Source organism: Parus major, chromosome 1A (assembly GCF_001522545.3).
Source record: "Parus major isolate Abel chromosome 1A, Parus_major1.1, whole genome shotgun sequence".
In the NCBI taxonomy this organism is placed as follows: domain Eukaryota; kingdom Metazoa; phylum Chordata; class Aves; order Passeriformes; family Paridae; genus Parus; species Parus major.
In genome coordinates, this window is record NC_031773.1 from 56011996 (window position 1) to 56115143 (window position 103148).

Here is a 103148-nt window from a genome sequence, read left to right on the forward strand (position 1 = left end):
CCTCCCTTCCTCCCTTCCTCCCTTCCTCCCTTCCCCATTTGATATTGACTCAGTCTGGAGGATTTTATGGTAGTGTACAACAAAGATAAGACTTTGAAGATATAAAAGGTTTATCACTATGCTCTGTGGGCCACAAGGTGCTAAAAGGCACAAATGCCTGAGGCTGGGGCAGCTTACATGGCACAAAGGACAATTCATAATAAATGATAGCCTGTTTCTAAGCATGAACTCATTTAGCTTGGCTGGATGTGAGTTTTAAAATAATTATAAATAAAAAATAAACTGACATACTGTACAGCCAAAACAGAAATTGAAGAGGGAACAAAATGGCACCATATTGCCTGCAATTCCAACACTTTCTGAATTGCCTCAAGATTACTTTTTTCAAACACCATTTTTTTTTTTCCTTTTGGAAGTGAAATCTGTTCTCTTTGGCTGAAGTTTCTTGTCTTCCCTCACTACTTTTTGCTACTATTGCAGCAGCAAGGAAATGCATTGCTGCTAGGTAGCCACAGAACTGGACTGGAGAGCCAAGAGGTAGATGAGGTATTTCCCTGTCCTGGGAGAGCTGTGCTGGAGCCAGGTTTGCAGACAGGAGGAACCAGAGCTGCTGACTGATCAGGTGAGTGGGTAGAGCTGGGCACACAGGCAGAACTGCTGACAGCAAGGGAATGTGGCTGGAAGGTCTCTGGCAAAAAAAAGTGGACCAGCTTATGGGCCTGTACAAGCTCTTGATCCAGCTCTGTTTTTTCCTGCATCATTCTCTTTTTCAATTGCAAAGGATCTATTTTCCTTTCTAAATGGACTAAATCAAAACCTGAAAGCGAGGAATGATCTTAATGTGGACCCCCCTCTATTTCCTGAAAGCAAGATTTAGTAAAACCAAAAAAAAGTTGTGAAAGCAAATCAAGCCACTATTAAAAATCTGTATGGTTACACGAATAAATATTGTTTATATTAATCTGGCCAAAGTCTACATTAGTGTTTCTAAGTTGTCAAAAGCCACTTCATAAATTCTCTGTTGAACTTCCCCCTTGCCCTCAGAAGGAGGTCTCCTTCATCAATACCAAGTTCACAGTATTCGTGCTACATTCATCCTTCCTTTTCTTTCTGTAACTATCCTGTAAAGGCTAAAGGAGCCACACCTATAAATTTAATTAAGCTATGTTAGTCTCCCAGGCATGATCATTCCCTAACACACAGTTCTTACATTTTACCTAAGCTTCAATTAACTGGACTTTCTTCTTCTGGTGCACATGGAAAATGGATTCTGACATATTTACTGTACAAGTAACTTCATCACTGAGACTGACTCCTCTTAGACCACACTTGTTAGTGTTAGTAGGAGTACCACAGCTGTAATTTATTGCTGGTACAAGTGAGTGAGCCCACAGATTTGCTCCCTGGAGGAGTATTTGTTCTCTACTGTTGCCTTTGGAGATGGCAAAGATTGGTATGGGATATTCCCTTAAACCTTCCAATCTGACCCTGCAAAGTCATATTTGAAGTGAGGATTACTTTCCTCTTCCAGCAGGATAAGACACCACAGTTGTCAGACCAGCAATTCAGACATTTCAGGTCACCATGAAGAGGAACATACAACAAACCTATTTAAAGCCTTAGTGCCTCCTTCTGAAATGCTGGTACCTCAGAGATCAAAGATCCTACCAGGATATGGTCTCATGGTTTCAAAGCAGCGGGATTTCAAGTTTGGAAAGCCCCTTTGTGTCCACAATCAATTGCTGTGTGTGTTTGTTTTGTCCCTGCAGTGGCACAAGCCCTTCTGTATTTGCCAGACTCTAATGTCAGCTCTGGCTTCCATTAGCTATGGAAAGGTTGCTATCACTAATCCTACTAATAACAGCAACTTGCCAGGCCTCACTTGCTTAATGGACTTACAAAATGCACACAGCTACTGATTTCCTTCATTTGCTGTCAAAACTAAGGTCAAAAATAATCTCAGGAGACCCCAGACTTGACCTTTTCAAAATTTTCTGCTTGTCAAATTTTACTGCAGAAGATGAATCATCAATGCAAGCAGTGGGAGAGCAATAGCTCGATGTGCTCAATGCCTCGCGCTGACCCAGATGAAGGGATGTTTGCATGCCAGCCCAAATCAGAATCAGAAAACAGGGGGATCTGCCAGTGATGCTGCCAGCTTCTGTCCAAAATGGACCTGTTACCATTAGCATTTCTCTGAATTCATTCTTCACTTTCTATGTGTAAGAGCAATGAGGCACACAGTAAAGTAATCTGTATTGCCTCCCACTCCTCTGCAATAAGCTTTGCTTTTAAAAGGCTCTTACAGGAGCTATTCCTTGTGGGAAAGGATTGAGAATCGTACAGGAAACCTATTTCCCCTCAGGGAAGGAGTGGGCCATGATTTCATTCGTTAACATGTTAAATTACAGGGGTTTTTTTCCCTTTTTATTTTTTTTTGTTTGTTTGTTTGTAAGGTTAGAAAATGCTGTGGAGATTAATAACATCACCGTTATTAATTATAACCCACCAAAATACATATTTCTAAAGTAAGGAGGGAGAATTCTCAGTGGGAGATTATTCTGCTGGAGAAAAGAAATTACATAGGAAATAGCCATGCCTGGGTCAACTGACAGAAAGCAATTAGAGATTTTCCCCAGCATGTAGGAAACAGGCAATACTATAATTGGCTCATTGTACTTTCTGAAATAAACCAGTAAGATAACACACAGAAAACATAACTCTGATTACTTGTGTCAAACTAGAGTCAGATCCTGGAAAAGAAAATGAAAGCAAAGAAATACAGCAAGACTGAGGTAGATACAAAGACCCTGACATCAGTAGAAGATTAGACAGCTAGACTGACAGACCACTTATAAATTATAATGCAAATGTACTTACCATAGCATGAGAAAATATTTCATCTTTTGAACCCAGCCTCAGGTGTTACATATTCCTTTTACTCTGGGCATGTACATGCACGAGGGAATCGACACAGATATTTTATAAACAGCCTACACATGTGGTCCATGTGACACAAACACACCTGCAGCAGAAATAGAATATAATTTTCAAAAAGAGTTACATTCTCCATCTAAAAAAAGCTCATAGATACCTGTAGGGAGAGGCTGTAGGCTGCTGAGAATCTTCTTAGAGTTCACAGACAGTCTGCATCTTTTCAGTGTATATTCATACAGATAGCAAAATAGTGAATGTGAATTTGAGGTGTTATTCCACCAGTTTCTGTTGGCAGGCCAGTGGCAGCTGCCCTGGAAAGTCAGAAGGTGAGTACATGATTTAATCCAGAAAAGGTGTCAGTCAAACCAGAATTCCTTTCCTTACCACAACCATTTTATGCCCATGCTCAACCAGAAAGAAAAAATGAGGGAAAAAAGTAAAGGAAGCAAACACAATATGACTCAGTTTGCAGCAACTGCAGTTTCATCTCAGTGTATCCTTCATTGTTTGTGACATTTAATTATGTTTCTAGGGCTTTGATGGTCATTTTAAAAATAATAGTACAATTAAATTAAAGTGTACAATTAAAGTGTACAGTTCTACTGACTGATCTATGCTTCTTCTGTATTTTATATTTCCTGGAAAGTTTTCAGGCCACAATAAAAATGCATTTTTTTGTCACTAGTGGAAATAAGCAACTTTAAATATTGTCTGGAACAAGAGACCAGTGATTTTCAATTAACATTAAATAGAAAACTGTTTAATATCAATTGTTATTAAATGGGAAAATTAGCTTTAAATTAAAGCTAATAGCATAGGCAGTTTTCCATTAAGCAAGCCACTATTAAGTGTATTCAATCTTTTACAGTATCCACTATTCCATTTCCTCAGATGAAAGATATTTCTTGATAAATAGGCATTTATCCAGTTTATGCCCCTTCAGCAACCAGCTTCATCTGATCTCAATCATAAAATTTCAGTGGATAAGGCCTTCTTGCAAATTTTGCTGTGCATTAGTTCTATGGCTCCTGCCACTAATTGTCCTGGTTTTGAACTCCTTCTTTGAGCTTCAGCTCACACGTACCATTAACTATTTTTTGCTGTACCACAGGATGAAATCATCATGTTTGATGCTTCTCCAGTTTAGACAGAGGGCCAACTGCTGATGTTAGTGAAACAGGACTGCATAGGGAGAAAACAAATGCAGAAAAATATTTGATATTTTAAAAAATTCTCAGAACATATTCCTCATTATAGGCGCTGGTAGCTTCTAAGATTCAGGAATAATTTTTTTAAATGAGCACTTCATGAGTCAAAAAATGGCCATGCCAGGATATTTATTTGCTCTTTACCAGCTGAATAGTAAATAGATGTTGAGTTGCATGGTGGGAGGGCACATGCCACAAGTTTTACTCAAACAGAAAACCTGTGAGGAATATGTGTGTTGGACCATATCTGAAACCTACATGTTTGGAAAGAGATGAGAGAGTACCAGACAAGCCAGTACCTCTGAGATTCTGAAGCTCCTCAGAAAACTTGTTTGTTGGGTATGTTAAGATACAGCTTGAAATCTGAATTATTCATAACCAAAGAAGCTGTGGATTTTTTTAGTCACTAGATGGGCCTTAAGTCATAGAGTGAACAAGACCTCTCATAACTCTTCCTCCCATCTCCTGTTGTCACAGAGTTCGTGTTCTTAAGCTCCTTTAACAAATTTATCAAACTAACTTGAAAGTTAGCATAGCTAACATGTGAAAGTCCCACAAAAGGAGCAGCCATGTCTGGTTTATTGAGTTAGGAATTCAAATATCTTCCCAGAAAGGCACCAGAGACATAGGTGGCGTATTAATGAAATATAAATAAAAATATACTTACATTTTGAAAGAAACTTTTCCTTTTTCTCACCTAAAATAGACTAATAATAATTTTTAAGTGAGTTTCTGAGAGCTTTAGCCTGAATGTTCCCACATAGATGAGCTGGTTTACCTGCAATAAAATAGCAATTATTTATGCATATAAATAATATATAAATAATATATATAAATTATATATAAATAATATATATTATTTATTTATTTATTTATTATTTATGAACAAAATTGCAATAAAATAAAAAGCAATTCTTGCCATCTAAACCTATAAACATTTAGCCTTGCTGAATTGTCTCCAGAGAGAAAACAGAAGAGCATTATAGAGGAATTTTGTGCAAAACAACTTGTCCCGTGTTTGTGAAGTGGCAGCGTGTTAGAAAACTGGTACGACAGTTTGATGGGTTTCCATGGAAACTGCTAGACTTGAATGCATGGGTGCACAAGCAAGCTTGCCAGGTGCCTGTTATTGGTTCAGAGGAAGGAAAAATTACATTTCCATGACAGCCATAGATTAGCTGAGCAAGTCTCTTTCCAAAGTGATGTACTTGCAAAAATAGATAAGCGCCAACCAGACTAAAATTTGTTTGTGCTTTATACAGCAAACTGTGTAATTTGATCTCCCCTTGAAAATGGCCAGATTGCAGTTTCTACCCATTCACCCAAGAGGTTATGGTCTTTTGCTGCAAGGTAATTCTATGGAAAAAAAAATAAATTAATAACCCAGCAGGTAGGATGAAGAAACCAAAATTGAAATAGAAGAATTATTCCCTCAAAGAGAACCACACAAGCATTTTTGACACCAGTGAGATGTGTAATAGAATAAACCAAATACAGGGCTTATTTGATAATCCTTTATATTCATTGCACTTGTCTGCTGGGCTGTTTCTAAAAATCTGAACATAACTAGGCCAGTCATCTACTGAAAATCACTATTGCTTTGATGAAATGAGTGTAATACTGGAAGCTTCTTTAAACTGGAGATATAACAGAGTATTCTTCAAAGGGCATATATAAATTAGGACCTGGGAAAAGGCTGAACCACTGTACCTGTTGCTTTCTCTGTGCCTTCTCCTTGTGAGTCTGCTGGCTTTTTCATTTACTCTCTGAACTTGGGACTAAGCAATGCAAATACCAGAATGTCACTGTCACACCAAGCAAGATAGGCAATGAACAGTTCAGGAGATAATGGCAAGGAGGCTTAGACCTCTGAAAAATTAGGTAGTAATATACTTTGGGATCCAACAGGTAAGAAGCCTTTCAGATGCCTCTTTAAAAAGGTTAGGGGTGTCTGAACAAAATCTCACAGAAGCCAATTCACCAGTTTCAGCTGACAAGGAATTTAATTATATACAGGGCAATACTCAGGGAGGAGGAAGATGGGCTGTACAGAAGATATGTAAAAGGAATTACAGAGATCTTGAAGCATCTGGCCTAAGTCCAAAGAAAACAGTGCAAGGGTTAAAATTCAGATGTTTTGCTGCTTTACCTATATCCATGAGTTTCTTGCACAGTTGGAAATTAAAACCTTGCCAGTACAAAAGACTCCTCTAGTACTCAGAGTTTCTGAGAAAACCAACTTTGCAACGGAGTGCCTTCAGGTATTGTGCTCTGGGAAACGTATCTTGTGTGTCCACAGACATGGAGGATGTAATTACATCCCTGGAGCTTGCTTCTCTGAAGGGAGTCTACACCCAGGGCATTTACAAAAGGCACCAAAGAGAGCTCTGTAACTTACTGAACCCAAAGAAACCTTAGGAAGAAACTACTTAGGCTTATTCCTACACAAGCCAGAACAGCCTGGCAAGTGAAGATGTCCATCAAGGCATCACTGAACAAAAGCTAAGAACTCTTATGAAGGGACCCTCTGAGCTCTGTCATTGCCCAGAAGGGTTACTCTTACACAGCTGTTAGCTAATGAGCTCAGATTTTGGATCACTATAACTACCAATTAAAGCCTCACCTATAACAAGTCCAGCAATTTGGAGCAATTTTTTTAATGGCTCATTAGGCATATAGATAATATGGGGGCTTTGTACCCTCCTCAGCTACAGTGAAGACTATTCTTCAGTCACTTAGGTTATTCATTAATTTATCTAATCATTACTCATTTGTCCACACACCGCTGCTTCCGTTATCCTATGGTATCCTTCCAAACTTTCATTTATGTGCTGGAGAGCACAGGGCTCCTTTGTGTCTTGTGTCATACCTGCCTTTAGGTACCTTAAGAGCATTTCTGCTGGTTAGATATTTATAAAAAAGTTAAATGAAACACCAATTCTGCTCTGATTAGGACGGGTACTCATGCACTCAGCTCATACAAAAATCTCTGTTTCATGTTCCTGGTGCAAGTGTCTACAATCTGGAGCTGAATACCATCCTCACTTCTAGCCTCTCTTTTTAAACCATGCATAATCCTTATAGGTCTTTATCCTTGGCCACACACACCAAATGGTGTCTCCAGCATGAAGTATTCCTGCCAATAATAAGTAATTGTTTAAAGAGAAAATGTATTCCACACAGCAGTCTCCTAATTTTATATGAACATGGCTTTATACTAATTCAATGATACCTGTGTAAAAAGACCAGAAGCAGAGAGATTAACAGCAATACTCAATGGAAACCTCTGCCCAAACTTTTTTTTTAAAATCCTTACCTGCTGTTTAAAGCACAATTTTTTTTTCAGAGCCCATGGGCTGTTCATAAAGAAGTAGATTACCATAAAGAAGTGGGTTACCATAAAGAAGTGGGTTACCATAAAGAAGTGGATAACTGCATCCACTACAAATGTTGACCTCAGCCTTTCTGAAGGGTCCAGCCAGGAGTCATTCAGAGGGGGAGCTAATGAGACACACCACTCCTGTGTGTGCCAATGGGCCCCTCGTGTTTTGGGAGCAGAGGGGGCATGAATGAGTGCTATCACCACACAGAGGACAGCTGGCAGAGGTACAGAGCAGCCTGTGAGCCCCCTACATTGTCCAGGGGGCTGAAAACAGGACAATATAACAGCTTGAGAAAAGACACCGGTAAGTGTTCAGTGCACAAGTCCACTGGAGAACGTCGTATTTTCCATTCTTTCGTTTGACTAAATCACAGCTTCAGGATAAAATGATGTGACCAAAAGAACCTTGTACAAATGTATTTAGTATAATGAGCTGAATGAGCTGACTCAAGGAGAATCTTGTATGTTGGAGCAATTTTTTCTTTCTGGCTTTTCTTGACACTAATTCTGTCTCTGACTTCCTATAATATATAAATGATATGGAAATTAAAGCATGAGTGAAGATCAAACAAAAAGTCACAGTACTTGAATGCTATTATTTTCCTGGATGAAGTAATTTGTATTAAATAATGCCAACTCAGTTACCCTAAATAAATGTCAATGGTGAAAACTAAAGACACAATATTGGACAAGATGCTGGCTAAAGGATTTGCCAGACATTTTTCTGTTAATAAGACATTGATATTCTTCTAAATATCGATATTTAGAAGACAAAGTTCAAATCAGGAAGCCTCAAAGTAACGATATTTTTGAAAAGAAGCAAATATGCAAGCTATTAGCAGCACCCCATAAGGTCCCTTTTGATTACATGCATTGTAATTTTCACTATAACTCTTATCTCTCTGCTGATAAGAGGCCTTTGCCAAGTAGAAGATTCACTAACCTACCTGCTCTTAGCTGCAAATGACACCCTACAACCAACTTATCAGAAAGTAGTGGTCAGATAACAAGGTTTGAATATAGCAAGGGCTTGTTCTACACTGGGTATAATCATTCTCTCTGAAGAATAAGAGTATCATAAAACTACATGAAAATAAAAATTATGAGAACAAGTAGAGAAACATGGAACAATTCTGGAAAAGCACATTAAACTGGGCATCTGAGTTTCAGGATGTTTAAACTCGCGTAGCACACATTCTTACAAATGTGTATATTATCCAAATACTGCAGTCAAATGAGAATATCTCAATATATAATGCCGCTCCCTCAAGTTTTGTACAGGGTTACTCAAAAAAGATCCTTAGGAAAGGTTTCCACAGGCCTGGGACATGCTTTGAATTTAGGTTCTACACTTCTCACTCATGCTGAAACAAGATACCGTGAAAAAATAACTTTGGCCGTGTGACAGCAAATTAATGAGTCCTATGAATAATGCATCAACCAGAGTGATAACATTCTTGGCTTTAGAGGAACAAGACAGGAATCTGGTGAAGAGTTAAAGCATTTCATGGACTACTTGCAAGCTCTCTTTACTTTTTAAAACGCTCCTCAGCTGTTTTGGGTGTATTTTGCAAGGAACAGCAAACACTCCCAGCTGAAAGAGTTATCACTTCTGCAGATGTTGGGGGATTTTCCTTCTGGGAAGAACTGGACTCATAAGGTAGGAGCAGCTTGTATTTTCATGGAAGTTTCATTTGGAATGCAGATATGCTATTTTGTGAAGCAGTAACCTGAATAAGGGACACAGATGTGCTCAATGTAAAACGTACATTCAGTTTGTCTGACCTAATTCTTCAGAGTCAGCCACAGCTGAGGTACCTCAGGAGCAGAACAACCACCACACCAGGAGCCAGCTAAGGACTTGCAAATCCTCTGATTCATTATAGAATTATGCACATAATAATGGAGTTTAACCAAGCAACAAATAGATCCAGTGGTTTAAAACAAAACCTATACTTACATGTTGGCATGTCCTGCAAGTCTTCCAGAACTGGGGCAAAAGCCAAATAAGAAAAGTTGCCCTCACCAGGGACTCACGTGCTCTGGTGAAGCTTTGTAGCACGTGTAGCACGAGTTGGGAAAATAGATTTCCCATTGTACTTGAAGACACAGCTCACTTCTCAGTAACACTTCATAACTGTAGGCTGTTCAATTAAAGCTTGACTGCAAGAGGATTCTTTTAGATTGGCTCACTGCATCCCTCAAAGTCATACAAGCATTGGAGTGCTGGCTGGAGGAGATCTCTGGATGCCTCTGGTCCTGTCCCACACAGGATGCAGGGCTGCTGCCAGCACTAGATCAGATCACCTGTTGCTTTGCCTGGCTGAGTCCCAGGAACTTCCAAGGACAGAGAGTCCCTGACCACTCTGGGTAGCCTGTTCCAGTGCTGCACCAGCCCCACAGCAAAGGAGTTTTTCCCAATGTTCAACCTGAACCTGCCAAGCTGCAACATGTGACTTTTCTCCCTGTTTATACCACTTGCCATCCTTGAGAAGAGTTTGTCTCAGGCAAGTTTATTTGGATTGGAACTTTGCTGTTCAGCATGTTAAGCATTCCCCCAGCTTAGCATCATCTGCAAATTTGCTAAGGGTATGTTCTGTCCCCAAAGTTGAGAAATAAATGTTAATATAAGCTACAGGAATAAGTAGTGATTAGATGTAATTCTGCGGCACTCCCATAGCTCATGTGAGAAAAATGAAACATCCCAATCAGGATTTCTAGTTCTCAACAAACATCCAAGTATGGAATGCCAGAGTCCCCAAAGCAGAAACATCTGCTGAAGAGTTCTTGCTTGTTGCAGCACATGTACTCAGGATGAGTGCAAAATGAAGACAGAAAAAGATGTGCTCAAAAAAAATTAGTGACAGCAAAACACTAAACTGGCTAATAAAATGTGGATGAGAACTAGCAGAGTGGACAGTATTTGCCATTTTCATTTGTCTATATAAATTTTATTGATCCTCCCCAATGCACAATGTACCTTTTGGTACTTCAGAAATATAAACTGAAAACAAAACTTTGTAGCATCTATTATTTTAGCCGTAGGTTTCTACATACAAGTAAGGAATCAGTTTTTCTCTACCAGGAGAACAAAGGTGAGTGACAGATGATGAGGTCCTACTGGAGAAAATATAAATTTCTAGGGACCAGACTCAGTCTGCCCTCAGATGAAAAAGAAAACAAACAACCTCTTGTGCTGTGCACAGCCTAATGATTTCTTAGAACATTTCCTGATTTCCTGAGCATTTCTTGGAGTTTTCCTGATTCATTCTTCTTTTCTCCTCTAGGAAAGGTATCAAGCAGGCTATTTTCACTTAGCACAGGGGATTGCAATAGATTAGAAGATATCTCCATTTTGTTTGACCCTACCTTTCATACATTTTTCCTAAGGACAAGAAAGCTTCAGTGTGCAGAGTCACATCATGTCTTTGTTGCAGTTTGGTCATGGCAAGGGAAAGGAATATTTGAGAGCCACAAGAGTTCCTTTTGATAGAACTGCAAACTTACATGCCTCCAGAAACAAACTCATACAATTTTTCTCAAACTCATACTTTTTTTCTCCTGAAAAAAGGTATTAAATTTTAAAAACCAAGTCCCTCAAGCCTGAATGAGAACCTGGTGAGTGACCAGGATTTTTTATTTTTCAAAGAACATGTTGATCCTGACTAGAACAAGCTTCTTCTGTGCCAAAGTCCATCAGAAGACACATTTAGATGACTTTACCAAGAGCCTCCCATGTATCCTTTAACAACCCTTATGACCTGAAAATCAGTTTTCCTCACACTACATGTTAGCCTGTGACCCTGCAGGACCACTGAGAAGGACTGTCTGCTCCTCTGGTTACCCAATACCAGATGTTTTCCTGGGTCCATCAATGTCCACTCTGCACTTGCATGGACAGAGCAATGGCATAATCAGCCCTCCTTGCACTAATTAATTAAACAGTTAATCCACAGAAGTGGAATAGCTATAGTCCTTGAGATTGTTTCTCTATTCAAATAATCTGATGCATGCAGAAAAACAGTTCAATCTCTATTGTTAATCAAGCTTATTTAGGCTCACACATACTAGTGTTATAAATCACCTGACAACAATTTGCAGGGAAAATAATTTGGTTTTTTGGTTTTTTTTTTTACTTAGAACTGGTTTAGTTGCTTACTGGAGACAAACTTGAAATACCTTTTTGTGAAACATCTCCACTCAAGTTGTGTCTAAAGGTTCAGTGAGCATCTGGATAGAGAAGAAGCATGAAGAGATCACAGTAATTTAGCCTCTTATGTTAAAATTTGGCCTCCAATGGAAAGCCTTCACTACCCTTGAGCCCTACACACCCTCCATCAGAAATAGAACTACAGAAGCATTTTACCACAAAGAGCAAACCCAGCAAGAAGTATCTCTCCTCAGGATGATGTTTTTCCTTGAAATTCTGAGTCAAGGAGAAGCTGAGAAATCCTCTTTTGGCACCAGGAATGCACTAATATTAACTTTCCCCGCACGTGGTATCTATCCACTCATTTTTCCTCCTCTCATCCCACAGTGTGGTGCTAAGCTGTGCAATCCTTCCTTGCAGTGAAGAGCATTTATTCAGGTGGGAATTACACACACAAGTGAGAACTCATTACCAAAAGTATCTGTGGCAAAGGGTTGGTTTAAGTTTGTTTTCACTCTAGGCCCAGCTGGAAGAGCAGGGCACCTTGGGGACTCAGACTGAAGTGCATGGGGAAGCCACTGACCCCCTCCAGACCTGTGCCTCACTAGCTGCTGTCAGAGCAGGCTTTGTGTGCTTGATTTGGCCTTTGCCATCAATTTGTACAAATTATTCCTAGGTGTCTATAATCCATTAATTCACAGGTCTATTTCCTTGCAGGTGTGTGCTCAGCACAGATTGGTCTATAAAAGCTGCCATCAGCTATTGTCAAATCAGAAAAGAGAAATGTTATTAGTGAGAATTGCCGATCTTTTTTCAACTAGATATAAATCAATGCTCTATTTCTTGTTTATTGAGTTAGAGAATATTGGCAAAATGATACCATTACACCATAGGATAGTTCTTTTTTTTTTTTTTTTAATAATGACACAGCATGCACTGTTCTTTTATAACCTCACTTCCTCTGGATTAAGACAACCTGCACTGTGGGGCATCTCACAGTTTAAGAGCTAAAGTGATGAGAGTGTCTCAATACAATGGCCAGGCAGAAGGAAAAAACATCCCTTGCTCTGAGAAGCTGCTGGAAGAGCTGTTTCTTCCACAATTTCTGCCCTGCCAGCTCTGAGCTCCTGGCAAAAGAAAACCAGAGCTCAGGAGCTGGGGATGAACTTAGAGAAAGTAGAAGAAAGGGAAGGCTGTGCTCATCTGGACACTAACTAGGGGAGAAGAAATTGTAGCTGATGAAGAGCCATAACAAATTTCCCTGATGGCTGCTCATCCAGTGACATGAAGACTGGGTAAATGTTTGCCAGAAAACTGCAAAACATCTCTGTAGAAAGATGGCTCCTGAGTGATTTCCTGCTCCTGAGTGAATCTGCTATAACTTAGGAGAAAGAGGAGCTCCTACAGCAGCTTCTGTTTGAGAAATAGAACTTGACAAATACTGAAAATAAGCTTGTCTCCTATCTGCCATCTAGAAAGGTACCAACTGAGAAAAAAAAGATAAAAGAAGAGACATTATTCCAGCTGTAAACTCAATTGCTGATCCAGATAGTGACAGAAGAAAGTCTCAGCATAATTACAGTGCATTTGTATCCCTGGGTATTCTGATGATTAAATGCTGCTTATTACTTGCTTCCTTCAGCAAAATAAAAGGTGTCACAACCAAAGAGGCAAATAAGCTGAAAGTTTGCTGTTACAAAAGCAGATTGCTTTCTGCAGATCTCCCTTTTCATCATGTGTCTGCTCCCCACCTTGGTTGCATAACCCATAAAACACTATCTTTCATCCTAAATATGCCAACAGTTGTAATTGCAGCTGGCGGGGGGCTGGAGACCTGCACAAGAAAGTAACAAATCCGGAATGTCTCTCCAAATCTCTTCAGTTTAGAATTGCCTAAGTTATATGACAAGGTAAAAGTAAAAAAGCACTGCCCTGAACTAGTGCTTTCCTGAAGTAAAGAAAGTCTGAGCAGCATCACTGGTGTAAAGAGATCCAGTTCTGCTGCTGAGCAATGACTGACAAAACTTTCCAGATACCAAGGGTTTGCATCTTGCTTGCATGGCAAAAGAGAGAAGCTCCCTTTCGTTCTCTCACCCTGCAGTGGGGGTCTTTAGACTTGGTGAAATATTTTTATCTTAGGAATAGAGCAGTCTCTTGTAGCGCCTGTTTACCAGGCAGATCCAGGCAGACGATGCAGAGGAGCAGGCCAACTGGAGCCATGGTATTAATAGTGGTGAAGAAAAGAACATTATCATGTCTAATACAGTTATGGACAGATGGCCTGCTTGTAGCACAGTAATCCTTCAATCCAGTTTCAGTCAGTAAAGTCCTCTGCCTCAAAATAAAACTCTCCAAATAATGACTCAAGGACCTCCTGCTTCCTTTCCAGGGGCAAGTCTCATTACAAAAATAAGTTTGCAGTTTTTTCGCTGTTTAAATCACCAGTGTTTCTTACACTGAAGTGTGCAACTTACCATCATATTTTCCTGTGCCTACACTGCTTTCCTGTTGAATGTGACTTCCCCTGCTCCATTTTAGCTGCCTGCCCTACCTCAGTTGCAAACTGTCTGTGACAGCCCCTGCAGAATGCAGCAGCTTGCAGCAAAACCCTCACAGGAACAATTCCCCTGCTCCCTCCCACCATCATCCCCCCAGTGTCTGTGAAATCTCAGCAGTTAGAACTTGTCAGGCTGCACTAGAGCTTTGCATAGCTCAGTTTGAAAGAAGCCAGACGAGCTTAAAAAAAAGGAAAAATTTTACCAGGTACTCTCTTTTTTGACAAGTTGATGGTTTTATATGGGAAAAATAAGAACACAATGATTTATTTTTTTAAAAAAGGAAGCAATAATTAGAGAGAATGTATGGGGGGAGGGAATCACATGGCAGCTGAGAGGCAGTGAATCACTGCTGGCATGTGTCATGACAGCATCTTTGGACTGTGCTAAAATGCCTTGCATTAAAAAGCTCTGTGTACCCCCAAGTTGCTTGGTGATGGGCTGGGCACACTGGCCATTCTGAGACAGGATTGAAGGCAGCTTGAATGTTTTTGGACTGCTTTTAAATCTCATTGGCTTCCTAGCAAGTTTCTTCACAGTGTACAGTTTTAAATCTGACCTTGGAAGGGCAAAATGTAAGGCACACTGTGGCAGGGTGCCTTCCCAAACTGTCACAGGTCCAAGTTCTCCCATGCATTCAAATCTGACAAACCAGACCCTGAATTCCCTGCCTTCCCTGCTCCATCTCTACAATGATTAATAATAGCAGAAGCTTCTGTGCTGTCTTCTCTTTCATCGCTCACTCAGACTTGTATTTAGATTGCTGCTAGTAGCTGTGGCTGCTGTTTCCCCAGCATCTTAGAAAACTTTGCAGCATACAAAATTCACATTTTCCTTTCTATGCCCACTGCCAAATCCCTTTATTACTGCTTTTTTTGGCTGCTACTGCACTGTAATTCAGTGACCTGCTGTTCAGTGCATGCTCACACCTGCATGGACTGTAACATCTGTCAGGTAACCTCAAAGTTACCTCAAGTACCAGCAGCCTCCCTATTATAAACAGAGTCAATTAATACATGCAATAGTGTAGCTGAAGAACTGCACCATGCTTTGGCCAGTCTATAAGATATTATGATTAAAATTGCCTCAGCTATCCATATGACATTTTCGAAGTACAAAACAAATATAATCCTAGTTTACTGGGGAGTACCACACACGCGTATTCCCTCCTTCCCATCTACCTTGTTTAGATATAAAACAAAAATTCAGAATGATGTTAGAGCTGAAAAGCTAAAAGCACTACCTCAGAAACAGAAGATACTCATCCCTTTGCAAGCTGTGTCCAGCCATAAAGAAAAATAAAAGATCCACGTTAATGAAAAATAGATTAGACCAAACTCTGCAGTAAAGTGTCTCATCTTCCTCTTTGCACTATTTTCTGGCACATTTTGGATTCATGGCTGGCATGAGGATTATAATTTCAATCTCTTCATTTTGTGACTACCACTTCTTTAAATGCTCATCTGTGAGGCTGCACACAACTTCACCTCAGAGAGCTCCTCTGCTTAAAAGGGCAGCCCTTGCCCCCTGCCACTCACAGCAGCAGAGTGACAGCAGTGGGGATGAGGAGCAATGGCCACACAAAAGGCATCAGCCCAGCCCTGTCAGGCTGCCAAGCTCAGCCAGGTTGCTGCTAACAGGGCTCTGAGAGGGCTGGCTGGAGCTGGGACTAGAAGGTCATTCTGTCACCTGATAAAGCAAGTGGATGTGCTGTGTGTCCTTGTAATCTGTGATGCTGCATTCCCCATCTTTCAGGATCCCATCGGTTTTTTGTTGCAGAGAATAGGGGGTGGAGAGCAGGAGGGAAGAGCCTGGATAAAAAGCTCTTTCATTGTTCCCTTCTTTGGACAGTCCAGTTTGGTTTACTTTTATCTTGACTGTAGGAAAAAAAATAGCCTGCTTTGGGACTTGTGTAAACACTATTAGCACAAAAGGTTTTGTTTGCTCTTCCCTTCATGACTGAAAGCTACAAGGTATTAAAATCAGCTGTCAATTTTAGAAATGCTCTTGACTGTGCATTTTAGATACAGCTGTACCTAACAGTTGTCACTGTTCAAAAAGCCAGGCACCAACAACAGCCTGGCCAAAGAAGTGTACAAGACTAACACTAAGCAGCAAATAAAATTCTGCTGATATAACAGTACCCACACCACCCTTTTTCTCTTTTTTTTCCCTTTTCTCTTCTTTGTTCCACCTGGACCCAGGCTCATTCCTGTTCCCTCCCTGGTAGCACTGAGTATCCTCTTCCCCCCTAGGAGATTCTCAGTTCCTCTCCCTGTTGAAAACTCTGAGTCTCATTTTTAGTTGTCGCTGTGTGACACTAGCAAGTGGGACACAGACCTGCTTTCTGCACAGTTTGCTTGACTATGGATGCTGCAACCTCTGCATCTGCCCCGTGTAAAAATTGCAAGAACAAAGCATTAGATAAAGAAGTAGAATCATTCCAGAATAATTCCACTGATAGAATATTTCTGGAGGATCACTTTGATCCCTGAACACTTTCTGTTTATCTAAAGCAGGTTTTTCTGGCATCAGTTTTGCAGATGTAAACCTTTCCTCTGTCCTCAGACAGTTATTGCTCAAATGCTTTTTCTCAGTAACTGTTCTGTCAGTCACCCCACACTACCATCAAATAGAAATAAAAAAAAAAAAAAAAGAAGAAAATTCACCACATGAGGGAACTATGGTGAGACCATTCCTAGGGGAAGTTGGATTAGTGAAGAGGCCCTGCTCCAGCTTCTTTTTACTTTGCTGCTCTTCAGAGAAAACTTCCAAATCAGAAAGTGTTTTCTGGATGGCTTTCACTGCCTTGCTGCCAGGCCAGTAACTGATTCTACCACCTCATTAGCTAATCCATTCCCAAATTAAATATGGACTGGATTCAACAGGCACATATACAGGAAGGGGTAAAGTAGACAAGTGTAATGGAAGTGTAATTGGTTTTAATGTGATGTAATGTCACTAAATGTTCCGCATTAATTAGTGTCCCAGGGCAATCTGTCTGGTCTCCAGCCTAACCACTCACAGATGATGGAGCTTAGGGGGAAATATATACAGGGAAAGCTTTCTCGTTATTCCCCTGGTACAAATGACAAATCCAATGACATTGGGATGGAAAAAGGACACTGAGTAAAGCAAAATGCCTAGGATGATAGTATGGGGCCTTTTTACTTAGTCCATAAAATAGATTTGACCTCAGCTGCCCAAGGTTTTATCAGCTCAACACAATGACTTGCGGCCCTGTTTTTTCCCCAACACACTCTCTCAATCTTCACTTGATTTTCCAGTAAAGATGGCAAGGGATATTACTGTGACAGATGCAAAAATGGGATCTAAGCCACCACATTACCTGATGGAAAGAACAGCAGGAAATTTCTGAGGGTGGCAAAGCAGAAGAGCTCGGCCAGATTAGGGAGGGCCAGAAAGGATAAAAGCAACCATGAAGTTGTCCCAGATAAAAGTTGCCCTGAGCAGTGACCCTGCAGTGACCCTGCAAAGCACTGCCCCATGTGGCAGGGACCCTTTGGAGAATCAAAATAAAGGTCTGGTGCCTGCACAACAGGCACAGTCTGTTTGGCACCAAAACATCTTCTCTAGTCCACCTAGTAAATGATCTTTTCTAGGTTTTTTTCTCCTGTGGAGGAGAAGATGGCTGTGCTGGGAGAGCCAGTCAGCCTTTGGGCTTCCTGCTGGATGCCTGGGAAATCACAGCAGACTGTCTTGGTGGCACTGTGTTTGCAAAAGGAGGCCAGCTCAAACAGCAGAGACAGCTAAAAGCTGGAAATGTGTTTCCACAGCTACAGCAGTAAGAGGGGATAAATTCACAGAGTTCACTCTGTCTCGAAAATTGCATGACAATGTCAAGAATGGGAGTAATGAAAAAAAATCAGTAATGATGTATTCAAGATGGAAATAAGTCAAGATCAAATCATTTCATTATAAGCTAATGATGTGTCTTTTGATTGAGTTCACTTGCATCATAGGCTAACTGCATATTTTTAGCCATAACTGTAGAGAAAAGCTTCAAGCTATTACTAGTCTCCTGAATTGCCTTGATTTTTTCATTTTCCTGGAAAGCTTATGTTCTCTTCAGCAAAGCATGGAGGCAGTAGTACAATTTTATTATCTGTTCACGGGGTCACAGGACATTCCAGCCCATCAGCAATGGCTGGTTTGCATTCAGGGTACACGCCAGCACCTTATAAACATGTTCAAATTGCAACTACACTACAGGAAAATAAAAATAGATAAGCACATTCCCGTGGAGGAAAGACAACCTTCCTGCTTATGTTTCAGAGTATGAAAAATAATTAACTGTGCAGGGATGTTCACCTGTTACTGAAATTTCCCAGCTTCAAATAAAGAATTTTGTGACTGTTGAAAATGAGGGCATGATGGTTCAATTCCTGTGATTTTCAGGCTTCCATGTAGCTCAGTGGAAATTTAGCCCAAAGCAAAAAGACATGGAGCCTCAGATAAAACCAAAACCTCTCATTAAATCAAGTGTAAAATGTCTTCCATTAATAGTAATTCAGATTATAAGTGGGTTCCCTCTGAATGCACAGATGCCCTTTCTCTGTTAGCTCTCTGGAAAGAACCCAGAAGTGCAGTTTCCTGACAAAAAAAAAGTCAGAACAAATAGCTCATCTGTGTCATTTTTTGAATCTGAAAATGTTGTAATTTCTGCCAGCAAGGCAATTCTAATAGTTTCACAGACTCACTTAGGGACAGAGGCTTAGTTCATGTCATACTGCAAGTGCAAGAAGTCACACAACAAATCCCAGCAGGAAAATGCTTGCAATTAATTTCCAGTAATGAAAGCACCCATGTAGAACAGCATGTAGGAGCTGCTCAGGAACAACAGACTTATAGAAGAGTGAAACCAAAAGAAAAAAAGCAAAAAAAAAAGCATGAAAATTATTTGCTCATTTAAAAAATATTAGTGAATATAGGACAAATATGACAGCTTAAAAGCACAGATATAGCACTGACACATGACATTTCAGGCTTTGCTCAATTCTGTGACAGGGTTCCAGAGTTGAGGAGGGCAGGAGACATGAAAGGAGGGCAGCAACCCCCATCTTCATGGTGTGAAGCAGCAGGACACGCTGCCAGGCTCCCTGGGAATGCCTCTGAGTGCTGGTCCCTCAGGGCTCTCTGCTCTCCTTGAGTTCTGTTTCACTCTGCTCACTGACACCAGATTGCTGTGGCAGGGAAACAGAAAGAAATGTTGTTTGATAAATGCTGCAGTATGTCCTCAATGTCCTGCAGTTAAACACTGGAAACATTACAAAAAACATGAGGGCAAACAGGTGGTGAAGTCCAGCAAGCTCTGTGTGCTCCCTCTACACGGCCAGAAAGTTTTGTGGTCTCATCCCTTTCTCTTTTTTTGGTTATTGTTCCACCACACTTTTGGTTTGTCTGCTGGTTTTTGCCTTGTTTTGCCTGTTGGGGCTGGTGCTGTGAGGCAGTTTTAGAGGTCAAGCATCATCCCAGCCTTATGAGTTGTCAGTACAGACAGGGAGAAGTGGCATCAGGGGAAAGAACAAATTCAGGGCAAGGAAGGCAACCTCTTAACTCCTAATTAATGTGTTCTGCCAACTTAACAGCCACCTCTTGGAGATTTCTTAAATTACAAGACAGCACTCTTTGTATTTATCAGTCCAGAAAGTTTTGGGGTATTTTTCCTATTAATTTGTCTAATCACTATTTGGACCTGTTTAGATTTTTAACTGTGATGGCTACCTGAATAGAAACAGTTCCACAACTAAAGTGTACACTGAGTTTTTAATAGAAAATCCACAAATGCACATATAAGCCATGTAAAAATATATTTAGATATAGGCTATATATTGAAATCTATATATGTGTATTTAAAAATTATGACTTGAATAAACAGTGTGTAAAACAGTCTTCTCCAATGCATTCTCTGTCTGGGACAGATAGAAAATGAGCTCTGCAGGGCATCATTAACACAAACAGTGGATAAAGAAATAAAGTAGGCTTTATTTCTTTAAATAAATAAATACAGAAACAACTGTGTTTCTCTTCACCATCCCACCTCATTTCTTTACAGCCCACTCTTGGGGAGAAATGGAGACAAAAGCTGTTCCAAATGCTGCTTGTAAACATGATGCCTCTTGGAGAGCGTCCTGCCCCTGGGATGCTGTGGTTGGGTAAAGAATATTCAGGATTAGGTTAAACCCAGGCATTTCCCAGAGAGCCAAGAGGGAAGATATCTTTCTGAAGCAGGGCTCAGGACTCTTCCAGACCAGCTTTTTTATAAAGCAGTGAATGAAGAGCTATCACTATGTTTTTTTTTCAGTTGCACAGGAAAAAACCTCAAGGTTTCCTTCTAAATATTTCCAACATTCAAGCAATTAAAAAAGGAGTATGTAAGATTCTAATTAAAAGAAATCACACATAGAAAACTAATGAGTAGAGACATTAGCTCCATCTCATGACTGTTAAATATGTTTTTTGAAGCCAGCTCTTCTGATGAGATGAAGATTAGAAAGCAAGTAGCCTGAAGAGGCATAAGGTGCTTTGAGAGAGAGCAGAGAGGTTAAGCAGAGGTCTCTCACCAGAGAGGTGAGCTGAAGTCCCTAAGTTCTTGGCAAGATAGGAGCATGGCATGTTCACATCTTGCTGGGTGTTTACAGTGATGAATAGCAAGAGAGTTTATGTCAGCTTCTCATTCCAAGCCAACAGGTACCTGCAATCCATCCTCCTGCCCTTTGAAAGCTCTCAATGCAGAGCTGTTGACTGTTTTGGGCAGTAGTCTGTCTGATTTTCTGATCTTTGCTGTTTTGCAAGCCTACCTGGCAGATTATGAAGACAAACTTCTCTTTCCCTGGCAGGAAGCCAGGGTGTGCACTGCAAGCACTAGATACACGTGGGAAGAAAATTTATCCTGTCATCTCTCCAGCTTGCCAGGCAAAACCTCCTCCAAACTATAAACAAAGCTTAAAAGTTCAGTTTACTTGTGGCTCATATTATTTGCACACTTTGTTGTGAACCTGTTACCTTTCTTATTCTGTGTTTATTCATAACATCTCATTTTGTCCTTTCCTCAGATAGTTCAAGCTGACTTTCTGGTGTGGATAGTGGCTATCTCTTTTTGTCACTAGGGTGGAATGACTGAAAATGACCAATCACGTCTATAAATTGTCCAACTCTGCTCCTACAGCATGGCTGAGGTTCAGTGTCAAAGACTTTTTTTTTAATAGAAAATAGTGACTTCCAGGAATGTCAGTTTAGTAGTTCCTAAATTACATGCTGGTTGGCAATACAAAAATTCAGATTCTTATGCACACAGTTGTTTCTTTTTCTATGGATATGTACAGAGTGTCCCTGCTTGTATAAAGACAGCTTATTTTAGTTTAAAATCATTCCCTCTTGACCTTTCACTATCTGTCTGTGTAAAAAACCACCCCCTCTCTTTTCTATAAACCTACACTAAGTATTAAAAGCGTGAGGCAAATCCAGCACCTTCTGCTCTAAGTCATGGATGTGGCGTTTCCAGATTAAATGGTTGGATTTGACGATACAAATGTCTTTCCTAACCTCAGTGATCCTCTGGTTCTGGGTGCTTACTGCTGTTTTTCCGAAGCTCTCTGACACTGGCTGACCCTCTGGATCAATAGCACAGGCAGGCAGCTGCAGCCCCAGGCCTGCTCTCCCAGCTGGCACTGGCACTGAGCTGGATCTGTCATTCTGTCCTGGCAGAGTCTCCCACACGCCCGGCACTTGGCTGAGGGCTCCTGGCCGTGCAGCTGCTGCTGTGGGAGCAGGGGAAGAGCATGGGGCTGGCCACAGCTCACCCACCTCAAACAGCGAGCGAGGGACTGCGGTGGCCACAGCAGGGGCCTGGGGGATAATTGCATCTCAGGTTATGCAGCCCCTTTCAACTGAAGAATTTAAAAGGTGTCCAGATGAGCTTTCTACAGAGAAAAGTAGTTAAGGTACCAGTCTGAGGTCTCTCAGGAGATGCTGGTCGCCTTGTGGGATGAAGCCCTAAATCTATCAGCGGGAAAAGCGAGATAAGGAGCGCTCCTGCAGAGCTATTCCCAAACCATCCCCATTCTCCCTCCACGGCCCCTTCCTGTGCTCGTTTGTTTCCAGGAATTAATTGGCCTGCTGTTGAGAAAGGCGGCTTCGCCCCGGTTCCCAGCGCGGCCGTGAAAGGAGCGGGGGCATCCGCGTCCACCCGCGCATTCAGCCGGGGACAGGAGCTTCCCTCGCACCTGCTGTGTGCCACAAAGGGCCTGCAGCTCGGCAGGGGCCACCGGCTCGGCCCCCCTCCCTCCCTCAGCTGGGCCAAAGTGAACAAAAGCAGGGACTTTGTCTCCCCTCTCCTCAATCCCCACGCCAGGGCCGAGGAGGAGGCAGCGAGCTCTTGCACTGCCACCTCTCTGCTGCTCCCTGCTCCCTCTCAGCTGTGCTGTGTGGGCAGTCTCCCTTCTGGCAGGGCAGTTCTGCACTGGGACTGCAGAGAAATTCACTCACTGCCACAATACATGGCTCTAGTCCACTTGCCTTTTACATATTTGGGTCCCTGTATTCAGAGCTGTTAAGACACTTTAGTTTTTTTTAATTCCTAAACACTTCTGAAGTGCTGGCCTCCAGTTTAGCAGCTTGTAACCTTATTGGAAGAGCAAGCTACCAAGAAAAACTCCAGTCAGCCTCATACACTTAATTTCCCTAAGCTCCCTCAGCATCTAGCAAGGAAAGAGGCCCTTTCTGACATCTTTCAGATTTGCTAAATTAGCCCTCTAGTTTGAATCGCCTTCTGAATGGACTTGTCATGCTCCATTGACTACAGAGGGAGCTTAAGGACAGCCTCCAAGATTAACCTTCGACCCCACACACAGGGGTGGTGGATGCTTAGCACTGAGAAACTGCATGAAAGCCTCTGAATCAAAGGTGTTAACTGAGAGTGCATTACCAAACTACAGCATAAATCACAATAATGGCTGTTACATCCTTGTTGTAATTGCTGCTAGTAACAACAGCAAGTATATTTCTGGATTTAAGATCAGACTGTTTTTCATCTCCCTTGATGAAGTCTCTAGAGACCTGTAGCATAAATGCTGCAAAGTAGGAAGGTGCCTGCCTTCTCCATTGCCTTTTTCTTACTCTGCCGCACCACTTTATTGTGACCCTTATGTGAAAGGCTGCAGGGCACCCTGCACTGAAAGAAAATAGACTGGTCTTTTTTCTTTGCATGTAAGCAGAGAGCAGTAGCTTATTTAGGGAGCTTTCCTGATAAGACAGCAAGTAGAACTTCTGATAACCCAGGCCCAGCTCAAATTCAGCTACTTACAAAACAGTGTTTATCCGAGGGAGGGTATGTTTTGTCTCTGTGACACTCAGTTGTACAGGGGGTGTGATGGACCCCTGTCAGCAAAGGAGGACAGCAGCAAAGAGAACAAACATGGCACTTCATTCCCAGCTAAGGATAAATGGAGACCTGGTCTTGCCACCCCTTTTGGCACTGGGAAGTGTTCTGATGAGTCAGTGGGACTAAGTGCACAGCACTCATGCAAATTGTTACAGGACTGAGATATTACATATTTTAGGATCTTTGCACATTATATCACGAGTCTCAAAATATTTTTCCATGCTGAAAATGGGCCAGTTCACATTTGGAATATATTCAAAATCAGGTCCTGAATTGAGAATAAATCTTTTTTAGTATATCTTGTCAGATATACTAAAATATATGCGTGTGTGTGTGTATATATATATATATATATATATATATATATATATGACCTATATATTTTTATATGTCAGATATACTTGGCTTACCTTGCAGCCATTTCCAGCAACCAGCCAGGCAAATCTATATTTGGGACAGGATTCTTCAGCATGCCCCAGTCTGTGTCCTTTCTTGTGTCTTTTTCTAATACACATACCCAGTTTCTGTTATGTTGATCTTTACATCAAGGGATTCTATTCCCACTTTTCAAGATCACTTCTCCCCAGAACTTCTAGCCCCACAGAAGTTTAAAGACTATTTACAACAGTGACTCCATGTAATAAAAATTTAAAATATCCATGTAACAAAAAAGCTTTCAGCCAGAAAGCCCCCACATAATTATATAGGTGCAGAACACTTTCATTAGGAACAGTAGGGTTTTCAAAATTGTATAACAGTGGGGAAAAGACCTGTATATCAAAATGCAAGAGTATGCAATTATCATTATGGAAAGATCTTTGCTTTTCCCCCACTGCCAGCGTAAACCACTTTTCTCATCTGCCTCCAGAAACACCAGTAATACTCCAGTAATAAAACCTCCTGAACAGCTGCTAATTCCTTGAAAACAATGTTTTTAAGGCACATTTTTTTTTGTGTGCTTTTGTCTTGCAAGGCTTTATGTACTGAGCAGAACAAAACAATTGTTACTGACTTTTTCAGATATGATTCCATTTTTTGCTCCTGTGGTAGAAATGGTGAAAAACAGCAAATGAAAAGTGTTAACTAAGAAAGCAGAGACTGAATAAACACAAACAAAAAACATTCTTTGCCAATGGAGACAATAATTTCAATGATGATTGTGTAGCAACAAAGCCTTCTGTAACTCAGAGTACCCAGTAAGGATGGAGAGATTTTTTTTGTAAAAGATACTCTCTATATGTATGCATATTTATATTTAATGTCAAATTTCATTTGACCAAAAGTGGAATAATCTTTCTTCAGAAATGCTCCCAGTGGAGATTTTATAACAGAATTGTGTTTTACTACAAGATTACAGGGTTTTTTTTCCTCCATTTGGGTTTCACTGAGGACAATTAGTACCGTCTAACTCAGAAAAACAGAGGGAATCTCCTGTAGGCAATTTCCCTTATCACCATAAAATAATGAACAAAAAACTGGATTACTACTTTGTGAGAAGGTTTGATCCTGAACATGCGGAGTTCATTTTGCAAATCCTCTGTTTTCAGTGAAAATCAGGTGTTGCTGCATCATCTACAAGGCAAGGAATGAAGTGATGGTGTCTGTGTGTCTGTACAAGGGTGACCATCATACATTTGAGTATGAATTACAAATCTATCATGTGCAAGGCCAGAGGGATGATGAAGTTCAGAACAGGCTTTGAACTTCAGAGTGCACCAGAGCTCTGGGGTCTTAAAGTTCTCAAAATGGCTTTGTGCAGCTAGTAGAGACTTGCCTGCAGACATCTTACCCCACTCAATTCTGGAGTTCTCCTTCCATCCAGACCCACCTGAAGAAACCAAAATTCCCAAAAGTCTGGGGCAGAAAGTGGCAGCAGAACTTGGCTCTCTTCTGCATAAAGTCCTCTCCATTCATGTACTCCATACATAACAAAAAAGAGGCCATGTAATGGCAGAGATGGCCTCCTAAGACCCTGTTCCAAGAAAGCAACCCACCCTTAAAGAATGGGTGTAAAAGCTCTTTTCCATGTTTGTAGCTCAGTCAGCATCTGAGGACAGAGGTGGGAAGGACATGAGAAATCCAGAAGTGTGTCTCCTGCATGTTGGGGCTTAGGGAAGCTAACCTTGACTTTCCTCAAGCAGCTCACATTTACTGACAGGATCAGATATCTCACATGGAAGTACAAGAGCATCTTAAAACTCTCTCACTAAAGAGAGCAAAATCTGTAACTAACTTTTACAACTTCGTATTTGTAAATTTGTAACTAATTTTGCAAGCTAAAATTGTAACTAACTGCTAAGCAGCATATCACAAAGGAATTAGCATTTTTCTTTTGTAATTAAATGATAGTGAGCACTTGGTCTCCTTTCCAAGGATAGGGTTTAGGTTTCTGAGTCCATTAGTGGTTTGAAGAATGTACTGTCAGTTTTCATACCTTACAATACTTAATTTTCTTCCAAACAATTTTAGAAGCCTATATCAATCTCCTCATCTTGTAAAAAATGTGAAGCATCTCCCTCTTTTGACAGTGACTGATGGAATGGTTTTCATGGAGTAATTAATTACTTATTCTAAGGTTTTAACTAGTAGTTGGACATGAAAAAAAACCCAGAGAAATTGGAATGTAGCTTCTTTGCTCTCTCTTGAGTCTTAATCACCTCTCACCAAACACACACACACACACATATAACAAAGTCATTGTTAAAGTAAAACAGCATGAGCATGACAGGGCTGGGAATAAGGGCTTACTACTGCTTACCTGATAGTTTAATTTTTTTAAAAAATAATCAAAGTCTTCATCTGTAATCTATCATTGTGTCAATATCACACAGGTTGAAATAACTGTATACTGAAACAAGCTGCTTAAAAGAACTGTATACTGAAAAAGAACTTAAAAGAACTGAAAAGTGCCAGGAAATTGGGACAGACAGGTTTAGTGGGCACAAACCAAAATTCCTGCTAGATTCACTTCCTGGCAGACCTCTTTCTACAGACTAAAACTTTTTCTAAATTTACAAATCTGTTTGTGTGAAAAGAAACACCTATAGCTGATGAAAATTGGAACAATAAAGAGATACCATTAAATACTGAGAATTAATTTAAGAAACTCCAGAAACAGTTCCCACAACCAAATGAGGACACCACATGTCTGTGTATTAGTTTATTTAATTCTTTATCGCCACTAAGAGCAAGTAAATTATGCTGATACAATTGGTAAACATATACATTCGCTAGAGCCCCCCCAAAATCCCACAGAGCTAAGGGAAACATTAAGGGATGTTACAGGATTAATGCTTTCATTCTACAATATGGATATATGGCTTTCATACAAGTTTTAAAAAATTGAAAAGGTAACACACTGCTAGCTTACAAAATCAATATACAAACTGGAAAAAAAAAAAAGAGGAAAAGGAACAGGAAAAGAAAGTAACCCATAGGAAGATATCATATAGCACTGGTTTAATAGATATATACAGAATTAGAAATCCATTGAACATGATATTCAGGCTTTGTTATTTTGACTTTCATTTCTCCTTTCAGTTTATTCAAACTACAAGAATTAATATGGTTTCTCTCTTATTTTTTCCATCTTATTTTACCCATTTTCCTCACCTTTTATTGGCAGAGAAAAAGACTTTTTCTGCCTATGTTTCTATGTTCACACCTTAACTTTGAAGCTTTGAACAAAGTCTTTGTGTGTACTTGGTGTGACAGAAGAGAACATCACTGTGATAGTAAGTCCTTTTGGCCATTTCATTGGCATGTGTTTTGCATTTCCCTTGGACACAGCTATCCTTAAACTGAAGTGCTGGCAAGTGGGAAGAAATCTAGCTCTTCATCCTACTTGTGTATCCTCACTTAAATAACAGCACAGGACAAAAAGCTCCTTCATTTCAACCACAGCCTGAAAACGCGGCAGCACCGGTCGTGATTCGCATTCAGAGTTATGCATGCACCTTTCTAGAGTTTTGCTCCCCCCTGTATGAATGTGTAGATATATAAATACATATATATATATGCAGTGTGCACGTGTGTGTATTTAAAGAGCTGCTGTGTCTGATGCTGACAGCTGCTTTAGGTGGATTCTAGCTCTAAGCTGCAGCCTGTCTCTGCCTCAGGCCGCCTCAGCAACCACAACACACTCTGGACTATCACAGCCATTTCCTTCAGCTGTAGAAGTCCAGATGAACTGAGTAATTGTAATATGGGGAGTGCAGTGAATGATCTAATGAGAAAAGTTAAATACTGTCTTGTTGCCAGGTAGATTAGAGTAAGGAAGGTCAATCAGCAAAATTAATTGAATGAAATTTGCTGTGGGTAAGACAGCCCTGCAGAGGCTACCCATTTTCCTAGCTTTCTGTCACTGAATTCAGGATTAAATGTACATTTAACATTTTAACTTTAATTTACATTTTAACTTTCAATGACTTCAGAAATGGGAACACTTGTGAGCCTCTGTTTTTATCTCACCAATAAATCCACTCATTGGACATGTTTTCAGTTTTGTTGTGGGTTTTGCTTGTTATGATGGGGTGTTTTTAAGAAATGAGTCAAATCTGTAAGTAAAGGTTTTTTCATATACAGTTTACTCAAAGCTAAGTTATTTAAAGGCTAGGAGATACTTACAGAGTTCTTTAGCCATGTGGGACTCCAAGCACTCCATATTTAAATGGCAAACTACAGAAAGGGCTAAAGGATTGCACAACCCCAGCAATGAGATAATAATAGTCAAATATAGTGGAATTCTCATGTTTTCCCAGAATTTTGCTCAGTTCAGAGTGATGAGGCCACAAGACAGACAGCCATTTGTGAAGAGTAGCAGAAAGAGGCCATCAGGAAAATCATTAGATTTCAGCATTGTTTAGTTCTTGTCCAAAAGCAAAGTTTGATTCTCCTATGAATGAGACTACCTACATCTTATCCAAATGCAAACACCCAGGGATAGAAAAGGCTCTCTCCATGCTCTACACCTGCTCAGGCAGGCAAGGCTTTAACTATTCATGAAACTCTGTACACCATGATAATTTGATGATAAAAGGGGACAGTGGTAAAGGATACAGCTTTTTACCACTATTTGTCTAGTTACGGTGTTTTTCTGTTTTCTGGAATTTTGTTTGTTTGAGGGCAGACACTCCTGCATCAATGTCTCTGATTTCAGAGATGAACATTTGATCATTTCTGTTCCCTGGGAAGCTTTGACAAGGGCAAGTTATGATGAAAGTTTTACCAGAATCCACCCTCCCAGCAATCCAGGGACTCTTTTTTGCTCATTATCATATTTCCTTGTTCATTTTCATACAGTGATTAACAAGTTGCTATTGTGTCTTTTAATTTCAGGAGTACACAGTTGGAGGAAATTGATGGTATGGGCTTCCTGGGGCTGTTTTGCCACAATCCAGGAAGAAATGGAGAATATAGTCTCAAGGATGAGGAAAGATCAGCAAAATCCACAGAAGTTTAACTGAGAAGTAGAGTGCCTCAGAAGAATTGACAGAAAACCTACAAATGCTATCAAAATTATGGATAAGAGTGGGAAGGCAGGCAACAGGTATAACCTGTCTCTGCAAAGAAGAGAACTCAGTCTCAACTTGAGAGAAGTGCTGTCCTAGAGAATTAAAATGGATTGGATACAAAACACCAACCCCCACTGACACACTGCTTCCCCTCCTCAATAGGATTTGGGAGACATGGAAGACTGCTGTGTGGGATCAGAATGGTGTACACCTCACCAATATATTGCTTTAGAAAAGTGGTCAGTTTACATAGTTAATGTCACTGCAGTTCCTAGACTGAGGGAAAATCAAGTTTGTCCCACCCTCAACATTGGCATTAGCCTATATATTATTGTCTCCTTTTGACTACCTCCACTTGAACATTTTCTTTTGAGGCTGGAGTGGGACCTTGCTTCTCTGCAACACTTTACATTTTATTTGTTTTCACTAAGGCACAAATCAGGGAAAGCATAAAAACAAATGTGCCAACCAGTAGTTCTGCCCTCTGCACATAAGAAGCATGCAACAGAAATTGATAAAAAATGCTCCTGACTTCCTATCTGTCTCTTCTTGACCAACTCTCCAAAGCTGCCTGTATATATATTTTATAATTGTTATTCTTCCATTTCTTCTGACTTTTCTCCTTTGAAAAACAGCCCAGAATGTCATTATGGAATTAGAAGAAGAAAATCAGTAAATTACAATTTAGTATCTACCTGCATGTACAACAAACATTTTCCCTTCCTGGAGCCTTTCCCAGAAGTTTTGCTGCACTTAACAGACTGTTAAATAGGCCAGGCTGACAAGCAATGACTCTCATTTACTATGGGCATTTCTGTCAGAAGACATGTCTAAGTCAGAAAATGTCCCAATCCTCAGATACTTCTTTAAATCAAGATAGAACTGAAAGAAGCTTTGCCTCAGCTTAATTAGAGTAAGGGAAAAGAGATATACCTAAATATACCCAATATATTCAGGTTTAAGCTCACTGGAATCCACAGTCTGGGTGCAGGTTCATCCACAGCTGATGTTCAGCAACTCACCCATCTCTTTTCTAAGAGATTTGAGTGCTCAGAAAAAGACTGTCATTTCAGGGATTTTTATCACCTCCCCATACTCCATTACAGCTGTAGCAAATGAAGATGTAAACCACTCCTCAAGAGGGACATTCATGAAAAAATTTCTGTCTGTTAAACTAGGTAAGCAACACATCTATGCTAAGTCATTTTTCACTGTAATAGGATAGCACCAAGAGGGTAAACACGTTTTTCATCTGAAGTAGCTGCTCCCACAGCACTGTCAGACAAGCTTGCCCTCCCAAAGCAGGGAGGGGAGAAGATTAGAAAGCAAATAAGGAGAAGTTTCAGAATGACTGAAGTAGAAACTGATCAAGATGGGTGGGAAGAGGTTTTGTTCAGAATCTTACCTTTTGCTTTCTTGATAATGTCTCTAGTGAAACAAGGGCTCCTTTTATTTGTTGGGAGCCTCCATTTAGACCTGACCTGACTGACCCATTCAATCTTCCTCCTCTGTGTTCTGCCATAAATTACTTTATCACCTCCTGCATTGCTAGACTTTCCACTGAATGTTTTCTTCTGGCTTATTGGAAATTTTCTTTGTTTTAAATTTGTACAGTATTACTCCAATTGCTGTCAGCAATAAGATGCCAAAACAGATCCGAACATATGTGGCTGAGTCGCACGTAAGAAATGTTCTCCTATTTCACACCCTTTGCTGCATTTTCTTCTGGTATTTTTTCGTTTTGTTTCCTTGTTTTCTGTAAACTCTCTCCATGAAGGCCCTATGCCACCACGGGAACATTACTGGCTTCCTTCAAAAACTATTAGGAATTCCTTTAACAAGCCAGATGGGCAATTAAACAAAAGGACCATAAGGTGTCAGAGGAAACACAGGGGGATTTACTGTTTTTATACTCACAGAGGTGGAAATAAGAAGTCACATCTAAGGTTTGCTAAAGGACAATTGAAGTGTTGGTCTCAACATCATTCCCAATTCCTGCCAGCTCCCTATGAAACATGGACTAGATTAACCAGTGTGAGACAATGGTGCAACAGTGTTTGCACTCAAAGCTGAGCCACTTTAAGTGAACTGATGCAGCATTTAGACAGACAAACCTTTGGTGATTGAAAAAAAGTTTCCTTCTCCCTTTGCTTTCAATCAGACCTACCAAACCATTAGTTTAAGTCTGAGGCACAAGCACAGGTAGACCTGATTAGACAATGAAGAAACCAAATAGCACCCAGAACCACCTAAAAATGAGCCTCTATGATTTCAGATTTGGTCATTGCACATCCACCATGTGTGGGAGACATTTTTAACTATACCACAGACTCAAGTATGTCTAACAGCACAGTCAAAATAACAAGGACATCAACACAGACTGCAAATCACACCCAAGGAGTCTGGGAAATAATTGTGAGGCTAGTCTACCTTAAGCTATGTGCAGCCTTGGTTAGCAGGCTTCAGGAGTGTTTGTGTTTGGGAACAGAAGGACTTGCCTCACCGTGAGTCCAGATCAGCCATACCCTCCATGTGAGAAAGAAGAGGGCAAGCTCTACAACTGTTACAAGTTTTTTTTTGCATAGAAAAGGGGAGTGATGTTAATATGAAAAAAAAAAAAAAAAGATTCTGCTTGTCCACAAGCTAATCCCGAGAGAAATGTGATTTACTCAGATGAACACAGCCTGCAGCAGCTTCACTGAAGTCAGTGGGTGCCATGCAGGAGTACAAGGGAGACTATGCCTCTTGACCAGCAGGCAAGCCTACACAAATGGCAAAGCTTATTTCTTGCTGCTGAATTTTAAGATTTAGAATTCTGAAGCAATGATTTTGAACTTCATTTGGGCACTGAAATCCCTTATGTTTCCTCTAAAAATTTTGGTCTGCTTGTTGTCAGCTCGTTAAACAGCCCTTTACCTTGAGACAGACCAGATATTTGTCAGATCTTTTTTCTACTTTTTCTCTCAGGATTCAGAATCATTTAAATTAGGTAAATTTGAACAAATAGAAAAAACAGCTGGTTGTATTTTTTCTTTGTTTTTTCCTCTGTAGACTACATTAAAAAAAAAATAAATCACAACTAATTTTATGTTGACTGAGCCTTTTCCAAGGTCTTTTAACTTATATAAAAATGGAAGAAAGTAAAAGAAACTGGTTTTATATTTCCCTTCTATTTTACTAAAAGATAAAGTAAAAATAATTTCATTCCTATTGGTTTCAGGTCCCACAAATTGTCCCTTTTTTGGTCAAAAAGATGAACTACCCCTGGTGGCTTCCAAACAGATTTCTCCTTTTATTTTCCACCAGTCATACTATTTTTTACCCAGCTATAATTAAGATCAACAGGAATATTGCCACTGATGTGAAAGGGAGATGGGTCAAGCAGAATCACAAATATTTCAACTAGATCTCATATGAAAAGGATTTTCCCCCTTCTGTCAAAATGAACAAATAAAATACAGCATTTTTCATCTTTTATAGGTGAAATGGAGGTCACTACCATCCACCAACACTGATATGCTGAAAAGTGGAAAGTTTTGTCATCGTTCCACTTTAAAAAAATCATTGCTAGAAAAATCATGAAAAATTAGAACTCTTTTATGTCCAATTGTTGAAAGATTTTAGATTTACTACCAACATCCAAAATATGGTTAAGGAAAGGAGCATTACTGGTTTTTATCTGTAGATGGTGACATTTTGGAATGAACATTAAGCGCACATCCAAGAAAATCCCATACTTGTAAATACTCAACAAAATGCCCCCATCCTTTCCTTAAGCAAACAGTTTCATACAGTTATGAAGATGTAATCAGATATTAAGAAACAGGCCTCAGTTTTTCAGATATAAGGTCCCAATCTTAAACATAAATGCATCCAGCCAGAGTTCTATGTTCACACAGGGTACCACTGGCTTCAGCAGAGCTCCACACAGGCTCAGGTTCTGCTTGCATGGACTAATTACCAGATTGAGACCTATGGCAAGACTTGAGGAAAAAAAAAAATTAAAATCCTCTACATTGTTCAATATAAAATAGACATAATTTTCTAAATGAGTTTGGAGTCCTTTATTACAGGCCTCTAAAAATTGTTGTTAGGGTTATACATTAAAAATACTAAAGTAATAAAAAAAAAAGGATTTTTTTTTTTCTGTGTTTGCTTTTTTTCCTTCTATGGTACCATTAAGCTATAAATAATTTTAGGATAAAATGCCTAGGTATAAATGAAACTGTTAACTGATCATGTTTGCTGATGTCCCTTTCTCACGCTGCCCGAGGTGATTCCATTAATCCAGCATCTTCTCTTGTTTCTTGCCTTCCTTTTTCTTCTTCTTGGATTCTGTCAAGATACAACAAAAACAATAAAAAAAACAGTGTCTAGCACGCACTGCAATAAATTTCACTTAACACCTGGGGAAGCTCCCCCTTTTTCTTTTTTTTTTTTTCTCTCCATGCACATAAGTATTGTTTCCTCATTTTGAACAAAGAAAGGGAAAAGAGAAGGAAAAGAAGAAAAATAACAGGAAGGGCCAAGGCAGTAGAGGAGACAGAGAGGGAGTTGCATGTTCCATTCAGAGCCCTCCCTATCTGAGGGGCTGACTCTGTTTGGCATGCAAAGCATTGTCTCAGGAACTTGCTTGGAAAATAGGGAAACAGCAGGCATCTCCTGGAGAAACCGGGTCACGGCTCAGTGGAGAGCTGGAAGAAAGCACTGCACACACTACCCACACATATACCCTTGCCCTGCTTCCTCTCTGTCTCATTGTGAGTCTTTGGCTTTCTCTGAATGTGCCAGCAGCTCCAGAGCATGGGGAGAAAGCTCTCTTGTTTCTCCAGCTCCTCCAGTGCCAGCCCTGCCCCGTTCCCCTGGGACAGACACCTATGTGCACTCGGGCTGGGGTCATGGGGCACGGCCTCTCCAGCCACCTGACACTGCTGGGATGGGCAAAGCACCTGCCTCTCTAACTCATTTGGGGTAAACAAGGGAACAATGGGAAGGTACAAGTGTTGCACTAGCACCTGCACCAACTTTCACTGTACTCCAGAGCAGTGTGGTGTTCGACAGGTAAAGGAAATTCACAGAGGGACCTTCGAAATTAAGAGGATTAGGTACTCTTGTGTCACATGTCACCTTGTAACAGGGAAAATAACAGCTCTCATGGGGAACATGAGTAAATCCTCATTGATACCAGCACAAAACAGCACAACAGGTACCACAGAGAGATGGAAACAGAGCTTCTGTGAAACATCTTTCCTGGAACCAAAACAGCAAGCAAGCTGTTTGCCTTATCCCAGATTTCATTAACCAAACCAAGCAAAACTATCATAGATTCATAGAATACACTGAGTTAGAAGGGATCCAGGAGGATCACTGAGTGCAGCTACTGGCCCTGAACAGGACCACCCAAAAAAATCACACCATGTTGCCTGAGAGGGCTGCCCAAGCACCTTGAACTCTGCCATTCTTGTTGCCATGAGCACCACCTCTGGTTACATAACATCTATCACCTTGAATGAGAAAACAAGCACTTAAGGTGGGACTGTTATCTGTGAATATGATTCTTTTCTCTCTGACTCATTTACACAGGCACAGAATCACCAGTTGTGGTAAAAACAGCTTATTTCTACTCAAGCCAAGGCAATTACACCAACATCTTTCATGTATGGATAGGTACCTCCAGCAGAAGGAAAACTTAGGCTACCACAATTCTCTGATGATTGTTTTTCCTCTTTCCTAGCGTTTCAAACCAACATTTTTTTCTTAACCTGTTATAACAAGATGAAAATTATTTCAAATAATCCTTTAGTCAAAGCAAAAAAAACAAAACAACTAAACTTGTTTAGTCATATAATCTCCTCTAAAATCTCCTTCCCTTAAAAACTTTGCTTAACTTTCAAAGGGATAATAATTTAAAAGAATTAATAATTTGTTTTCATTTTAAAAAAAAATTTTCCCCCTGCCTTTGCATGTGCCTGTGTGTGTGTGCTTGCATGTGCATCTGAATGTCTGTGGTCTGGTTCACAAAATCTGACATTTCAAAAAAGTAGTATTTCATTGAGTTAGTACCTAATTTGCTTTCAGCTACAGCTTTCATCCCCCCCAGCAAACTTCCTGTATCTGCCCTCAACCTCTTTTACCCACATCCTCCACCTCCTCCAATTTTGCCTCTCTATAAGAATGACCCTCCTGGATTCTTTATTGATTGCACTCTCCCTCACACTTTTTATTCCCCACACCACCCCACTCACCCTGAAAGAAACAGGGGCATTTAATCAATCAGACCAGCACTGGAACTTGTGAAATTTATTTAGACCCAGCACAAGCAGAAGGGCACAATGCAGACTTCAAACAGATTTACTAAGAGTGAAAAAGACGTATAAATGCAGGGAAACTGCTAAGAGGACTCTGCTGGAGAGTTTGTGCAGCTCATGGTAGGAATGAGGTCAGCACCAGGAGAAGACTTTGGGCTGGAGTCCTGTGAGTGCACCAGGTTCCCATCCTCACTTGACCTGAAGCACCATACAGCCCACTGTTTATCCATTTGCACTAAATGCCCGTGGGTTTGCATCTCTTCCTTTCTCAAGTCCTCCCCTTTGTCTCCCTCGTGGTGATTTGCATGCCATCCAAACTGCCAAACCCATCTACCTACAAAGACAAGTGACTCTGTTTTGGGCCTCAGCAGAGTAAAGCTGTGCCAGATGGAATTCCTCCCTCATTAAAAGTACTCACACCATCACAGCTTCATCTTTCAGACAGGTAATCTGGATTGATGCACAGCATATTTGCTCCATGAAATGGCAAGCATACACACAATTGTGGGAGTATTAGAAAAAGATAAAGGGAAACTGCACAAATATCTCCCAGCCCTTAGGCTCTTTTAAAATTCCCACCACAGACACCAATACCCATGTGCTGACCCATGAAAATGTTGATGTTCATATGCTCATGGACAAGTCTGCTCACAGCTACACTCTAGTCACCCTGAAAATTAAAGCCTTCTGAAAATGTTGTCATAGTTTTGGTTACTTTCCCATGAAATTTCTGTAAACATAAGTTGTTTATCACATTTCTTCTAAGGAACGTCTTTTGATGGATGTTTTGCATGACCAGTGTGCTCAGCAAGGTGGTAACTTAATTATTAATCCCTGGTCATTGTTGAGAATCTATAAATACTGGAGTCAGAGAATAAAGGTAACTTCTTCTGCTCTGAGACAGAGGTGTTTGTGTGAAACATTTCGTGTCCTCTAGCGACACACTCTACTTGTTTTGATTATGATCAGACTATGGTATATCCATGGCTAACAATGTATAAAGTTGCTTTAAGATGCACTTTGCTCATGTTTTTTCATTTCTCAACATACTCTTTGCATTTTTGTCATTCAGGCTATTATTATCCTCACTTCTGTTCACCCTAGGCTACGATTTCCACTTTTAGGACATGCTGCTGGGTCACAGCCACACTGAGAACCACATCACCCTGATCACCCTGCCAGTGCTACCCTCCCCAGGGTAACCAGGCATGACTGAAAGGGTCACCATGCTCAAAGGGCTGACAAATTGAGAGTATAGTGCCAGTTATCTGCCAGCTTATCAGTCCCATACTCCAGCATCAGCTGCAGCCATTTGTCACTTAAGTTAGGGAAAGATCCCCTAAGTAGACTGAGTCCAACAGTCCCATTCAGTTTCCTATTCCCTACGTGAAAATTATCAAAATTCAATTCAGATTAGCACAGATTGGATGTTAACACCTTTGGTTCAGCCATTTCCTACCAGGCATCTTAATGTGGTCCCATTAGAAATTATAGTCACCCACTAAGCAAAGCCCACTGAGACAGCCTTTATAATGGGGAAGCCACTAAGCTGGTTCCACATCTCACCAGCACTGCAAAGCAGCATGACCCCAGCAGCACTCACCACTGAGCCAGAGGGAAGCAGGAAAAGCTTCCCAGTGAGCAAGGACTACCCTGAGCAAAACCCTGCCATTTGCAGGAGCTTTGGGCCTGCAGCAGCCTCCTCCACCTCACCCACCCTGCTGAGAGCAGCATTCCCACCGGCACAGGCACAGATCTGTGCACCAGCTGTCCTTTGCCTTCAGGGAATGTGTGTGCTGCAGACAAGTGCTACCAAAAATACAGAGAGACACTATGGTAAAACCACTTAACTCAAACTGAAACTCAGCTGTGAAACTCACACCAGCCCACACAGAATTTGAATCTGAATCTACTCACTGCCCTTTTAGCTTTCAAGTTAGGTGGCCCATTTGTGCCAGACACCAGTTGGAGGTATGTTTATGAGCTATCTACAGTAGAATTCAGGGTCCAGAGAGGCAGGACCAAAGCAAAAAGCAGGATGAAAATCCTGGATTTCAGAAGAGCAGCCTTTGGTCAGTTCAGGGACCCTCAGCCAGGCTAAGTATCCTGGACCAGGGCACACACAAGGACCAAATTCCAAATGCCTGGTAGTCCCTGCAGTGTGCAACACCCAGGCATCGCACAGCCACTCTGCTCCCCCAGAGCCAACACACTTTCAGCAAGATAAAAAACAAACAGCCCTGCAGGAGCAAACTGTGTCAATGCACAGGCACTGGATTATCTCATCCTTCATCACCAGAATAACCCTACAAATTGTCGCAAGACTTAGAATTACCCACAGGATTAAAAACTGGTCATGGATTAGCACTGGACTCCTGTGGGCTAAGATGACCAGTAACCAAAATTCCAGTCAGAGTCTTAGTGAGTAAACAAGTTAATTTCATTAGCAGAACTTTCTCTATGCAATTTGGAATTGCAGCAGTCCTCTTTAGACAGTCATCTTTATTCCAGAACCTCATTCTTACTATGCAAGCAGCAAATGAAAGTAATTCAGTTGAACAGGAGCCACACACCATTTGAAGCCACTCTTAATGTATAAGGCACAAAAGGGAGGTAATTACATTTTAATGGAAGTCAAGCTTTGTAAGCCAAGTTTTGCAGGTCTTTATTTTCATTTGTTGGAAAGAAGGTAACAATTCACTCCTGGCACTGCTGAACTCCTGTGTATAAAAGTCAAGCAGTGCCCCCAAAAGCAATATAAATTATTCAAAGTAGCCAAAGCTGTACTGATGGAAGGTTAGAGTAAAAAACTTTCAGATCAGATGCTCAGGATACAATTTTTCCAAGGCCTAGCACTCATGCAGTCTTAGTAAGCTCAGAAGAAGGCATGTTTTAAAAAGGTCTCTCCATCTCTCAACTGCAGCAAATTTTCCAAGGCACCAGGCTGGTATGGTGGTAAAGGGCAATGCTGCCTTGGGGTGCAGGGAGCTTCTGAATTCTGGGGATGAAATGTCAGTCCCTGGGGAATGGAGAAGTCTTAACGTTGGTATAATCAATGATTTTATACCTTGGTAAAAAAAAGTCTCACCTTACAGAGATTCACACTCCTGTCTAGGAACAGAAATTGTATTATCTTGTCATTTTCATGACTTAAAAAACTAATACCTGGATTTCTGAAAACCCTTTAAACATAGTATTTCTTTTTCTTGTAGAGGAAGAAAACTTTTCATGGCTATCTAAATCCTTTCCTTCCTTTTTCCTGTACTACATACAGCTTTTATGTATCCCCAAAGGTTTAAGAACGAAAAGCTATATTATGTTAACAACTTTGCTCCCTAATGAATTCTTCTGAAAAGCTTCTTTGAGAAGCTCAGTTCTTCTGGATTGGGGAAAAAAAACAATAATCCACCAGCTGAACAGCAGCAAAAGGCACCTCTCCAATTAATCAATGACCCTGATGCAACTTTTACTTCATTAATAGATCACAATTGATGTAGCCTTACCAGCTTTCTCTAGCTATCTGTGCTCCTCAATTTCCTAACACTTGTGCTCACTCCTCTCCATAAGGTTTTGTCCCGCTTCTCATTTTGCTGAAGTTTTTTTTTGGATAGATTTTGATTTGTTCCCAGTTGAACACAAGACTGACTTGATTTAGACCTAAAGGCTGCAGCTGGCCCATTTAAGTCAGAAAGTCATGCTGCAAAGTGTGTTAAGAATGGGGAAGAGCCAGATTTATGCTTTTAACAAACACTGACATAATGTGACAAAGGAATAGAACCAAGTCACCACTCACAGAAAATGCGTCAATTTTTCTTTCTCACTGGAATTGCAAGAAGAAATAAATGTAAGGAAAAAATAATCCAATTTGTTCTAAAATAAGCCACAAAACTCTGAAATGATCTTAGACAATCAGAAGCCATTTCCCAAATGTGACATACTGATGTAAGACCTTTAAACCTTTTCCTTTAACATCCCAACTTAAACTAATAAGGAATTACAGGGAGCTTTTATTTAAGAGATAATTTGCTGAAACCAAGGATTTTCATCAGAAAGGTTTCTCTTTGATGATTTTCTCCCTTCAAATATTTGGGAGAAAAATTTTCAAAACTGCCTATGCACAGGCACTCAAAAGACCACAAAGACACATGCAATTTCTGATTTTGCTAGATCTAGCCAGAAGGCAAAGAACATGAAAGTTTCATCTCATTTTCTTTACATCTGTGTTAGCCCTGAAGATGTTAGATCTTAACAGTGAGTATTCAGAAGACTGCACTGGATAAACTTGTCAAGCCAAGGCTGTTTCACATCTGGAGTCTGCTAAAGGAATCTGGCTAACACTTTTAGAAGCAGTTCAATGTTCTTCCAGTTGGCTTCTCATCGACCTCAGGCACATTTGCCTCCTGCTTCTGGAGGGTAGGGACTTTCTCACTGTTCTTCACCATGTCCTGTGCTCAGCACAAGAGGGACACAGTCCCAGCTGGCTCTTCAGCCCCCTCTCTGTGCTGTACACAAGGTCCCTCTCAATGCCAGCAAGACAGGTGCAGGCACAGACTGATGCATTCAGGGTTTACTTACTGCATACACATCTCTGCTGGAGACAGAAAGCTTTAATAATCCATTGGGACTTTAGTATAATGCCTATACAGCAAAAAGTTCATACATGTCAAACTGAGATCTGTATTATATGTAAGTATATAAATATATATATATAATATAAATGTTATTTATTGTGGTATAATGTGAATAGAGAACCTATTTTATTCAGTTAGCCCTTGAAAACCAGGCAGATGCTCTTCTCAGCTGTGCTTTCTGCATCTGGCCCAGATGAGCTCTACCCTCAGGGCATAGGATAGAGGGTTAGCTTTGATCAGTGCTCCCCACTCTGCAGAGATGCCTGCAAAAGTTCTGGAGTAAGCACAGATAGAAGGAAAGATAGAGAGATGGCAATGTGGAAAATGAGATGGAGGGATAAAGAAGAAAAAAAAAAAAAGCCTGAAAGGAAAGGAAGTGAAGAAATAGGAAAAGGACAGAAGAGAAGAAACAGGGCTTTCTTCTCTGTGTCACTGCTGAGAACAGTAATGATGATAAACATTTGCTGGTGGCACACCTTTTATCACAGCAAATCTCATAGCTTAAGGCATTTTCATGGCTCATGGGCACTAACTGATGCCAAGGAAGCTGGGCTAAGCTCTTAGGAGCCAGGAAAGTGAGGCAATGAGCACATAACAGAATTGACACACACAAATTTAAACTTTCACCCACAAAGGTCTGAATTAAACCCTAAAAGAAACTCCTGCAGGTACAACAGTGTTAAATGAACATTTGTCAATACAAACCAGAGGGTGAGAAAAACACGGATGTTTAGGTTTCCGTGAAACATCCCAGTGTTTTTCTTTCCAAAAACACCTGCAAAAGCTGCAGAACAACTGAAAATTGAAAAATATTTAGTTTTAAAAAAAAAAATCTTCTCTCCCTTTCCTACATGCATTTCCTTCCCCCTGGAATTAGGGTTGTGTCAATCATATTGGTATTATGCTATGATCTGACAGGGCATTCAAATTATTTATCCAAACAGTAAAATTTTTCAAAGGCACAAAAGCAGTCTCAAGGGAAACTACAGCACAAAAGCCTCCAAGAAACATAAGGAAATGGAAGCAGAAAAGCAACCATTAAAAGACATCCAAACTTTATTAGTTATGGGCTGCACTGGCAGCTTATAATCACTTGAGGCTGGTCCACACTACAAGCAGCATTGTGTTTTGTTTTTCTTACATAGCTTATTCTGATTCCCACTGAAACTGAGAAACTTCCTCCTGTCATGGCAGCAAGGAGCCAAATGACAGAGCCATGTCTCAGAGCCTAAAGCTTCCAGTGAGTTTTACTTCACCTTGAAACACAAGCCTTGTCCTCAGAGCAGCACTGGGCAACACAACCAAGCATTTAGTGCCCAGTCTCGCCCCTCTGGACCACTGCTTCTTCTCTGGGTTTTCACATTTCCCAGCACCATAAGGCATAAATTATTCATGGCAAAACTGCTTCTCACAAAGTTTATGCAGTGCTTAGTACAATGGCACCCTTTTTCAGCTGGGGCCTCTGGGCACTCATGCAATACAAATAATCATGATGATAGCAACAATAATAACAGCTAGCTATGCTGTTCCCACCGGGCACACACTTCCAGTGTCCTGTCCCACAGAGCTCAGATCACTGTATTTCACTGCAGGCTCACAGTCAGTGCCAGGGGCCATTCTTCAATAAATCTGCCTCATCCTTTAGAACAAGAGAAAGACCTCCCAGTTTTGCCTTTCACGTTTTTCTTTAACTATCACAGCTGTTTCCTAATATGAGAAAATCCCTCATTTTTATAACTAATTAGTTTGAGCAGATTCTATTATTCTGCCTCCTGTAATACTAATTATTACACTAGCTGCATGCCTGCACGACTAATGAGTTACATTAAAGCTGGGGAATTCTAAAACCTACAGAGGGAGATACAGATGACTGCAAAGCCAAAACAGGAGACACCAGCATCTTTCAAACAAAAGAAAATCGCAGCCCTAACAAGTCACTTCCTCTCATTCTGTGTCCCCTCCAGCTGCTTTGTGCTGCTGCACAAAGGCAAAGTCGAGGGAGGGCACACCAGAAAAAGCAACTTGTCCGACACACCAGGTGAAGTGGTCCAATTGAATGAGTGCAGCACCCAGTTTGTCTGAGGAACAAACAGCTCAGGAGAGCAGGTCACCCACACACCACTGTCAGCTCCTTGCAGCAGCCAGCAGTCAAGACACCCTGCCAAAGCTGGTCAGTCTGCTCTGGCAGCACACTGCAAGATCCTCTCCCTACAGGTAGGAATCTGCCAGTGGAGTGCTTAAAAACCACTGGTTGTTTTCTGCTCCTACCACCAAAGCAAAGATAGGGATACACCTGCTCATTAACACAAGTCTGATTTGACAAGAAGCTTCCTAAGAAGACCAAAGATAAAATGGTGTTTAACACTGATGGGAGTTCACTGAGATTACAAACTAAAACCAAAGACCCTGATTAAAAACTGCAGTTCAGACACTCACCTTGAAGTCAATTGTCACATCCTGATAACTTTATTTGCATGATAAAAGGGAGCAGCAGCTACTAGCTACATGCCTGGACCTGCCACTGATACTTTGTCAATCTGGGAAATCATTTAGCCTTTCTGACTTTCAGTTACTACTTTTCTTCTAATTAGACTTCCTGAGCACCAAGGTGTGATGAGCAGGATTAGCTAATTGCTGCCTGTAAAGATGTATAGATAAAAGAAACAGGGTAGGGCAGGTCAGTTATAGGTCACTCAACTCTGAGATAAAACTCTTCAAAATACATGAAATTATTAATGATGCAGAATGCAGTCCTTTCCTCCATGCAGTAGCATGCACACCAAAGACAGGGAACTGTACTGACACCTTGCTATGCCCTCAAATGCTAAACCTGATCTGAATTACACAAAAGAGATTACAGCCATTAACAACTCAGCTAGGTCTTGCCTTCATGTGGGAAATCTTTCCAAACACTGCATGTTGGAGGATGTGATCTTTGGTTGGCACCCCAATTACTAAATACAACAGTGGTGTGAGCAGTGTTAATGTTTGCCAACATTAGCACATATTTTTCCTGTGTGGCAAGGACTGAGCTGAGCCATGACAAAATAACTCATGGATGTGATATACTGTAAATTGATAGAGTTGGGAAGGGAGATTTATTAAAAAGAACTAAATACAGCCAGGTGAAAAAGCTATCAGAAAGAAGCATAAATCAAAAAAATGAAGGGTAGATTGCAGAAAGGGCTGGCAAACCGCTTATTCTATTTAATTTTATCTTAATCAGAAGAATAAATACCTGAAAGTACAACAGTTATGGGGGGAGAGAGAGAAAGAATGAGAGTGACGGAAAGAGCACAAGAAGAAATAAAACCCACGCGGCAACCCAGCTCAAGGAAAATAAATTCCTCTTCTCTTAGCAGTTAAAGAACAATGCTTCCTGAATCCTGACAATACTCCATTCTTCTGCTTTCTGGCTGGCTGGAACCTGAACAAGCATCAATCAGGTTTGGGTGGGTGTGGAGGAGGCCAGATGGAGGATGTCAGAAGCATTTTGTGCTCCTCAGCACAGGCTGGCCATTAGAGCAGCCACTCGCCACAAGTGCCCAGCTCTGTCACATCTGTCAGGACAGTTTAGGGAGAGCTTCAACATCACCAGCCTTGCAGACACTGATTAGAATATGCAGCTGTGTGTGCTAGAGGAGAGGTGCCTGTCTCCACTGGGATTTTGTGATAAAAATTATCCTTTCATCCTTGCCAGACTTCGTGACAGGCTTTCTCACAACCTCATTTGTGGACTAAATACACAACAAACACTGTTACATTGCTGACAATCTGTCTGTCCAAATGCACAATATTCCAGAAGGAAAGGTGGTTTTCATCCTGTGTTACCTACACTTTAACCCAGCAGCCCAGGACCAAGCTACTGTCTTCCAGTCTGAGAAGATGTGAGCAAAGCTATGGAGAAATGAGCTTGTCAGGAAGCCAGGTAAAATTAAAATTCCTGGTTCATCCTTACACATAGTTGTAATCCATAAGACAGCCGCTCAGAAGTAAAAAGTACTGACACAGACCAGTTGCTAAGAAGAAAATATTTGTTTTTTTAGTTTCCAGAATAATGGAGAGTGCTTAAAAAAGGTTTTAGGCTTTTCTATGAATGCTTACTAACTATAAAAGAAATCTGTAAGAACACTTAGGTTACCAGTTTATGAAGAAGGCATTGATTCCCAAAGTTTATGAGCATCTCCTGCTTTAACTTAGCACAAGTTTTGTCAGAGATAATAGGAGTCTTGGAAAACCAAACTATGTTTTATCAACAAATCTGTAAAATTATAAACCCTGTGATTTTTTTTTTTTCAGGTATGATTTTCCTTTCTGGTAAGAATAGATCCAAGAATGAACAGCAATCATTTTTGAAATCATTGAGTGAGAGGAGGGAGACTCATCCTATCAGCAAAACAAATTCATCAGCAAATATGTTGATGGGCTGGAAAGGTGAATAAGCAACAGTAGAGCAGGATCTACATTTACAACCAATCAATTGGCATTCTTCTCAAAGAATAGAGAAGCTGAGGAGGAACTTCAGACACCATGCCTCATGAAGGAAATGTGTCAGGTGAAATTTGATGCACAACACTTCATTGGTCAGGCCTAGACAAGATAGCCTGTCTTACCCACACAGTTTCTGGGGTTCCTAAATAATCACATTATTTATTTATTTTTTTTAATTAGGGAGAATTTTGAAGGTCTCAGATACTCCCCATGGAAGCCATGATCAAAATTAAAATTCTATTTAGCTAATTTAGTGGGTCTAATGAACAATAAAGGTAGTATTACAATGATATTTTCTTCTTTCAATACAGACCTGTAGAGGACATGTTTGGAATACTGTTTACAATCCAGCCTCTCCATAATAAAAATTCTTTTGCAAAAGAAGGAATTTAGGTAGGTCCAGTAGTCAGTATTCTTATTGTGGATAAATTCTTATACAAAGAAATACTTGAGTAGGAAGCTTTAAAAGGTGGCAAGTGACAAAAAAATGTAAAAGAAGATATATAAAAGTACCATTGATTGGAGAAGATAAATAGGGGCTTTCACTGACCTCATTTACAGTATGAAATCAAAAGAAAAACTGATATAATGGGGAGGTTACAAACACAACCTAACAGAATAAAAATTTCACCTCACTGGAAAGGGGGTTAGTCAGGAAAATCACAGAAACAACACTTTTTTCTGAATATACTGGTATTTTTCAGTGCAATATTCTCAGTCAGCTCACGTCTGCTTTTGGTACTCTCAGCTCTGCTGTCAGAGATGTGTTCATTGGTGCACCTCTTGAAGCAAAGACCAGCCAGAAAGGCAACCACGGACAGTAAAACAGATTCCTGAGCTGCTAAGCCCTGACTGACTGCTCTGCTGCCACAAATGCCAGAAAGCTCCTGCCCTGCTCGGCCAGGCAGCCTCAGTAGGAATGGACAGCCCTACATCAGCATTCACAGATTTAGCTGCATATCAGTACAGACCTCTCATGCTTCAGAAAATAACCTCCTGCTTCCAAATAATGCACCATGGGCTTTTTTTGTTACAGTCCTGAGGCACTGATGCAAAGTTAGGGGTGAAAAAGGAGCCTAACATGTAACTGTAGGCCATTTGAAGTGCTCAGGCAATAAAGCAGTTCTCATTTCCAAAGAAGGAAATTCATTAAGATTCTAACTACAGGTTGAATGACGTTGAAATCTTTTCCTTTATCTAAGCTGTATGTTTGGACTTACCTCCAACCTGTAATTTCCTTCACCTCAGGAAGAAAACAAATACTCTCATTCCAGCCAACATGCCAGCTCTCCTACTTTTAACTCAGAAATAAAGTTCAGTGGGGCAAAACTTTTCACACAGTCCTAAGTCTGCTTGACCTAATTCCCTCCTCTAGTTGCTCCTCCTGGTGCCAACACACTGCCCAGTGCAGCTCCCGTGTAGTTATACCCACAGATCTGCAATATGGACTTAGCTGTGAGCCCAGGCTGTGTGTGTGTGCCTCCCATGCCTGCTGCTCCCACTAATGCCAACAGCAGATGAGTGAGCAGGTGGCATGCAGGAAGATGCCGTGAGATTTCCTACGCAGATCAGGGGAGCAGAACTGCCCACAGTTATGATGATTAAAAACCTACTTCGGTACCTATTTCTCTTTTTGCGTTCCTTCAAACCGAGTAAAGTCAGGTTTCGTAATTAAGTCAAACCCTGTAACTGGTGGCTGCAGTCAGTCCCAATCCAATTTTCAGTCTCAGCTATAACTCACTCCTAGCCTCTAGAATCAGTTGACTCCAATCCAGCAATTTCTCAAGCTCTGTCTTTGAAACTACAACTTGAAAATGAGCCTGTACCACCCAAGAGTGCTGCCCTCACAAAACAATGCTGCACCAATGCTCTGCCTTGTCCCCCTCTCCCCCTGCTCTGACAGCCACTGACAGAATATAGATCTATGACTCAGTGGAAGCAGGACAAGGCAGAGGCTCGAGGGGCAGAGGCCTTCTGGCAGCACAATAGGAAGTCTCATTCTGTAAATTCCCAAAGGCTACTTAGGCATGGAAACTTAGTGAAAAAAAGAAAACAACAAAAACCCACAGAAAAAACCCCCAAAAAACAAAAAAACCCAAAAAACTCATCTAAACAACCCAAACCCCAAAAACATGAAAAAAGTCCCTCCCCCAAACTGCTAAACAATAAAATCACACATCTCAAAGCCATTCCTACGTTCCCATCCAATCACTCCGATCCCTAAATGATGTTTACTGTCACCAGCTCAACCAACTCAGGTGGTCTCTGAAAATCTAGTTGGAACTTTGCTGCTCCACAGCCTGTCTCTGTCTGCACAGGTTCTAGACTGGTCTGATAACTCCATGGATAGTGTGCAAGGAAAGCCAGTCACATGGATGGGTGGATGCACACACACACAGACACACACACAGTGCTTGCAACTTCTCTGGTCGCTCAAGTAGAGCAGGCCACTTGCAGGTACTGCTCCGATCAGTGGTGCAGCACCACAGCCTACAATATGAAAATTGCTTGTCCCAGGTGCACCTGTCACACCTAATCACATTTATTTGTATTGTTATCCAAGTATTCAGAGCCTGGAATGTGTCAAACCCTGCTGGTTTTAAGTAAACAAATGTCAGGTAGCATAGCTTTTATAATCTACTTAAAACACATTACTTTTGTATCTTAAACAAGATCTCACAGTTTTAGCTCCCACTATAAATCATCCACTACACATAACACCTGCTACTCTGATAAAAGAGTACATTAAAAGGCTTTAATGGTTAGAAAGAAAATAAGTTTTTCTAAGGGCCACCTGGAAACACAAATGCAGGGCATTTGTCTTTCTGTGTACCAGGAGTTATACTATCAGTCACACAAGTAAGACATACATTCTTTACTATTCTTCCTGATATGTTTGAATAAAGAATAAACAGCCCCAAGGGTGTGCAGTATTTTCATACTTCAGCGTGCAGTGAGAAGAATATCCTTTCAATGCTATTTGTCCAGAAGAAAAGTAGTCCTTTCTTCAACTGGTCATTATTCAATACCATACCAAAACCTATACAAAAGATGTCTTTACCAACGGATATTTTTTGATGCTATTATTATTATTCTGTTCCCATCAAGAAGTGACTTGTGAATCTTTACTCTGGAAGTCTTAGTAAGCAAACTGGTAACAGTGTAGGAGGTCTAAAGTTAAAATTGGAGCTCTAATCTCCAGCTTACTTTTCAAGTGTGAGACAGCCTTGACTATGCAGCTCAGGAATATTCCCTGCCTGAGCACTGACAGACAGGAGCAGTGCAGAGCTGAGGAAAGGCCATGAAAGTGCAATATCCTGTACAACTGAGCTCCCACTGAAGCACGCAGAACATCACCACAAACCCAGTGATTTAAATGAACTATCATGCAGCTTTCAGCAAAGGGAATTTACCTTGAGGTTTGGGTTTGGTAAGCTTCCCACAGGGCTTGGAGATTGTGACAGTCTTCTGGCAGTCAGCGTTGTGAAGGGCTCTCTTTAGGTTCCCGGTCCGAGTCTTCAAGGCCGTGTTCAAGTCACATTCTCCCCAGGCCTGGAACTGGTATTTGCACTCCGCTGCAGCAGGGAAAAAAAGGCAGAATTTAAAACACAATGACTGCATGTGAAAACAAAAATGTCATGAGTCTAATAGGATACCACAGGCAGTTGGTGCTTACAGACAAAAAGATGTGCAACTGATTATTTGCAGTGGTAATTGCAGTCTCTTCCCCCTTCCCCAGTGCTCTAAAATATAATCCTCTTGCTTTTGCATGGATATTGCATTTTTTGGCATATAAAGAGAAATACATTCAGCTATGAATATAAACAGCAACAACAAAAAAAGAAAGAAAGAAAGAAAGAAACAGCAGTTTGAAATGTCATTTACATTCTGTATGGTTGTTTCTCCATTTGTGTGATGCCAGAGGTTACCAAATAAAGCTTGAACAGTTTCTAGAATGTATGTGCACCCATAAATTTCTCAAGTCTGAAACTGCAGTACTGATCGTGTTGGTAAGGTCACAATAATTTCAAAAGCATGCAAGCTGTTTAATAGAAAAAATGCCAAGTTTGCAAGAGTAATCAAATTTGAGTTTTAGACAGACATGATGTCCAGGAGAGATTTGACGTATCTTCCCGAACTGTTACATACAAACCTTCTGAACTGATTGCTAAAAATGAAATACACTGGTGTTCACTCACTCCTTCAGTGCACACACGGGTAGCCAGCCCCCCACACTCCACATCACACACTGAAGCCTGTGAAAGCCATCACACAGGTTCACAGCTGTGAACCTGCACTACTGCCCTGAAGAGGGCTGAACACCACAGAGAGCAGATTTCAGCGTGCAGGAAGGCAGAGCTTATAAAAAGTAGGTTATAGGGACTCTCTGCAGAGGAGCTCTGAGGAAGCTGCCTTCTGATGCCTTGCATGTTCTAGCTCTGATGAACCTGAAATACAGAACTAACACCCTCACCGAGACATCTGCAGAACCAAGCAGAAAATACAGGCTTCATGCTCCATACTCAAAACAGAAACAAAAGTAAACCCCTTAAGAGAGCGATGCTGACCTCCAAATTGCTTCTTCCAGTTGCAGGGAATCTTGCACTTCTGAGTCTTGGTGGTTTGCTTGCACTCAGCCCCAGTGCGAGTGCCCTCACGTGTCCCCAGGCCGCAGTCACCGCTGGTGGGCACGCAGACACTCCACTGCCATTCCCCACAGTCAGACTTCTTCGCCTTTTTCTCTGCATGAAGACAAAGAGCCAAGCAAGAGAAGTGGTCAGGACCCAGAGCCTACGGAGAACTTGCCTAAACTTAACCAAAGTCACAGCACCTGGAAGGGTAAGGAAGATATTTGTAACACAATTGCCTTAAAAGCAAAAAGTCTGACATCCTCTTCACAATCCTGCAGTGACAGGTCAGCCCCTTTGAGTCCAAAGCAGGATGATCATTCAAACTAAGTCCCACTGTGATGTTTACTGGTTCATTTGGATATTCTCAAGTGGACTCTCATCTTCAAAAATATAAAAACCCACAGGGATCATTGACCAAAGCATGCAGGAGGGCTCTCACTCAAAAAGGACACTGTCTCCAGTGGCTGGTGGCATGCAAATATCCTCAGTTCCAGCTGAAGCACCCTACACTAAACAATGAGAAATGTGTATGCTGACATTGTGTATTCAGGAAGTAGTTGTGGGATGCACTGTGGGATGCAAGCTTTTGATTTGCTATACCATGTCACATTTTATATCAGAATATGAACAAAACTTCAAACGCAAAGGAGCCACATGGAGAAGTGTATTCAAAGTTCTGTTAATTCAGGTGGGTTTGTTGCTCAGGAAAAAAAGTAAGGATGGATCATGATTTTATTTAGATCCTTAAACCCAAGTCAAGAGAAAAGACAGCAATGTTATCAAACCCAAGGATTCACAAAATTAATTACTTAGACCCCTACAACATCACAAGTAACTGTAAAAATACTTATTTAAAATTATTTTTCTTCTAGGTCTTGAGTGCTTATGCTAGCATTTTTTTGTATTTCCACAGAGCCAAAATGGTTAAAAAGTTCCTTTATTTTTTACTGGGAACACTAATTCTGACACACAGTTCATTTTCTCTGGTGTGTATGTTGCCTGAAAAGAATAAGACCTTAAGGAAAACACCAAAAAATACATTCTTTAAAAAAATGTCAAAACTGAGTTTGACAGTTTTGAATTTTCCACCCCAGGCCGGTTTCTCCTATAATGAGGTCTGGGTTGATCACTGACAGACAGCAAGTACTGCTGGATGTCTGGCTGCCTGTGCAACAGCGAGTTAGCACAGTTCTCTGTCAGAGGATTTCCACAGCACACAGCATCAGTGTGGCACTGTCATATATAACACTGAACAAGTGACATAACTGCTTTCATCACTCATGTTTGGTTCCCCCTAAGTCAAGCATGAAACTATTCACAGAGCACATTTTAAGTTACTTTGCAATATCCACTGTGTGATAAACCAAGGACTCCAGTCTCTGGGGCTGTCAAGCTCCCTCTTGACATGGAAACCCCTTTCTGTTTCCCTATTTAACACAGAACAACATGTCACAGCCAAAACTCCCACCCATGGTGTCAGAAGGTTAACAAATGACCTGATTTCGTAACAAAACCAGAAGTATCTGACATTCTCACACACACATGCTATCTATCCTGGGGTTTAACTCTGAATTAGACTGGACCTTACCTGGTTTCTCTTTCTTGCCAGCCTCAGTGGTACTCACGGCTGCCAGAAGGAAAACGAGTGCCAGGAGGGCAGCTGTGAACATTCGACGTTGCTGTTGTTGCTGTTGCATTCTGCAGATCGGTGACAGAGAGGAAAAAAAAATGGTTAGTGAGACTGTAAAAAGTGGGACTCCAACTACAGCGGTTTTGGGAAGCTCTGCTTCAAGACCACAAGACACAAGTAGGTCAAACATAATTAGCTGTTGCCAGAATGGGCAATTATCTCCACTCTGGAGAGAATACGGAGATTTTTAACTATTTTCCAGCCTGTGTACCAAATCCCTGATCTACATCATTGATGTTATTGGAGGAGTTTTGCCATGGGAAGTTCTGTAACTACTGCTTGTTGAAACCTGCTAGAGAACCAAGGATCCTGACAGGTCTGGAACTCCCCTCTTCTTTTCTGACCACTGGCTGTGTTAAAATAAGCATAACATACACTTCACACTTCAGTTTACCAATTCATATGAAGTAAGGAATACTCTACTGTCCACCTTGCAAGGGTTGAAGTTCTTGTTAGGCTTAACTGACATCTGAAAAGAGCTTCTTTCACAAAAACTTATACAGGTAATATGTGATGGATTATCTTAATTGTCACTGGCATGTTGCTATGCACTTCTTCCCCTCCGATTAGTGTCTCTTCATAATATGAATTAAACTAATTGTTTGAAATGCAAAGTAGCCACAGAGATAGGGCTTGCACACACTGCCAGAGGCTATCCACAGCATGGTAATGAACTCAAAATCTGGATTTGGGAAGCAAATATTCCAATACAAAAAGATATTAAATCCCATTTGCTTGGGATTGAAGTTGCTAACCAGTCACCAAAACTCATGCTGAGCTTTCCCTTCCCCATTTCTATAGTTTGCATTGTCTCATTTTGGCACTGTTTATCAGTACACAGGGCCTTCAAAATATATGTGAAAAATAAGCAACATCCCCCTTTCCTAGAGACATCTCTCCAGTAGGAAACCAGGTACCAAGATAGTGGACTAGAGATTTCTTGGATGAAAGGAAGGTTTCTCTTTTTCATTTGCTTTGTGTTTCTTTTTCTTCAAACCAGGACCCATGTCACTGATGTTACACCAGCCTTCAGAGGAGGTGCCACTAAGATGGTCCCTAAAACTCAGCTAGACTGATATTTACAGAGAGTTTTATGGCAGCCTGATCTCATTTGCTGAGCACAGCAAGCGTGGAGGAGAAATATTTCTCAACATGAACAAAGAACAAAATGTATTTGAAATTTAATTTGGCACTCCTCAGTATTCTCTGCTGGCAACCTCTTGCTCAAATGCAACATAATTATAACTGACATGGAAAACAGGAGAGGAATCACAAAGATGGAGACTTTAAAGTATCTGGCTTTAATATCATTCTAAAAGTCAGATGGGACAACTTAATAGGTGTGTTGAAATAAAGTTCATTTGAAGACTGCAAGAGGCCTGGCATTCAAATGTCCAAAAGAGCTGTCATTAGCACCAGTTTCATCTACTTCAAAAGAAAGTATTTCCCATGAAGAAGAAAGGACCACCATTGTTTCCAGCAAACTCAAACAGAGCCCAGAGTAGAGCATGTGAGCTGCCAAAGAGCTTGGGTTTCTTTTTCCATTTCTTCTGCTACGTTTACACTCAGAGCCTCTCATGTTTCACAGAAAATTAATAAAATAAATAAAATATACAAACAAATAAATACATTAAATAAGCAATTAAAAACTAAACCTGCCTTTTAGCTCACCTTACTTCAAATTGCTTTTCCATAATCAAATGAGCACCTCTTTTATGAGGAAAGGCTGAGAGAATCGTGTTTGTGCAGCCTGAGCAAGAGAAGGCTTGGAGTGACCTAATTGCAGCCTTCCAGTACCTGAAGGGAGCTCCCAAGAAAGACAAAGAGAGACTTTTTACAAGAGCATGTAGTCATAGAACAAAAAGGAATTAATTCAAATTGAGAGTAGGGGTTAGATTAGATATTAGCAAAACATTCTTTAGTGTGACCGTGGTGAGGCACTGGAACAGGTAACCCAAAACAGTTGTGGAAGCCCCATCTCTGGAAGTGTTCAAGGCTAGGTTGGATGGAGTGCTGAGCAACGAGTCTAGTGAAAAGATGTCCCTGCTCATGTCAGGGGGTTGGAATTAAATGATCCTCAAGGGCCCTTCCAATACAAACCATGCTAAGATTCAAACACAGATGCCATACTATTTAAAAATCTAACTCCATATTCAGACCCTTGTCCCTTTCCTTTGGGGGAGTTTCCCCACCAGTAACACTGCACCGCCCCTAACACCCCATTTTCACTATAATTTGTCTTCTCACTTCATCTCTTCCAATCAACTTTCCAGAATGCTTTGCTGAAGGAGTTAACTGATCTCATGGAAGCACAAGTAGCAGGAGATACGAACACTTTCATGTCCCAAGTCACTGTCTGTAGGGTGTCAGCAGCTGAAGCAAAGGCAGCACTAGTGGTTTTACTCTGCAGGTCGCCACCAAACACAAGAGATGGTCACAGCTTTGGGGCTGCCTCCTACATCCTCTCTGCCCACCCCAGGGACTTGTGGTCACACATATCCCAGAGGCTCTCCAGTCACTGGGAGTCATGGGTAACTGTTACTAGGGAAGCTGCCTAATATTAAGTTGAAAGGGACTCATATTTAAATCTGATTGACGTTCTTTTCAGCAAAACAGATGGGGAAAAGAGTTAGGTTTTGGAGTCTGAAACATTCCAGAAGCCCTATAAACAAAACCCCACAGAGCCTTAATATAGCATGTTTTCCTAAGACTCAAGACTCCCCTACAGCCAAAACACTTGCCAAATGTCTAATGCAAACACAAAACCTGCAGAGATATAGATATCTTGTCTCCTGCAGAGACCCAGGCTGCTTCCTCGAGTGCCTTTCCTACACCTACAAGTGAAAAGCCATGCTGCAGAAATGGGGACCTTGCCTCACACCACACCAACACCTCCAGTGTGATGTAACCAGTACGACCACAGAAAACCATTTAACTCTTTGGCACATGATAAACAGCAAAGGTGGGAGTGCTCACAAAATTACCAATAGCCCATATGTAGTACTCACAAAATAGTAAGGATTTTTTTTTTTCAAAAGGCCAGAAAATGTCATCTACCAGCACGTATATGAGTCCAATCTTCAGTTTTTCTTGCAAATATTTTAGTTGGAAGTTAAAAGATAGATTAAGATAAAATCTCACCAGACCAGACTTGTTTCTGCAAACAATATATTCTACTGAAAATAACTGTCTTTTTTATTTACTTTTTCAAAATTCCAAGGTGACAGCTCTTCCTTTACATTACATTCTTTGATAAGGTTGTCTGTTCAACATTTTTTTCAAAGAACTTCCAGAACTGCTGATAGCAAATACAAAGTGTTACACTGTATACAAAATGGACTCCTCCTGATATTTTGATTTTCTGTAATGAGCCTCCTGGCTACAGCAACCATATCAAGTAACTCATGTGCTGTGAGAGGAAAGCATCTCCAAAATTCTGTGTGACAGCCTCTAAACAGAGCAAGGTGGCAGCATTTAAACAAATGGCAGTGGTGTTTACAACCACAGAAAGACAAAGATAAAAGTGAAAGAAAGAAAAGAGATTTTCGAGGTGTGGGCTGCTACAGGAAGCTTCAGAAGAGAGAAAAGGTAAAGAAAGAGAGAGCTTAGAACAGTTTAAATGGGAAGTTGGAACAACATGAGGAAAAGAAGGTGAGTAATCACCTAAAGAACGCCAAAACAGGAAAGAGAGAAGAGAGAAGTGTTTAATGTTAGTTAAACTCTAAACCAGAGAGCATTAAAAAAGCATGAAGTGTATAATGAAGGGAGGATTAAAGACCAGTTGAGATGCACCATAGCAAGCAGCTTCTCACAGCAAAAATAAGGCATAGGAATTATTTCTGTCTTACAGTTGATTTCACAGTCAATCTCTGCTTGGGAATAAAAAATGAAAGGAAAATGAAAAAATAGCAGGCAATCAGAGAATTAATGATTTCATCAACCATCCATCCATGGTTTCAATTACATGTTGAGCCTCAGAAAGAGAATCAGGCAGAAATCACTCCATGGCTGCAGTTTAAGGGACCTTTTGAGCAGAGGTTGAGCCTCCCACTCTAAATCCCGCACTACCCATAAAACCTGATTTTACAATCCCACTCAAATGGGAAGCCCAAGGCAGCACAGGCATTTCATGCTGTTCCTCTTAGACCTCTGGATCTCTGTTAATGCAAGGCAAGCTTGCCCAAGTGACTCTATCTACACTCACACAAGTAACTCACACCCAGGTACCCCCGAATCTGAACAAGTCTTTCCCAAACACAAGCATTCAGAACAAAGCAGACAATTTTGGATGAAGCTCTATCGGTGAGCAAGTGTTTATTTTTCCTAGCCAGATTGAAGCTGGCATATGCAACACATCCCAGGATCACATATGCCTTTTACAGGTGGCTTTTTTTTGCTGTTAATAACTTTTATGCACAAGCCCTTCCTTTCATCTGTTCTCTCCAAAGCAACTGGCAAGGTCCCAAACTATCGAAGCAAGTATTTCATTATTAGTCCATATGAGTGTATCCTGCCACTCTGAACAATCAGCTCTTTTCACATTATTATAACAACCTGCCCATATCCTCCAACTCTTCCAGTATAATGTGCCAAACACCAGCTGTGTTGATGATTCTGTTAAGCTGCATGTCAAGCAATATTAAAGGTATTGACACTGCTAATGATGGGCCACGGGCTTTGCAGTGAGTGTGCCAGGGCTCTGGACTGAGACTTGTCAAGGTTTGCCCTTTCTGAGCATTCCTTGGGCCTGTCCACAGCTTTCTCATATTTGCTTTAGCTGCAACAGCATTTTTTCTAATTGACCAACCAACTGTGGCTGATTTGATTTGCTTTTCTTTGTCATTGTATGGAGTCACACAGGTTTTACGACTCTGTTATAATAATTATCTTATAAAGAAATGCTGGGCTGGTATGTTAGCAAAGGCCTTGAGAAGTGGAGACACAGTTCAGAGTACACAGAGAGAACATGAGATGGGGCAACAGAGACACGAACACTTGCTATAAACAACTGTCCCAAAGTCAGATAAAGAAACTCAGACATGGACCTGGACAAAACTGGATATAGGGGCAAGAAAAAGAAAGCAGAAATACTTTGCAAAATACCTAAATGTGTCCTCTCTAGGAAGTCTGGATATAACAGGACTGCAGAACAATGAAGAGAAAGGCAAACATAAAAAACAAAAAACAAATCCAGGTTGATCCTAGAGCAAGGAAAAAGAAACCAGCAACAAGAACATCCTCCTGGACAAGGAGGCCAGATGATTAAGGGTCACCATAACCATCTCCACCACCCACACAATGAAATCACCAGCCTGAGGACTAAGAAGAGCTGGGGAAGGGTCAGTACAACAGCAAGAAAAATCTGTGGAATCTAAGTGTAGGAATAAAAATTTTAACTGTGGGGGTGGTGGGTAGTGGCATTGCTGTTAACATTATTATAACACCTGCATAGATATAATCTTTTTCTGCAATAATTACATCCACACTAATAACAATCCTTGGATTAGATCATTAAGATTTAAATTATACTAACAATAAATCTTTAGCTTAACATAACTATATGTAAAAAAAGGTACAGCTCCTCTTTTGCAGTAAACAATATTTTGAGCTATGACTCCCAGCTTCACTCACTATTATTTTCATCCCATGACCATGAATAAAAATGCATCCCAGGTGCAGACTTCAGAAGTTCCTGCAACCCATTATTTTTCTTCAAAGCACTGCTCTTTTTGAGTCCTCTTTAAACTCCTTGTCCACATTAGAACTAATTTTTGCATTAATCCTTCTATTTTCTTGCTTGAATGAATAATTTCTCATCAAGTCCCACAACAAATACTTTAATAAATTACACTTTGATTAGTGCCAGATTAGTTACATCTACAAAATCAGTTTTTAAATGAGCTAGTTTGGGACATCAGTCTCCTTTCAGTAAACACATGCTGTGTTTAATGAAACTTAATATTTAACTCCAGTTCTTAAATTATTCAAAATGTGCCCTACTTTGCAGTCCATTGAGAGCAGATGAATATGTCTGCAGCTACCTGGATTTGCTTCTTTCCCTCTTCTTAAATGTAAATATTTTATTTGCTAAACTCCAGTTTTACAACAGCAGGAAATAAAATCTGATCCATGGTTTAATGGTCTTGGTGAATCTGAAATGTCACATGCCATTTTTACAGTAATCAGAGACGGAAACACAAGTTTCCTCTGTAAAAGAGAAATGAAGACCAGCTGGCTCTTGGGAGTTTTACCCTCAGAAACACTTGAAGAATCTTTTGCTTCTCCAGGTCTTTACTTCATTCACCACCCAGTGCATGCCCCTATGTCCTGCCTGATCTCCCATATAGCAAACTGAGGCAAATGCTGACATGTTTCTGGAGCATGACCTTTATATGAACCATAATCTTCCAGCTGTAGCATGTTCCTTCTTCCTTCACACACATACACTTTTCCTTTGTTGTCTTTAGTTGCACTACTAGGGAAATAAAAATCTAGATTTCCTCTTCATTTCCTTTGCAATATTTAAGCCAGCTTAAATTTCTGGTGAGTCTCAGCAATCTTCCATGTCTGGACTTTCTAGACACTACTTTATAGGATGATCACTACCATTTCTTTAAATTTCTGCAAGCTCATAATAGCATTTCAGTGTCTTGATCCCCAGTTAGATATGGAATTTCTCTACTTTCTAGCTTTTTTCCCCCACTTTTTCTTGTGGAAACAATTTTCAATTTTTTCCTACTTTAATATGAATAAATTTGAATCAGTCCTTCATTAAAAATCTTCTACCAGTCCAGTCCAACACACACCACCCTTTTGCTTAATTTCACAGAAGTCAACTTTTAAAACTTAAAACTTTAATCAGATCTATGTTTATGTAACATAAATCAAATCAGCTTGCTAACACTTGATATAAATGGTTACTTTTAGGGATAAACTTGAAGATGAGATATAAGGTCATACTGAATCAAATTCTAAAATAGATCAACTTTTTGTAGTTCTGTATTAGGTAGTGAAGAAATCACATCAGCAAATATTTAACCCTTATTACTAGTAGCACCTTTTACCTTCTAATTTAAGTTGTGAAAGATAAACCCTTCTGTTATGAAAGATCTCCTTCTGTTTTACCCTTGCATAATTACACAGGGGCTTCTACCTGAAGTTATCGACATCCAGCTTTGGGATGACACAAAGCTAGTAGATGTTTTTCCAGACTCTTCCAAGGTAAGATTCACATGACTCCAAATTGTCTTATGCATTGTAGACTCGTAGATTAAGCTGAATTGGAAAAGACTCATCAGGATCCTCAAGTCCACCTCCTGGCCCTGAACAGGACACCCCAGGAATGGCACCATGTGGCTGAGAACCTGGTCTGAACACTTCTTGAGCTCTGTCAGGCTTGGTGCTGACACGGTTTCCCTGGGGAGCCTGTTCCAGTGCCCAACCACGCTCTGTGGGAAAAACTTCCTCATTATCCAACCTAAACCTCTTCCAACCAACTCCAGGCTGTTTTGTTGAGTCCTGTCCCTGCTCACAAGAGAGAAGAGAAGCGGTACCTGCCCCTCCACTTCCCCTCATTGAAGGCCACAGTGAGGACCCCCTCAGTTTCTTCTCTGGGCTGAACAGAACAAGTACACCAACCAATACCTTCTATTTATTTATTCCTTTATTTATTTACTGCATATCATTCATTTCCAGCTATATTTCCTTTGCTGTGGTTTCTCTGTCTTCTGGACCTTTTCTGGACCTTCAAGTTCTGTCTACCAGTCATGACTGCCACTACAGAGCGTGTGGGGGCTAACCCAATAATTTTCATTTGCAAGTCCTACACTTCTTTCTAGCTACTCTGATTAACTTCCCAGGCCACCCACACCTGATATTTCTCTCTTTTCTCACCCAAATATGTTTCAGGTTCCAACTTCTCCTTAACTGCTTTCCATCCTGACTACTGTGGTTTAGAATCTAATTTAGTTCTTTGTCTTGTCTACCCTGCCACTGTAGTGTCATTCCCTTATCCAATGCAAAAATATTTATTCACCTTACTTTTCCTTTCCTGAGTACGAAAAGTAGACACAGACATCACATACATTTCTCTGTATACATTCTCAAGGGTAAAGCTCACCAAACTCCTCTCAGAGCACAAAATCTCAAGTCTCCATCATTTTATCACACCTTCATGGACAAAAGAAATGATGTGCTCATTTAAAACTACTACTATAGCCTTAGTGGTCTAAGCCTAAGACTGACCCAAGATTTAAAGAAAGAACCTTTAATTTAATAACTGACTGTTCAGCCAAATGGTCTCTCTCTGGCTGAAAAATCATGTCTTAATCCCATTTATAGTAATAGTGATCTTTAAGAATGATTTTGTTAAAGAAAACCTACTAGGATAATGATGAAATTTGGACAAATTAATTAATGAAATTATATTTTATGCTTGGGTGGGTAGGGCTGAGTGGTCAGTGTATCAAAAACTCTCCCATATTAATTCAGAGACCTGCAGCCACTGCATTTCTGCCCACAGCAAAACCTGTGTGCTCATTTTTCATACTTCTGTGACTTTTCTGAGAGGGCTTTGTTTCCTCTTGGCCCATAGCCAATGAAATTTTGGCAGCTCCATCGCTAACTGGATACCAGTACCCTGTGTATCTGTGTGCTACCAAGACAGTTCAAAGACATGTAGGAAACTGAAAATAAGCTCCCTGCACTTCAGCTTAGGAGCAGAGCATCCCAACAACATCCCTCAACTTTGAAACACACAACCCAGTGCAGCTGACTGGTCCTGTCCTGTCTAGCAAAATGATAAGAGAATCAGGGAGTTTCAACTAGCAGCCACTTTTCAGCTTTTCTTTTTTCCTTCCCCTACCTTGCTTCCATTTGGGGGTAGAAAGAAGGGCCACCACACATGGAAGCAGCTCCAGAAATGCACTCCCTCCATGCAGGAGGGGAAAAGCTGGCAAGCAGCAGCTGGCAGGGAAGAGGCAATGGCTTCAAGGTGAGCCAGTGCTGGAAGGAGTTGGGTTAGCAGCAATTTTTTCTGCAGTATAGGGGCAAACATAAAATTGAGCGTAACTATCTATTTGTGGCTACAGATCAGCCAGGGAGAAGTGAGAAAGCTCTAGAAGGCTGAAATTATATTTGGCAAACTTCCTGTATCTTTAAAATTAGCATTTATGCTCAGAGCTGTAGAGCACAGGGTACCACAAGAACAAGGAAGAATTAAACAGTTAACTAAAAAGGAAAAACATCATAGCATGACCCTTCTGATAAGCCCAAGTCAAACGCTTCATTTCAGAAATTACAGTGTGCACCTTGGGGACAACATTTTTCAACATGGAACCAATTCCATGTTCTCTTTTCAACATGGACAATATTAAGGACCAAAAAAATGAGCAGTGAGGTCAGTGAATTATGCCAATGCCCTAAGAAGAAGTAGGGAACCAAGAGTTACATGCCTAAAGAAAAATATTGACTTACAATTAAAAAAAAAATACAAAAACACCCCAGCAAAAAAGAAGGACCTATTAACATGTCCCATTTAGTTTTGTTCAAGTAAATAAACTCAAGTAATTAGTTCAGTTGTGGATAACAGCTCCCCTAGTCTTTGATATTTGCTTAGCTGATTGCATACTTGTCTCTCACATCAGGCTAAGGAAAATACACATACTGTGGATATTTTATATTTCTACTTCCCCAGACAAAAATGAATAGTTCAAGTTGACAACAGATACCCCTAGTTACTTGAATTTTGCCTTTAAATGCTGAGTATAATTTAGATTGGTGGAAGACTTAAGAAAAAGGACGGTACAAACAAATACAGATGGAACATTTCTTTCATTTTTCCAAAATGTTTCATGGGAGAACATCAGTTTCCATAGGATAGCAAGTCTTTGAAAACATTCTTAAGAATTAAAATAAATTTACACGTGTTTTTATAAGCTCACTAGTATACAACTGCATTTCCTTCCATTAAAAGAATAATTTTACTCAAGCTATACAGAGGATCCTACTGCTTCTCACATGCAGACTCTACAGACACTTCTGTATAATTATATAACATAATATCCAAACTAGAAATCTGAACCTCTGTTTGGGCCTTCACATTAGCCAGCTCTCTCTCTCAGGGAGCACCAAGAACTGTGCAATTCCCTTATTGCAAGTTTTAGGCAAAATTTTGCCAAACCAGGTCACTACAACTTTTTATCTGATCAAAGAAGGATGAATCAATTATAAAAGGTGTCATTTTCAGAGGTCAAATTTAGCATTCATACAAGTTGTGAATAAGACATAATGGTAGCAAATAGTTTTTCTCAAAGGTAGAGTGTAGAAAGTGGAAGCATAGTGCTAAACAAACACAACAGGCAGCACTGATGGTTAAAAGGCCAAAGAATTAAAAATCTGGAGTGGAAACAGTCAAAACTTTCAAGGGGATTAAAAATAAAATGCTTCACTCCTTCCAGACCTCCAACATGAGCTTTTAAAAAGTGATTTTATTTTTCAGAAAGCCTAGGGAACACATCCAGTATTTCTAAACAACAATAATAATTAAGAAAGGAAAAATATCCAACAACCTAGCAACAAAAAAAACCAAAACCATTCAGTATCATAAACGGATGTTAAGAAACCAGCTATGTCTGTAAAGGGACAAAAAAACATGCTGTGCTTTCAAAAAAAGCATTACATTTCTTTAATGTAAAAGGGGTGGTTGCTGTTTTGCCTGTTGGTCCCCAGTGAGTACACAGAGATCATTTTCTTAGCCCTGGACTTCAAAAATTGTTTTAGAAATAAGATTTTTGAAATGAACATTGCTGTTGAAATCAGTTTCCTCTCATTCCCCAGGCTCTTATTTTGCTCTCATCCACAATACACACATTTTCTTCCTCTCTTTTGCTCTTTGTGGGTTTGAGCTGGTCTGGGCTCTGAACTGATAACTAATACAGTTCTGCAACTGCCTCTTCTATTGACCTTCCACTCCTACTGCTCCAGCTCAGAGCCTGGAGAAACAAAAGAAAAACCCAAACCAAACCAACTCACATTTCAGTTCATTCTACTATATTTCCAGATCTAAAAAAGATATTTTAAGCCACTTGTTACTGCAATTTTTTCCCCTCCTTGCTCTTCCCACAACAATCACAGCTGCTCTCTCAGTATTGACAAAATCACAGTGGGTTTCTTAGACTTTCATTTCTCCAGGACTAAAGATTAGACACTCCTGGATCTGATCACCAGGGAGACTGACCTCCATTCCCTCCAAAGGTTTTTGTTTCAGTGACAGAGGCCAAATTTCTGACTGAACTCTCCTCTGCATCCCTGTTTCTCTCCTTGTGTTGTGGTCAGGAGTACCACAAGGACTGGTAAATCCTCTCTATCCCCTTTCCACTCTGCTCCCCAAAGGTGCAAAATACATAATTACTTGATGATAGCAGAGGGAAAACAGGCTCTTAATAGTTACTCTTCCTGCCTCTTCTCACACCTCCAACTACCAGTGGTTTTGCTTTACCTAATGGTCTTCTGGTTGCCTGGGACTGTTAGAATACAAAGAATTTTTTCATGGTTTTTCAGAGTTTCTGATACATGGCCAGATCTCAACTACTCCACTACCATGACACTACGAGACCAGAAAAGGGCAAATAAATACTATTACAGAGATCCTTCTGCTATGAAGAATATTGCTGACACCTCCTTGGCTATCTAATGCGTTTTCATCTACCAGAGATTAATTTGGGCACCTTCTGAAAAATGTTAAAGAGTGGCATATTCCCATCCACTTACTGAACAGAAAGCAGAAAAATCTCTCACTGTTTCTGTCTATTCGAGGAAAAGTTTTCTTTACCCATATAAATTCATTTATTGAAACAGAGCGAGCTTATGAAGCCCCATTTTCCTGTCCATTGCAATTGTAACAATGTTCTGTGGGTAACAGGCAGGAAGGAAAAACAAAAAAAAGGAGCAATCAAGGAGTAATTTTTTTTTTATCTGGGTCCAGAGCTAAAGATTATTATTAATACTGTGAGGACACAAACCGTGTGCAGATAAAGTGTCACCACAGTCCCAGTGGTCACACCATCATTGTGAATGAATCATGGTTTGAGAGCTGTGTAAGCTGTGACATGATTTGCATAATGAACAGCTGTACTGTACAAGCCAAACAGATGCCTCCACTGTATTTTCATTTTCATTTTCTCCCTCTGCCCCAATGAAGACATTTTCAGCTCAATGGCAGTAGGCAAATCACAGCATCTGTCACTATCCTCACTTCTGCATCTATGGAACAGGGATAATAGCACTCGCCTCCCTTAAAAGAACACTGAGAAACCCATAATAAAAAATGATTATGTGAAGAGGGGATAATTTTATTAGCCAGTATCAGCTGCAGCTTGCTCTACTTTCCTGCATCCTATGCCTCCATGGTTCCAGGTTTTGAGCAGGGCAGCCAAACTCCCTCAAGCAGAGGAGAGCAGCAGGAACACAAATTCCCAGTGGCTCAGCATGTTGCTAAAGGAAAGCTGCCAGGCTCAGCAGAACCCCCTTATCTTTGATAACTACCTTTCCTCAAAAGTAAACAAATTTTGGCAAATATGTGAGTTTTGAATTGCCTGAGATGACTGTGATGTTGGAGATTTTTTACTGGGTTTGTTCTTTGCTGTTTTTTTTTTAACTTCAAATCAGGCTGTGGGAAATAGTCCATACTCATAAAGAAAATAACCCATTTTATATCTTTTATTCATTACGACTGTCTCCTTTGCTGTTTGTCCCTTCAGATGACATTCCAAAATATGCAGTGCAGTCAGAAAACTATCTAACCTGAAAGCACAGAGCCTCTCACCAATGCCCTCTATTAATCTTTCCAAGGGACTCCATTTATATTTATTTTTTTTTCAGAGCAATTGTCTCTTTTCTTCAAGTGACAAACGTCAGGGCACTGGGACAGCTGTGCAAAAATGAATTAGGAAAAAATCAAATAAACTGAAACAAAGGCTATGTGAAACGAAATCTCTGCTTCAGCCTTCTTGTGACACAGGGCTAGAACGTGTTTTTAAATCCTTCTCTTTCAAAGACAGCGAGCAGAGGGCAGCAGTTGTGTGGCATGTTATCTTTTCCAGTCAGCAAATAGCATCTGCAAGGCACATATGCCCTCCAGTGTGACACCAGTCAGCAAATAAAGCCAAAAAGCCCAGACCTGATGTTCTCCAATTGATTCATAGAAACATAGAATGTTTTAGGTTGGAAAACACCTTTAAGATCATCAAGTCCAACCATCAATCTAGACTGCCAATACCACCACTAATCCACGTCTCTCAGTGTCACACCTCCATGTTACAGGGACCATGACTCAACCACTTCCCTGGGCAGCTTGTTCCAGTGCTTGACAGTCCCTTCAGTGAAGAAATACTTCATAATATTCAATCTAAACCTCCCCTGCTGCAACTTGGGGCCATTTCCACTCATGCTATCAATTGTTACTTGGGAAAAGAGAGTGACCCTGACCCTGGCACAACCTCCTGTCAGGTACTTCACAGCCCTTCCCACTTAGCTAGAACTTTAGGAACTGCCTCACTTGTTCCACTGCAACTTTAGCAACTAAGTTGGACCCTCCCTTGAATTTGTGCAAGAACATTCATCATACAATTTATTAGTAGCAAATACGAGTTGGGATGCACTGCCATTTCCTTTTCAGTTATTGGAGATAGGCCAATGCTCACCACGACCTTTTCAGTGCTAGAAAGGAACAACCTTTTAACAGCTGCAGTGAAGCAGCTTTAGGCTGTTCACTGATGGTGTCAGCACCACAAGGCAGTGCCTCCATCCATGGGAGATTTCTTGTGCCCTAGAAAAAAGCAAGCCAGTGGAAGAAAGGAAAGTACAATCAACATCACTAGGCAGAACAGAAACTGAGATTTATCGACATAAATCAGCTTGCTTGTAATTATCCACAAAATGTGTGTGACAGAGAAAACTTTTTTTCAGAGAAAATAGTCTTTCACCTTAACGAGGAAAAACATCCTAGACAGAAAATCCCACTTTCAAATATGCCCAGGAAGACAGAGTTGTCCCTGTCCAGTCTCTTACCTAATTGGAATAAGTTTAATTTTTCTGTCCAAGGTAAAAAATGTCTAACTATATTGTACATATATAATTTCAGATGATAGAGGATGAAGTTGTACAGCACGCAGCACACCTGAGGTGAGACTTCAGTGCAGCCTTTTTTGCTTTAGGACAGTTTAACTTTTCTGTTACTTGTTACTTCCCATAAAAACCTTTCCATTTTGGAAGCCAATACAGAGCTGCATACTTGTAGTATATATAACTTTTATATTACTGATATTTCTGATGGCCTCCAAGGCACTTTCCTGGAAGGTGGGATTATTATGCCCTAGGGAATACTGAAGTATTTTATACCACATGTTTAGCTTGCACAGGAGATATGGGAAACTACCACTATAAAGTCCCTCAGAGGACAATATTTATGGCATTCAGATATGCCAGTTTTTTGCTGAAAATAAAAATCTCTCCCAGCACAACAGATAGGTAATGTGAATCGGGACTCCCTCACTAAATATCATATTCAAAAGACTGCTAGAAAAGGGCAAGGCCCTACGATATGGAGCAGCCTCTCTTCTTCCTTGTACGAACAGCAGTTATTCCATAAACTTAAACTTAACCTGCAGTCATGTGTAGCTACACTGTCTAACTGCATTTCTCAGTGAATAAAATATTTCCCAAGTGTTATTTAACAGAATTTTCTTGAGAATGCACCTCCCAGCAGAGTTGCAAAACAGTCCTGTTTGTCATGAGTGAAAGGAACTGCTTGCAAGCACTTCAACAATCATAGAGGCAGGATTTTTAGGAAAAAAGTTCCAAATTTTTCTGCTCTCTGCATGCTGCATGCAGGGATACTTGAAGAGATTCAGGAGATAAAACTCCATAGCCAAATCCATGTTTTTCAGATCATTTTCCTGAAGTTAAAACCCAGGTGGTCTCTTTAGAGCCTGCTGCTGAGTGGAGCTCCAGGGATCACACTGTTGACAGAATTTTTTTGGGGTGTACATTTTTTTCCCTTCCCCACTTCTCCTCTTCCCAGTCTTCAGCACTGCTAATACGTGCAGAAATTCAGTACTGTATTTCCCCATATGAAGAACTTGGCAAGGAAAGACCGTGTGCTCTTGGCAGAAGTTAATCCTGGGATTTTGCCAATAAACAATCATTTTCTGGTTGCCACAAGCATCCCATTATTTCAGTTTAGCCATTCAGTCCACTCCAGTTCAGCTCTGTTAGTGCTTCCTTAATAAACCCTTATTATCAGGGGCTTAGGCCTCGGTCATTTGAATTCATGCTCAGCTGGGACTTGGTATTCAGAGACCCAGTCCGAATGTCCTTTAAAAAAATATATAATTAAAACCTTTACTTGGCCACAGAGCAGAGACAATGAAATTTTGTTGGCTGCAAGCTATATTTGCACTCTTAAAGACTTGGGAAAAGCTGGATATTGAGACTTGTTTTATAAACAACACTTGGAGGCTTTAGTTCTCACTGAAGAGAAATGGCATGGCAGTCTTTTTGCCTTCACCCTTCTTTGCATCTATAGCCTGTTGTCTACTACACAAATAAATATCTTTTCCTCATCAATTTTTAACACCTATTCTTGGGGCTAGATTTGGTGGGGACAGACAGGACCCAGAACCCAAAAACACCTTGAAGCTCTCACTGGGGACAGCACCTGAGACAGCTCCTGCTCCTGGGACTCAAGCTGGCTGCTGGTTTGGTGCCTACTGAGGAAGAAGACACTCATAGCTGCTATAGACACCTGAAGCTGCTGAGCTAGAGACACTGATGTGTACAGCATGGGATTTACAGCTCTGATGCAGGAACCCCAGTTCTCCTAGAAAGCAGCAGGCAGTCTGCAGCACTCAGGGCACCACACACACACACACACCAAATTTGTGAGGGGACTGGCTCCAGACTTTGAATTTCAGCTCATCATTTCTGCACAGATCAATTAAGAAAAACAGTTTGCCTGGAGATTAGTTATAACTCCCAGACTGTAGGGTTTGTCACTGAAAAAAATCACAACTACCATGTAATCCACCATCCTAAACCCCACAAAATTTAATTTGTTCTTGATTTTCTGTTCTTTATGCTAATGGTGTATAAACCATCAATCACATGCTGGTCCCAGGCTGGATGTCTCTGTGTGGTGCCTGTCCAGGACAGGAGTAGCAGCACGAATCCCTCAGACAAAGCAAGGGTGGCATCTGTCTGCTCCTCTCCAGCAAGTTCTTGTTGTACAAGTTGGACCCTTCAAGACACAATATTTAAATGCAAAGAGGTGTATCACCCATGGTTCAAACTAGTAAGGCTTTAGACTGTGTGTTCCTTCCCTCCCAATATATCCTCCCTCAGTATCACACCATCCTTACCGCCCTAGAGGTAAGCACCAGCAAAACAAATCCTCATCCCCTCCACCCTCTCCTCTCCTTTGCTCTCTGCAATTATAATCAAATATGCAAACCACAGAAAATGGATTCTCTGCCCTGCATCCTAATAAGCATGGCTAGTCCCCTAGAACAAACTGGCTGGCAAGATGTGGAAGTCACTGATGACTTGTTTTGGAGTTAGGAACGGGAAAAAAATTCAAAGTGTGCTAAAAACACAAATACACTTTGGACATCTAAAGTGAAATCCTTCTCCATTTGGTGCTTCGAGCCTCTCTGCACATTACTCCAGAGAACTGTCTAACCTGGGAGGACAGGAAGAGTACACAAGGTTTCTCAAAGAGATGCTTTACTCAAGACAGAATCCCTGGTGAACACTTTTTGTTTCTGTTCCCATAAACTTAACTGAAACTCTTTACTGCTACTGCTGACTGAGGAATTTGGAGACTAGCATGGCAAAAGCAGCTTTCCAGGCACTGTACTACTACTGTGAGCTGCCATAGTGGTAATAAAGACGAGTTAGTGTGTGACTGAAAGACCAATTTCATGGGCTCCTCTTGGCCCAGGAACCCTCGTAAAAGCAAAGAGCTCCCGAAGGCTCTGGATTCTTCATTTAGAGCAGAATTACCCACACAAGGATCCTGAGACAATAGGAGTGCCATCCACCTCAAATGAAATCAGTGTCATACGAACCTCTGAAACTGAAGCTGTCTAGAAATGCACCAGACCTTGTAAGCTTTCCACTGCTCTTTATACTCTTCATGAGGGATTAGAGAGCTGAATATACGTGTAACTCTAAATGGTACTTCCCATTGATCCTTTGTTTCTAATTTCTTCCCAGAGGTTTAATAAGCAGACAAGTGTCATGGTATGCATGGTTTTTACAAATTCTGTAAAAAAGGAATTCAGTTTCAATGAGTCTCCCAAGAACACAGTCTATTTTAACTACTGAGTTTTGTCATCTTTCATTTCTGTGAATTTGCAAGAAACACTGATGGATGCAAAAGGCCTTAATAAAACTGCACTAGCTGAAATTAATGGGCAAGTACTGAGGAGGGGTGGGGGAAAGAAAGAAGAAAAATCGGGGGATGCTAATTCTTGATAGTTTTTGTAAAAGGTTGTGACAAGTATTTTCTGGTTTATTTCTGCACAGCTCAAACCTGCAACGCAATCAGTCAATTCTCATACTGGCAACACACCTACCTCCAATGGCAGGGATTGTTCCAGAAACGCCTCAGGGCTTTATTGCAAAATCCCAACCACAAGGTTGGTATAATCTGTCATGAATTAAATGCATGATTTCTCATTAGGGAAGATAACTCAAGGGTCCTCAAGGTAGACTCTTTTGCAGTGTCTGTATAGGTGCAATACAGCATTGCCCTCTGCTGGATTTTAAGCTGTCTACTCAAGCAAAAGTTGCCTCTGGCTGAGCTAGAGAGGAGGATTTTTAAATAAGCACTGTACTAATTACCATAAGGGGATATCCTGCTACCAAATAAGGAATGAAATAGTGAATGAATGCTTATTCCTATGCCTTTTTTTTTTTTCCACAGGGGCAGTGCTGACTTATTCAGCCCTTCCCCAGTGCAGCAACAGTCACAGACCACTGTGCATCCCCCAGAGCCCAGATACTTGCACACAGATCCACAACATCTAAACAAGCCAAAAGTGAGTTGTAGGTGAACTCTGGCTGAGTCCTGGTACCTACAAGAGCAATCAGTCACACATGACTGTCACATCCAACTGGGTGTTACCCACCACACAGCACTCCTGCTATGTACCACTTCTACCAACTTCTTTCTGGGCATCTCCTGATGAGAACTCAAGCACTATTTCCAGTCTCTTCTCAGCTATGAATACAGAGTCTGTGGACTGATGAGTGTGACAAGAATGAGGAAGGATCTCCTGCTTTTGACTAGGATAATTTTCTTCCTAGTAGCTGGTACAGTGCTGTGTTTTGGGTTTAGTAAGCAAATAACGTTGATAACACACTGATGTTTTACTTGTTGCTTAGCAGTGTTTATACAAAGTCAAGGGCTTCTCAGCTTCTCATTCCCGGCCAGCCAGCAGGCTGGAGGTGCACCAGAAGTTGTGAGGGGACACAAACAGGACAGCTGACTCCAGCTGACTGAGGAGCCATCCCATACCACAGAATATCATGCCCAGTATATTAAATTGGGAGCAATTGGCCAGGAGGAGCCTATCCCTGCTCAAGGATGGTCTAGGCATCAGTCAGTGGGTGGTGAACTATTGCTTTGTGCATCACTTGGGGTTTTATTTCTTTGTTTTATTTCTCTCTTTCGGACTGTCTCCCTTTTTGTTACAATTATTATTATTATTTTCACAAGTATTTTATTCTGTTTCAGTTGTTAAACTATTTTTATCTCAACCCATGGATTTACCTTCTTTCCAGTTATCCTCCCCTTCCACCTAGAGGAAAAGGTGAGCTACTGGCTGCATGGTACTTAATTGCCAGCTGGGGTTAAACCATGACAAAGAGCAAACCAGATTCAGCACTATGATATAAAGCAAATCTTTTTGTCCACTCCTGCTTTCCATCTTCTATCATTTGCTGACTATTCCCTGTCTTACCGATTTTTTGGTATAACCAACCAAATGAACACACATATACAGGTATATAGGCACACTGATATATAGAAATATTTATTTGTACACAGCTGCCTGCAATGGGTTAATTATACTCACATGACCTAGATAAAGACAACAAATCCCATTTCTGTATTTCTTCAGCTATTATTCTTGCTGATCATGTAAAAAGACACAGCAGGGCCTTTTGCATCCTGTAGCTTGATGCTGTACAAAATGGGACCCCATCCAGAGAATAAGGACATCTGCTAATTCAGACTAATATACTGGAAGCTGAGAGTTAGCAAAATACTGTTTCAGATAAAAAGGAAGTGCAAAAAGAAATGTCTTTTCCATTTATACTAATTTCCACAGTCTACCCATGCACTTTTTGAGTGGTCCTTTATTTGGTTTCTTCTAACTTTGCTTTTCCCACCATTCTTTCCCCTTTTCATTCTAACTTATTCTCTCATTTCAAATCTCAATTTACCACTTTACTTATTTTCCCTCTTCCACCAAAAATACATGCAGTGTATTCTCTTTGGAATACCTAGTCTGCAAAAGCAGCTGCTTATATCCCCAGTTTGCTGAGGATTCCAGCTCTGTTATGTCACTAGTGTCTGTGGGAGAAACCCACTTTTCTTCATGGGTGGTATTGTTAATAATGATAACAACAACAACAATAAAAAATTCAGTTTCTAAAGATACTTTCTTGCTTCGTTGCTTAATGAGAATATCTGTCCTCTAAACAGCCCCCTTTAGCCTGCTTCTCCCTGCAAGGTATTCAGAGTTCTCTGTGGGAGGCTTCTTCCTAAAAATAAATGCCATGATTTGTTTTCTGTTATCTTACAGCTAATTAAATTTTGCCACTGTAACATTTCACCTTTTCATTGTGCTGCATTTCCAAAGTATCAGACTGCACTTTGCCCTTTTCCTGCCTCTTTTTTTCTCCCTGTACTGGAAGCCAAGAGCAATGGCTGGGGTTTAACTTAAAAATTTTCAACCCCAGCCACATGAAATGAAAACAAAAGAACAAAGCCTACAGTGTTTGATCTCTAGAAAGTTAGCACCACGGGTCAAGGTTTGATAATCTAGTGATTTCAGCTTACAAACTGTGCAAAGTAGAAAACTTAACACTAATTAAGGGTCTGCATTATTACATATGAAAGCATTCAGACATGAAATTGCTAAGAATGTACCAAAAGAGTGACAGATGGAAGATAAGAATTATAGACATGGCAAAAAAGAAAGGTGATAAGGTTCACATTATCTAGAAAACAATTCTTAAATACAAAGTCTACCTAGATGCCAAAACAGACTTTTATGGACCAGGAAGTTATTAAAGAATACAATTCACAGCATCAGCCCAATTTTTCACTCCTTTATGTTTGTTTTGTTGGTTTTTTTTTTAATTATCTATCCTTGTTCAAATAAGTAGGCAAAATGATCCATTAATGTTTTATACTCACCTTGAACCAATGACTGGATAACATGCCAAACCATAAAATCATTCTTGTAATGATGGGAGACACCTAAACATGGAACAATTCCAAAACAGTGCCAGTTATCAATTGTTTTGGAACCATCAGTGGTCTCTATGCCAGTGATGCCGTTGTGATGCAGATGATTGCTCCAGTTTAAGACTGAGGGACTAAATCACAATGTAAATATTTCAGCAAGGTGATCCAACGTGCAAGGTAATGTATGTAAAATTCTCTGTGTGTCACACTCAGGTTCATTCCCTACTTTAAATTCTAAAGCACAACCATTAAAACGGGGCAAAAAAAAAAAAAAAAAAAAGAAAAACCAAAAAACGAAACAAACCAACCCAAATCACATTATTCTTAAAATATAAGTTATAAAGACAAACTTGACTTAAGACCGTTCCTGATCTTTGGGCTTTGTACTTCATGACTGATTGTATTTTTGATTAACTGATTAAACTGAACTTTTTTTCCACAACAGTAGCTATTCATGTTTTATACTGGAAAATGCTTGGTGATGATGATACAACAGAATGCAAAAAATCTCCATGTGACTCCATTTCCCTGTCCTGAACAACCACGGGGGAAAAAAAGAGATTTTGCAAGGTTTTAGATGGCCACAGATATAAATAGTGACAGTATATCCCTGATACTTTCCATAGCAATGCCAGAAAATCAATGCAGGAAAACTATCAAATGGCTGATCTTTTTTCTCCCAGGGTGTGGGTGTCCCAAAAGGTCTTGGTGCACTCCAAAGCAACATGCAGAGTCCCTGGAGGACAGGACTGGAGTGGGAGGACTCTGGCGACATGCAGCCTCCTTCTGAGTTAAATGCTGCCAGTAGGGAAAGGAGGGGGGGAAAATAGTTTGTTTTTCTTTATAATTATACCATATAATTGCATTTATAAATTATTGCCAACAAGAAGGTAGAAAATGGCCAGTGTAGTTTTCAAAATATCTTGCCTGAAAGAAACAGTCTAATTAAGCTTTCCTGAGACTGACTTTCAGTCCGTATCAGAGAAAATACCTACGAGGATTGAGTTCAAGTTACAACTACAGCAAGGCATGAGTAAGGCAGCACTGTCCAAGCTGAAACAGAAAGACTTACATTCCACTCAGACCTCGTGGCACCATGACTCCTGGTGAAATGTGGAAAATGAAAAGAGTAATGCTGACAGAAGAGCAAGGAACAACCTTCCACTGTCAAAACATTCTGAAAATTATGCTATTTGTTATTGTTCATCACGTGCCAGGAGAAAGCAGAGCCAAAAACTGTTTCATTTACAAACAAAGCCTAAAGTACTGGAAAACTTCATGCATTCATTGTCACTTACCACCTCAGTAAAAAAAATAATAATAGTAATAATCTTAATAAAAATTAAAAAAACAATCAAGCCAAAACAAAACAAAGCCCAAAACATTCAATGGACCAGCATTGGATCTTTTCTCAGATCTAAAACTGCAAGATCACATGTCCATGCCTGTAAGGCTGCATGCTTTAAAAAGTAAAAACACACATAAAGTGAACTTTCTGCCTTTAATGAAGGTGTGGATCTCACAAACTCTGTTAGTTTTTTCTGGTAACTTGGTGCTGATAGGATTAATCAGGCAAGTGCCTACATATTCAATCCTAAGGGACGTGGGACTTTACTGGTGTGTGAGATACCTGGATTCACAGAATGCATATCCTTTATACCCCTGCTCAGTGCTCAGCAAGTGCTGATAATTCCTCAGATGGCAGTGAAGTTTAAATACAGCTAAATATCCCCACAGCTCAGCTCCAGCCTGAGTAGCTAGAATATTGGAAATCTCTGGCTTCATAGGGCTCATTAGAAGCTAACTTACCTCATTACCTTTTTGAATTACTGTAGCCACGTGATCTTCAGCAGCCAAGCTACCAGTCAGTCAGCAGGCCTTTGTGGATCTCAGCCATACACTCCTCATTCCCCCTGCACACCATCAATCTTAACGATTCTCAATCCCACTCCTGAACAATTAGCTCAATAAGGCTGAATGCACCTCCAGTGATGTGTGCCAGCACAGGAGGCAAGGGCTGAAACACCAAAAACCAGCTTTTGCCATGTTAGCTTTTCCCCTCTGCATAGTTTGTGATGTGATACAGAGGGTACACTGAGACCTGCTGGCTCTTTTCTACTTTCACATTTTGCTCCAAAAAGAGCACCTGTATCTGTTTGCATAATGGATGTATGGATACGAGATTACTCCTGAGAACATTCCAGTCATTCCTCCTTCTAGCAATAGCAGAAACAAAATGACGCAGAACACAGAAAGAAAGTTGAGGAAAAAAGATGAAGCATTACCCTGTCCTAAATCATTAATATTTATATCTTCATCTATGACAGAAAGGAGGAAGAACAGCTTATACTGCCAAGGATCATAACACCAGCTTTCTCATGTATGGATTCAGGGCAGCAACAGGGAGCATTCCTGCAGGTAATTAGCCTTGACTGCTAATCACATCAGCCAAAAGTGATGAGAAAATTAGTCTGATGCTCTTCCTAGATTCCCAGAGCAGCACTGCTGGTTACTGTGATGTTCTTATGCACAGCAACCCGCAATACTTCCTCTCATCTCACTCCCAGACTGACCAGGACTGACCATAACCACAGTCTGCCCTTGGAATGGATGGAGTAAAGACAGTGCCTCTCCTATCACTGCCCTGCTCCACTCCCTGTTTCCTTATGGGTCGGGGCAGAGAGCCAGCTTCTGATTCACCCCACTGAGCTGCCCTCCTACTACAACAGCACAAACCAAAGAAGAGCAGAAGTTACTTGCTTGATCTTTTCAGAGTCCATGTTTTCCCGGTTTGCAGTTTTCCAGAAAAAGAGAAAAGTCGTGATTCAGTCACAACAAACGCAGTGAGAAGTGGACAAGGGCTTGGATTTACATTTGTCTGTGTCCCTTGTCACTAATTCTTGTGAATATATATTTAAAAAGCAAATATAGTATATCACTGCATTTTCACATGACCTGTCACCCGAAGTCTTATTCATTCCTGAAGTTAAAGTCCTAACACACAGATATTGCAAATACACCTTATGAAAAAGTTTCCAAAAGTTAACAGGGATGGCACAAAAGCTGTATGTTAGATACACTGAGCACAGAAACAATCAGGCCCAACTCTGTCACTTGAGGAAAAGACTCTGAACCCTTTCAGGGTAGAGGACTGAGTCACAGATGGCAAAGGCCTAAAACAGATGGTACAAGAAAGGACTTGGAAGAAAATGACAGTCAGGAATGGGATGGGCCAGGAGACACAGGGACAAGCAGGCTGAGAATCGAGGAGGAAGGCTGATACAGAAAGTCTCTGACTATGAAGCTCAGCCCAGGCAGCTGGGATGAGGACACTGAACTGAGGTAGCAACTCACCTGAGAGCACGTGAGAGCAGGCAACTGGTCTGTGTGCCCCGAAACTCAGCGAAGAAAATGGAGAAGAATAAATCCTTCTGAAGACTGTGTCCTCAAGCCAATCACAAGATGATGACAGCTTAATTATACTGGAAATTACTAAGGGTTAGACTTTAAAAAAAGCACCCTGTAAGATTTCAAAGGATGGAAACATAGAACTTAATAACTGTTACTACTAAACCTTATAGAATTTAAGTGGAGAACAATTACCCGGAGATGTCAGACTTTCAACTGCTAGAAGATTGGAGTAATTTGATTCCCCCTCATACAAACATTTACATAAGCCAGAGGCTGTCAGGGGATTTAACGATGGGAGTTCTGTGTCAGAAGAGTGGGATTTCCAGCATCTATTTCCAGATCTGTGATCCAGGCCACCCTATTTCCTCTCACTCCACCTCTCTCCCTGCCACAGCACAGGCTTGTTGTAAGCAGCTTTCTGCCACAAGAAGGTTGGATGATTAAGGTAACTACCTCACAAGGCTCAAGGATTATATCTTCATCTTCACTGACCCAGAAATAACCTTAGAAATAAAAAGCAGGGCTCTTAGTGAAAAAGCCTGGAGACTGGGGGCAGGAAGGAACAAAACCATCCCAGGAGTTCAAGCCATTTCAGGGGCCAATTGACAGCAGACCACTCCAAGGCACTCCTACCAGTTTTCCTAGCAGCAATTCATCCCTACAGGTTTCAGGAAAGCTGTATTTAAACAGTTCATGTGATCAGGACCTGTTCACAAACCACTGAACCATTCCTCTGCATATACTGGAGGTTGGGACTTTCCTCCAAAGACAACTCTGATTTAGATGACTTCCTACCAAATTTAGCCCCTGGCTACTTTGGCTTTCTGTCTCCATAACCAAAAAAGGCACACGGGGTGCTTAGAAAGTGTTGCAGTCTAAAGTGTTAATTTGGTATAAACCACAGCAGAGCACCAATTTTCCTGCAGCTCCAGGCTACCAGAACAATTATTTATCTTTGAAGGAGCAACAACATTGTTCCTTCAGACACAAAACTTTATCAGGATGTCAGTGTCTGCACGTGACTGAGACAGCAGCTGAAGTGGCAATGTTGCTACTCTTAGCTCCTACAAACAAAAAGCTAGTTTAGTCCCCCTTTCCTCCTTCTCTTTTAAGATAACACACAGTGCATGCTCTTCTCTTCACCTCATCCATGCTAACTAGTTTTACAGTCAACATCCAGCCAGCTAGGGAGGAAGAAGTCTACGATTTAATGTTTTGCCATGTCTGCTCTTCAGCAAGACAAACCTCTAAATGGAAGGCATGATTATTACAGCTTGCAAAATGCTGTATTCCTGCATTTTGATTCTCAAAATGTCTTGACAGGAAAGAAAACTGTTTGTGCTTTACTCAATCAGTCCCACTGCAGCTTCTGCAAGGCAGTGTACTCTCACTTCTCAGATAACACACAATTAAGTCAGCCTTCTCCTAGCACTAGCTTTTCAAGGCAGAGCCAACATTAACAAGTGGGTTTGCTACAGAGAGGGGAAGAATGAATTCCAAGCAGATATGAAAATACAAAGAAATAAAACTGAGCAAGGCAACACCGTTGAGGGTGAAACTATGAGACTGTCACACGAAGGAAAGTGTACCTGGGAAAGGAGGATCAAAGATAGCAGAAGAGATAAATCCAGTCTCTGCAGCAAATCAAATTTCTAAGCTTTCTGTCGATTGTCTTGGTTTTTTATTTGTTTCAGGTGAGCGGAATAGAGGAACAACAGAACCGAAAATCCTGCTGGAGCAGATTTGTTCCAAACAAGTGTCTCACCAACAAAAGCAGATTAACATAGTAGACAGATCTCTTAAGAGGAAAAAGAGAATAGCCCTAGTTCAGTGGCCAGTACACTTGGTCCAGGTGCTGCTCCTGAGGCAGCTCACAACACCTTTCTGTGAGATACTGCTGCATCAACCTCACCATGCTGCAGATACAGGGAAACCTCCCATCAAGTGCCACGATTACAAGCACGATAGCGGCTCCCCTCCTATTCATGTGCTGCCAAACACAGTCTGAGTGCGCTAAAGTAGGCCAATATCTTCCTTATTAACAAAGAAACTCTCCACTCTCAGTCCCTGCACTGCCTCCTTCTACCTCTCATGTAAAAAGACCTCCTATGCCTCTATTCTCCATTCACTCTGGCCTATTTCTGGGGTCCCCTCTGCCCGAGTTTGCATACCTCTGAACCAGCAGTTGCTGTGGCAGTTTTGATCCTTTCTTTCCCTGCCTTTTTTAGCTGCCTTTATTAGCTGCAGCATTTCTCCAAAGTTAGAGCTCTTCCTCTCAGCAGTCTCTGCTATAGAACAGAATAATGAATATTACAGCTGATTCTCTCCTCATTAGAGGAATTTTAACATCTTTAGAGTTGCCTTTGACTGATAGGACTCATTCAGCAATGTAAGCCTCCATTCTGCCTTTGCTTGTCAGTTCAGATGATTTCTGGCAAATCAAGCTATGCCTTCCCTATCTTCCCTAGCCCCCAAAGCAAACAAACAAAAGTTGCACATGAATATCACACTTTTATAATAACTTTCCTAGTACCTCATTTTTTACCTCCTGTAGTAACTATATACAGCCTCAATCCTTACTCCATTGCAAAGATGCAGGGTTTGTGCAAATTAGTCTGAAAAACCCTGTGTTCCTTTTGCCACAAGTCCTTCATTATTGCTTTTTAAACAAGTGAAGACATGCCTAAGATTAAAAAATAATGTGTTACATTACTAGACCAATTACTGGCTAATACTGCCTAATATACCACATGTCAGTAAAAAAACTCCATGAAAATACAGACTTGGAAAATAAAAAAGTATCATTAAGATTATTATTTTACAAGACTCCAGAATTCATTTTTGTATTTGAAGGCATGCATAATAATAAAAATATACAACAGCAAGTCTGTCACAGTCGACCTTTAACAAAGAAACTTAACAGCCTTCAGAAATAAAAACCACACTTTCCTAGCAAAATAAAAACCTCAGAATCCTCCTCTACCTTTAGCAGGTTAAGCTGTTCATTATAGGGCTGCAGGGAAGCTCAGGGAGGCTAGTGAGTGGCAAAATAAGCAGAGAAACCATAATTACAAGAAAAACCTTTCTAAGAAGTGTCAAGTATCCTGAAGAAGAAGGAACTGAGTCCTTCCAGATATCCCAACTTGACCTGGATGCTGAAGGCTTCATAGCAAGTATGACTCAGAGTACAGAGAGACTTTTATGAACTTTGGTTCCTGATCACACAGCACAGTTTTTGACAGCAGCACACTCAGGACTGGCAAGAACAGTATTGCTCAGTCTGGGATCTACACAGATTTAGCAAGCTGAGAAACAATGCTGGGGCAAGGTTTCCAGGCAGGTTCCTCAAGGAGTTGAGCACCAAACATTCACATTTTCATTTATTACAGAAAACTCAAGAAATTGAGCATGACAAATTTTTTCCACTCCCCAGTTAGCAGGCTTTCATGCTGGCTCATATTAGGCACAGGTCATCGTACAAGAAGAAATGGAAACCTTGGAGATGGAGGGATAACAAGTTCTGAAACTCAGTGGTATCAGAAGCAAGATCCCTAACAGAAAATTCTGCTTTGGACCACTGCCTCATCAGGTCACAGAAGTGAAAAAAGGGGAATCTTAGCACAGACTTGATCACCAATTGATGAGACCATTCAAAGAAGCGATGTGAAATCAGAATGTAACACACACAGCGTAAGGTCCTGCTGCCTCTTTCCAATTCCTCCCCTGTATCATCAGCCTTCAGAGAAAAAACATCTGCAAATGTCAAAATTCAGCAGGTTTTGTTTTGGTTTTTTCTTGTTTCATGTTGTTTTGGGTTTTTTTATTATAGGGATTGGCGAGTTTCCTAGATTAGTGCTTAAAACACCTAAATTTTGGGTGCTTGGAAACAGCTTGATACACTTTGTTATTTCACATGCTATCTTCTGGGACACAGACTTTCACTCAGAGACTTTTTGTATGATGACTGTTTGTATGATTCCTCCTCTTTACGGGCCAAGTCCTCCTGGCACCTCTTCAAAAGAAATGAAAAAATAACCTAGTGAAATGCCATAGTAGCTAGGATTCTTATCTGTACTCAATTTCCCCCTCCCATTTCTCAGAGGAGAAGGGCTGTTTACTTAATCAGAAGATTACATTTGTTGATCACAGGATGAGGGGAATCCTCCCTAGCTCACACACCCCATCCACATGCAGATTTCGGAGCACGGCCTCACTGAAGCACAGTGTATGGTAACACAAATGAACTACCCTATATTAAGTCACCAGATGTAATCCTGACAGCAGCTCCAAGCTCTTGGTTTCCTCCTCCTCCTCTGATCTCTCTCTTTCTCCTGCCTCCCTCTCTCTTTGCTTTGATGACTTTGACAGCCAAGTTCTTGGAGAGTTACTCCAGGTTACAACGTGTCACCTTTAATGGAATTCAAAGCTTTAATTCAGAAAGTGGCCACTCTTGACCTCTGGCCCTACTGCCACCCACTCTGCCACCCCCCTCCTTTCTCCATCGCCATGGAAATGAATAGCTGAGCGAAAAAATGGGAGCAGGCAAAGTCTAAAGCTTTTCACAGAGCCCCCAAAAGAAAGATGAATGAAACTCATTCATCACTGAGCAAGGGACCCAGAGAGCAAGCCAGAGGCAGAGCAGGCAAGAGAGAGAGACAGCCTGAGACAGAAAAGGTTACCTCATGCAGGAAGTTATGTGATTTGAAAAAGAAAAGCACAGGAGGTGTGAGGGAACATAGTTCCCTCTTGCAAAAACTACAGATTCCACCAAGAAAGATGCTGGTTTTGGGAGCAGGGGTGGTTTCCTCAGCCCCTTCCCAAGACAGATTTTCTTGGGAAAGGATTACCAGGAAAAAGCTAGAAATTTGAGGGGAAAGGGGAGAAATGCCTGAAAAGAAATCTCAGTGAAAGTCTGAAGGATGGACCACTCATGGAAAGGAAAAAATATAATTAGAAACAAAGCTGTGTTTTTAGTGTTTAAATTCCATACTTAGAAACAAAGCTGTGTTTTTAGTGTTTAAATTCCATACTTAGAAACAAAGCTGTGTTTTTAGAGTTTAAATTCCATTCAGTAAATCTACTTTAGAGAGTATTTTTCTCCCAAAATATACACCTGCCTGTCCTCCCCATCACCTCCACAACACACAGCTTGATTTGTCTTCATATGTGATATCAATCGAACACCAAAGCAATTTTTAGCACCAGGGAGTAAAGCACTCTAGAGGCAATAGCTTAATTCACTCAGACATAGCACCAGCATTCGGGTGCTTTCCTCCAATTTTCCCATTTCTTACAACCTCGCTACAACTGCAAAGAGCTCTTTCTTTTCAGAGCATCTCAATCAGATGCACAATAAAACAATAATAATTAAAAAGACACCACACATCCCGATGCCAGACAAAGGAGAATGTGCTACTGCATGCTGTCTTATAGAGCTGGGGGAGCTTGCTGATGCCAGTGACAGAAAGAAAGGGACAAGGACAGAGAGGAAAGTCTGAAATGCAGCAGTTCCAAAGAGCTTAATTTTCCTGCACCACTTGGAAAAGAGATAAGCAGGACAGAAGGAAGGCAACAAGCTGTAACAAGTGATTCCCTAAACCCAGAATCTTTTGCAAAGGTATTAGATAAGGGTGTCATAGATTATATGTATTTATATAATTGATGACTTCCCAGAATAACCCCTCAAAATTCACCTCAAGCATACCAAAAATTAGGCAGAAGCCAGCAGGGCCCTTGGGGACGGTTATGGGAGAAAAGTGGTAAAGGGCAGATCTCAGTAAGAGGCAAATTCTTACCTAAGACTGCCTTCCAGCCTTATCCCAACAGAGAAATAATAATGAATGCAGTTCTCCTTTTCAGTGAACGCCAGTCCAAAGCTTACCCATTAAGTAGGACTCAGAAGAGAGCCTACCTAGAGATTAAGTGATAACTCCATGAGATAGCTGCCCCTTGCAGAGCCATTACCATTCTGAACCGTGAGATTCTTTTTCCTCCTTCCGAAAGCTAATCAGGCATGATTCTCTTTCATTCCTCCAATCCTTTTGCCAATTTAATTCCTCTTTTTTTAGCATTGGAGTGAAAAGGTATCACCCAAGAGGCAGGAATCATTAAACTTTATTCAGTGTTAATTCAGTGAGCTGGATGCCAAGCCAAGCTTCCTGGGATGACGTTAGCACCTCTGCTGGCCAGTGAGCTCAGACCCAGAGCTCACACTTAAGCTTCAGCTTTTGGTTAATCTGTATTACCCTCCACGGCGGCTCATAGCCTGCCCTAGCCTGAGATACCCTGAGGAGTCCTCAGGAAGGGAAATTCAGGCACACAAGCAGAAACACTCACTTCAGAATATATACAATATATGGCCTGGGAAACACAGTAAGAGGGAGCCAGTATATTAACAAAGCTTTTTGAATAAACAAAAATTGGCAACTTGTATACAAATTACCTGAAACTACGGCTGGCATTCTCCATTGCTTCCAAATGTCTCTTCCACAGCTAGGAGAAAACACCTCTATCAAAAACAGAAGTAGGCACAGGTCCCACTACTTTTCACCTGCAGAACTGCCTGCTATTGAGGTGGTGTTTTTACCTTCATCCTCTGATATTGGGGAGTCATCCCTCCAAACACACAAAGGCTTGCTAAGACCACAGCTATTACCTTTTAAAGCTAGTGAGGCACATCTCACTAGGGAGGGATGCCAGCACTGAAGGCACAATGCAGAATTGCTGCTGGCCCTCTGTGCCCTGTCCTTCATGAGAAGCATTGAAGTAATGCCACAGACTCATAGGCTGAGGACAGAAGGGAGAGCACTGCTCAGCAGTTCCTTTGCTGAGGGGCAAAGGAAGTAGACCTAGAAACCCAACAGTGCTGATCCTCACACCTTGCCTCATCTTCACCAGGTCTCTGACCCACAGACCTCTTCCCCTCTCACCTCCATGGAGCTTTGCCTATTCAAAGCTGGCTTGCAAACAGAAAGATCACTTAGGAAAAGTTTTGCTAGTTCTTAAAAAAAAATCACTGTTTATTGATGGCACGGCAAAAGTTCATAGGATATGCTGTTCCTCCCAGGCAGAGCAAACACACAGCTCTGGCATAACAAACTTGTGTTACTGTTAAGAACAGATATCACTAATATTTTAGTGAGGAGTTACCCTCTAAATGCTTCTTCTCTCTGGTGGCCTCAGGCTAAGGCTTTGAATTGTCTTGAATGAAGATGTCTCTGGTTGATCCATGCTTAATTCCTGCTGTAGGGCAGTTCAGGTCAGCTCTGTGCTGCACATCTGTTTATGTTAAACAGACAGATCCTGGAAGCAGCAAATTGTGCCACAAATGGCTCCACAGAGGTGGGGAAGCCTCATTTGGTCTTCAAAGAAACTTCCTACAGTAAATTTAAAAACTTCAGTGCTCCAAACATGAAGGACACCTGCATGTCATTAAGTACTTACTGCTGAGCAGACAGCTTTCTGGGTCACCATCTGTTCACCAAGAGCACCAGCTCCTGGCTGCCTTTCCCCAATTCAGCGTGCTCCAGGCTTTGAACTCCCAGCCTTGGCAGCTCACAATTACTCAAAAGGTAGCATGGATGGTTCTTCTGTGTCAGCAACACAAATCAAAACAGTGTCTCACACAATTCAACCAGGCACAGCTCAGTAAAGTCTGTTTAAGGATTATAGGAGCTAATCAGAAGAGCTCATAAAGTATATGCCTCTGTTTGTGGTATCTACTGCTGCCCTTCTAATCTCATCAATCTGCCTGCTCATCTGTAGTTATCTGGCTCTGGTAACAATTATTGTGTGTGTTGTTTAAACAAAAGTCCTCTCTTGTGCTACAAAGTTTGCTACCTGAGCAACTGCTCACAGAAGAAAGTTCAAAATTAAGATCCCTTGGCCTAAACAACACGACTTGTTGAAAACACTTTTTGTAGCAACAGAAGGAGACACTTGCATAAAGCTTGAGAATAAATATCTCATCAGCTCTAGAAATCTAGAATTACTTTCCTGCCACTCCACAGAACTCAGGATGGCCCAATCCTGGCACTTCTACCCAAAGTTTCCAGCCTAAAGTTTCAGCCTTTTGAAGCTGAATCACCAGATGGTTCCACTAGATCAACACAATCATCAAAACAGGCAAAATTCATCACAGAGACAAAACAAAAGGTAATGGGTATTAATGCTCACTGGGGGAATGATCCTTGTGTAAAGCAGAGCAGGACAGAGACCAGAGGCTGCTCTAAGGTCTGTGGAACTGATGTAGTCTGTAACCACCTTCCACATCATAGACTTACAACTTCTGCTTTCTTTCCCCCTGTCCTCCCCACTCAAGTTGTATTACACAATTTAAGGACTGGCACAGTTCCATATTCTCAGAGAGAGGAAAAAACAAATTTTCCCATTTGGGAAAATCCTGCTTTGTATCTGATGTTTCAGAATCTCCTTAAATAAAGCCAGCAATTTATTATAGCTATAGCCAGGGCTCAAATTGAACTAGAGTTCAAAGCTGCTAAGCTTCTTCGTTCTTCTCAATGAGAGGAAAATCAGCATTTCCTTTGATTCTGAAAACAGAACTGGCTTATCCACATGACCAGAAAAGCATGTGGGGCTCCCATAAGCAAAAGAAGCCTATAAAGCTGACATCTCCTCCACCCCACCTAAACACAATCCACCTATCTCAAAAAATGCGTGTTTTTCTTCATACAGACTCCCCTTTTTAAGAAGCTTCACATAGGTGAGACTTGAAGAGAGGAAGATCATGGCTGGTGGAGACCTTTTGTGCCCAGGGACCTGGCTTTCAGGAATAAGGGCTGCAGCCTGCCTGCCTGCTGTCAAGAAAATATCTCTTGACTGGAAAGGCAAGCATGCACTTAGCTAGCATTCCAAAAAGACAAGGTAAGCAGGAGAAAAAAACAGAAATAAAACAAAACAAACAACAACAAAAAAAAAAAAACACCAAAAAAATAAAACTGCCAATAACCAAAATATGCTTAGAAAGGAAAGAGTAAGCAACTTTCTGCTTAGCTGGTAACTGACCTCCTAACATGGCCTTTTTATTTTCTATGATGCATGTTTCCCTGTTCCCTCTGCTTTCCACATGATGTTTGACTCTATTTCTCTAGGTTTACAGGAGCCAAGTTACAAATTGATATGATAAAGGGCACACAAGAGGTGTGACTTGCAACATGTCACAGCCTTTGTAGGAAGCAAATTGGCACCTAAATTACAGTATTTGCATATTATAGTTAAAAAGGGAACTCAATTACTTGCTAAAGCAGGACACATTTGCTGTCTTTTAAAACACAAGCTTCTGCTTCCCTGACCTACCCACATTTCACCTCTGAGAAGCTGAGAAAAACTCTTCTGTCAAGATAAAATGGATGTCCTTATGCAAAAGCCCAGAGTTAGCTCCTTGTACCAATCTTCTGCTATCCACAACTCCACATTTGCCATTTACACTTTGAAAGATGAGGGATCCACTGCCTTCTAAGGAAAGCTTTTGTGAAATTATCACCCCGCCTCCCACCATCAACACTGTAATATAGTAAATTAGTTTGTAATTGAATTTTTCTTATCATAGCTCTCCTCAGCAAGTTAGAGAGGCCTTTAGTACTCCTAATTTTTCTTCCCTAGGAGATATTTAGAATGTGGTTATCTGTTCCTCTTGAGTTTGTCAGGCAGACTAAGCTCTTTAAGCTGCAGAGCAAACTTTCTCCAGACGCTATTTTGATGGAGACTTTTTGTTTTCCTTCCTTTTTTTTTTACTTTCTTTTTTTTCATCTTTTGCAAGTGTCAATACCAACACAGGATGTCTTATCCTGGCATCTCTGTCATCACCCTGGTCTGGCCCTCTCAGACATATGCCAGAGATTTGGTTTTAGACTTTTCTCCACAGCACTACATTCAGAGTTCATCTGCCAATTCCTGCCTCCTATGGCCCCCCAAAATCCTTTCTAATCACTGCTTTCCAGATATTTCCGCTATGTAAGTTTCACTCGTACAGATGGAGGTAGAAAGGGCTAAAACATGCTGTGCTGAGCCGCTTGCATCATCATTTTCAGCATTGAAACAGGACAGGGAAAGTGTCACCCAAGCCTAAGACACAAACACAGATATTGAAAGGAACAGGTGGAAAAAGGCTCCCTGCCTTCTCCTGACATCTTTCCCTCTTTCCAGAATGGTAGGAAGAGGTCCTCAGCAGCCTCAGACTGTTAATAATTACTCCAATGCTCAGTTAGTAATAACTTTTGCAATATTTAACATTTTCCTTATGGACTAAAGTCTAATTCTTCATTAATTTTTTAAAGAAAAAAAAAAATTAAAGCGTGTTTTCAGTCTTCAGCTTTAAAGAAAATACTTGAAAGTATGACCATTGGGTTACATTAAATCAATAAAAACCTATCCAGAAGGCCAGAATCCCATCATTGTTTTGGATTTTCTTCATCTAGCGATTTTTAGGCAAATATCCTGACAGGAAAGGGGGAGGAGTGGGGCTGTCAGTACCGTATTCAATGAGTATAATTACACTGAAGTACTGCTAAGGGGTTTAGAGAGAGGGGAAAAATACTATTCCACAGAGTTAATATAAAGTGGGCTTTCATGTACATACAAACCCACAAGGAGCAAGCTACTGCCTGCTGAGACCTATTTGAGAGCCAGGGGATTGATCGGCCTCGGCCAGCCCTTGCTGGAGAGAAAAGCTGCACTTGTGAATTACTGTAAAGCAGCATTCACATGATTGATGGGTTTACCCCCACCACCACATTTGTTTCAAAGATCCATTTTGTCTTCGGTGGCGACGGTGTGAATTAACCACACTCACAATGGCTGGCTGGGTTTTGCAAGACCGATCCAAGGTCCTGGAGTTCGAGGAGGCTTTTATCTCATGCAGCCGTGTGACTGGAAAATGGGGAAGGGATGCTGTTTAACAGCCAGGCTTCTGAGGAGCACCATAACATCAGCCTCCTCCAAGAGGCTCTCTGCCATCACAGCAGCCAGCTCAGGCCTGGGGAAGGAAGTCTTTGAAGGAGCTCTGCCTTTGATCTCCCTTGCAGTCTGATACTACACCCACTTGTCCTTACAACCAAGGGACCATAAGGTGTATTTATTTAAGCTCTTGTCTTTTTCACCCAGTATGTTTTCAGCAATAGATTTTTTTTCCCCTCTCCTTTTTCCCAATGAAGAGCAAGAGAAAGCCTGAACTCTGTATCTAGTAAAAGATCCAGAGATTCCACACAATTTGTGATGGGATTTCTCCTCATAGCTCAGGCACTGCAATTTAATAGTTAGGACAGCAAGGAGAATGGGAGAGAACAATCACACATGGGCCCAGATCATGGCCAGCTTTTAAAAATGTCCTGAAACCTTTTGAATGGACAGTACGACACAAGAAGCTGGACTTTCATGAAAGCCCAATCACACACCCACTTGGGGTCCCACAGCATCCCAGGAACTGATTTTTCTGCCAGGAATAAATAAATCTGTGTCAGCTTCAAACTGCTCTGGATTCCTCACAGTTCCCTGGAAGGCACTACATACATGAATAACATTTTGTTTTCCTTTATGTGGCAAACAGGCTGCTTAAAAGAGAGGAAAAGAAAACCTCAGAAAACAAATAATAGCATTAAATACTATTAACTACAGCAAGTTTGCTGCACACAAGCAAAATGTAACCTTCCTACACACAACTCTGCCAAAGCATTTCACACCGCATCATTTCACTTCTCTTGCCCTGGTCTTCCATAAAAACATCTTATCCTACAGCACTTCCTCTGTATTCACAGTCCTCTTCTACCCACAAGGATGAAAAAAAAATAAAAAAAATACATTTCTACTGCAGTCCTTGGTGTCCCTGTACTCACACCATTTCTTAATCACTACCTGCAGCATCCAGTGCTCCCCACAGAGTAAGAGCCCTTTTTCCCAGCTCCACCACCCCAACAGCTGTCCCAAGCCTGGCCAAAACCTGGTCTAAGAGCACAACAATGCAGCTTGTTTTCCAACCAGTGTCAGGCCTGAGGGCTTCCCAGCATGTCCTGTCTATGTTTGTCATAACACACCAAAGTCCTCTCCTTGGGTTTAGGGCACCCTGCAATCAATCCTCTTTGGTCCTTCCATGGACACCATCTTCACCTGCCTTTACAGCTACGGTGGATGTTCCAGGAATCACAAAGTCAAATGTTTTGAGAGGTCTCTGCCTCTTCAGCAGCCTCCCCAGCTCCAAAGCAAGCCAGCCTCCAAAAAGACAGATGCTGAGGTGGCACCAAATGGGGTCAAGCACATTTTAGCCACTACGCCCAATTCTCACACCAAAATGTGTCGTAACTGAAAGCATACAGTAACGAGGTTAGTGACTGTGCACCAAACAGAGACCACAGCTACAGCTCAGCTGTCCTGGAGGGACTGGGTTAAAAGAGGAACACTCAGCACTCTTGGCAGCAAATAAGAACTGCTCTCAGACTGCCTCCTGCTACCATACATTTCCAAATCTTGTGTCTGTGCATTTTATTAACCCCAAAGGACAGTGTGCTCCATTTCACTGTGAAAAACTCTCAATTGCAGAGAAACTGATTTGTCCAGATCGTTTTGACTTCTCCTGACCTCGGTTGCTGTGATTTGCCTGTTATACACACCTGCTGTGTGCTCCACCACGCACACAGGGAGGGAGGAGAATGGGATCACTTGTAGGTTTCACTGGGACCTCACAGAGCTGCTGGAATCCTGCAAACCACACACATGGGAAAGCACACCATAAGACAATGTCATGGACCCTGGGTGAGCCGTGGTGAGCACCAGAGAACACACTGCTGCTGTGTTAACAGGGTCACCAAATCCTCGAGAACAATCCCACCAGACCAAGCTGAAGGGTCACTCCAGTCCCAGGAGGCTGGCAGTCCTTATTCCTATCTATCATATGGCAAAAACATTTCCACTGAACTCTGACCAGCACACTTAAATTCTTCCCTCCCCCACAAATCCATGCAGCTCAGTGCAGTGGCATCAGCAGCTGGATGTCAAGCACAGGTGTGCTATTAAAAAAGGTCAAGTTATTTCATTTCCAAAGACTTTCCACAGGGGAGCACCTTTCAAACCGGGCATGTTTTTCCTCTAGTTCTACCTAAACAATGATTGACTTTAAGTAAAAGCTCCTTGTTGTCCCCCCTTCATTTGCCACACTCAGAGGCACGGTAGGCAAATATTCTAGAAGCTCACCTTTAGAAGCAGGAGGTTCTGCAACCCCAGTTGGCTTCTGTCACTCCTGGTGCTGTGTGCCACAGCAAAACCTGTGAGGCATTCAGTGACTCACATGATGACAAGGAACGCTAAGCCCTTGTGCCCATGCACAGCACCCTCCATAAAAACCACTTGAGGCTCATCAAGATTAGGAATGAGCTCTTTCTTAAGTCCAGCCCAATCCAGTTAACAGGCTTACATGGAAATGCTGAGAGACAGGGCTGACAAGCAGCAATGCACCCAACCTGCACACACCACTTTGCTGAAAAGGAAGAACATGTGGGTGCTGCCTAGCTCGGGCTCACAATTGCCTCTTTCCTCTTCATATATTCCTTCAGGGATGCTTTTCTCTAAAGATATGAATTTAAAATGGCTTGGATGACCTTTGTGATTACTAATCACTGTTATAAATCTTGTTCCAGCAGCACAAAGAAAGAAAACCAACTGTTAAAGACAAACCCATTTCATACTTCCTGCTCAAATAGCCTTCCCTTCCTGATCTTGGCATATGTTTGCATAAGTTGATTTTCTTCTGCTAAAAAGATGCTGGCATGCATCAAAATAGAAAAAAATAATAAAAAAAAAGCAAGCACAGAGATGTTTCAAGACGGCTTGTTGTGACATCAGCTTGTGATAAGACACTACTGCCCCATTTCTCCCTTTCCATATGTGCACGGGAATGCAACCTGGGGAAAGGGCTGCACATCACCTGCTGAGGAGCAAGCACAGTGGCAGATGCCCAAGCCCTGCCCTCCCACCACTGCTGAGCATGTGGGATAGCTCCAAAATGAAGGCTGAAACAAAAGCTTCCTCTCTTTCAAAAAAAGAGTTGCTTTGGGATTCCACTCCTGAAAGGTAATAACATTAAAGTACCTGCAACCTCAACTTACTAAGGCTTGATTTTCCATGACAGGAATCAGAAAGGGGAGAAAGAGGGTAGATTAAACATCAGTTTTAAACAACAAATAATATCAATAATTCTAGGAGTTCAAGACATTTTAGAAGCACAAGTGTTACTATGCGAAGTCAGTATTAAAATAATTTTCTGTGAGACGTCTGGAGACTAAGCCAGCATCAGATAAACTGAACAGAGTCAGACTTAAGGGAAAATGGGTAGTTTGCACAGGATATTGCACTTCTGACAACATACTTGTTTCCAAATAGTTACCCATTTTCCACAGCTGAAAAGCATCAGGGCAGCAAATTAGATGTACGTGGGCGCAATTAGCTCACATTTCTAATATAAAAATATATAATTTGTTAATTAACAGGTGTTACTTAAAAAAACAAAACAAAAAAAAAAAACAAACACACCACACCACCCCCCACCCAAACAAGGCAGGAGCACAAAAACTGTTACATTTTACCACCAATCTAAATCACAATGACCCTATATACACATACACATTTACTTTTAAATATATATTTAGTTACTTTGGTGGACCTTCAGATACTTTGGATCAGGATGTTTGCTAAACTGCTTGGAGGGAATCCTTCTAAAAGGCAAAAACATACAACATTGCACACAAACCAGCTAAGGAAGAAGTCAGAAGAACAAATAGGACTTTTCAAGTTTTCCTTGCAGGGAGGTACAGTAGGTGAGAGTTTCCAGCTAGAAATTTTGAGGGTGATAATATACAAGCTTCCAATTCAGACCAGGGCTGATCGATCTGAAATAGTTGATGCACAAATGATGACATTACCATTTTCTATAAAGGTCAAAGTATGGTAATTTTTATAAATTATTTCTTGTCAGTGCAATCAACTCACGTGGTGGCAGTTAGTTTGAAGACTGCAGAAGGAAAATCTACAATGAGTAAGTCCCAAGCAATGAAAAAGAATTGATTAAGGAGTTGCTTGAGTTAATTGATTAGGGCTGCTTCTAGACTTATTTCTAAAGTGAGGACTGTGGCAGCTCAGATACATTTCCACAGGATGCAAACATAGAATTCTCTCACACTCATTTGAAATCTCCACACCACAGTTACCACCTGATTATGGTGTATGACTGGGAGGTCATTATCAGTGCTAAGAGAACCAGGTTTTAAAAAATCACAGAATCTGGGAGTTGCTCCTTTCTGTTCCCTGAGAGCCATCCTTTCAAAAAGCATGCCAAGAATGAGCACAATATTCTGAAATGATGCCAAAATGCAATAACTGATGATACTTCTGGTCAGTCAGGAAAAAAAGAAAAAACAAAACAAAAAAAAAAACCAAACTAAAATTACTTTGCCAATGTAGTTTAAGAATTTATTCACTCACAGAATATCTTTAAGAGAAAGAAAATGAAAATGCAGCCCAAGTGAAACTAATAGGAGAGAACAACTTTGGCAGGTGAGATGTAAAATGGAGATTAGGAGGTCCAAGAGCAAGGCTGAAGAACAGGGAAGCAAATGCATAGTGACAAGTAATAAGGCATTCCTTAAGCAGATGGGAGACTGGAACTCCAGAAGAGCTGGTGGGTCCTGAGACTCTCCTGACACAAAGTCAGCGAGGGCAGAAAGAGAGATTGCACAGAAGCTAAATGGCTCCCCTGCTTCGGTTTTCACTTCAGAGCAGGGGAGGGAGACGCATGGCCCAGGGTTATACAAGTAAAGAACTTGAGGCAGAACTGCCAGACAGAGTTAGGGGAAACAAAATAAAGCAAATGAAAAAAAGAAACTACTTGAGAAATTTGATTGCACTAAAGTGCATTTCCAGAGCTGAGAAAAGCCAGTCAAAGGCAAGTGTAAACCAGCTGAAATAGGAGCCCCACAAACTAGAGAAGTCTAAAAAAGCACATTTCTCACAACGATACAGCATGCCTCACTAACCTACAAAAAGGCTTTAAAAACACATCCTGACCATTTTTCACTAGATGTAAATTGTTCAGATTTTCAAAGACTTTGAAACTGTTAGGAGAACTTTGTCATCTTTGGGACAAGAGGAAAGGCCTTGTCACTCTTTCAGTATTAGCCAAGGAACAGAGACTCCCAGGATAAGAACAATATTAATTTTTTCATACAGAAGGGAGATGTTTTAGCACCCAAAGTACTGCCTAGCATCACAAGACAACAAAACAGGGTGCCCATAGAATGTGGTGTTAACCAACAGTATGGGGTTCTCACAACTATCCAGGCAACTGGACAACACAAATACCAGATAAAATTCACCACAGGTATACTCAAGTCTAATAGAAAAAAAAAAAAACAACAAAAGGAAAAAAATTATCTGCTTCCTTACCACTATACACTAGTGACTACTGACCTAACTTCTAGACATCAAAACAATTGTGTAGACAGATGATGTCCCATCCCTGTGCTCAGCAAGAGTCATTTCAGAGTAGACACTTTGGAACAGCACTTCTAAAATTGCTAACTGCAATATGAAAAAAACTACTGTGAAATTAAAATTATAGAATGCTGGGTTAAATTTCAGCTAAATGTGATTGCTAGAATAAGGGCGTGAATTGTGAGCACACTTAGAAATAAAGAAACTGAAATATTCTGTTGATTTAGAGCTAGGCATGGGGCTCTAAAAGGCTACTGCAAATGAGAAACATGAGAGAATGTGTAATATTTATGAAAGGTGACCTACTGCACTATTTAAATAGAAGAGAGATTAAAGCAAAGACAAGTTGAGGTTATGAAAATAAGGACATTATAGACACATGAATTCAAAAATAAGATTCAGGAAACCTCAGCTATTCAGAGTAATGAAAATACACTTCCAAACCAAAACAGATTGCTTGTGGTTTATCTGCCAAGGGGAAAACGCCTGTCAGGTCTGTCCACATTTAAAGCTAAGGAAGATGAACACTATTTGCAAAGAGTTTTAAGAAATCCACATAAGCCTGGTTCCACAGAACTCAACCCATGCTCTTCCATCCACTTCCACATCTTTTACAACTGGACTGAAGAGAGTGGTCCATGCCTTGGGAAAAGCCAGGCCTAATTCACAGAATTCTCTAATTCTGTAGCTGCTGCTACAGAAGCACTTTCTGCCTTCAGTGGTTGAGCTCTGCAAGGCAGCAAAGCTGGGACCATACAGGAACCTGAGCATGGAAACCAGAGTTCACCTGAGATCAGCAGCTGCAGCTTAGAAGTTCTGCTACTCCAAAAAGTATTTATGCCTAGAATATATTTTTTAAACCTGAAGGAATAGAAGATATAAATGAGATTAAAAAAATATCCCCTTCATTTCATACCAATCACACTTTGCATCAGGCAGTGAAAACCAAGCTTATTCTCTGCTAAGGGCACTGATCAAAGGCTAAAATGTTTTTTGCAACTGAAGTTATGATTATACGGGGAGAATAAAAAGAAAGAAAGAAGAAAAAAAAATTCAAAGCACCGTGTCCTGTGAAGCAAGTGAAAAGGACATGCACAAGTTTTGGGGGGAAAAAATGAAACAAAACTTCTATTTTTGCTCAATTCTACAATAATAGTAGTAGTAATTATATACATATATTATATACATATTATATACATAATTGTGAACAATTATGAATTATTAAACTGTTTACAATTATTTTGTAAATAGACAATTTTATAGTACCTCATAATAATCACAATTGTTTAAAAATGTTTACAAATACTACACTTAGATTCTAATTCTCAAAGGTATGCTTTGAAGAAAATTTTCAATGGATCAGGAAAGGAGAAACTTGAGAAAATGCTCCTCGTTGCCCACTGCTGTATGTTATAGCACTTATTTCTGAGACATCACAATCATAAAAACATCCTAATGAAGAGCACGAGCTGGACACCACAGGGCACCATGAAGAGTTTACTGTAGCCAGTGTCCATCTCATGTAGACTAAATTCTTGTTCCCATCTCTTAATGCCCATTAAGTGCTGGAAGTGTTCAGATACAAACTAGAGTTCCACTGACCTGGAACAGAAATCATGGATTCACTAACTCAAATTTCCATTTCAATAAACCTAAGATGAAATATTTCAACCTCAATTTTTCTTGACCTAAAACAGATAGCTTACACTTCACAGACTTCTCCTGCTTTGAGTTTTTCTGTTTGTTGCAGTTTAAATAAGACAAGAAATTCCCACCCACAATTACTTGAGAAATCTCATTTGGTAAAATCCCAACTGGAATCAGACTCTTATTGCACATGCTGTAAGTGTCAATGCATAAAGATGTGAACTTGTCATTTACAGTACATGGTGCACAATTGGTAAGTCTAAAGTTATCTAACACATTTTTGCTATGCATCCCCTACATTTTTTTAAGTTTCTCCAAGCAGAGACTTGATTTTGGTGGGTGTGTAAAGCATGATGTCAGGGCAGAGTCTATGCACACCTCTCTCTTTTCCTCTATAAAAACACACACCTGCCATACCCGCTCATCCTACGGCTGTGCTAGCACGGGAAAGAGGGGCTCTTATTTAAAGGAATTTCATGCACAGCCATAAATAATCCAAACTAAAATATAGTACAGAGCAATTAAATGAACACAGTAGATGCAGTAAGATGCCCAGCTGTATTTTTTACAGCCTTTTCTTGGGTGGGAGTGTTCAACCTAGTAATACACTCAAAAGCTCTCACCCTTTGGGAAGATCAATACAGAGGTGCTGGATTTGGGCACAGAGGAGCAGCCAAAGGCCAGGACCATGTGGGACACTGTCCTACCAAGTAAGAAGAGGTGATTGTGAATGTTAACTCAGTTACAAAATACTGGAAGAGCCTATAAGTATTTTTTAAAGCAGCTTCAAAATAACTTCTCTGGATCAATATCATGAGCAAGAACAGGAAGTTCACACACTTCTCCTCCCATTCCCATCCCTTTTTGAACTTTGTATTTTTTTTCCATCATGAAAACAAATTTTGCAGGTAGTTATGAACAGAGAGAGATGATGTTCCCCTCTTTCCCACATTTCTGATTTCAGTCAACTTTACAAAACATTTCAGACGTTAAGATCAGAAGATTTCTCCTTTCAGAGACAAAACCAAGGGTTGATCCCAGTGGGAAGACAGTGTCATCCTCCACCTCTGACCAGGATAATCTCAGAACCTTCACAGCACCAGCTTCTCATTCAGGGAGAGGTTTGGCCAGGGGTTACACACAGCCCAGACTCTGCCTTGGAGAGGTATGGTTATTAACATGGACTGACAGAAGCAGTTTACATTGGAAAGGGGAGGAGATACCCAGCCAATCATTAGTTTGACTTTACCAAAAAAAAAATTAATACAAAAGCAGTTTATGCTTAAACAGGTGACAAGAAAAACACCAAGTGAAGCTGTCGAAGGCCCCATTGTAAATGTATTGATATAAAACTTTTCACAAGAGCTTTCATCCCACCTGCTCACAAAGGGCATGGACCTGAACACTTACTGTGCCATCAGAGAGTTTTATTTCCACTAACTGTGTTAAATGTATAAATGAAGTTTGCACAATCAACCAAAGATTTCTACACACAACCAAAGATTTCACACACACTTCTGCACTAACTTTGCCTAATTCCACTGTTCTCAGTGAGGTAACTCAGAGCTCATAATGATGTTCTAACAACACAAAGACTACAGTTCAAATTAGAAGCGATGGAAAGAAGACAACAGCACCTCTTAAAACACATGCACCTATAATCCCAATGACCACTCAATATTAATGAGTACAAAATACAAATTAAAACCCATGTCCCATTTAATGACAGCCTCTTGAGCTAACAAACATGAAGGGAGAGGAGCTTGTCTTTTCTTCTTTATCACCCCATAAATACAGTTTCCCATGGTATTTGCAAACACAGCAAAGACCAGATTCAATGCAGATACCCTACTTAGGCAGCCCATAATCCCCACAGCTTCTTACAAATCCTCTGCTGGTGGATGGTCTATTTGGGATTAGTTCTTGAAGGGAAATGAGAGCAACCTTCAGGCTCCTCTGAACTCTGCAGGTCTCTGGTCAAACTGGCCAGAGGATCATTGTACCGTAACCGGCTCCCACATGGGTTTCTGATTTGGTTTCTGGGGGTTTTTGGTTTGGTTTTGGGCAGGGGGGGTTATCCTTCTGCTACATACATAAGCCTAGAAGAGGAGGAGGCCCAGAGCACGGAACAAGTATGCTAATGCCATATCATACCAACTGCCATGCCAACAGCAATCACACACACACGCCTGCTCACACGCTCCTGCCAAATAATCACTTCAGCAAACATCAACTACAGAGATTAGCAAAAGCATCTGACAACGCGCAAATCGGACAAGAAACACGGGCTGAAGGGACAGCTTAGCAAAGTGAGGATTTAGTTAAGTGAAATGACATGAAGTTCCCGAATCAAAGCTTGCAGCGTTTCTGGAAGACTGCTGAAAATCCTATCTGTTGGTTAGTAGATTTTTTTCCATCCACCCGTCCCTAATGCATATCAGCTGCAGCCAGACAGGCTTCTAATAAAAGCAAGTGACTCTTGCACAAAGGAAAACATCTTCCTGGCCCCTGGGAAGGCAGCAATCCAAGCAAACAACCGGGCACTCAGGTGGCACAAGGTATTGGGAAGCAACCACGGCATCTCAGGGGCTTTTCAGCACCACAAAGCAAGCTAAACCCCTACAGTAAAAGACTGGGTTTCCAGGTGAAACCATCCTAGGCAGAAAAAGAAATTTCAAACTATTGAATTTGAGTGGAGAGGCTACTTTTAAACGTGTAATTTTCATTGCTCGAACTAAAGGAACAAAGTGTTTTCCTACCAGATTTAAGGCAGAATATAAGAACAATCTATTATCTCTAATTTACTAAAAGATGCTTCACTTCAAAGGCACTCTCAATGAAAGCAATGAGATTCTGCTGCAAGAAGCACAATAAGAGTCACAACCATTTAGCAGTATTATAGCACATTTGTGTCTTATTTTGAAGAATTTGTTGCCAAAACAAGGGAGGGGGTACTCTTTCCAAATCGTAGACTGAATTATATATTCCTTATTCTGATGCAGCTCTTGCTGCAGCATCAACTTTGCCTGAATAATGATTGTAGGACTTGTGTCTGCTTAAATATTAATCTCTGCTAGACAGCAAGAATATGATTTCTAGTCAGCTGAAAAAGAACTAAATATTGAAATGGAAGAAGCTTGGTTGTCTGAAAGCAAGCTGTGACTTTGTAGCACCATTGCACAGACATCAGAACTGCCATCTTTCTACCAAGGCTGTCTAAATCACTTCCTACCTTACTTTCAAAGACAATAAACTTTTCTTAAGAGATCTGTCCCTTAGCATCTGACAAAGTGCCTAAATAAACATTACAGAAATGTTAAAATGGGCACTTTGAGACAATATCACTCTTCCCACTGTTGCTCACATGCTGTAAACCTGCTAAAAAAAAAAAAAAAAAAAAAAAAAAAAAAAACAGAACTCCTAAATTAGTTACCTTTAAAAAACAAAGTTTTGGATACAACAAATATCCTTCCACAATGTATTGAGCACATTTTGGATGCTCCTACCACAGAGGAAAAGATGCTACAGACTGTGAGCCTTCTGTTCTTGGCTACAGATGGGTGCATACATTTGCATTGCACTACTGAGGCTCCTTTGCACTTCTAGATACATGATGTGTGAGGAGTAGAGCTAAAAAATTAATACATACATAAATGAATCTGTTGTTCTAGTGATCCAGTAGAAACAAGGAAGCCTTAAATGCAAGAGCCATATCATCTTTAGCTGGTTATAGAACTAATGCCACTATTTGCACGGCTCCGAGGAGAGAAAGAAACAAAAAAGAACAAAACAGGTTTTGTGCCTGATATCCACTGGAACTGAATCTGAGAAGTTAGTTCAGTTATTTCTGTGCAGGGAGCCTCTGGCTTCCACAGATACACATATATTTACTGTTTGTGTCAATGCACAAGGAATTCCATGTACCCATGGAGTCAAATTATCTGTTCTTCTGCCTTTTTAATACTTAGGGACAGAAAAGGCTCGAGTTAGATGAAGTTAGCAAAGTCAGATGATGAAGACAACTGTGCTTTAATGAGCTCAGAAGATCAAGACCAACATAGCACTCCAGCCTAAGAAACAGTCTACCTCTACCTCATAGTTCTGTGCCTGTCCCCACTCAGCTGGAGCAGCCTCCCTAAAATACCTGAGCATCAGCCCAGGTGTGTAAATGAGGCCTTCAGAAGGAAAGCAGAGCCCATCCAGTCTTGTCCCTCCAAATTGCTCTGTCTGGTTTTACTCCTGAGAGGAGAGTTTTTGAACAGGTAGGGAATAACTCCCAAAATCTTGTTTGAAGATGGCAACAATTCTCTTTCATTTTTGTGGTTAGTTAGTTACCTGTAGACCAGTGTCAAAATAAGGATTTAGACTGAGGTATTTGAGAATTTTTCCTCTTTCTCTTCTCTCCCCACAGCCATTTGATACTGGTTTTATCCACAACTAAATGGGGGATGTTTACAAGGTCCAAGCTATGCTGAAACTGTGTAGAAACTAATGAGGAAGGAAGATTTTTATAATGTTCTCGTGAAACATTTAATGAGCTCTAAAATAGTGCTGGCAGGCCTCAAAGGAGAAAGGCCCAGTTTAAAATGGAACTTTGCAGTTTACTAAATGGCAGTGTGCAGGAGCCCCAAGCACTATTTATTTTCAAAGACTATTTTTATCAGAAAATACCCAACTCCTGTAACACTCCTCTGCTCTAAAAGTCTCTACCCCTCTGTTGCAGCTGCCATGCAATCAGTGGCACTTGCCAAGCAATGTGCTCTAAGGCCCAAAATAACACATTAATACTTTTTCTTTTAATGTAATGGAACTGGATTTTGACTCAGATATAGTTAGCTCAACTCCTCACCTCCAGAGGTCACCCCCATTGAAACCAGAATGTGCCACTCCAGGAAGGCAAGGAAGGGCTTTTTGGAGAGGAGGGATACGGTGAGGGTGAAAATCCCCTGGCTTTATCAGGAATACAGCTCACTCTTTATTACATTCCAATTCCCCCTTCTCATCTCCCATCAAACTGCCTACAGCTGTGTTCTCTCAATCTTCAGCCTGAAAGACATGAAAAAGCAGTCTGCAAGACGACTACAGCTTTTTCAAAAGTCACTCCCACACATATACAAGGAAGAAAATAAAAAAGTTAAAAAATAAGAAAATCATCACAGTGCCACTGCAGAAGGTAGAGCCAAATATTTTAAATTGCACAGTGATCGTGTTTCTTGGAATAAAAGAAGGTGAGACATATTGGCCAAGATTGTCAAGTTAGGGAAGTCCTGATGACCCTTTCTACCATAGGGTGAAACACTGTTGAAACAAACTGAACTACTTTAATACCACCACCTGCAACAGGTCCTTCTAAGTCTTCAAGGTCCTTACTTTTCTCTAGGGAAAAAAAAATGTAGGAGCCTGAAGAGAGTCTGAAAAGTATTGACAAACTTGGCATCACAAGATCAGTTCTGGCGACTCAGAACAAAAAAAATATTAAGAAGCAAATTCCATACTGACTGCCAGCTCTTATTTCATGGGCTGGATCAAGCTCATGTTAAAGGTAGTGGGATTAAAGAGTTCTTCAGCTGATGACCACTTCTGTTCAACCTAAAATCAACAGTTTGCAAAGCATATTTAAATTTCTAAAAAATCGACACGGTCTTCATTTAGTGCCCAATACTGCTGAGAGGAGTACCAAGCAGTCAGTGCCCTGAAATGTAGTGATACTCAGAAGATGCGTCTTTTCTCATCTGGCTTCACTGCTGCTGTGTCAGTCCACAGAGATGCCACCATACCATTTCTGACGCAACCACTCTGCTCTGTGGGTTATTGTAGTAAAACAAAAACATCCACATTACAGAAGGAACTGCTGGCTCCTCTAATTCCATTTTTCCACAGTGTCTCAGCTGAAGAAATTGATGTCAGACAACTGCCTCAAATTTCCCCAAACTCCCCTCAAATACACATTGAGCACTCGACAATGCCCACTTTTCTATTTTCTCTCCCCGGCTCCACTGGGGAGGACCCTCTGTGCATTCAGAGCAGCACAATGGAGAATGATTTCCAAAGCAGTAACTTGGAGCCATTGAGACTTGGATATCTTCAAAATGACTCTATTGTGCTCAAAGGATTCTAGACTACCCCAGCTACTCCAGAAAAAGAGTCTTTCTCCCCTTTCTCAAAACATCTATCCCTTGAGCCATCCCTGGAGTGCATTGTTGGGGCCAATTCCTTAGTGCAGCAAGTTCCATCAGTCAAAGCTCAACAGATACAAATAATATCAGGATATGGATATAAATTAGTGCGACAGACCCTAAATAGTTTTGACAGGTTTAGTAAGTATATATAGCGACACAGAATGCTATTCCTGCTGTCAGACATCAATATGTAGACAGAAGATTGGGGGCACCATGGAAACTCAGAGACATAAGAGCGGTATTGATTGGACAGAAAACGAGGCTGCAATTTAAGCTTAAGGCTGCCAGAGATGCCAAGAATGGAGAATGACCTCCAGCAGTGAATTTTCAGCATAAGCTCCCTGTGAACAAGCCAGTCCAAGAAGGATAAATCAGGGACAAGCTCACCAGGGATATGGCTCAAGCGAGTGTCGGCTACCCTAAGCAGATGAGAATCACTCTATGTGTGCACGCGTTACAGTGACCTAGTTCGTTCAAAGACAGCATTTTGTATGGTTTATTATGGAGCCTTGGAACAAAGAGATTTCCTCAATTAAAGTCCTGAAATGCATCCTCTAAATGAAAATGCTTTTGATACACTGATCAGCAAGAGGTTGTAAATATCGAAGCAAAGCATACATTGTTAAAGACCAATTCCCACAGAAAATGCCACAGTTGGGAATGTAGGTAATGAGGGGGCCTGAACAGAGCAGAAGCAATGAGCCATGCCAGCTCCATCCCTAATGCCCTAGTCTTACACTAAAACACTTGTTATACCATAACACTAGATAAATTGTATTTTCCTTGACAAAAAAAAACCAATACACACAAACACACACACAGAAAAAAAAAATGTACAAGTTCAATGAGTGCATTTCCAGAGCTCCTGTAAAGAATTATTTTTAATTGTTATCTAAGGACTCAGGAACAACCATTCCCAGAATGAGCAAGAAGAAACAGAGGACGTGTCAAGGAAGTACCTTGCCGAAGCCATAAGTGCTGGAAGTTCACTAAGTAATAATATTCACATTTGTGGCAGAAAGATTAATCTACACAAAACATCCATCAGTACAGCTGTGTCAGGAATAAGATAAGCCTCCCAAGTGTCCCCAGTGTCAGGCATATGGTACTGGGATAGCAGCACTATGTTTTGTAATCCTATAGTAAGACAAACCCTTCTGCTGGCAAGGATGCATCAGCCACAGACTGCATCTCAAATAACTGGGGATAGACATCTGGATAATTGCAAAAAAACCCATTTTTCTTAGGCCACTTCTACACTATAAACAAATATTTACCATTTGTAACAGAAAGATTTGTTGCTGGCCTCTCTTTGTCCCCCACCCGAGAGCTGGCTCTGGAGTAAAGTCAGTGAGTTTTGTCTTTCACCCAAAGCTTCATACATAGCCAGGAGACAAGTGTATGTTAAATCTCTACTTTCCTTCTCTTTAGCAGAAGTCACTAAATTATGCAGCAGGAATTGGTTTTGCTGCTTTTTGGAGTCAATAATAGGGGTTTGGGTTTTTTGGGGTTTTTTAGTCCAATGAAGTACCCTCTCCATGCACTTCCAAATTTTCTTTCCTACAGCAAACTAACAAATTCTGTCACAAATACACCAGTTCCTGTTTCTCTTCAAACTATTTCTCATGATCAAAAGTTCAGACTTCTTTTTTTTTTTTTTTTAATACTTATTCCTTTTCAAGGAAGAAAACTGAAACAAAACAAACACATAGAAAAATTAAATTTGTTTTGTAATCAGCTCAAGAACACTGCTCAGAAGACTTAAAAACGCAAGTATTTCTTTGTGATAACTTTTAATTTCCTTCCCTCTTTCTCTCTCCATCCCTTTGCTTCTCCCTAATACAGTAAGTTACACACACAGTCTATTTCTTGTTCAAAAAGTTGAGCTTTTCTAAAAGCTAAAAAAATAAAAAAACAAAAAAAAAAAAATAAATAAATCAGTGCCCAAAGGGAAAACAAGGTAGGACATCAACTAAAGAGCTGATGAGCCACAGGTAAAGTGTTCCTCTACCATAATACAAGTCATTGCAAGCAAGCGGGATCCAGCTAAAACACCACTATTCGTAGCCGCAGGGTAATCTCACAGGGGAAGATTTAACTCCTGTCACAAACATTTCCCCAGCGCTTCCAAGAGCCAGCCCTTCTCTCGGGTGCACATCCCAGCTCCCGAGGGTACCACGAGCTCAAGGCACAGCAGACATTCAGCACCAAGGCAAAGCCTTCCACTGGCAGCGTGGAAGAGAGGTGCGACAGGCAAGAGGAAATTGTAAAAGGAGCAGGTAAGCTCCCGCAGAATGAACACTGCCTCTCCCCTATGAAAAGCTGTACTTTGAAAAAGGAGAGAAGAAAGGGGGTAAGGAGTTCGAAGCACCAAGACCATGAAACATTTGCAGAACATGTAAGTTCAAGGAAGAGGAAAATGTGTTTTCACCATCGTTAACTCGGACTTTCCCCCATCCTATTCCTCCCCCCTCCCCAAGGAAGGAGAAGACACAAACTAGCTACGGCAGTTTTAGATAGACCGATCAGCACTTGCTAGATTTACTTGTTTCACCAGAAGTAAACTAGCGGGAAGAAGGCAAAGTCCCAAGAAAAATATCAGCCGAAGAAGCGCTGGGTCTGAAGGTACAATTTAAACCCGCGAGTCTCAGCCGGGACATTCCTGGCACAGGATAACCGGGACCCGGAGGGGTTTTGCCGCTCCGGTGCCCTTTTGTCCTCTCCAAGCGGACCTGCCCGAACACTCCTGCCTCCCTTCCCCGCCGGGTCCCGTCACCCACCGCCAGCCGTGTCCCTGCCAGCCCGCAGGGACATTTCAACTCTGCAGGGACCGGCCGGGGCAGCGCTGCCCTCGCTGTCCCGTTCCTGCTCCTGGCCACTGGCAGAGCTCAGCCCCTGGGCCAGGTGTCTCCGGGGGCTCAGGTGCGCTCCACCCAGCCCCACGGACTCCTGCAGGGCCAAGAGTCCCGGAGCCAGGCAGGGACGGGGGGAAGCGCTTCCCGCTCTGCCCCGGGGGGACGAGCGCTGAAGGCGGCATCCCCCGGGCAGAGCCCGGCAGTCCCCGCCGCCGCCTCGGACTTACTTCGGGCGGCAAAAAGCTCTTCTCCCGCAGCTGAAAGGGGCGAGCCTGGAGCGTCCCCGGTGAGCAGCGGCCGATTCTGCTGCTGCTGCTGCGGCCGCGCGTCCCTGCGCGTCCCTGCGCTTCCCCACGGACGGGCTCCCGGCCGCCGCCTCACGCCCGGCTCCCTCTCCCGCCGGAGCCTTCTCGCAGAGCTTTTTATACTGGAGGCAGGGAACCTGATCCGCGCTTTGACTCGGCGGAGCCCGGGCTGCGGCGAGGCGGCGAGAGGAGGGAAGGAAGGCAGGCGGGCGCCGGGGCAGAGCGAGCGGCCGCGCTGCCCCCTCGTGTGATGCGGAGGGGGCGCGCCCGCCGGGCGGGTCACCCGCGGGGCAGCCTCGCCCCCGCCGCGGCTGGGCGGCCGGGGGCGGGGCGGGGCCGTGCCTCCCCTCCCCTCCCCTCCTCCCCCTTCCCCTCCCCTCCTCTCCTCTCCCGTCCCCACCTCTCCTCTCCCCGCTCCCGGGAGGAGCGCCCCGGGGAGAGCCCGGTGGGGAGTTGCTGCAGCGCGGTTCGCCCCGGAGTCCCTCCCGGGCTTGTTAGCCCAGGCAGCTCGCCCTCCTCTTCATCACCCAGGCGGAGGGACAGGCACCTCGCCCTGCAGCCCGGGACTTCAGCTGCCCGTGCAGGTACAATCGCCCACGGCAGCTTTTGCCCTTGGCTGTCAGAGTTCAGAGCGCTCTAACTGCGGCCTCGCTGACTTCAGCTCGCCGTTCTGACCACGGGAGTGATAGGCTGGAAGTAGTGCTAGGGAGTGGGAAACAAGAAAATAAATAAATAAAAAATTAAAAACCCACAGCCTACCCCCTTCTCCCCTCCCCCAGCCCCCTGCCCCCCCAGCTTTTAATTTCAACTTGGCCTAAAAGTGCT

At 41.2% G+C, this 103148-nt stretch overlaps 1 protein-coding gene and 1 long non-coding RNA gene across 2 annotated transcripts; one reads left to right on the top strand and one right to left on the bottom strand.

The window, feature by feature from the left end:
* Window positions 1-9053: 9053 nt before the first annotated feature.
* On the top strand, window positions 9054-13344 carry LOC107204261. The gene is made up of 2 exons (XR_001521520.2): window positions 9054-9187; window positions 11668-13344. It is a non-coding gene; the product is annotated as an uncharacterized LOC107204261 (long non-coding RNA).
* Window positions 13345-26782: 13438 nt separating this feature from the next.
* Window positions 26783-102565, bottom strand: PTN (pleiotrophin). The gene is made up of 5 exons (XM_015629304.3): window positions 102246-102565; window positions 50798-50907; window positions 49147-49320; window positions 47992-48153; window positions 26783-33483 (listed from the first exon to the last, which is right to left on the bottom strand). Exons 2-5 carry the CDS (start codon window positions 50904-50906, stop codon window positions 33431-33433), a joined length of 498 nt encoding a protein of 165 aa, XP_015484790.1. The 5' UTR covers window position 50907; window positions 102246-102565; the 3' UTR covers window positions 26783-33430.
* Between the last annotated feature and the right edge of the window lie 583 nt (window positions 102566-103148).

Bases quoted from the DNA above. Each gene is read 5' to 3' on its own strand.
- PTN (XM_015629304.3), bottom strand. From the start codon at position 50,906: ATGCAACAGCAACAACAGCAACGTCGAATGTTCACAGCTGCCCTCCTG. The intron at 49,321-50,797 runs GTAAGGTCCAGT...GTCTTCATGCAG, and splicing joins TGGCAAGAAAGAGAAACCAG to AGAAAAAGGCGAAGAAGTCT. The intron at 48,154-49,146 runs GTCAGCATCGCT...TCCCTGCTGCAG, and splicing joins CTGGAAGAAGCAATTTGGAG to CGGAGTGCAAATACCAGTTC.